General features: G+C 42.0%; 4 protein-coding genes, 1 non-coding gene and 1 pseudogene across 8 annotated transcripts; all 6 read right to left on the reverse strand.

Moving 5' to 3' along the window:
* Positions 1-7,067, reverse strand: part of LOC115403399 (carboxy-terminal domain RNA polymerase II polypeptide A small phosphatase 1-like) — a 12,527-nt pseudogene extending 5,460 nt beyond the window's left edge.
* A 21,588-nt stretch (positions 7,068-28,655) lies between these two features.
* Positions 28,656-60,716, reverse strand: spegb (striated muscle enriched protein kinase b). 2 transcript variants are annotated; one of them, XM_030111654.1, is made up of 40 exons: positions 60,641-60,716; positions 60,446-60,514; positions 58,844-60,360; positions 58,578-58,721; positions 58,286-58,468; positions 57,316-57,482; positions 56,948-57,036; positions 54,710-54,885; positions 54,332-54,592; positions 54,050-54,208; positions 52,706-52,895; positions 52,400-52,629; positions 51,886-52,005; positions 51,679-51,783; positions 50,769-50,975; positions 50,551-50,674; positions 50,156-50,328; positions 49,954-50,066; positions 48,452-48,620; positions 48,259-48,355; positions 47,917-48,117; positions 47,474-47,531; positions 47,269-47,346; positions 47,006-47,178; positions 46,895-46,921; positions 46,174-46,326; positions 45,805-45,847; positions 45,605-45,673; positions 42,762-45,498; positions 42,506-42,655; positions 41,677-41,793; positions 41,208-41,375; positions 40,984-41,106; positions 40,476-40,640; positions 35,788-36,556; positions 35,284-35,523; positions 34,949-35,172; positions 33,577-33,652; positions 31,956-32,105; positions 28,656-31,875 (listed from the first exon to the last, which is right to left on the reverse strand). In XM_030111654.1, exons 2-40 carry the CDS (start codon positions 60,502-60,504, stop codon positions 31,620-31,622), a joined length of 10,260 nt encoding a protein of 3,419 aa, XP_029967514.1. In that variant the 5' UTR covers positions 60,505-60,514; positions 60,641-60,716; the 3' UTR covers positions 28,656-31,619. The 2 variants fall into 2 exon arrangements, with proteins under 2 accessions (XP_029967514.1, XP_029967515.1); XM_030111655.1 differs by having other exon boundaries at positions 60,446-60,506; positions 60,633-60,644.
* A 16,765-nt stretch (positions 60,717-77,481) lies between these two features.
* Positions 77,482-80,085, reverse strand: LOC115403635 (C-X-C chemokine receptor type 2-like). 2 transcript variants are annotated; one of them, XM_030112604.1, is made up of 3 exons: positions 79,769-80,085; positions 78,997-79,472; positions 77,482-78,901 (listed from the first exon to the last, which is right to left on the reverse strand). In XM_030112604.1, the coding sequence occupies exons 1-3, from the start codon at positions 79,773-79,775 to the stop codon at positions 78,203-78,205; spliced, it is 1,182 nt and encodes a 393-aa protein (XP_029968464.1). In that variant the 5' UTR covers positions 79,776-80,085; the 3' UTR covers positions 77,482-78,202. The 2 variants fall into 2 exon arrangements, with proteins under 2 accessions (XP_029968464.1, XP_029968465.1); XM_030112605.1 differs by having other exon boundaries at positions 78,257-79,472.
* Positions 80,086-84,576: 4,491 nt separating this feature from the next.
* On the reverse strand, positions 84,577-88,684 carry nabp1a (nucleic acid binding protein 1a). 2 transcript variants are annotated; one of them, XM_030112607.1, is made up of 6 exons: positions 87,761-88,684; positions 87,442-87,580; positions 87,273-87,344; positions 86,412-86,496; positions 86,161-86,212; positions 84,577-85,724 (listed from the first exon to the last, which is right to left on the reverse strand). In XM_030112607.1, the coding sequence occupies exons 1-6, from the start codon at positions 87,852-87,854 to the stop codon at positions 85,516-85,518; spliced, it is 651 nt and encodes a 216-aa protein (XP_029968467.1). In that variant the 5' UTR covers positions 87,855-88,684; the 3' UTR covers positions 84,577-85,515. The 2 variants fall into 2 exon arrangements, with proteins under 2 accessions (XP_029968467.1, XP_029968466.1); XM_030112606.1 differs by having other exon boundaries at positions 86,143-86,212; positions 87,761-88,683.
* Positions 88,685-91,470: 2,786 nt separating this feature from the next.
* Positions 91,471-91,552, reverse strand: trnas-cga (transfer RNA serine (anticodon CGA)). The gene has a single exon. It is a non-coding gene; the product is annotated as a tRNA-Ser (tRNA).
* Positions 91,553-95,128: 3,576 nt separating this feature from the next.
* On the reverse strand, positions 95,129-115,505 carry LOC115403501 (caveolae-associated protein 2-like). Its single transcript, XM_030112404.1, has 2 exons — positions 114,909-115,505; positions 95,129-100,307 (listed from the first exon to the last, which is right to left on the reverse strand). The coding sequence occupies exons 1-2, from the start codon at positions 115,467-115,469 to the stop codon at positions 99,444-99,446; spliced, it is 1,425 nt and encodes a 474-aa protein (XP_029968264.1). The 5' UTR covers positions 115,470-115,505; the 3' UTR covers positions 95,129-99,443.
* Positions 115,506-121,896: the final 6,391 nt, after the last annotated feature.

Here is a 121,896-nt window from a genome sequence, read left to right on the forward strand (position 1 = left end):
AAATATGGGTATCAAAGAATTTCACTTTTCAGTGAACAGCTCAAACTGCTGTGGTTTTATTGTGGGTTAAGATTGTAATCTACATGAAACCAGACTGCCAGCACTGCTTTGTATGTACAAAACTAGTTTTTCTTTTAATCTTTTGATGAAAAACAGTCAATGTTTCAGGGCAGGTTTGAGTGATTAAAATCCTGTTTACACTACACTGTTTTCAAAGGAAAACTTTCATTGCATTTCAGGGGGCAGTTTACATGACAGCTGAGCTCGGAGACACAGCGAACAACATGATCTGACCCCGTCTCGGAGGACAATAACAACAATGGCGGCCTCCAGAGTGTCGTGACTCCCAGCCCATATTCTCCTGGGACTAGTTTTTTAGTTGAGAGTCACCATAAAAGAAAACCAACTTGGTCAGCTGTTCGTACAAATGTCAGTGTGCTCATGTTCATAGCACACTGTTCTCTGCATGGGTGTTTGTGGTTTCATTGCAAAATCAGCCAACAGCACCAACATCTCAGACTTCACATTTGGCGAGTATCTTTCTCCTTAATGGTTAGATAAGCTGTGGTTTACTTGAAGGTTGGTTATCAGAGTAAGTGAAGACCAACAGACCACACAAAATACATAAATTGAAAAATAATCTCATCTCAGCTGCTGGTTCTGATGTCCTGGATCCATACTTCATCAGACAAGCAATATTTTTAAGCATAAAAACTGCATCTAAGCAGGCAAATTAACATTACTAAATTACATACTTTGTAGGATTTTTGGATCATAAATCTCCCATCTAAGATCTCAAACACTGTTAAGAAAGACAATGCCACAGACGGGCCAGGGACTCAAAATGCAAGGTGCAGCAGGTACAGAGAAGAACTTTCATTAAGGAACAGGGGACTCAGGGAGGAAGCAAGAACATGGGCACAAAGTCCCAGAGAACCACTCTACTGAGAACTGATCTGGACACAGGTGCAGCACATGAGGGTGATGAGCCCATGAGGGAAAGACCATTGAATGATTGGAAACAGGAGGGGGAGACGCATGGGAGCAGCAGAACAACACATACACAAAAGCGCATCCTGGATCAAAACCGGCCCGTATGAGGCTCTAATCCGAACTACAAATCCACAAAGCAAATTCTACAAACTTAAAAAAAAAAAAAAACACTGAATTTTTCTAAAACCATTGTCTTAAATGTAACAGACGCTACATTGAGACTTGGGCCAAGATATCGGCGATGCTGCCATGAAAGATAGTACACCTGCATTAGCCATGCTGTCACTGTGAATTTATAAAAACATGCATAATGCAACAGATATAGGACCAGATCTTTTTGGAGATTTCACTGTAATTTTCAACAGACGGTTTCATTAAAATTGGCTTCATGGTTAGACTGTAGTCATTTTCTTTGCATTAGTTGGGTTTTGGGAAAATATAGACATTTTCATCAGGTTTATCCTGTCTAACAACAAAGAAAAAGAACAAAGTGTAAACCTAAAGGCTATTTGGAATCTATTACTAAAATGTGTCTGATGTCCCTTGGTTAGGGTCAGTGGTGGCCAACAGTCTGTTAACTTAGACTAGCAAACATTGAAACACACACAAAAAAAAAAAAAAAAAAAGAGACAAAGTTTGAAAAATCTGGTAACACTTTACTTGAAGCACCCAGTATAACACATTATAAGTAGTTATAAACACTCATAAATGATCACAATGCTTTATAACCCACTATACCGCATATGATTAGGGTTAGGGTTAAGTCCTGATGTTATAAAGCATTGTGATCATTTGAGTGTTTATAACTACAGCTACATGTGCTATAATGGCATTATAATGCTTTATAACACTTTATAAATGTACTTATAATGTGTTATACCGGGTGCTTCAAGTAAAGTGTTACCAAAAGTCTTCAACAAAACTGCACCAGCACAACTTCAGAGTAGTGTCTTTCTTAAAAACCACTAGGTCATAACAGCAGCTTGTCTTTGCACATTAGATGAATTCTTGTTTGAGAATCTTATCAAAATAATTATAATCACAAGCAGTTTTGTTGTTGTTTATTAAGTTCGAGGAAATTCAGCAGCGCTGCTGTAAAGTGGCACCTCACTATTGTTTGTCATCGATGCTGACTTTGACAAGAAGAAATCCAAATTTTATTTGCAGAAACTGATGATGCCTGCAAAAATTCACTGAAAGAATCCAAAATGCACTTCAGCATTTCATGGTAGGAGAAACATGTCTTTAATTCAGTCATATTAAGAGGTTCTTGAAATAATTTCTTTTCCATGTGCAGAAAGACAAGTAAAACATACAGCGTATGAATAAGAGAAAGTCGGTCGCACAGGTACTCTTACCTTAAAAGAACTATGCACTAGCGTTTCATCCAAATCAATCACCACACAGATCTTCCCTGATACGTTTGACGGGGGTTGTGGGAGCAGCGGCTCGGTGGGAACCTGAAACAAACATGGTCATTTGCTGAAGCTTATTTATGGCAAACATTGCTCCTAATTAAAATGCTCATTTCTTTGTTTTGCAACATGAGCAGCTGCTAGAGCACACAGCGTTACCCAAAACAAGGAAAAGGTCACTTGGCTCATTGAGAGCGCGTCTTGTCAGCTGGACTGAATTGTGTTGTGGTGTTTTGGTGAGAGGTTACAGGAAACCTTTAGATGCTACAGCTGCTGCGGCGCTGATGGAGCGTGCCCATGTCGCAGCACTGTCTCTCATCCCTCAACGAGTGGACGGCAAGATCGTGGTTTGTTGATGCGAATCTGCTTCTAAAAACAAGCTGGCGTGACCAAACGAGCTGCCTGTCATACTGGCGCGTGTTTGTCTGCTCCCATGTGAGCAGAACGGCAGTTTGACACAGATACCGCACAATATGCCAACTCCTGATCTCCTGTAAACGTGCTCGCTGACAGCGCTGGCAGCACACTCCTGACATGTGTAAAAATAGACTCAGGAGGAGATTTGGCTGGAATGATTCGAGATTATTCAGAATTTTACTACTATTTTTCAAGCAAAACATATATAATACCTGCTCTGTTGGGGGAATGCAGTACTCGCATTCACAAGAATCATAGGACTCGTCATCAGTCAGCTCCTCTTCTGAATCCCCGCTCTGTTCGTAGGCCTCGTCTTCCTCGGTCCCTTCAGCCAGCACGTCCCGTCCCTCGATTTTGGTATTTTCTGAGACAACGCTGTGAATAATATCTGAAGGAAGTCGCATTTCTCTTGATACGTCTTCTATCCTACATTCTTCCCCCGATTCTGCAGTTTGTGAGTTCAGGTCAATAACTTTGGTGATTTGAAATGTGGCAGACTTCTCTGGGTAAATCTTGGCGGACTGCAATTCAACTTCCTTCTCAGCTTTTTCGTTCATTTTTTGTCTGTACAGTCTTCCTTTCATAAGGAATTCTTGTTTCACAAATGCCTGAATACTGACAACGTGATATGAATAGTAGTCCTCGACTCCTGACTCACAAAGCTCCCCCATTTTTTCAATATCTAAAAGTGAACAATATGGCTCCATTTCTGAGCAAGCGATAAAAACTTCGTCCATTAGGTCTACTTGATCATGAGTCCAAGATGTCTCAATCTCTTCAGTCTTATCATTCGCCAAGCCGTAAATCTCGTCTTCGTAAGCATCACCTTCGACGGAGATTTCTTTTGCAAAAGGTGCATACATACTGTCTTCGCTGGCAGAGGATGGGCAGGCCGCCGTTTCTTCCTCACAGAGTTTAGAAACATCGTCATCAAAAGTACTACCCTCGCCATCAGAGCGGGCTTCGTCATCCTCAGCTTCCTCACTATTCTCCTGGGTCTCTGATTCATCTCCATCAGCTTCATCCCCTGCTAAACTTGATCCGGATTGATCCTCTGAGTAACACGACTCATCCCTCTGGCTCGCATCTTCTGCATCACGTGCATCATCAGAACACATGTCGGTTTCCTGCACATTGTTTTCCTCCACGATTTCTTCAAATTTATGGACGTTCTCGACATTTTGTCTCTGTGCCACTTCTTCAAGATACAGTCTGTCATGGATATCGCCCCCGTCGAAGCAGGAGATGTAACGTTGCTTCTGTGCAAACATGTGATCATAACAGTCAGCCCTGTCGAATAAATCGAAGTAATCCTCGATAACAATATCCGCAACAGCTTTTTTCTCAATGTCTGCATTACTTCCATCAATTTTATGCGCTTCTTCTTCATCTTCAAAAGAATCCCACTGCTCGTCACTTGAATCTTCCTGAGTGCCTTTTTCAGATTCTCCTGATGATTCAGAACTGGGCTCGGAGGTAGTACTGCCGTCGAAACCAGTCTGACAGGATCTTGTTTCTCCGGAAGAATAATCTGAGGTACAGTCTTCTTCAGCACAGAACTCAGAGCTGGAATCAGAGTGGCACTGCTCTGAAGCAGCTGTTTCTTGACTCTGTTCATAATCTTGGCTTGTTTCAGGGTCCTCGCTTTCATAGAACTCAGTGGGGTCTGTGAGCGCATCTACTGCCTCATATTGCACCGAGTCGTCTTCGGCATACAGGTATTCATCGCAGTCATCACCGACCAAAGGTGCATATTCAACATCGTCACAGTCAACATCCACAGGCGTCTCCTCTGAAAATCTGACTGACTCTTCATCACTTGGCTCCTCTTCATATTGTTCATTTTCACAGCTGCCTTTATCTTCATCATCATTAACAGATTCATTATTTTGGATTTCGTCATACTCACAGTGTTCGGTGCCACAGTCCAGTGACTCCACCGAGTCCGAGAGGTTGGGTGTGGAAGCAGACATTTCAGATTGCTCAGAGTCCTCGGCTGATGTGTCTGGCTCAGAGTCAGAACACTCACATGGCTCGTTTTGTTGTTGTAACTCGGTGTGTTTTGTGCATCCAGGTATCGCATCAGACATTTCACATTGGCTAAAACTGTCACTGTTCACTTCCAATTCATTTGGCTCCAAGTCAGGAGACTCCAACTGCTGATCGAAGGGCTCACATTGCTGAAATAATTGAAGGTGTCCTGCACAGTGTTCACGGCGAGGGCTACATTTGGAAGCTAAGCTATGATTAGCACAGTGCCCTGGGGGTTTGCACGGTTTAAAACACTCACAGTACAGAGCACGTTCGTCAAATGGTTGGCTTAACCCCCAAGTGTCACAGTCGGAGAGGGCCTGGTCAGGCTCAAAAAATCCGTTGCTTGCTGAATGCTGCTCGAAGCTGTCAGTGTGTCCATTGCAAAAGGTGCAGGGTTCACTCTTGTCTATGTTCATGTTACAGTGCTCCACACAAAGCACAGACGGGTCCATTTCTCCGCTGATGATCTGCTCAGTGTACTCCGCAAGAATTTTTATGTCTACAACAGCACTTCCCTTTGAAGGGCCGGTTAAATCTGCAGCTTCATTGACCTGGCATTGCTCAGCAACCATGGCTTCAGTAGGCAGCTTCTGATGTGCTGAGTTTCTGCTCTGCTAAGAGCTATCCAGAAACATCCACACACACTCAAAAAAAAAAAAAAAAAAAAAAAAAGTGTCCTGGTCTGGATCGTGTCTGTTCAAAGTTTTTTCTCCATGCATTGGTTCCTGCTGAGTCCAACTTCAAATGACTGGCAGATAGCCTCGACATCCATTCAGAGTGGATATGCAGGGGGCTGGTGGGGGGAGTCTGTGAGACCACGGCCCACCCCAGAGAGTAACGGCAACAGGAGCAGCATTGCGCATTGACATGACAGGTTGTCACAACCAAAACTGAGACTAGCACTTGACTCGGCCCTCCCTGAGCCAGAGACCAAGCAATTTATTTTGGGGGTTTGGAAAGACGTGACAAATAACTTCTGGAATATCAAATCTCTATAAAAGGCTGAACTCAGACATAAATCTGAAACCGACACCTGAAAATGTCTTGACCATTTGATCTTTGGATGATAACTGCCAAAAGACCTGCTGCTTTCCGCGAATACACCCAGTTTAACCATAGTGAGTATTGTCAACTGGCCAATAGTGACGCATAAATAAATCGTGACTTGATATTGATATGTCAGTCACATTTTTATTAGTCTTCACATAACACATCATGAAAAAGATAACGTCTTCCACACAGGACACAATTTAATTAGAAATTATTTAACTTTTTTTTAGATGAATATTTAAACCGGAGTACTCATTACTCTGGATAGTATAGCTGTAACAGAGAAGTCAAGGCACTTCTCTTTCAGAGCGCCTACAGCCATGCTTCATGTGCAGAAGCAGTTCTCAGATTTTTGGAAGGCAGTGATCTGCAGGTCAAACTCGTGCGTCTCTAAAATTTCAGCCATTTCCACCCTTCGCATAATTCCCTGATTGACGTCCGAACGCTAAGTACTTTTCATCGCCGTCATTTGTTATAGTTCACGAGAGATGTAAACATGGAAAGCTTTGAGCCAGGAAAACATGTGTTTCGTGCATCAAATGGCTGCCAATCACCCTGACCACACGCTGTTCGAAAAACGTTGAAGAAGGAGGGTGAGAGTAAGGCGATACCCTGTGCAAAAAGTGAGAGAAGGACATTGAGAGATGGACTTACTTTTGAGAGAGCCTCGTTTTCTTCCAGCAGCAGGGGGGGCGTTGTTCTTGACCGAACGTGGCTCGGTTTCCCGGTGACATAAGCAGCAGAAAAGGATTCTTCAAACCGGGAACTTCGCTGGAGACATGCACAACTGTCCACAACGTTCCCAAATGATAGATATGCAACATTTCCACAAGTATTCCCTCACACTAAAGCCAACATTAACCTTTGCTTTCGACCATTTTTCCATTTACAGGCTAGCAAATCGTTGGGTTGAAAGCGAACACCAGACTATAACTACAAATCAAAAGTGAGATCAAATCTACTGCATGAAATCTGCATAACAGCACTGCGGGTAGTTTTATTTCACGGCCGGCTATGCCATAATATCTACTCCGTCCAGTCCGAGCAAGACTTGATCCATGCCGTGACGTCAGCATTGGCACCTCCGCTCGTTCGGTACATCTGATCTACGCATCCCTCCAGCTGTGCTGTCAGCAGCACCCCACTGTGTCCTGTCATGCTGGATATCCACTCGGACTATTTTAGATGACCACCAAAAGGTTAGGAGACATTGCATAATGCAAGTTGTAAGTGTATATTCCAGCTCTGAAATAGTCAGATGAGGACATCTCTAACCTGTCTGCATTTTCAGAATTTAGCTTGTTACGTAAAATATCAACAAAGTGTTTCGTTTTTTTCCCCAACGTGCTTAATCACATTTGTTAGTGAAATCCATGCCATCCATGTTAGAGCTTATTAAATATGCCTTGCTTTTATACATGTACATCCTTCTATTAAACCCCTCTGTTTTTATAATTAAAACACATTTCATCATCTAAGCATGACTGATCTCACAGCTGATCAATATAACTAATCCATATCCACAAAACATCATATAATTGAATACATGAAATGGATCTACACATAAAAATGGATAGTCTGGCAGAGATGTCAAACACGTTACAGTTCAGAGGTTTTATGTAGCTCAATTTCATTTCATTTCATTTCAAGGCAAATGCAGGTTTGATAGTACAGATGTAGGCAATATCACAGTTATGTCACCTTAGGTTTCAGTGTTGCATTGTGTCTGTTAGTCTTAACATTTTTTTTTTTTGGTTTTATTAGATCAATTTTTTTCTTTGTAGTTTTTAAAACTGGTTGGTTTGGTTTGTTGTGGGCCAACTTTGGCGCATGGGCCTTATGTTGGACACCCCTCACCTAAATGTTACTCCATAGATTATCATTTCTTTCTTTCTTGAAGAAGTAAAATTACAGTATGACGTTCGAGGTCAGTTGAATTGAACTGCTGCTGACTAACAATTCATCTTCATGCTTCATTAATCTCCTTTGAGGAAATTCAGTCTTCCTCATTTATCCATACTATTTCTGGTGAGCAGTCCCATTGAGGGGTGGTGGGGGTCATGGGTCATGCTTTGAGAGCCACTGTGTTGACCTGTCCACTATGGGATTTGAACCTTTGATCCCAAGTCCACTTTTATAGCCTGTAGACCCAACCCTGTCTCCAATATGTGCTCAATGAGCTAGCGACACAACACCAAAGCAGAGTGGGGAAGAGTCAGAGCGGTTTTCCTCTCTTCATTTAACTGTTGGTGCTCTGGAGACACATCTGAATTTAAACATTTCTCAAAAACATCTCAGCAAAAAAGTTTGATCTTGAGCTTCAGCTTTAAGTGTTAATGTTCAAAATACAGTTCTTAGTAACAGTAGACCTCCTTACAGTAACCTCTGAACAAACACTGCTGTTCATGCCGCACGTTTAGTGACTTCATGGCGTTTCTCATGGCTCTTTACTGCCACGCGCACAACCTATTGCTCCCAACTTGATATATGTTGTATTAGCGGACATCAAACACCCTGTTAGGAGGAGCCATTAGCGCACGCCAGCAGCAGAAAACAGCAGCTGGTGTCAGAGCGATGAGAGCCGGTGCTTACAAAGAAAGAAAAACCTGTGACAAATTGACTGAGCTGTGACGGACGGTCAGAGCTGTCAGCTGGGGCATTAGCACGCCACTCAGATCTGACTAAATGGGCTGGCGCAGTATGGTGCCTATCACTGGCCTGTCAGCCTGCTTTTGGTGTAAACGTGCGACATTCGCGAAAGCGGCACCGTTTGGCGACCGACGAACGTGTACGAAATGAAGAGCGCACAGACGAGCGTAAAACAGTCATTCAGGCCGTTTGCTCCACAGTTTCTGTTCTGTGGAAATCTAAGCTAAAATGAAGGTCAAAAACTACATCGATCATTGATATTTTTCTTTCCGACTTCTAATTATTGTGTGAATTTTCAAAAGGAAACAACTGAAATGCATGTTTTTGAATGTGTTCAAGACCCATATTTTGAATTCACTGAGTAGATGGATAAAAATGACTTATCCTATTGTCATTTTTCTAAACATTAGAGCAAGATATTGACATTGTGAATGTGGCATAAAGTTATTCACAGTAAATCAACAAAAATCAGTTGGTCCTAGGGTGACTTGTTCCTGGATCTATGAAGCACTCACAAGCAAGATACTTTCCCAAAGGGACAATATTTTAGTCGTATTAAGCAATTTATTTATCTATTATGTAATTCAGTGACGTATATGGTATAGTTAATTAAATTCAAATATTTTTAAAATAACCTAAATCTATTCATCCAAGTTAAAGAACATTGTGTGTGTCATTCAGAAGCATTTATGTTCTCCACTGTTGAGATAATCGCTAAATTTATTTTGGTAACAAAATGCAGCTTCTTGTAATGCCATACCGCATGCCAATGTAAAGTAATGGATGTTAACTTCCTTCCATATAACAAGAAAAAAAAAACTAAACTAAACTAAAATGCTTCAGAAATCCTGGTGTATCAGTGCCGCAGAATCAACATTTCCCTGGTACGATTCAGAATGTTCATAAACACAAACGTTTTAACATGCTGCAAATATCCTGATACACATAAGACATTCCTCCCATTAAGATATTAAAAATATATTTTCCTTTTTGGAGTTGCAATGCTTCATTCTACTTTTTCTTATTGGGGTCACAGTGTGCTGCAACTGATCCAAGAACAGACAATCTCACACTTATGTGCAATTCAGAGTCACCGATCAGTTTCAAATGTGTTTATTCAGACAGTTGGAGGAAAGCCAGTTGCACAGAGTCTTCACCACTGGATGAATGTTAACACGTTTCAAGGAGAAACTGACACTTGTAAAAGCAGAGGTTCAACTGTGTGAATTCGCTTAGTTCTCAATTCATGGGTCAAATCGAAAGTTTAAAGTTTAATATTCACCGCCTAACTTTCTGGCTCGGTTTCAGCTCAACTGACCTACTTCTGCGGCCTGTCGACGGACTCGCTCAGCCAAGGCCGCTGGAGGCTGGTCGTTTTGGTCAAGGCATGTCAGCTGGGAGGCCTCGCCGGTCCCGGGATGAAAGTCTGAGCGCAAAACACGTGTGAAGGAACAGGGCAGGTGAAACGTCAGCCTTGTAGCTCGAGTCTGGCTAAAAAACATCACGATGCCCAGTGCCTAACCTCTTCTGATATTACACATCACTGTGCTTAAAATAGCTCACCGCCGCAGCTGTTGACAGCACTTATAACAAGATATATAGATATATATATAGAGAGAGAGAGAGCGGACAGGGCTTCATGTGTGTAGGGAGGAAATGGCCCCGCGGTGCAGTAAGGTTTCAGTGCATGCTCAGAAAACTGAACCAAATAAAAGCCAAGACACTGGATACGGTGCAACATCATTAGCAGAGCTTCCTCGTAGCTACATTGTTAAATGTCAACATAAACACAATCCGATCCTGCACAGACGGCGCCGTCTCCTGACCGGATGAGTTACGATCCAAAATGAGCGACGCCACACAGCGCCAGCCCAAAGACTCGCCGTCTTAATAATCTGACGGATGGCATTACATCGGACAGAAATTAAAAGGAGTGTTTTCATTATCCTCATTAAACCGTCTGGTCACATGAAGTTACTATTTCAGAACATCATTGGATTTACTTACTTAAAACACCGCAATGACTGGACTGTAAAACCTTTTTTTAGACTTTGGATGGATGTTCAAGATGTAATCAAGCTGTTTAAGGTGTAAGCAGCAACTTTATTGAGTCTGTAAGCTGCTCTTGGGATTCTTTTTATTATCTTTGTGCACGAGGCCTGACATGATTTAATCATTAGACATCAAATTTTCACGTTAAATAGTCGATCCTTTTTCTGGTAATTCTGCTTTTAGAATATGCGATTTCTCGAAGTTGGTTTTCCAACTCATACTGCAAACAATGATCACTATTGTTACTAAACAACTTTTCTTAAAGGCTGCTACTGATAATGTGCACCATGGTCATAGCTCTTCTGTGTGTATGCAAGCAGATAACAACAATGGCGGCCTCTAGAGGGGCATGTCTACCAGACAGAAATGTGCAATATATACAGTCGACGATATTAAAGCAACACTAAAAAACTTCCAGTTTTCGTTGATTTTGGCGGCGCCAGTGGACAAAAGCGGTAGTGTTTTGCCTGAAGGAATACTACAGTTCCCATGAGGACTAGCGCGTGATGTCGTAAAATGCTGCTCCCGGTGGCATGCTGCCGAACTGAACTCGCCTTCATTTGTTTCCAGTGGCTGTGTGAAGGACGGATAGCGACGAGGTAATGAATCTAATGGTGGCTAAACAATGTTATATCATGATGTGACGCATGCCGTAAAGCAGTCCGCACAATTTGAGTTTTTTAGTGTGCAGGGTTCCTACCACCCTCCTCACAGCTACTTAGTCCAAGTGAAAGCAATACTGACGCCCTCAGCCCGTGACAGAGGGGTCATTCAACTAGTTGTAAGTCGATGTATCATCACAAAAGATATTAAAATGTTTTATTAAGGAAGAAAAGATCCTTAGTGTTGGTTTAACATAGATATTGTTTTGATAATGTGTAATTTTACATTATTAAGCATTCCACAGGTGTCAAACTGCATTCCTGGACAACCGCAGCCCTGCATATTCATGTCTCCCTGCTTCAACACGGCTAATTGTAATGAGGCTCATTATCAGGCTTTCTGCTGAACCTTCATGAGATTCAGGTGTGTTGAAGCAGGGAGACACGGAGATCATGCAGGGCTGCGGCCCTCCAGGAATGCAGTTTGACACCCCCAGATTTACACTATCTTGGGGGAAAAAAAAAAAGAGTCCAGCACTGAAAAAGCTACATATTTTGATACGGACGTTTTTGCATAATGTGTATGGAGCACTCTGCTAACAATATTAAAAGTGATCATGAGTCACTTATTGGCCGCACAATGTACGTCAGAGGAGAGAGATCCTGAAAGTTTCTACGTTATAAAAGCTACAAACAGCGCTAACTCATGGCCCGGTATGCTAATTACAATGTCCGCATCATGAAAATGTGAAAACAAGAAATTTTTCTGAAATGAAAAAGCGAAAATGATGTGTTTTCAATTGAAACGCTGTCATGTAAACGGGGCCAAAAAGTATAGGGCAGATTACTGATGCAACCACACATAAAATAGCAAAAAAGTTAAGACCAAACGGATAACTGTAGGCCACACACTTGGCCTCGCGCTCAGCAGAAGTATGAATAAAAGTACAACTCTCTATATTTTTACAATAAAAGACAATACTCTCAGTGGCTGACTATTGGGGGAAAAAATGACTTTTTGACAGTGTTTTAGTTTTAGTTCGCTTTAGTCTATTTCATTTGTCTTAAAAATACAAATAAATCTCTTCAAAACAACTCTACAACTAAGTTAGTCTGTAACTCCCCTCATGTATGTCATTTTGAAATCTTAATTCTGACTCATAACCCCAACAGTTTTGCACCATTAAAAGTGATTGCCCTGACTTTTAACTTATTACAACTATTTCTGAAGACAGAGTGGCGGCGGGTAAGATACCGAGGCTGATGTCAAACTACAACCTTTGAGGGGACAAAAGAAGTTCACTGCACAGTATTTATTGCACAGGTCAGCTATAAACCAAGTGCAGCAGCTGCAGCACACGCTGCTGTATATACAGGCCAAGCATTGCAGTGTTTATTGAGCCGATAACAAAGCTCAGGAGCTGTGAACGTGCCGCCATACTGGACTTATTTATGGACGCACAGCTGCTTCAAGGTACATGCAAACGTCAATATGAGGACGGTCTTGCCTGCCATTAAACATTTTGGAGTACTATGCACCAGTGTTGTACAAGTTACTGAAAATTAGTGTTTGATTACTGTAGAAAGTAACTTGTTCATTACTTTTATTAGTGTCCCTGGCTTGAGAATGTGCACATAGCTGCATCATAGTGACACATTAGCTGATATGTCAGCACTGTGTAGGTCTCTAATGACTGATTCACTCATTAAGCCCAGTTAAAGTTACACCTGTTGGTTGGAAGTCAAATGATGGCCCAGACATGTTATTTCAGTCCGTTTGAGTTAACTGGACATGACTAAAGTCTGAAATGCGCTCCCGTGAGGGGGGATGCACTTTGTAGAAGTCATGCAGATCCTGCTCTTAATGACAATCAGTAAAAGTAGCAGCTAAGCAGACACTGGGATTTAAACTGGGATTTGTTAATTGATGCAAAAAGAGCTCACGATGACTAAGGCTGTTTGGAATTAGTTCAATAGACAGTGCTGGTGGCCGGCTGGAGGTGCTGAAAGCTCCACGATTGAAACGGCTAAAAATAAATGTGGAAACGTGACATGGAGGGAGAGACATGCTTTCTGAAGCAACAGGTTGCAGCCGTTAACCCATCAATAAAAAAAAAAAAAATACTTCACAGAATAAGACGTGAGCCTTCTTGACATGTTTGAAGGTTAATGGGGATCGGTCATGCATGAGACGAGAGTGTATCAAACTGACAGTAATGACTGAGAAGTGCTCTCGTAGTGAAATGACCCGTACGGTACACACAGTTCTGCAGTCACATGACATGTGGACTGTATTCTGATCCAGGAGTATGTTGGACTGCCTCTTCACTCTGAAGCTTGATTTGTGATTAAGTGATTCACCCCGATCACATCCCTACTCCATGATTTAAAGAGCACCACTAGAACTCCACATCTGTTGCTTTTATCAAGTGCATGCTGCACAAATGCCACTATAATCCTCATGCATGCATGCTCCATTGATTTTGTTAGTCTAATGAAGCCAAGTAATAAGAAGCAAACTTTATGGCAGCATTCCTCACACTCTCCTGCCCGAAAGACTCAGACGCTGATAATGAGGCTACAGCATTACGACCTCACGCCGCATCAGCATGTTTTAGCCCACTTAGCTGAAAGCAGGCGTATCTGCGACCCACCGGGGGCGAGGCATGCCTGTGAGCCCGGCTGCTTCTATTCCTATCCAGACGAAGAAAGAATGAGGCCCCCCACGGCCGACTTTCCGCCGCTACGACACCTGATATTCACTTACAATCTGACAAGTCGCTTCGCCGGATCGCCGTACACTGAGGTCGGGTCAGACCGAGGTTTAAGCTTCTCTGCATCAGAAGCTATCCACCCTACTGTATGTTTGTCCTATGCACCAAAGAAAGTTTCTTTCATGACGTTTAGAATATTGTGCTGTGATTAAGAAGACCACCTAATGCGAGACTGAGTCGAGGCCAAGACCAGAGTACTCCAAGACAAGAGCAAGACTTCATGGAACCAAGACCCTTCAAGTGCTGCAACACGAGTGGAAAATATTCACTGGCAATAGTGCAGGCTGCAGCAACAACATTTGTACATGTAACACTGCTTGCAGAAGCAACAAACTTTCTATTTCTTCTAATGTTTTCTCTTCTCTTTGGCACTTCTGGATAGGAGCTGTGTTTCCTCTTGGCCAACATGAATCCAGTAATCTGAGAGCAAGCTGGGAACCAGCCTCAACTGTACAGTGGTGATGACCGCCATCCTGCGACCGGACCAGGAAAAGTAGACCTCTGCAGAAAGATTCTCTTCAGGATTTATTAATTCATCCCACTTCTGCCAGCATATGTCATGAATTCAGTCATTTCAATCAATGGATCCACTGCAACTTCTAACAGCGTGCTCCATGCGAGAGCATGTTGAGCTCACGACTACCAACCTGAACAAAAGTCATGAACCATAAGTTACTTCAGTTCAAATCATAATCATCACAGTACTTAACTGTTGCATGTTCATCTAATATGGTGGAGCACTAATAAACACAGACTTTGGCAGGCTGGGTCTGACAGTCCTGCACAGTTCCTGCTGAGCAGCTGGTTATCAGGGTTTCAGTTGAGGGAGATCAAACACAGCTCTGAACAAAAGGTCAGGACTGATCAGAAAATAATCCAGGGAAATGTTGCCTCACATCTTCATGGGATTTAATAACTCATGAGTTATTTATGTGAAGAAAACTACTGCAAGATCAAAGTGGCAAAACCGACAGCAGAGGTGTTCAACCTGTGGCTTTTTAGCTCCTCTGTAACGGTTTCCCGAAGCTAACAGAGAATGGCACTTATACAGAAAAACATTGTACAATTTTTTTTTTAAAGATCTTGCTTTAAAAATGCCTTACAAAGAGTTAAAACAGGTAAACTTGACATTACAACAACAGAAAATTGTTGAAAAATCAAAATTGTCTCAAATTAGTGCAAAAAATAGGAAGAACAGACAAAAAGATTTAAGATTCAATTTGGCTAAAACAAGTAAAAAAGATAAACAGCAGCTGAAAAAAGGCAAAATGACTAAGAGTCAAAACTGTTAAAATGAGTAAAAAAGTTGAAATAACTCCACAGGAAACAACTTGAAAAGGTGATGAGGAAAAATATAAGTCAAATGGCATAAAGATTCAAAATAGTGAAAACAATAACTGAAGAGGCTATAATAACTAAAAAAAAACATGTCTGATTAATTAAATTGTAGTCAAGAAGCATCAGGCATGTTGTCCTGACATCAAAGATCCAAATTAATTTCATTTGGTAGGTAGGAGGAAGGCACTTCACTGCAGTAACTCTCGGGACATGGAACCAGACTCATCCAGTCTTTAACAGTGTGGGGAATCCTCTGCAGACCTTATATTTCATCCCATCCTTCAGATTGTAGCATTTTTGGGCTTAACCAACAAACCAACAAACCGACATGATTACATAACCTCCTGGCGGAGGTAAATGTATCAATGTCTGAACCTGGAGTTCTGTAGATGCAGCTTATCAGTACATTCTTTCTTTTTTCAAGAGATAATTCAACTGTGATACATTCTATTACATCATCAATGCTAAAGGTCATATTATTACCTCCGCCAGGAGGTTATGTAATCATGTCGGTTTGTGGGTTTGTTGGTTGGTTGGTTGGTTTGTTAGCGAGATCCCGGAAAAAGTAATGGAGGGATTGCAATGAAACTTTGTGGAAAGGTGGGTATTGGGCTAACTTAGAATTGATTAAATTTTGGTGATGATCCGGATCACTGTCTGGATCCAATAATTTTTTAAAGGATTCTTTATCATTGAGAGATAGGGAGTCTTTCACATGGTTGGGCAGGCCCGCTGACAGGGGTTCACACAGGACGCGCTGCTTCCGAAGCAGAAGTGGGAAGCGCCGCGCACCGACTGTCAGATCTGCGCCCCTGTTAACCTATCTGACGGTTCATACAGGAGACGCGGGGGAACCGCCGCGTGCACTCCACGGCGCGAGCTGCTCCGCTCCTCTCTATTTTCTCCGTGAGCCGCGCATGCCGTGGACCGCCAGTTGTAAAGCTGGACAGAGCAGATCGCACCACACAGGAAGTCGGGAACGGAAAATACAAGAGAATCCGGTCAATTTTCAAATTAAAATGAAGTAAAATAAAATTAATTATGTTGCTTTTCGGTTTTCCTTTTCAGATAAACACACACACACACACAGGGAGAGAGGGCGACAGGGTGACAGACAGAGGCACCGCACGCTGCAGCGCTCCGCTCCGATCACACCCCCGATCACAATGTTGTGTGATTATATATGGTGTTCTTATGGTTGCTGGTGACTGATTTGAGTTGTGGCGGAGGTCTGCGCTCTCTGAGTGCCAATTTCTAATTTACATTCTTTTTCTTAAAGTTATTCTTCACATACAATGCAATCTCCCCTCCACCTTTGTGATTTCTATTTTGTTTGAACATTTCATAACCTTCAATATCAAAATGATCAGGTTGGTCACATTTGATCCATCTTTCTGAGACTGCAATTACATCAAAAGGAGTTTTAAAATTTGAAAGGAAGTCTCTTATGCTCTCAAAATTTGCGTACAGACTTCGGCTGTTGAAGTGGATTATTGATAAGGCATGACTTTGATCTATGGGGATTTGATAATCCTGGTAATATTCACACTTGTTGTTCACTCCATCATAAAAATTTATATCAGGGTCAATATCATTGATCACATTTGTTTCATCTGTTTCAGAATGAGCAGTATTAACAAGACCATAACCATTTGAGTTCACACTATTTATCTCACCATCCGATAAAGAAGAGTCATTATGTGTAATGTTCGTCGTAATGTCCGTCATTTGAAGTCGTTAAGAACAAGCAAAATGTCATAGAGCAGTGTGTTACCTTGACTCTTTACTGGTATTTGTCCACGTTTGGCGCGTTTCTGATCCATAAAACTTTGGCCTCTTCTAGAGCGCCATTTAGTTTTATGAATACTTTACAATTTGATGTCCATGTTGATTGAATTTTCTTCCTTTTCGTCAAGATACGCGCTTGTCTGGCGATATCTGAGTTTTTTTTTCGTGAAGTGCTCATTTATTTACACATTTGTTCCTTTTAGTTTTTTTCCTTGCTTGTGTACATCAATTTTCTGTTTTCTGTTTACAAACCTTACAATTAAAGCATGTGGGAGCTTGTCCCTCTTGGGAAGTGGATGGCATGCTTCAATGTCATTTGTGTCGATGTCTATGCCCTTTTTGGGGGGGTCTCCTCAGTGGAAAATGCGAATCAGTGCGTGCTGGTCAGAGGAGAGTGGGCGTGTTGTCTGCGCGGGGGTGGGGTGGGAGAAGAGTGGTGGGGAGGAGTTCAACTTTTGTGACGTACTTAGGTTTGAAGAGTTTCAAACGAGCTGTTTTCTACCCGAAGGGAGGGGCTGCAGACTGAAAAAGATTACTCAGACATGCGTGGATGAAGGCAAATAACATTTTGGGGGTGGTTTTAAAGGGAAATTAACTTTGTGGCATGCTTAAAACCTTAAAAAAATGGATTTTGCATGATATAGGTCCTTTAAACTGCTGAGGGAATGTTACTCACAAAGTTTCTTTGTCACTGTATTTCTACATTACTGTAGGTTTAGCAGCTTTCAAATGGCAAATGGACAACATTTATATATTGCTTTTTACAGCAGAGCCCCAAGCGCTTTACACTGCATTATCAAATTCACTCACACACCCACACACCAGTGTGTGGGTACTCAATCCATCCGCTGGGAGAAGTTAGGGGTTTGGTGCCTTGCTCAAGGACACATGGAAAGGCGGAGATGGGGAATCAAACCAAAAACCTCCCAATTATGAGGCAAGCACTCTACCAACCTAGCCACAGCTGCCCCGAGTCATGTACATAAAATTGCACATTTCTAAGAACTGTACAACCACAGAAAATATACATCAATACACATGATACCTGGAGGTTTTTTGAACAGCTACTGTATAACTTTCAATTTGTGGAATCTGCATTTATTTATAAGTTCATATATTTATTTTATGAAGTCCTATTTCCTTTTTTATTTGTTATGGTGAAAATAAACCATCAAAGTAGAGAAACACTGGACAAAATGTAGGAATTAACATGGAGTGTATTATGTTGGGGAGAATGTTTTCCTATCAAAAACAGTCACATCGTAACCAAAATATGACATTTAAGGGGTTAAAAATGTAAACTGAATGAGTATTTAAACATGAACATTAGGACTGAAAGTACTGTAAAATACAGAAATAGAACAAATCTAAGTTTATATTTATCAAAGCACAAAAAGAAAATAATACAACTTGGCCAGTCTGCACTTTACCATCATCATTACACTGTATATTAAAAAATATTTTTGTGCTTTTAATAGAGTTCTTCACTTTCCAAAACTTACAGGTTGGTGCTTAAGATTAAAAAAAAGAAGAAACAACAACAACAACAGAAATTCTGGTAAATCATATTGTAACAAAATGTTACACATACATAAATCCTTTATGGCACAATTGATAAGTGATCTCTCTTAGTTACTAAAAACAGTTTAAAGAAGGTCAACAATGCCCAAGCAAGTAAGCTGTTTTCTAATATCAGAATACTAATTATTATGACCCCCTTTTAAAAAGGTTGCAAAATGATGTTAATGTTCAGGCTTTTTCCCTGCAACATAAATTTAATTTAAGGCTGACATCCTTTTGCTGGCTTCTCTGCTGTGACAAACTGCTGTGAAGGTGAATTATATATGTAATGTGAATGTTTTTTTCGTTTGTTTATTTTTTGGAGTTTTCGTGATTTTGTCATTTCATCACATCACATGTTTATGTTCAATTCCATTTGTTCAGGATGTTCAATTAAAAAAAGGTCTCTAGAAAAAATGGGCCTCGCTTTCCCACTCTTCTCTACATTTCTCTGGGTGTTTTGTGATTTTGTCATTATTGCTCATGTTCAGTTTGTTCAATTTGTTCAATAAAATACATAAATAAAAAAAATTTTGAAAGAAAAACTCAAAAAAATTCCTGTGTATATTTCTGATTCTTACTTGCATCCTTCTCCGGAGCTCTTCCTGGTTGACCATCGCCGAGTAAAATCAACTGCGCATGCGCTCAATTTCTACCTCCTGATTAAGCTCTGATTGGCTGGAAATGTCACGTGAACACGGAAGATTAAAAAAAAAAAAAAAAAAAAAAGTTAAAAAAAAGTCCGAAAGTCTGCAGTAAGTTGAAAACAATCACGCGTTCGCGAAACGGTCAAATTATCGTACATTTTGCCTTTTTGGGGATTATTGGTGATTCAAATGTCCAAATTATCGTACAAATACGATAATTTTCGTACGTCTGGCAGCACTGGGTGGTACAGTCCATTGCGTTGTCATGGTGACAGAGGACTTATGCAAACAATGCAGAGATGTTTGAAAAATTGAGGATAATTTTTCAAACTGTTCTCCTTTCTCCAGAGAGTCAGTAGCGTTTGTGAGTCCTCCAGACGAAAACATTTCAGCGAGCGAATAGAGCCATTACTGAGCACATTCGGTAAGAGAAATACTAGTTTAAACTGCCCAGGTTCTAACCGAACAAGATTTAAATGTTTTTTTTCTTTCCCATGTTTGCTAATTCGTGGCTGATATTTCTGTGATATCATGAATATAATTACAAACTGTGTCAAACAGGAAAAACGAAGAAAAATGTGTCAAATTTAGTCTAGAAAACAAACGTAGTCACGAAATATGAATTTGAGGCAATGAAATATTGATTTTGTGGCTACCAATCGTTGTTTCATGGCCACAAATAAGTATTTTGTGGTCACTGATTATTTGTGACACCAAATGAGATGGACTAATATGTATTATAGTTGCTGACGCTTTCTTCTCTGTCAGCAGAACGACCAGAATCTACATTTCGTGGCAAGACATCTGTGGCCAACATGAGAGTTCCTGCTGCGAACCCTCCTGTTCCTCTAAAGGAACCAAAGTAAGTTTGTCTCAGCTGATTTAGCCCTCAATATGTTTTCTTGTCATGCATTGCTTCATGTTTAAATGGTTTATTTCGTGTCTACATGCTATTAGAAGGTGTTCATGTCCTCTTACTCTTTAATTTTCTCTTATGTTCTTCCAGAAAGAGGAATTATGGGGATGAACTGTACTATCCTGAGTCCAAACGAAGGAGGTTGAGTGGTCCCTCCGAAAAAGAGGGTAAGGCAAAATGTCTGAGTATCAGTTTTACTATATGAGAATCTGGATTGTATCTGGGTCATATATTAAATATGTCTTCAGATTTATGTGACTGAGAAGAAGAGAGGTTGGTCCTACTGTAATAAGTTGACCACCTGTTGTTTCCCTGTGTGACAGGGGTGGACACATCTTCGTCCAGGACAAATTCGGCAAGCGAGGACCTGAGGGAGCCAGCTGCGGCTCATGATCGGGATGCTGAGTTCCAGAAGATTCTAAACTGGTTGATCGAACCAGCCAACCCTCCATCCAGTCCTCCACCTGCCGTCCTCCTCCCTCAGGCTGACTGCAGCCAGACAGGAGAACAGGGTGAGCGGATTGGAACAGGAGAAGATCCCAAAGAGCTGCCGCTGTTCAGTCCTCTGATGGCTCCTCTAAACAGCCCTCTGCTGCCAGTTCAGATCACTGTGGCAGGGACTTCTAGCCAGGGACAGGTAAGATACCCTGCAAGAGGCATGAACAGACGTCCTCACAGTTTCATTTCAGTACATTTACAGAGTAGTCCTGTCAGAATCTGGTGAGAAAATAAATGACTGACAGTTTTTCATATCGAGGCAGATTTTTACTTTAAACATATCAGCATGAACATGCACTATTGAAGCATTCAGTGGACTTAGTGAGCTGACAACAGAAATTGGAGTGTGATCCCCCTATACACTGGGAGGAGGCCCCGGGGCAGACCTAGGACATACTGGAGGGACTATGTCTCTCGGCTGGCCTGGGAACGCCTTGGGATCCTCCCGGAAGAGCTGGAGGAAGTGTCTGGGGACAGGGAAGTCTGGGCATCCCTGCTGAGACTGCTGCCCCCGCGACCCAGTTCCGGATAAACAGTAGAAAATAGATGGATGGGTGGACAACCGAAATTGACTCTTAAATATTTTGTGACAATCATTGTAGTAGTAGTTGTATGTGAGTAACTGTCCATCTTTATTTGAACCCAGTAAGATCACAGTTATCCACTCAGATGGCGCAAATGTGTTTATCCTGATAATAATATTTCACATGATTTCTCTCTATGTTCTGTTTATTTCCAGTGTCACGATGTCCCGGTGATCAATGAGCCTCTGCACCTCACCACGAACCTCCAGACTTCTGGATCAATGTGAGTCAATCAAAACCATGTAAATGCTGCTCTGTAGCTCCTGTGTCTTCACTTTCTCTTTTTAAATGTCTGTTTACCTGTGGAGCAATGGAGTGAGCGTGAATATGGCTCCACCTGCTGTTCCTGCAATTCTAGATAAAATTCAAAATAAGTTTGCTTCACCTGGTTTAGTTCTGAATGTTTTAAGACGGTGTCCATGTGTTCTCACACTGATGTTCTCTTGTGTTCTTGTAGGATGAGGGATTATGACGACCAGGACGACAACCAGGAGACCAAGCGAAGGAGGTTGAGTGGTCCCTCCGAAAATGAAGGTAAGGCAAGATATCTGAGTATCAGTTTTATTATATGAGAATCTGGATTGTATCTGGGTCATATATTGAATATGTCTTCAGACTTATGTGACTGAGAAGAAGAGAGGTTGGTCCCACTGTAATAAGTTGACCACCTGTTGTTTCCCTGTGTGACAGGGGTGGACACATCTTCGTCCTGGACAAAATCGGCAAGCGAGGACCTGAGGGAGCCAGCTGCGGCTCATGATCTGGATGCTCAGTTCCAGGAGATTTTAAACTGGTTGATGGAACCAGCCAACCCTCCATCCAGTCCTCCACCTGCCGTCCTCCTCCCTCAGGCTGACTGCAGCCAGACAGGAGAACAGGGTGAGTGGATTGGAACAGGAGAAGATCCTAAAGAGTTGCCGCTGTTCAGTCCTCTGATGGCTCCTCTAAACAGCCCTCTGCTGCCAGTTCAGATCACTGTGGCAGGGACTTCTAGCCAGGGACAGGTAAGATACCCTGCAAGAGGCAGGAACAGATGTCGTCACACTTTTATTTCAGTACATTTACAGAGTAGGTATTTCAGAATCTGCTTAGAAATGACTGACAGTCATTCATATCAGGGCAGATTTTTACTTTCAACATATCAGCATGAACATGCACTATTGAAGGATTCAGTGGACTTAGTGAGCTGACAACAGAAATCGGAGTGTGATCCCCTTGTCGTTGGAGCACACCCTCCGGTCGCCCTTATTAAACAGGGGGACCACCCCGGTCTGCCAATCCAGAGGCACCGTCCCCGACCTCGGCCTCTGCTTCCTCCACTGAAGACACGGCGACAGGATTGAGGAGGTCCTCAAAGTATTCCTTTCACTGTCCAACAATATCCCTAGTTGAGGTCAGCAGCTCCCCGCCTGCACTGTAAACAGTGTTGTGGAGACCTGCTTTCCCCTCCTGAGGCGCCGGACGGTTTGCCAGAATTTCTTCAAGGCCGACCAGTTTAGGATGCCTCCTGGACGCCTCTCTAGGAAGGTGTTCTGGGCATGTCCCACCGGGAAGAGCCCCCGGGGACTTAGTGAGCTGACAACAGAAACTGGAGTGTGATCCCCCTATACACTGGGAGGAGGCCCCGGGGAAGACCGAGGACACACTGGAGAGACTATGTCTCTCGGCTGGCCTGGGAACGCCTTGGGATCCTCCCGGAAGAGCTTGAGGAAGTGTCTGGGGACAGGGAAATCTGGGCATCCCTGCTGAGACTGCTGCCCCCACGACCCGGTCCCGGATAAGCGGTAGAAAATGGATGGATGGATGGATGGACAACCGAAATTGACTCTTAAATATTTTGTGACAATCATTGTAGTTGTATTTCACACAAATGAGTAACTCTCCATCTTTATTTTAACCCAGTAAGATCGCAGTTATCCACTCAGATGGCGCAACCTGATAATAACATTTCACATGATTTCTCTCTATGTTCTGTTTGTTTCCAGTGTCACGATGTCCCGGTGATCAATGAGCCTCTGCACCTCACCACGAACCTCCAGACTTCTGGATCAATGTGAGTCAATCAAAACCATGTAAATGCAGCTCTGTGGCTCCTGTGTCTTCACTTTCTCATTTTAAGTGTCTGTTTACCTTTGGAGCAATGGATTGAGCGTGAATATGGCTCCACCTGCTGTTCCTCAAATTCTAGATAACCTTTCAAATCAAGTTTGCTTCACCTGGTATGGTTCTGAATGTTTTAAGATGGTGTCCATGTGTTCTCACAACGTGATGTTCTCTTGTGTTCTTATAGAAAGAGGGATTATGACGACCAAGACGACAACCAGGAGACCAAGCGAAGGAGATTGAGTGGTCCCTCCGAAAATGAAGGTAAGGCAAGATTTCTGAGTATCAGTTTTATTATATGAGAATCTGGATTGTATCTGTATCTATTAAACATGTCTTCGGTTTTTGCATGACTGAGAAGAGTAGATTTTGGTCCCACTGTTATAATCTGACCACCTGTTGTTTCTCCGTGTGACAGGAGTGGAAACATCTGCAGCTTCAGGAAGCCAGGACCTGTCAGAGCCAGCTGCAGCCGTCGAGCCAGATCACGAGTACGAAGTTATGATGGAGTGGCTGTATAGACCATTTAGCCGTCGAATTCCATCCATTCCTCCAGCAGCCATCCGCTTTCCATCTGACCACAGTCAGACAGGATACTTTGGTGGGTGGTTGGCTCTACCTGCAGCTCCTCAACTTCAAAACATCTCAAAGTAAGTTTGCTTTTGCTGGTTTAGTCCTGAATGCTTTTAGATGCTGTTCATTCGTTCTCACCCTTTGATTTTTTCTTGTGTTTCTCTACATACAGACGTTATGAGGGCCAGGAGGCCAGCCAGGTCTACAGACCAAAGCCTTTATCCTCCTTCATGGTTTTCATGAGAGAACAGAGGTCAATTGCAAAGTCTGAGTTTAGATTGACCAACAAGGCCATGTCGAGATCAGCCCTGGGACAGCTGGTGAGTGTCTTATCTGCAGTCAGTAACAGTGAGAATCTCATCGTTGTTAGATGAACAAGCAGGCTTGTGTGTGCTGACAGTGTGTTTTCCTTGTTCAACAGTGGAAGTCGATGTCAAAAGAGGAGCAGGCGCCATACTGTGAGCTGGCCAAGCGAGAAGCTGAGCTCTACGCTCAGATGTATCCAGACTGATCCTCCAATGACAGCCATGTAGGTGAGCGCTGCTTCCACAACATATCGCTGCTAAAACTGATGAAACTATCACTGTAAACTTATTTTAATCGTCTCTGTCTTTATTTTTCAGGGGACAAGAAAAAAAAAAGATTTGATCCACTCTGCAAAGACAAATAAAATGTCCTGTTGGCCATGCCACTTGTTCCAACTGTCTCAGGGATGTGTTTATGGTCAAAGTGGGTTTTGGAAGTCCAGAAATGACTTTGTAGTCCTTAAAGGACCAGGAGCCGCCACTGATACATACACACAACACACACACACACACACACACACACACACACACACACACAACATGACCCCACATACATCAATTCATTCACACACACACCATCGATTGAATACTAATAGACACATAAAATGATTGTGTGTTAATGATTGTTTTGAAGTACACACAATCAAGGTTTATGGACTGAAAATGTACTTCTTTGGTGTTTCCATATGAAAGTATAAAACCACCACTTGACACTCCACTGTTCTCTTTGTTAAATCCGCCTCCAAATACTCAAAATCAAACAGAAATCCACAGGAATCCCTTCATGTTTTTTTACTCCTCTCTTAAAAAAAATGAAAAAAACTTGTGTTACAACCCAAATATCCCTCAAATGAGGTTGAGAGGAGAAAAAGGCCTGGAAGCTGACGTTATATCTTGACAGTGTGGGATCAAGTTTCTTTCCATCGTGGATGTCCCACCAAATGATTCTGACTTCATAACACATTGTTTTCAACCTGACACTGGATTTACATCACATTAACACTCAAGAATTAAAAATTTGAAAACCTGCATCTAGAAAAACCAAGTTTGTCCTTCAGTATAAGCCACAATAATGCTGGGGACACATGACTTATGTCAAAAAGCGTCTACAAAGTGTTTCTACAGGCCTGTTACATGTTTAAATTTTAGTTACTTTCTATTTATTTACAAAGGAAGAGGGAATTTGGAAGAGCACCGGTTTTCCATTTCATCCTGTCACTAAATCTGTTCTTTTTACCTTGGGCAGGGAGGTAAATCTCATTTTGCTGATGCGTTATTTTCACATTCTGATAGTTTAGTTTTCAATATGTCTTTCTGTACAGAGCCAGACTGTTCTCTACCGTTTAATCATTCAATCCAATTCAGCACAGCAGCTCTGCGGCCGGTCACAGCTGACGATGGACAGAGACGGGTTGCAAAGGCAGTGAAATATCTCACACACTCAAATTTACAAGAGCAACTTCAGAGCCACCAATTCACCTCAAATGCATTTTAGACTGTATAAAAGCATGCAGTTGTTGAAAAATGCTTCACAGAAAAACCCGTAAACACAGACTCAACCCGGGGAACTTCCTGCTGTGAAGTGAGCATGCAAACCACTACCAAAAAGAAAATAAATAAATAAAAATACACAAACAAAACAACAAAGAGCTCACACAAAACTGGAATCACAAGAAAGTGAAACAACTTAAATCAGAGCAATAAAAATGTGTCAGATATTTATTACTCCTGTCAAGCTTTTCGAAAACAATCTCCAGATTACCTCAACAATTACTTCTATTCCTGTGTCTCTGAACGTTATTTGTTCATATTTACTCCTGCTGCTTACTGCTGTTTGGTTTCACATTTTTTCCCATGTGTAAAGTTTTAAAAATTGTAATTTATTTGAAATTGTTACATGAAAATCATTCATGCGTATTTATATGATCTGAAACTGCAGGCAGTTCAAGATAAACTACTGGATGAGGTGTTCATTTTAAGAGTGCAGTTCTAACTCATCGCCACCAAGAGGCGACAAATGAAAGCACAACATGCCAGAGTAAACTGTAAGGTAAAAAAAAAAAAAAAAATAATAATTTCCCAACAAAGATTTGCATCAAATCAAACTTTATTTGCAGGCAGCCGCCCCTTGCAATCTCCCCAGACCCGGGGGATCCCCACGTCTATGTGAGGAGCCCCCCAGCCAGCCAGGACAGGAGAACCTGTGCACAGAGCCCCAGCAACAAGCTGGAGGAAACCCTCAGTGTGAAGGCTCAAGGTGTCATGGTGCAGCTCAGAGGCTCAGATGCAGATTAGCAAGCAGGTGGGCAGGAAGTGCTGATGAGCAGGACACAGACTGACAGAGAACTCACAGCCAGACCAAGGTAGCAGCACTGAGTTACCCATCACACACTGACCAGGGGTAAAAGAAGGTTTATGATCCCACACCGGATGAAGTCTGAGGTCCAGTTAAATAGAGCCACTGATCCTCACCCGGCACCACAGATGATCCAGATCACTGCAATCAGCACCCAGACTCCTGCCTCTGCAGTCACAGCCCGGCACCGCCCACCTGAAACAGAGACCGAAACTAAACTGAACAAGGCCAAAGTCTCTAAACTGGCTGCAGGAGCACAGAACATGACACAAGCAGTGTTGGATCAAGGAGAATAAAGGCTGCATAATGTTTTACAGTGTTTGTCTCAATTGTTTTGGACTCCTAAAAAATATATATTCTGAATCGCAGCACCAAGATTCATCAAAGTAAAAAGTGAGGGTTGTCTCAGCGCTTGTTGTTCGGAGTGTAAAGGCCTCGCTCTGAATCTGTGAGTTTCCGCCAGGTGATAAATGGCAGATTTAAAAACTCAATTTGGAAAAATGTAAAGTTACTAAAATCAAACATTTTAAATTTTATTAATCGTGATGCACCTTGAGTTCTTTCTGTCACGATGGTGAGGACTCAAAAGCAGACCCCAATCCTGAGAGTGCATTGGAGAGAGTTTATTAAACCTCCAGGCAGGCAAACAATACCGAAATAGTGAAGTTTTTAATACTGATAGTTGGTAGAAAAATAGAACAATACATTATTGGTATCAGGAACACAAACCTGCTCTGCTGCTGATTTAATTTAAGTCGTAGTTTGTCTCATTGTCACTAGATGGCAACAGAACTGAGAAAACGAAACCACCACTTTCTTTTCACTTTAGTTAAAATTTTCAGATCTATTTTTTAATAAGAACAAACTGTATTTCAATCTTATTTCTTAACTTCATACACTCATTGAAGTGAAATATACGCTGTGAAATATTAATGCAAAATTACCAGATTGAGTTGTTTATGCGAAGATTGCTAAGACGGAACTACTTACTAAATATGGCATCTTGGCGTAGTGATTTCAAAAGAAAAAGTAGTTCCCAGTATTTGTTTCAGTGTCGTAACGCTACAATATTATTTGTTGGTGTTCCACAGCGAAGTGAATGTGCGGATTATAACGTGTCCACCAAAGTGTTTGGGGGTTGTTGGATTTTGTATTTGGTGAGTTTGACGAGGGGGAACAAAAATACCATCCACTTCCATTGCGTCCGTCCCGAAAACCTTCCCCGACTCACCTCTGAATAATCAACAGCTCGCCCTCACAAAAAAAGTAAGCATGCTGTTCAAAATGACTAAGGAGTTGCGCTAAATGGGCCAATTTGCCAAAATGTTGAAGTATCGCTTTAAGAGTGGTCTCAGCTTTGGACATCTGCAGCAGAGGAGACTTGGTAAAGAATTTCCAAATTGCTCTTTTCACATTTTTACTTACAGCTCGATGCAGCATGTCTTACCTTGGACACACTTTCAAAGATGCTCTCAGCTTAGGAATCTGTGAACGTCAAGACTCGGTGCTTTCGAGGTCAGGAGCAGCTATGCAGGTTGTAGTCGATGAAAGTCGGATATTTCTTCTCTTTGAGTGTTTGGAGATACCTAAACATTGATTAAAGATGTGCAGCAAAATGCTCCAGAGGTACTTTACCTTTGTTAAACATTTAAAAAAAGCATTTTTACTCATATTTAAGTGGCACATACCTTCAGTGAAGTAATATGAGAGGGGAAAGTGATTCATCACATCTGCACATTTGTCATTTTTGCTTTATTGTTCATATCCTTGAACACCTGTCATGCCGTTTCCATGCCAGATTCAAAAAATTGTCACAAATAAAAAGCAGCAGCTGTAACAAAGACAGTCACCCAATAAATAAACAATTTTGCAAAACACACACGCACACGTACTCACACACACACACACACACACACACACACACACACACACACACACACACGCACTCACACAAAAGCAGTCACATACATGTAGTGAAAATAAAGAAGAAAAACTATTTTCTCAGAGGGGCTAATATCCAGAACGAGGCACTGCAACACATTCCACAAAAAAAAAAAAAAAAAAAAAAAAAAACGGCTGAGGGGTTTAAATACAAAATGTGGGGCGTTCAACAAATGTCGCTTCATTTCATGTGAACTCCCGTTAACATATTGTACAGACGTCGAAAATGTTGATGCCGCGTTGCATTCTCATGCTGAACTTGCATGTTTTGAGGTGAAAAACGAGTTCCTCGGTGACAAGTTCACTTCCACTCTGCATAGGAAAGATCACAGAGCCAAAAAAAAAAGAACTGCAGAGAAAGGGCAGTATTTATCTAGCAGTAGCATTAGAATATAGAGAACTAGTAAAATAAGTTTGATTCTGTCAGTCACATAGTAAAACAACTCATCTGCGTATTTATATATGTAATATAATCTTTCTCTGAGCGCATTCAAACAGACAGGAGACTGTGGTGTTGTGTGTGACTGATATTGTATAAAGGGAAGCAGCAAAAAGCAGTGTTTCACATGCTAAATGAGTTTACCCTCAAATGCAAAATATCTTAAAGAGTAGCTCATCATAAAATCATTAAATGGTTGTGGTGGGTTGATTTAATGTTTTATCTCGGTAAATCATCCAATCCTTTAAATTCTGTTGAAGAATCTCACAAAGATTAAACTTCTTTCTCTCGAATTCCATAACTCTTCGCTCAGCACATGCCAAACGCTAATTGATGGTTGAATGATGTGCTCCCTCATGTTTTTTTTACAAAGCCAAAAATGTAAATAATGGCCATAAAAAGCATGTAACTCTCCTGATAGTAGCATGCTTTTAAACAGAAATACCTTTTGAGGATTTACAGTCTGTAGCTGTTGTGTTATCTTCTCTCGCTCTCTCCCCTGAGATGGGCCTGTTTTGGCCCATGCGCCTTATGTTTGACACCCATGATTGGCACAGTCACCACTGCTGTCAATCCCTTTATGTCATGAGTGAAACTATATGTCAAATCCAGTCCTTTCATATTCAAAACTCTTTAAAATCAACTGATAAAAGAAAATTGTAGCTGTGATGTATTCGATGGATGACTATGTGTCACAACACATAGACGAACTTAGCATGTCTGTCAAATGCAGCCTTTTGTCGATCCTAAATCCAATCCAACATGAGGCAAGAAATGTTGGAAATTGCTTACTAGGAAAGGAAACGCCAAAACTGAGAGAAACCGAGAAGAACTGAAGACAAAGTGGGTGAGACTAACCATTTCCACCTAATATACAAACGTGTCACTACCTCAGTCTTACATACTGCACCTTTCAGGGTGACCATCAAGAAAAAAAAGAGAGATGAACCCATTTACTGTCATCATTATGCAGTATATATTCTTTTAGGGAGTGTATTTATTAAAAATCAATCATGTCGCAGTTGAGAGTGACCGGTAAAACAAGAACTGACACACTCAGCAGTGTCCTCTTCAGCATTCGCTCTCAGCTGTTTTCACACTGACTAACCCTCCTTCGGGGCACTTCGAGACACCAGACTGTCACTAACGGCTCAATAAAGACACTATTTCCCAAAAATAATCTTAGATTGAATGTGTCCTGTCTAACCTGTCCATATCAAACCTCAATTTGGGGTGCAAAGACCGACTCTCAACGCTTGTAAACCTTTTATTGAAAACTCAGTCGAGTATAAATACTGGTTTGAGTGGTCACTGGTTGCTAGCTTATTGAAAGTGAAGGAAGCAAAGCAAGAATACCACCTTTGGGAGAAAAAGCTGTTCTAATCTAATCTAATAATTGTGATTTATTCTTTCTCCTCTCTGTAAGTTCATGACCTCTGCTTCCTGCCCCATGTGGATTAGCTTCCTTTCTATTTACCCTTTCCCTTTTCCAATCCACAACATGTGTGGGCATGAAGCTACAGATTCTGAGTCTGCAAAGTTTCTTCCTGGTAAAATACATTAATTTCTTTGCGCAGATGCTGATGCTTGCTTTTATGGAATTGTTGGGTTTCCCTTGATATTTTGTTTGAATGTAAACATGCCACAACATAGGTATGCTGTAATTAGCACTATACAAATAAAAGTGAATTGAATTTAATGCGTTAAACCAGTAAAGTGAGGGGAAAATGGGATCTGAAGCGCTCTGCTCTAATAGCCCTTGTAGAGAAGCCATCTGCGTGTCTCTCAAACTCAAAACATATTCTACAAAACAGGAAATCAACACAAAGAAGTCCTTTCTGGAACTGCTACAATCTTGACAATCACGAAGGTGCTACAGCAGTACAAAAACCCCACGTAGCTCAAAATACATTACTTTAGCTCAAGATGGACTGACAGGGTTCACTAGGAACAACATTTGCTATTTTATGTAAATCACAAACTCAAAATTTGCCTGTGTAGAATGAAACTCCGAGCTTTTGGCTGGTTGGGGACCATGTGATTCTGAAATGGTGTTCCCATTTTGAGTTGTGTGGAGTACTCCTTTGTTGTGAACATATGCTAAGCTGACCTCTTGACTTCTGTCTAAGAGAATACTGGGATTCACATTAAAAACTGTTTGACTTGAGGCTTTGCTATATGCAAAGCTGCTTCTTCTCTTTAGGAGTACCTACAGAAATTGAAGTAGTTATTCCAAAATGTATGTGAAGTTAGAAACCTTGAGGTACGAGCTTGAAGACAACTTCTTGCTTTGTGTGACCGCTATAGAAAATACAGTCAGTGTCTTGCAGCTTTGTGAGAGTTCCCTTTTGCGTAATAGCATTTCTTTAGGTTTCTCTTTCAAAACCAGGAAAAATATTAAAAGGTGTCTCTGTAGAATAAAACCACTGCAGGTTTCATGGTTGTTTTTTTTCTCTTTCCTTCTGACATTGTTCAACCGAAGAACCACTCCGCCATGTGGCATAGTCTGGTAGTGTTCTGAGGATGATCACCAGCCCCTTCCCGCCCTCGCCATGTCCTGCCAACTGGTGCTTGGAAGCCTGTTCTCACTGGGTGACAGGTGTGGTGGGTGTGGTGGGCACAGTTGGCGTAACCGGGCTGGTAGGGGTCTGTGGCGAGCTCTGGTAGGACCGGAGGAGAACTTTGTGCTTGGTGGCCACCTCCGCTCGCCTGCGCTGCTGGTCGGCCAAGAATTCCTTGAGACGGGTCGTTGTAAAGGTAAGAGTTTGCCTTCGAAGGCGCATAAGGTAGGCATCCTGAAGCCAGGAGTTATTGAAGCAGTCCTTGATGGATGGGCGAGCCCTGGTGAAAATGATATTTAAGTATTTATTCCTAAAATTAACAGTATTTCTAAAAGAAAACGACTCAATAAATTAACTTACCAAGGGTAGCTACAGAGAATCTTCTTGAGGAACAGAGAGGCACTTTGGGATGCATTCTGATAGAGTTTAGAGAGGTCGAACTTTGTTGCCTGGATTCTGGCTTCTGTCTCCTGAGGGTCATTTTCCATGAATGGAGACCTCCCGCTCAACCTGGGATATCAAGAAATACAGTCATAAAAAAGCGTATACCCTCAAAAATGATCATAACAACAGGCTTTTTCAAACCAAAATGTTAAAGCAACACTAAGGAACTTTCAGTTTTCGTTGGTTTTGGCGGCGCCAGTGGACAAAAGCGGTAATGTTTTGCCTGAACGAATACTACAGTTCCCATGAGGACTAGCGCGTGGCAAAATGCTGCTCCCGGTGGCATGCTGTCGGACTGAACTCACCTACATTTGTTTCCAGTGGCTGTGTGAAGGATGGATAACGACGAGGTAATGAATCTAATGGTGGCTAAACAATGTTATAGCATGATGTGACGCATGCCGTAAAGCAGTCCGCACATTTGGAGATTTTTAGTGTGCAGGGTTCCTACCACCCTCCTCACAGTTGCTTAGTCCAAGTGAAGGCAATATGGTCGTTCTCAGGCTGTGACAGAGGGGTCATTGAACTAGTTGTAAGTCGATGTATCATCACAAAAGATATTAAAATGTTTTCTTAATGTCGCTTTAAAGGAACTTTCTTGAAGAAAACGATCACCTCAGAAATCCTCGGAATTGAAAGGTAATATGGTCTTTTTTTTAAAACTTGCACTGAGAACCACCAATAACTGCTCGTAAGTGATGTTTATTTTGCAACGTTTTGAAAATGATGTGCACGGAAATGGTAGAAACAGTGAAAATGTTGTACTTTTCATAAAGGCCAATAGTGAGTGTTGTTTGTTTTAGTTCTGAAATGACACGATAGAGAACATTACGCTACAAACAATAACAGCAATGAGAACACAGACATTTGGATGATCACATGACAAGGTGGATTGCTATTACGGCTGATTATCTACTATAAAACTACCAAGTCCCAGGAGAATATAGACTGGGAATCATTAAACTCAGGAAATCGTAATTGTTCTTATTGTCTGTCTTCTCTCGCATGTGCAGAAGAAGTCATTACTACAGCACCAGAGTGTTTCCATCATCTACACAGTGACAGACTCAGAGCGTTTTTTTGTTTTGTTTTGTTTTTTTTAATGGCTTTTTTCCTTGTGTACAGGGAGACAGTGTTGGAACACTTACAAAAGGTTTCACCTTGGAAACCATTTTCCAGCGGCTCCATTGTCATGTAAACGGGCTCCCAAAATGCTAAGTTTTTAATTTTTCCTTCAAAATATTGCATGAACCAAAGAAGATTCCCCAAATTGGGATGTCATTATCCCATGAGAGACAAAAAAATCCTCTGAACTGTATTTCAGAAAGTTTCTCTGGTCTAAAAGCACTTGATATAAGGTTTTGCATCACTGGAATGATTGACATCAGTATAACTCGAGCAGCGGGATGTCTGCATCATAAAGAATTACATTAAAAGACTTATAATCAATAATTCAAAAGCCTTGTTACAGAATAAAAAAAACAAATCTCTATTGAAGAATGACTTGCTGGATAGAAGCTGTGAAAACAGTACTCACATGATGAAAGTCAGTACGCCCACGCTCCAGATGTCAGCTGGAGGGCCCACAACATCTCCTTTCGACATCTCGGGAGCTAAAAGGAGAAAAGCTCTGGATTTAAAGAGATTCAAACAGCAGTGAAATGTTCAGAGACATCTTATACCAGGTAAGCATTATTGATTTATTATGTATGAATGTATTGTTAAGGCTTTGTCCTTTGATTCCATAGCTGATGCATGCCCACTGAAGTGATTACATAAACCTCCTCATGAGCAGGAATAGACGTGGGGTGAGAAATAAATAAATAAAAAGCAACAAAACTGTCAGGATCAACAAATAGCACTATATTTAATTCATGATGACCTTAACGTCAAAATGCTGTGTACTTTTTGGTTGATTTTTTTCCCTAAAAGTCACACAGTGAAACGTGTACTGTGGCTAATTTGAATGGTAATTTATACTGCTATTAACCTTTAATCATATTACCTTAACAACACCTGTTATTTACTGAATCTAACTCTGCTGGGTAGTCCGGGTAGTCTGGGTATAGATGCATCCCTACTTGAAATATGGCTCAAGTATTAGTAAACTTTAAATGCAACATATTGTTTCCTAAGATATGGCTATTGCTAATACGTTAGCAAGTTCTGTCCTTTAAAAATGATAATTGCTAATATTTTGGTGAGCTTAAAGTACAGTATTTTCTCCACCCAAAAAGTTTATATGCTATGCTAGCAAGCTATGTTTGAACATTGTCTCCTCCTTAGATATTGTAAGCGCTAATATGTCAGTAAACTGTAAAAGTAGTATATTTTCTCTGTAAAAGGTAGATATAGTTTATGTAGCTATATGTAAACCATAGCTACAACATGCTAATATTGCTAATCCCTGCAACCTAGGATCTCAGCACATTTCCTTCTTAAAAGTTGATACAGCTAATTACACTATAAATGCAATGTTTATTATCCTTAATAAATGTATTTTATCATGGTAAAATTGATATGGCAAAAGTTTTAGCAAGCAGTTGCTAATATGCAAATTCAACCTCTCTCGAACAACATTCACATGACACTGTGGCGATCTGCTGAATGTAAGCCAAAGCTAAGTTCAAAATACTTTAGATTCTTTCACACTAAGCAGACTATTTGCAAGATGCTTGTTCAAAGTTTTTCAATGAGACAGGAATCATAGAATAGTGGTGAATTGATGAAAACTGTGTCGAAAATAAGAGCAACTTTTAAGTGAATGATCTGAGAAAATGTAGAGCTGAGTCATGTTCCTCTGTAGGTTTATCACAACAAGAGACACCACGCCATGCCATCATTTTATCAGCTCATACCAAAATATTTTTAGATCCCAAGTGGGCTGTGAAGGAAATCAGAGCTCTTACACATGTACTCCAGTGTTCCAATAGGAGGGCTGAATTGCTTGAGGAAGAGAGGATTGTACGTCTGAGCGCTGCCAAAGTCAATGATCTTGACGATGTTCATGTGGGTGACAATGACATTTTCTGGCTTGATGTCCAGGTGGAGGATACGTCGAGTATGGAGGTAGTCCAGACCCTGAAGGATCTGCACAATATAGGTCACCACATCATCCTCTGAGTAACGGAACCTGGGAGACAGCAGAGAGCAGTCATTCCAACAGGAAGTCTATTTTAAAGCAACCTCTCATAGAACTCATTGAGCAAGAAGGCGTTTGTTTCCTCCTGGAGCTCACTTTCACCTGTCAATGAGGCTGTAGAGCAGCTCCTTCCCACTGCAGTACTCGGAGATGAGCACCAGGTAACGTGGTGTGACGTAAGCCTCGTGCAGAGCCATGATCCGTTCATGATGAAGAGACTTGAGAATGTCGTATTCCTGCAACACTGCTTGCTTGCTTTCCGCCTCGTACGGAACAATCTTAGCCATGAAAAGATTGCCTGTGGCGTTCTCTCGACACTCACGGATCACACCAAACCGACCCCTGTGTGGAAAGTATATACTATTAATACATCAGGCAACAGGACAAAAAAGGGCTACTAATTTTATGACGGATTCCATCATTTCTGTAAGTGAAAGATATCTCAATCAAACCTCAAACAAACTCAATAAATGTATTTGAAAAGAATACAAATATACTAAATCTTTGTCCTTTTATCTGAAATTATTAATGTATATTAACTTGTTTTTAGAGTATGCAATTGCCAAAAAAATAATGGCAAGCCTCAGCTTTGTTATCAGTCATTACCTTGCTTTCTCATCCATGAATGTATAAGGTTTCTGTGGAACTCCTTGGCGCAGAGATCCCTCTCCAGGCTTCCCCAGTGGTGTCCTGCGCCCCGAAGGTGTGATTCGTCCTGATGGTGTTACCCGCCCAGATGGGGTACTGCGACTGTCCCCTGCCTGCAATACCGGTGTCAAGCTCTGCACCACCACAACAGGTGTGGTGATGGTCACAGGAGTAACTGTGGGGGTGGAGGTCGTTGGAATGGACACAGGCTGAGAAGGTGGGGTAACACGAGCAGTCGCAGCTGGAATATACATTGGAACAGATGATATAGGTTTCCCCATTACAGGCGCCGGTGATGATCCAGGAGAAGGAGGCTTGTTGGTTATAGAGGGGACTGCGTGTGCAGGACTTTGAGGTTTGGGAGGAACAACAGGTGGAGACAGCTTTGTTTGGGGTTTGCTCATACTGATGTTAATTGTGGTCTTGGCTTTTGCTGCTGGGTTTCCAGGAGCTTGTTCAGCGAGGGTTGTTGTAACAGGTTGAGTGACAGGGGGATGACTGATCTGCACAGAAGGCTTCGTGGTCATTGGAGAGACAGATTTAGCCACAGATGGCCCAGTGGCAGATGTTGGAGGAGGGATAGGTTGAGCATTGGATGTGGTTGATTTGCTGGGGGCTGCTTTGATGGGAGGCACTTTCATAGACGACATCATCACCATGGGGGCTGGAGGTGTGGTTGCAGGAACAGTCTTAACCACCACAGTCGCAGTGGATTTAGCTGGTTCTACTGAAAGACAGAGAGCAGTACAGTTGTTAGTTTTGTTCTTTTTTGAACCAATTTACAGTCAGTGATCACTTCTTCTAGACCCCAACATCAAATCAGGTCACTCTTGAGTGATGATGAACATGTGTGCCAAATCAGATAATAGACCATGGTTGCTCTCACCACAAGAGGGTATGAGACTGCCTACAGAGGAGTTAGTACCTTTGTCCACATGGTCGTCCAACAAACAACCTGCTGCTGAACACCGCACAAACAAAGGAGGTCACTGTTGACTTCCACGGGACAAGATTCGATCACACCCCACTTCACATCAACGGAGACGTGATGGAGACAGTGTCCTTCGGTTATCTGGGAGTCCACAAAAACCCCTTCCACCCAGTTCATCAACCGTTCAAACTGATGCCCTCTAGTCAACATTACAGATAGATGAAGGCTTGTCCATCCAGACTATAAATAGTTTTTATCTTTGGTTTTTATCCTAAATTGTCTGCACATTCAATCGTTTATGTTTTCTCACTTTCAAACTTTAGATTTATGTGTACTTTTTGGAGCAATCTGAAGGCAAAGAGACTGAAAAGGGAAAAACCGTCAAACAACAGTCAAACAAGCTTGCAAACCGGGTGGTGCGCATGGAGTTGGCAATAGCCAGCGACCTGGTAAACGTACTGCTGCTGCCCCCCCGGGTGCACAGGGTACCGCTAATGTGGATAGAGATGTGCCACATGAGAGCAATTGCGGAAATAGTCTGTTCATTTGTCTTTCTCTATCGTGTCGTATAATGCGCGCGGATTGCGTGTTGGGCACAGTGCTGGTGATAGGGCAAGACGGGCTGCGGTTGAGCAGCTTTTAGAAAGCTGTGACTTACTGTGCATTCAAGAAACTTTTATGGCAAAGCAGGAGCTGCACAGACTTAATGGTTTACACGAGGACTTCTTTGGGGCAGGGCAGTCCACCACTGATCTTGACACTAGACTGTCTAAAGGGCGGATACCAGGAGGTGTTGCCATTCTCTGGCGTAAAAACATTGACAGCATGGCCAACATGATAAGGCTTGGAGTGGACTGGGCGATCGGTATTGAAATCTGTTGCAACAAGGGCAAATTTATTGTTGTAAATGTGTATACACCTTTTGAAAGTGCAGAAAATGAAGATGAATATATCAATAGATTAACCTGTTTATCTGCTTTTATGCAAGATTTTGACTGTACTAGTATTTTTATAATCGGTGATTTTAATGCTGATATATCGGATGAGAAATCTTCTTTTGGTAACCATTTAAAGCAGTTCTGCAATGAAAGTGGCCTTTTACTGTCTAGCCAAATATTCCTGCCTGCAGATAGTTTTTCATATGTCAGTGATGCGTGGCACACTACATCCCGGCTTGATCACTGTTTGTGTACGGCTGACGCACATGCATCTATAGCAAACATGCACATTGACTATGATATAGCTACATGTGATCATATGCCATTTGTTGTTCAGTGTAATCTGGATAATATTCCTAAAACTACGACAGCCGAATCCTCTGTAACTAGTCTGAACTGTGACAGCCCAGACTGGTCTAATCTAACCTGTGAGGAAGTAAATGAATACACCTCAAGAACTGATTTGTCGCTGAAGAATATATGTCTCCCGAGAGAAGCCATTTTGTGTCGTCATATTAACTGCACTAACTCAGAGCATGGTACACATTTGTGTGGCCTATATGAATCTGTTTTGGATGTAATTATAAAGTCTGGTAGACTTTTATGTAAAAGAAGAAACAGACACTGTGGAAAACCAGGATCGAATAGATTTGTTGCAGAGGCTCATGCTGATGCTCGGCAGACTTTTAGGGCATGGGTGCTAGCTGGCAGACCTAGATCTGGACTTGTCTTTGAACAAAAGAAAAGTGCTAATGCAATGTATAAATATGCCCTCAGATATATCAAGAGAAATGAAAACACTCTATGTGCTGACTCCCTGGCATACAAGCTGCAAAATAAAAGCTACAGTGACTTCTGGAAAGAGGTCAGATTTATTAATAACACTAAGAACACTCTTCCCTCCAGTATCAATGGGGTGAGTGGTTCTGAGAATATCTGTCAGCTTTGGAAGGAGTTCTATTTTGACTTGTTCAGTTGTGTAAAATGTAATTTAACTGGGCTTGGTCATATAGAAAGTAATGAAGGAATAATTGTTACTCTCCAGGAGGTGGCTGATGCTGTGTCAAAGCTAAAGAATTAATAAGTCAAGTGGTTTGGATAGAGTTTCTTCTAAACACCTCAAGTATGCCAGCAGGAGGCTGTATCCCCTCCTTGCACTGTGTTTTACTGTTTTTTTAGTACATGGCCTTTTGCCACAGTCTCTTTTATCAATTGTGTTAATTCCTGTTATCAAAGATAAGACTGGTAAACTAAGTGACATTAACAACTATCGCTCAATAGCTCTGGCCAGTTCATTATCGAAAGTACTTGAAAGAATTATTTTAACAAGACTTGAGCCGTACCTGATAACTGCACCTAATCAGTTTGGTTTTAAGCAGCGCCATGGCACTGATATGTGCATTTTTGCACTTAAAGAAATTATGGATAAGTATAACGCACAGAATTCAACTGTTTTTATGTGTTTTCTCGATACCTCTAAAGCATTTGACAGAATTAATCATAGTAAACTTTTTGATAAGCTGTCTGTTCGTGGTGTTCCCGGTTATCTGGTCAGAATACTTGCTTACTGGTATTCCTCACAGTTAATGCAGGTGAAATGGGGCGATTCCTTCTCTGACTCGTTCAGAGTCACCAATGGAGTTCGTCAGGGAGGAATTCTGTCCCCATTGCTTTTTAATATCTACATTGATGACCTGTCTGTACAGCTTAACATGTGTAACACTGGATGTATTGTGGGAAATTATCTATGTAATCATTTAATGTATGCAGATGATTTGGTGCTTGTGTGCCCATATAGTGCTGGCCTACAGAGGCTTCTGAATATATGCTCGCAATATGGAATAGAATATGATATTATGTACAACTCTAAGAAAAGTTACGTGATGATTATAAGAACTAAAGAGGATCAGAGACTAGCATTTCCTGATTTGTTTTTAAGTGGTTGCATTCTTGAAGTCACTGCAGAAATAAAATATCTTGGCCATTATATCACAAATGACCTCACAGATGACAGAGACATGTATAGACAGCAGTGTAAACTGTATGGACAGGCAAACACGGTGGCACGTAAATTCCACATGTGCTCAGCCAATGTTAAAGTTGCCCTCTTCAGGTCATTCTGCTCTCCTTTGTACACTGCACATCTCTGGCGCAGGTACAAGAAGAGGAGTCTGCAAAAACTGACTGTCGCCCACAATGACTCTATGAGAATAATAATGAGAGTCCCAAGACACTCTAGTGCAAGTGAAATGTTTGTTAATTGTGGTGTGAGAGCCTGTGCAGCTGTAATTCGATGTTGCATTTACTCTTTCATGTGCAGAATCACAGAACTGTCAAACTGTATAATCCAAGCCCTGGTATCACTTTATAGCTCTATGAGGTTCACGTCTGTAGTGTGGAAACATTGGCGATCCTGTTTATATGTATAATATGCTGTTAATACTTTTTTTTTCTTGTATTCTTTTTTAGCATAGTTTTCTCTTTTAACTAATCTCTATGAACTATTCTGTATGTCCTTAATAAAGTTTTTGAATTGAATTGAAACAACTCACTGTCACAAAGAGCAGAGCTCACTACCCTGAAGGGAAAAACTCAGTTAGGTTGTTTGTGATCTTATTTGTGTACTCATTACCTAAATGTCATGGTCAGAGGTTAGGGTGAGCATGTTAAACTATAAAGAAAGAAGTTTGCTTTATTGGTACACGCAAAAGACTCAATTATCATGACCTTGATGGTATCACGAAAAATAAGCTCAAATTTGTCTGGATGGTACATACCTGAAGGATCCAGGCTCACCACCTCTGAAAGGTTGCTGTAGGGTCCCTGGCCAGCTTTGTTGACACATGCCACCCTGAACCTGAAGGAGCCCCCGGCTGGCAGGTCAGTCACGTTGTAATAACAGTCGGCCACCCCTGTGGCCACAATGAGCCAGTTGGTCTCACCTTGGGAAAATAAATCAGGAAATATTAGGATCGCCATTTTAAATTAAAAGCACTAGAAGTACATAATAAAATGGGCTCTTTTTTTTTTTTTTTTTTTTTTTAACTTTGTTTTTAGGGAATTAATGTGACTCACGAAACAAAAAACATTCAAAAAGCAACATCTGATCAGTTTCTATGGTCAAGGTAAACAGTGAGTAAATTACAGAGAATGTGCTGGGAGACCCACTTGGAACTTAAATTTTTTTTAATTAAAAAGGCAAAATATAAACAGTATTCAACCATCTAAAAGCATATTAGAAAAGAAAATAAAGGCACTGAATATTAAACCACTGTAAACACAGACCCTCTGCTCTCCTCTCCAGTGAGTATGTGCAAGGGGCCATAGTGTCTGATGGCCTCCACACCACCAAAGCTGTGTTGTTGTACTTCTGAGGAATCTCAGGAGTCCCAGGACGATTGGGAAGGCCTTTGGAACACATGTAATCAAATTATTACAAAACTCCTGCATTCAAAAAAGAGCAGTAACATAAACCTCTTCAAAGATTGAAACAAAGTCACAGTCCTTACGGGCAAGAGATATTGTACAGGAACTGGACACGGAGGCGAGCGGGTTTGTAGCAACACATTCATAGACCCCGGCATCTTTTTTGGTGGTTTGCATAATCATCAACAGCTGACGGCCATCAGGGCACGCAATCATATTCATCCTGGCGTCAATCTCCAGTGGCTTCTTGTCTGAGAAAGCATACATGCATGGAAATGTTTTTCTGTGACCAAATGAAGAGAAGATGTTTATATTTACAACATATGTTAGAGTGGTAACACTGTGTCTCAAGTAGTAAGAGACCTCAGCTGTTTATCTCGAGAGATACATATCTACTCAGCGCTCAACCTCTGTTGTCATGGCACCATATGTTTGCCTGCATCCAGATACACACACGTCTTAATCACTTAAGGACTATAAAATGGTCATGCAAATGATCACACTTAGGAAGTTAAATGATTCTGACCGTCTATCTGTGTTTGAATTTCTTACCTTTCATCCATGTAACGTGTGGGTGGGGACTTCCTGCTGGCAGGCAGCTGAGTGTCACTGGATCTCCCTCTAGCAGAACATGATCCCGCAGCTTGATATGAAACACTGGAGGGAAATCTAGTTGCCAAAAACAAACAAACAAACAAACAAACAAACAAACAAAAAAATCACATCTATAGTATGGCACTGATGATTAAAGCAAAATCAATTGATAAAATCAATGGAACTATTGTTCCACTTCAGAGCAAGATCAGTGACCTTTTGGTCCTGTCTTGTGTCCTGAGCTATATGTATAATACAAGCAAAGGTAATTAGGTGAGGCCTTTTAATTTAAGTAAACATAGTTGCGTTCACTGATGAGAGACTAATATCGACATGGCAGGTTAAATATAAAATGTGGCATTGAGCTATTAATACACCTACACCAGTTTCAAATTTCAAATTTCTACAATATATTTTGTTCCTTAGTTGTGCATTAGTTATCCATAGGGCATACATTTTTATATTAGGCAATTTGCAAATAGTCTGTGATTGTGGGTAACTTGGCCCAGGGAAATAAATGTATCATCTGCCTTGCTCTTTCTAAATATACTCATTCCTGAAATCATCTGGTTGCTTGGCTACTGCATGCTAACAACAGAAGTAATAGAGAGAGGTTAGGCGTTTGATCCTGTTGTGCTCTCCAGTCCTTATTATGAAGCCAAGTTAAATGACTGCCGGCTTTGATCATTATTGGAAAAGCCACTGAACTCTCCCCTTAAACACTCATATCTTTACCTCTAACACAGTGTAATTAAAAAATCCACAGTTCTGCTCTCATATTACTTACCAGAAGCAAGTTTGGAGTACTGGCGTGAACGCAAGGAGCTGTTTTCTCTGGATATCGCTGAAGGTATGTCAGGCTGGGATACTGTCTTATCTCGCCTTCCTCTAGTCAGGCCCCATCTGTCCCAGCGGGATCTACGGTCAGCTTCCACCCCTTTAAAAAATGTTTTGAAAAAGCTTCTTGAAGCATGATTACTTTTACCAAACTGATTATTCTAAGAAGAAATATGGAGTTAAGAGACAAAAGGTTTGTGACATACCTTTGGATGGATCTGCTTTGAGGCTGGAAACAGAGTCCAGGGATTCTGACGAGGCACCATTACCCGCTTGAGTAACTAGTTGGTTCTGAGGAACACTAGTAACCTTCAGACCACGGCTTTCTGAAGTTGAACGACGGAGCATTGAAAGAATAGGTGTCCTTTTTGTTTCTTTCTCTTCAGATGCTTTCCTTTCCTCCGAGTAGCTGCGAATTCTTGTAGAAATTCCTGCTACTGTTGATTCTATTTTCCTGCGCATTGCCAACACTGGTGATTCATTAGGTTTCTTGATATTGTCATCATTTTCCTCCAGTTTGTCACCTGCACCATCCATTCTCATCATCTCTACTTCTTTCCTTTCTTGTGAGCCTCTCCGACCAAGAGTCCAAGAAAGTCTGCGTCTTGGTGCAGTTGAATCTTCTTCTTTCGCCATTTCTTCTTTGCGCTCTGCCGATGGAGTTCTCTTCAATCGCATTGAAAGCCTTCTCATGAATCCTTGGTCCTTTTGAGCTTCCCGAAGATCTTGGACTGACTTTGATTTCTCCTCGAGTCTTCTTGGAGATAACTCTAATGGTGCCCCTATTGGTCCAGGCCTGTAGATCTCTTCGCCTGTCTCTGAAGCATCTGTAACTTGCAATTTATCATCATTTTTTGAGCGTGAGAGAAACTTCAGACTTCTTGAGAGGGAAGATTCACGTTTTTTGAATCGAGTCTCAAATATCTCTTCGGATGATATGTCCTCAAAGTTTCCCCTTGCTGAGAGCTCCTGTTGAGAGGAGGGATGTGGGATATCTCTTGGTGGACTGGGCTCTTTTGTGATCATTTCTGGCGATGCTACCCGGGAATAGACTGCAGGGTGCTCAGTGGTTGTAATGACGACTGGTCTTGATGGACCAGGTACATCAGTGGATGCAGTTATGGGCACAGAGGTTTCAGTTGATACTGAAGAGGAAGAAGCAGCGGGAACAACAACTGGAGTGGAGGGCCCTAATGAGGCATCACTTGGAGGCTGAAGTGAAGGGACCATGATGGTTTGCATAATACTGGCATATGCTGATACCCTTCCATCTGGAAGAATAACTCGTCCAGGAGGTAAGGGCGTAATGTAATTTGGGACAGCACTTCCTGAGGAATGGGAGTATTGTTCTGTTGGTCTGACCAGCACTGAACTTGTAGAAATAGTAATCTCTGAAGATTTTACAGGAGCATTTACATTCTCATCTACATTTTCTGAAGTAACATCTACATTTTCTTTCACATTGGATTCAGTAACACTCTCAACTCTTTCCTCTTCCTCTTCCATGATTTCTTCTTTTTCTTCTTGCTTATTTTCTCCTTCAAGTTCCTCTTCCATTTTCTCTTCTGGTTCAGAGCCTTGCACTGTAATGGGAGGTGTCGGAATACTTGGACTTATACACTCTGTTTCAATCATTGGTTCTTCTGAAATGCTCATGTCTTTCTCTGAGAAACCACTAGTACTTGATCTTTCATCAAAATTACTATCTGTAGTCAGCCCATCCATCTTTTCACTGATGGTGTCATCATGCCTTGTTTCTCTCTCCATTAATGATTCCTCACTTTCAGTTTTAGTTGGACTATCCTGCATGACAGACTCTGGAGTTGGTGGTTTTGGTGATGGATCCCTGGGAGTGACTGGACGGGAATCCAGCTTGATTTGTTCAGTTAGAGCTGACATAGATATAGCCTCCTTGAGTCGTCTCTCTTCTACCTGTGCCAAGGGAATCTCCAGGGGAGCTCCAGACCGACGGTGCAAAGCAATTGGTTCTGAATCCCCTTGACTGAAAGAAGTACTCTTGCGCAAAATCTTAGGCTTTGGCACTTCGTCTCTTGGGAAATCACTAGAAGCAGCTCTTGTCAATGGAGGTGGGCCCAGGCGTGCAGTACGAGCATAGCGATCTGAAGGTATTGCCCGTTTTTCATCTCCCATTCCCAACGTTTCCAGCAGAGGTCCCCTGAGTCCACTCATTTTGTTGTCCACTGAGCCACCACGAAGCAGCCGCTGTCTCATCAGCTCCAGTTTAAGGGCGTAGTCCTCTTGACTCATCTTGGCAGTTCCTGGGCTGGTGCTCCTCCTGGGTAGCTCCATAGAAACCGCTTTCTTCAGAACTCGTTTTCCATCCTCTTGGTTTCCCTCTCCTGCTCCTTCTTCAGGTGTAATTCTGAGAAGCAGAGCACTGTCGGCTGAACCTCCACGTCTTAGCTCTCCTCTTCGTCTTGCTCCCTCTGGTTTGTCAGAGTCCATGCTTGAACCTCTTCTTAGTGGTTTTCTAGGCAAGTCTGACTTCTGGGGCAATTCAGAAGGTGATTCTTCATCTGATGAGCCCTTGTCATTGTCTTGTGAGGACCTTTTTCTCTGATGACCTGTACCTAGGACTTCAACTCCTTCTTCATCCATTTCTTTCGTGTGACACTCCATTGCTTCTTGGCCCTCAACAAGAGGTCCAGACCATTTATTTGTTCCATTTTGATTCCCTGTTTCCTGCTCATTAGTCTGAATTTCATTCAAGGACATTCTTGATCCAGAGAACTCCATGTTAAGTGGCATTGGGATAAATGGCAGTTCATCAATGTCTTCATCAGAATCGGAGGATGACGATGGCAAAGGTGAACCCTCTTTAAGGTGCCTGGGAACTGCGATGGAGATATGGCTGGAAGAGTCATTTAGCAACTCAGGTATGGACCTCATCACCATTTTTGATTTGTAGCTGATAAGAGAACGCTGAAAAAAAAATAAAATTAAACACAATCAGCTCCTCAATGTGACCATTTTGCAATTCTATGGCATGCAATGGAACAGAAAAAACAGTTTGAAAATCATCCCTTACCTGCCATTTTCTTCGAGATACAAATTTCTTTAAGGCCTCTGTAGTTATGGCCTTGCCCTTGCTAAGTGTCTGAAAAATAAATAGATAAAGCATTCCAGAGAAAAAATAAAAATTGGCTTAGTTTCAATCTCAGCAAGCACTAAATGTGTCAAGTCAAAGCACGATAAAAAATACTTTGATGATCTTCAGCTGTAACTTACCTTGAACCAAGGGTGTCTCAGACATTCCTGAGTATCAGGTCTCCTACAAGATAATAATGGCAGCTTTTAGTTTAGCTTTATTTTCTGCATGTGTTCCACCAATTAACAGTCTCATCTATGCAATTTTTAACCACCCATGACCTGAATAACTGTGAGAACACCATACATATTTCAGATCACTGTGAAACTGTAATGGAGCAACTATGAGATCTCCTCAAGGTTTCATGGGTCTGTGATAAATATAGAGAATTTTGTTGAACACATTCCAAAAGTTAAAGCTCCAAGTGGTTTTTTCTACACATTTCACACAATAATTTTACTTTAAAAACATAACATCCATCTAAATACATATCCAGTGGTTAAACTCACAGCCTGTCTGCTACCAGCAACTTGATGATGAACCCTTTAGCTTCTCTGCAAAGATCAGCAAACATGCTTTCCTCAAAAGCCACATTGTAGTTCCGGATGTTCAGCACAGAACTGCGATCGTTCTCCCCAGCAAATGGAGAAACTCCCGTCAGACTGCAAACAACAACAACAACAAAAGTCATTACAGTTAATGTCAAACTTTCAGATAGCCTCAGATAAACAAATCTATTGATGTTGAACATTGTGAATTTAATTTATTTTATTAGCAGGTCGTGATTTGTTATTACCAATGACAGTATGTATGTATGTTTGAGTGGGGGCATTGAGCATTTAGGTAAACGCAGATGTATTTACCTGATCAAAAAAGTTAAATGCAAAGCTATAGGCGCAATAGTTTAAGTTTGTGTTAAGAAACCCCCGAACACATGCCATTTAAAGTTAAATGATCAACTTTGGATAAAAATCTCTTGTGGTATGAAAATACAAAGTATAGAATTGGCTACTTTTGAGGCAAACTGCATGCAACCTGAGTGTTAGTTTTGTATTGATCACATGAGTTTCACTCTGCGCTGCTCTACTTTCAAAGAGAGGTCGCCCAAATCAAAACACATTTCTACATCGGTGTAAATTACATGAGAAAGGGGGATCCCAACTCCCTCAACAAATCTCATCCTGCTAATTTCTACATTAGAATTTTATTTTGCTTTTTTTTTTTACTTACCACAGATATGCTATAACTCCGACTGGCCTGAAAAAGTAACAGAAAAAAATCTTTTCATATAGTTATATGTTTCTTAGAAATATGTGTAGCTACATTAGATCATTAGTCTACCATATGTCTGTTGCTTTGGACACAGGAGTCTGATTGACAATTTCCGGTGCAACAAACTCCGGTGTGCCATATTTGCAGTACTGAGCCTCGTCAGGTGTGATCACCACCGCGTTGCCAAAATCACAGAGACGGATCTGATCACCCATCGGGTCTGCCATGAGGATGTTATCAGGCTGATAAAAGAGTGAGAAAATTGAGTTTGATTATATTTTGCTCTGCATTATTGAATCTGGAAATGTAGCTAAAAATCCACAGGAACTGACCTTGATGTCCAGATGGATGATGTTCAGATGATGAAGGTAGTCTAGCCCCTCAAGCAGTTGTCTTACACATGAGCGAATCTGAGAAAAACAATGAAGCTGTTATTAAGAAACCATAACTTAAATCATACTATTTGTATATTCAAAAGCCAACCTTAAACTGGTTTTTGAAATGTGCACTGGTGAGGATTTGTGGATCAAAACTCACATCTGATTCCATTACTGTCGATTTCTTTGTGAATCTGTCAAGCATCTCCTCGTGGCATCTTCAGAAAATAATTAAGGCAAATGCTGAAGACTTACTATGTCTGCCTTCCCAGATTGCGTCTCCAAACTCTAAGCTAACACGTTACAGTGAAGCCAAATGTTGATGCACACACCCACTCTCACCAAGGTAAAGAATCAGTTCCCCTGCTTTGTTATAGAATGAAGTTGATGTCTCATTATGATTTTCTTTGACATTCACCCCCTCATGATCTCTGATCCCCCTCAAGTAGATCTCAGACCCCAGATTGGGATCCATTGCTCATGAGGGCTGGTATAACTTCAATGAATCATAATAATAATAATAAAATAATTCTCCTACAAATGATTGTTGCAGATTTTCTCAAAACTTGCACGTTATTCATCACTAGGATGTGGACAGGATACATTTCAGTGATGATGATGACTGCGTTCTTCTTCTCGAAGGCATCGTGAAAGTAGAGGATTCTCTCGTGGTCCAGCTTGGAAAGCAGGTTCATCTCCCTCAGAGCAGATGGCTTCTTCTTGGCCCGCGTGGAGATAAACTTTGCTGCATATTCCCTTTTGCCAGCTTTCTGGATGACTCGCTTCACATAGGAAAATGAACCCCTGAAGATGAAAAAAAAAAAAAAAAAAAAAGAAATGTAGAAACGGAATGTTTATAATTTCTCAGTCTGTAGCAAGATGGCACATCATGGTATGTTAGACTATTAGCACAGCATTTTGGTTGTGATCAGTGACATAATTTACCTTCCAATTTCCTTGTGGATATCATAATAATCAGTCAGTCTGCGCATTTTCCTGAGAATGGTCTCCTCATCATCCATTGGATCCTCCTTGCTTTTAGCTGGAGTAATGGAAAATCATTACATTAGTGTGTAATTATTGTGCTTGACATCTTACAAACTCAGCATTCAACAGATCTCGTTGGTTCATCTCTCACCTTGATGAACAGTCAGTTCAGCTTTGCAGGACACAGAACCAGCCAGGTTCCTGGCAGTGCAGGTGTAGACCCCAGAGTCTTCTGAACGAGAATTGAGGATCACCAGGGAGCACTCGTTGTCATCGTAGACAAATGTGTAATGACTACTCTCTGACAGCAGGATATCATTCTGTAAGGAAATATAGTAGGTTCAACAACAGGATCAAGATTTATTATGAAACCCCCAAATGCCAGTTCCCAAAACTTCAAGCAATTTTCATCACTTTCTATCTATCTCAAAGACACCAGCTCTCACCTTAATGTCTCCTCATACTTCCTTCATCTTGCTTTGTATCATCCACCTACCTGCGAGTGCATAGGTCCTCTTTTAATGCCGAAAGAGCCCTGACCTGTCAAATATGGACTTCACTAGAACTATGGAGGTCCACTGTGGCATTTGGCTGGAAACAGCAGATCCTTTCAGTTCTGCAAGTCGGACCTCAGTGGAACCATGTGAATCAATGAGTCTGGGCTGATATCATCTGTTCACTGCTTTTCTTTCAGTGCAGCATTTCTGATAGATACTAGCACTGCAGACTGGAAACACTCCACAAAAGCTGCGGTTTCTGAAATGCTCTGACCCAGTTGTATATTCATCAGACTCAAAACATCACACCAGTCCATTTTTCTGATTTGAACACATAAAAATTGAGGACAAAATGTTCACTTACTGTGTGATAAATCCCACCCATCAGCAGGTGCCATGACACTGGGATAAAGAGTGTTATCTAATACACTTGTCATTATGTTAAGTCTGATCGGTGTAAGTGTGTTTGTCAATGAGGTGTTTTTAAGCTATTTGAAGGATTTCTATTCATCAACTCATGTCTGTCTGCTGCAGTTTGCCGGTATGCTGCTGAGCACGGCCTGTTACCCTCAGCTGCTCGGGATGCTGAAGGAAAGTGTAAACCTTATACCAAATCAAACCTGTACATCATATGTGCATACCACTGTGGCATCCATGTAAAACACGTTTCCTGTAGAGTTCGCCATTTTTTTCTCTATGGTTGCACCAAGTGAACAAAACTACCAGGAGCTATGCTTTAGATCAAGGGTGTTAAAGTCAAGGTCACAGACAACCCGATTTCTTTTTGATTGAGCTGGACAAGTAAAATAGTGCCATATAACCTTTACAATTTAAACTTTAAAGTTTTTTCTTTGATGTAGCACAGAGTATACATAATAAAAGTGTTTATATTTTTGCTAAACCAAACAATTGCAATAAAAAAAGTGCCAAAGTACAAATGCATCCTGACAGGATTTTGAGGTTAATGCTCATCTGTTAACAACAAGGTAGCAATCTTTCATGGCAAAATTGCCGATATCTAAGCTCAGCTCTTTGTGTCGTGTCCATTACTCTGAAGAAATCAAGTTTGGCGCCTCTTCCAGGTTGGTATAGGCTCACATGCCTTTTATTTAACACCCCTGCTTTACATTCATTCCAATAAACAATAATTAAAAACCTTAAACCAGAGGATGTCAGGAATGGGTTTTCCCTCCACAACCACAGCAAAGCGTGGAGTTTCCCCTGAACACACATCCAAGTCCTCCATGATAGTCTCAAATGTAGGTGGGGCTGTCAACACAAGGGCACAAAAAGAGAACCGTCAGATGGATGGATGGCACAGCCAGATATTTATCTAAGTGGGTAACACCGCTGCCTACCTGCCAACTCCACATTGAAGGTGCAGCTGTCGCTTCCATACTTGTTGGAGGCCACAAATTCCATCTCTCCGACATCAGTGCTCTTCACTTTGAACAGCTTCAACGTGTGCTGGTCGTCATCTGGCATCGTCATCTCATACAGGCCTGGCTTGCTGGCCAGGGCCGCTCCTCTCCTGGGTGACGAGTGTATTTTAGACCAGCATCCTCTTTGGCACTTGCATGAGTGTAAATCAGGGCATAATAATAGACTATTTTCACTGCTCTGGAATCTTTATTAACTGAAAGTAAAACAGCTGCATGTGTGTACGGTCATACTGTATTTATGTTCACCAACCGTACACTCAAGCTCTCTCACTTTCACTTGAAATGTTGTCGTATAAATGGGCTTTATATACCTTTTCCAGATGACTGAAGCGTTGACATGATTGAGGGTAATATTTATAGTGACGGACTGGTTTTCCATCACATAAACAATTTCTGGCTTGTCAGTAATCACTGGAGCCTCCTGAAGGTAGGGACCTTCGGAAAAGAAAGATACATAACAATAAGTAACCTATACAACACATACATAAAACCAGATGGGTAAAGGAAGCTCTAGTAACCCTGGATCTACCTCTGTCCAAGAGCTGCACCGGGTCGGTGGCAGGCGAAGGCTTGCTGAAAGCTTTGGAGGTGATGGTGAGGACTCTGAAGGCGTAGCGCACGCCTTTGGAGAGGGTCGTGATGGTGTAGGTGGTTTCCTTCAGGCCAGAAGCGATGATGATCCACTGGATGGAGCCTAAGGCTTGCTGCTGGATCGCGTACATGAGGGAGCTGGGATCTGAAAGGAAAGGGTTGGGATCCAAAAAGCTTCACCGCAAGAGCTCACCGTCAACACTTATCTCGGCGTATTGAACATCGTTGCCACGGATACTCCGTGACTTCAGCTGAGTGGGCTCCCTGCCTTCCAGGCTCATGCTTACAGCTTTCAGGTGAGCGTTCATGCTGATATCAACACCCGCGATAGTGCCGAGGACCTCAGTGCCATTTTTCAGTTCACTCCTATAATTTTCTTCACAGTTAGAGTTCATGTAATACTTAAACTGTTTTTTTGCAATGTTTACGTTATATAAAAAGTGAAATATGTGGCTTGTTTCAAGTCCAAAAGTGCAAAAATGTCTGTATTTTTAATTTCCCGTTGATATGTTTGTGGGTTTTTTTTAGGCTTATAGTAATTTTTTTGAGTATCTAATTAGAAATTTCAGAAAACATTTAATATTTTTAATATGTTTAGGACTTCAATTGAAAGAATTGGAAGTTGTCAGTTAAACAGATTCAATTATTTTTGACTGTACACCTGAAGAACTTTATAAATAAAATTAGACTATAGACATCTAGTTTCAGTTTGTTTCATGAGATTGTTTGTCTGATGTCAAAATGTATCTCCCCAAATTTGCAGACATCAGTATCAACAGAAAAAAACAATTAAATATGTAATTAATTTGCTTGTTTGTAAGAATACATTATATTAGATTGCTACGTACCAATGGATGGATCCAGCCTCCTGGGCTTCTTCCAGCTTAAAGTAATGGTTTTACCAGTAATGGACTCGATCACTGGCATCCCATCAGGCGGGTCGGGGAGGATGTCTGACAATGACAACAGTGGAAGTGGTCTCAGGCAGCGCCACAAAAAGACATCGATCTATTAGCCATCAAAATGGAAGTAAACTGTATTGCAAAGAAAAGGACCTGTGACATAAAGGTGAGCGTAGCAGGTGGCCTTGCCCACTTTGTTGGATATGACACTCTTGTAGACCCCACCGTGAGCGTGGCACACGGAGCGGATGACCAGGCTGTGGACGTCACGGACTTCAAGACGAGGAGCAGAGAGGACAGAAGACAGGTGAATACTGAAGATCTAATCAAAACATTCTCAAAAGAAATGAATGTGGGTAAAAAAAGCAGACAAAATGTACCTATTTTGACACAGAAGTGACATCAGGCTTTTACTTATCTGAATTTCTAAGATAGAGGTGACGTTGTGATAGAGTTATGCAACATTTCAGTTCACTCTGACTGAGATTCCTAGAAATATTCTTTATTTTGGCTAATTGAAACTTCTTCATGCATTTATTGTCTGAATGGTGCCACAGAAATAAAATTACACTTGGTTTGCCTTCATTCTCACTGAAATGCTAATTAGGTGGAAGGCGAAATAAACCACGGTGAGTGTGACTGCTTAGTAAAAACGTGAAACACTCACACTGTGTCATCTTTCTGTCCTCGGTGCTTTCGATCCTCTTGCCGTTGTGGAACCAGGCGATGGTTGGATACGGGAAGCCGGCCACTTTGCACTTCAACACAGCCTCCTTCCCCTCGATCACATCCAGGTCGTAAAGGGGCTTGATGAAGTCGGGCATGGTGAAGCGCTCCACCTCATTCTCTGGGACCTCCGGCTCCTCTGGGATGGACGGCATCTTCTCCAGTTTGGCCCTGAAAATTCAGTTAATTGGGAATTGCAGATAATCGGAGATGAAGATAACACATTGAAGACGCCGCACGCTCTTACATCTGTGAGGAGATGGCCGGCCGTGGTTCCTGGATGTAGAGTTCAGCAGAACTTTCCGCCTCGCCGTGAGCATTACGTGCTACCACGGTGTAGAATCCTTCGTCATCGTTGGTCACGTGAGATATGATCAGAGAATGGCGGCCGGCCTCCTGAACTATACGGACATCCTCGCTTTCTGTGAGGGCATGGTCTGAAAATGACAGAATGGGTTTTTTTTTTGTTTTTTTTTAATTCAGTCTATCAACAATGTGAAAATCACCCGTAGAAATCAGTTCATTGATGGCAAGTCTCAGAAGATTGATGTTAGAAAGTAACTGTAAATACAGCTTTCATCTGTTTCAATGGTTTCTTCCTAAAATTCAGCGCTACATGAAGAAAATCCCCCAAAGATTTTGCAACACTATTCCCTGAAATGTTGAGTTTTTATGCCCAAAATGTACAAATAGCTTAAATGCTCAATATTTTCTAGCCATTGGTCTTGATCTAAAAAAGAAAGCCTATCTGATGGTGAAAATGCATTTGTGCTGTAAACCCATTTTCAGTATTTGAGTGCCAGCAACGTGCTTTGAAAAACTTAAAAGCCCGCTGTGCAGCATCGGCTGTTCTTTGAACGGCTCTGAGGAAGCATTTGGAGGCTGAGGAGACCAACTGTTGTGGCTTGGAAAGTGCAACGATTTGCCATTCCTGTTGTTGATATTGAATATCAGTGAGTTATTCCTCTCTTTACTACGGAGCCGTGCTGTTCTTCTATAAGCAGGATAGTTATCTTGTTCACATGTGGTCGAAATGAATTCCAGTTTAACCCGCATTTGGTAATAAACTGTTCACAGATGATTGCTTTCAAAAGTGCTCTGAAGTGGTTTTCAGTATATAGTCATATGAAGACCTGATCATACCAAACCAAATAGAAAACCTTCAATCATGTGTTCCCTAAATGTTTGCGTTTTGCATTTGTGATTGTGATTGTAGTCCAAACTTTTCTAAAAAATATGTCACTGGACCCAAAATTAGAACGTCTGTTCCAAAATAAAGTGTATAATTCTCAGCATGGCTGCACTGATGCTTTGATGTGAGCTGGGACTGAAACCAGTTGTCCAAGACCTCCTCAGAGGGCCATAATTGGGAAGTCCAAAGCTGTCAAAATCAATTTGGAAATTGTCAAGGGAACTATATTATGCCATTAAATTATAATTAAATCATAAGGAAAACATTAAAATTAAGCATTTAGTTTTTTTTTGTTGTTGTTTTTTTCTAAACCAGACTGCTCCAACTTTTGGGATTGGAAAATGCTCATTTTTTACAGATATCTCTAATGTTATGAATCTTGATAAAGGTTGGTCCTACCGAAGTGACTCCAGATGACCTTAGGAGGCGGGGTTCCACTGACTTTGCAGTCGAATCGAGCGTTGCGCCCCTCGATCACCTCCAAAACGTCCAACTTGCGAGTGAACAGCGGTTCAAAGGAGGGGACCACCTTAAGCTTGCCGCATGAAGTCACCTCCTCTGAAAAACACAGAAGAGTATTCCATAAGTAGAAGCAGAGATGGAAAAAAAGACGCAGGCCACGGCACAAAAATGTTCTGTTTTCACTTGAAAACGTTGCCTTGGTTTGTCCGTCACTCAGACCTTTCGCTGTGCTGAGTTTGCACATGTACGTCCCGCTGTCGTCCTCATGCACGGAGTTCAGCAGCAGCCGGCACTTTCGTCCATCAAAGTGCATCTTGCAGTTGAGCAAGGCGGGCTGGATCAGCTTGCCGTCGGCCAGCCAGTCCACGTCAGTGTCCTTCGGTCCGATGACGTGACACTCGAACAGGACCGTCTCCCCGGCCTTGGCTGTGATGTCCCTGACCGGACGGATGATGGCAAGGCCTGGCTCCACTGGAGGGGCTGGGAGTGAATCCAGAACAGTTCCAACACAATATTGGCAAAGGTTTTCTTCTAATATTGAACAGGTTTGTTAAAATGACAGATACAAAATGGGAGAAGATTTTAAATCAGGCATACCTTTCACCTGCAGCTTTGCGTCACACTGCTTCGTCCCATACTCATTGATGATCCTGCACGAGTAGATCCCAGAGTCTGACCTCAATGCCGACTTGATCGTCATTTCAAACGTGCCATCTTCTGTCTCTCGTACAATATGGCGAGGGCCGGATTTTACCGTAACTCTGTCTCTCAACCTATAAATGAGAAGGCATGAAGGAACATTTATTGCCGTGTTTTTAAAGAGGACAGAAATATAAAACATTTCAAAATCTGATTCGTGACATAAATAATGACAAGCATGCACTTTTTCTATTTCTAGATTTCTTCTACCTAGTAAGGGTGGGATAGCGGTGAATTATATTCCCCTGAACATGTTTTTTAATCCTAATTAAAGATTGAATGGTGATGACTAACATTTGTTTTATTGTCTTTTTTTTTAAAGTCTCCAAATTTGAACAAAATTCAGGATAGTTGCTACAGATGAGCACAAAGAGCAGGGAAAATTTCCAAACTGCTTACTATTTTGAGATTTGATGTGTATTTTCGTAACTCTTAAGGTCCCGTTCTGACAAAAATGTTTCAAGTGAAAATTCATCATGTCTACATCCTCATTTCAGAAAAAATGTGTTTTAACAGCAATGATTTGGAAATTATGCAGTAAGCCTACAGACCATGAGTTGCTTTTGTCGTTAAGCCACACACACATGCGCACAGAGAATCAGATACACTGATACTCTGGAAAAAATGTTAATGGTAAGTGCCCAGACATTAGTATGGACAGACCACCAAGTTGGTTTGCTTTTACAGTTGACTCTCAACTCCCAGGAGGCACTCTGGAGGCTGCCGTTGTTGTTATTGTCCACCTACTCATACATGTGTAGAGAACTACTTGCTACTTCCGTGGTGTGCATGTTCAGTATAGCAGCTTTCCCTGGAGATTAAGTCAAAGTGCTTTCAAAGAGGTACCTTGAAGTTTCTCAAATTACTTCACTTAATTATCACAAATTTGATGAAAAGGCAAGCAAAGTGAAACGACAAATACAAGTTTGATGTCAAATTTATGCTCAGCTTCATAACTGATATGTGCAAATATGTCATGATGGTGCAAGATGAGAGCAAGACTGGCTAACTAAGGTGCCTGCATATATACACAGGTGAGCAGGCCGCCCAGGTGTCAGTCATCATGGCTGACAAGCCACTCCCCCAGCTCCACAAGCAACCAACAGCACCTGATCTAAAGGCTTGGGAGCTGTCACGACAGTTTATACCCTGTATTTCTATGGATGATCTCACTGATATTAATCTTCTATCTGGTCACTTTCTTCACTCCTGAGCATATTATAGCCATTACCGTCTACAGGTAGAGCTTTAGGCAGAAATGGCCACGGGAATGGGCTTGGCATTGGAAGCTAGGCATGTACTTGTTTGTAGAACTCTCAACTGTTGAGATATCAGATAAAATGTCAATCAGCCTGGTGCCGATGAGGCTTGTCTGTGTTCTCCCAGCCATTGTTGTTTCGGATCACAAATCTTTCTCGCATTTAATCTTTCTAACATCAATGACTCAATGTTGTATTGCAAAAGTGGCTGGTTTGTATTTATGTTCACAGCTAATTGGCAACGTGCACACTTTTCAATCAAATCACCAGTAATGTTTCAGAATACATTCTAAATAAAAGAGGAAAAAGGACTCATTGATTGTCCTGCTCTTAGAAACTGACTAATTTCATTCAAGTTGATGCACTTGCAGTCATATGAGAATCACCCAAAACCAAAGAAAATAAACAGGGTGCTTGGTTTCCATGTTTCTTCAGTAGATACCCAGCAATAAGATCTTAGCTCAATAGCACAGAGATATTAAATATGCATTTGTATGAAAGTCAGCTTTATTCCTTGCTGCAGTGTATGATCGAATAGTAAACACTATTGACCCTTTTGAAGAAATGCAGTCAGCCCTTGAATAAAACTGAATACCAGATTGTTGTCTAAGAGCTTATTAGTTCAGCCAGGTTTGTGTTTGTGGGTGTTAATCAGTTATCAGATGAAAAAGATGGCAGGTTGTTCCACGTTTTCACTATCAAAGCTGTTTCTGTTCCCTGAGAGACTTTTAAGCTCAACAACCATGAAGCTTCCACCTCGGTTATACACCAGCATGCTCAAAAACACACCGTGTAGTCACGAAGATGTGTTTGTGACGGTGGAAAGTCCCATGCAGGCATTGAGGTTTAATTAGTAATGAAGTGGGGGGGAACCTACCAATAGAGCATGGGTTTGGGTTGTCCACTTATTCGGACAGACATGGTGACTTCCTGTCCTTCAATGACAGCTTGATCACTCATTGTTGCCTGTGTGAAATGTAATGCACGTTAGAAGCTTGGAGATGCATTTCACCTCCAGGTTTTTATCTGACAGATGCTCAGATGGAATGATCACGCAGCAGATAATATTTTCATACAGGAAAATTAACATTAACATTGAGAGACAATCATGGACATCCTGTATGTATTTACAAGCGGCATTTAGCAACCAAATGCTGTTAAATAATGTCAAAGCTAATCATTCTAAGGCCAAACCAGTCAAGGGGGGAAGTCAATTAGGAGGCCCGTTCAGCCCATCAGTCTCACCAGGAATGAAGGAGGTTTCCTGAATCGAGTGTCAATAGATCGCCTTGGCTCAGGCCCTCCGAAGTCCATGGCTTCTTCCAGGGGACTGAGATACTCTTCATCAGATGTGATGGGGCTGCTGATGTCCATCGGCACACCCAGGTTTCCCTTTGGTTCCTGTACTGTCTCTGTTAATGCCAAATAAACAACAACAACAACAACAACAAAAAGGCCTGTTATGATTCTTGTTTGACTTCATCACAAGCTTGATTACAGTCAAGTCCAATTTGCACCTTTCAGTTAGTTTTAGTAAATTTCAATTTTATTGAGACAAACGGGATTTCAAAGAGTCCATGTATTAATATAAACAAAGCTCCCCCCTCTGCTGAAGTGTAATTACAATCTGAGATGCCAAATGTGAAATCCAAACAATAGTGGATTCGCAGTGAGTGGAGCCAGTGAGCCTTGGTGGGCAATTTATAGGTTCAGTTTCGCCTCTGAGTTGCTATGGAAACTATAAGTGAGGTTATTCAGCTGGAATATATGGCACACACACATTTTGCTCAGAGATAATGACAAGGGAGAAGGAGAGAAATCAGCTGAAACACTGTGCTGTTGTGGGAACATCCCATATGACATTTCTTTGTTTTGTTTGTTTTTAAATAGGCGAAAATAAGGTTTTAAAAGCCATGACTAAGAGAATTGCGTGTGAGACCATCTTTAAATACCTGGACTGAATTCTCATTATTGTTCCTGGGAAAAGAAAGAGTGAATTGATCCATACAGAGATACTAATTTCTTTTTATGACTGTAATGACATATTGAATGGATGTGTGTATCACTATATGAAAAACTGTATTTACATTAAATCTATTTTGCTCAGACCACCTTTTTTTGAAAACAATAGTGTTAAACTACACTAATTTGAAAGAAAGGAAATTAAAAACCAACTCTCATATTTCAAAATTTCCTTCTGAATATTTGAACCTACCTGCTTTGAGTGAAAGGGTTGCACTGCTGGATGCGCTGCCCATCTGATTAACAGCAGTGACACAGAATTTTCCACCATCAGTCATCTTTGCTGATTTGATAAGTAGACTGTGGCGTTCTCCCTCCACTTTGATTGTGTAATTTTCCACACCACTGATATCAGTGTTGTCTTTAGTCCAGGAAACTTGAAAAGAAAACACAGAAAACAAATAAACCCACTTGCTGACCCACTGCTGAAATAAAATGCTCAGAATTACATTTGTGAGTTTTCATTGACAAGGAGAATGTGTTACCATCAGGGATAGGGGTTCCAGCAATTACACATTTGAGCAGCACATCTGCACCAGCAGATGCTACGGTGTCTTGGAGGGGAAACTCAAACACAGGGGCCTCCATGGGGTCCTCTCCAGCAGACACATAAGAATCATCTGAAGAGTCTGTGTGGTTCAACAAAACAAGCATGCTTATTTATTTATTTTTTTTCATTGTGACTTTGTGTCATGTCAGATGAGATGACACTTTAGAGAAGTGGTTGGTTAACTCAGTAACCTTATCTCACCTAATTCTGGTGACATTGGTCGAGGACGGCGGTGTTTTCCTTTGGTCTTCGGCGGATGTGCTTCTTTAGCGCCGCTAGTCTTCTTCACAGGAATGGCTTCCTCCATTTTTTCATCTTCAACAATAATAGTGGGGATCTTCGCATCTGGTTTCGGTAGGTCCACCTCCATTGTGTCCTCTGTTGGAGAGACTGGTGTGGTTCTTGAAGGTTTGGCAGGATGTGGCGGGGAACGATCTTGCACGACAGCCCTTTTTTGTACCAATGGACTTTCAGGTCTGCTATCAATTTTTCTTACTAATACTTCTATTGGTGTTTTTCTCCCTGAACCCTCTTGTGATGTTTGCGCGAGAGACTCTTGGATGTGCGAAGATTCTTGCATTCGAGATACTCTTTGTACAAGCGGACTCGGTGGCCTTCGTTCAACCTTGCGTAATGTCATCTCTGCAACATTTTTGCTTGGCGATCCTTCCCTTTGGTGATGATATAATGCTGGTGACGATGATCTTTGAATGATTTCCGTTACTGGACTGACTCTGCTTAATTCTCTCACTGATCGTTGTCCTGGTAAGTCAGATAGCTGCATTGATTCTGGGGTGCCAGCAACTTCTCCATATCTACTCACGGTCACACTTGTTGAACCTGAACTTGATGTCTTTTGTCTTGATTTATACGTTTCTTGTGGTGTTTGCACTTGTTGCTGCATCGGTTGCTGACTTATTTCCTTGTCTCTCTGCTCTTTCGCCCACTGGACACGTTCTCTTTCTTGAAGTTTCTGTAGGACTTGGGGAGGAATTGGTTCGATTTTCCTGAAAGGTTGCCGCTGCTTCGCCCTCAGGGTGAGCTGTTCAGTTGAAAATGATTTCTTCATATGAGGTTTCCCAACTAGTTTTTTAATGCGCTGGAGCTCCTCGGTGAACTTGTTCTCGATGTCCTGAACTTTTTGAGAGTAGCGCGGTTTGTCCTCCAGCGAAGCAGCTCTCTGTCTGAACATGGATCTTCGTTCAGCAGCATCTTCTTTCAGAGCCTCCCTAAGATCTTCCCTTGAACTTTCTCGAGAGATGCCCAGCCGACTTCCCCCGTCATCTGAGTCTACAGAGCCAGCGCGATTGAAGCCTGCCCAGGATCTACCTGAAATGGAGCCTTCTGGAATATCAAGACTTCGTCTCCGTTCTTCTAGACCACGGACCTTTTCAAAAACCTTTGAGCTTGCCCGTGTAAGCTTCGGTGAAGGTCTAGGGGTAAACTCTTTCCGCGAGTATTCACTCAGTGGCGTTTGCGGGCGGGAGTCTGTGGTACTACCCTGGGATGCAGGTTTTGGCTGCTTAACCTTTTCTTCGAACTCTCCTGGCACTGTGTCTTGGTAGTCAGTTGGTACAACAATTTTCTTCCGCAAGCTGAGTGGAGTGGTGGAACCAGAGCGACTTGGCATCGGAGAGGTGGGAATACGCTTGACAAGTCTTGGAGATGGGGGTGGGAGGGCTTGTGGGGGAGATTCTCTTGAAAAGTCCTCTGATTGGCTTTTGAAAGTGAAAAGCAACGCAGTAGAAAAGTCAGTTTAGCAAACATGAAGCTCTCAGAGTCAATTGTATGTTTGTTGCTTACCTGTGAGTGAGATCCTCATGTCCATGTATACTGTTGTCATCTTCAGCACATCTGTCCATCACTGAATGTGAAACAGGTTGAATTTGAACATTTTAAAATAACTTTTTTTTTTTTTTAAGTTTTATTAAAAGAAATTGTTAACTAATGGCACAAATCATTTTAAAGGAATAAAGGAGGTTCCGTATACCTGCATAAACAGCCTGGTCCTCGACATCTCCACTATCCTCTTTGGTCTCAGGTTGATCGCCATCTTCATCCTCTGTTGTTTCGGAATCTGAAAGGAAATAAACAATTTCTGACTCACAATTTCTGAAGGACACTGTCTGCTGAGAAAATGGAGCCATTTATTATGAAGCACAAAGACAGTCAGGGACAATAATAAACCATTTATTCGATGAAAGTCTTGGACCAACATTTTGCAATCATGGAAACTGATGTTTCCATCATGGCGGTAGAAGATGCAAAAAGCACACTGTTTCTATAGGAACTGGCAGAGTAACCTGGCTGATTTATCTGACTCTTGGATGTTTGGTGAAAGGGAAAGGAATATTAACAAAACAATATAAATTTAATTTTTTTTAATATGGATCAACTGTAATTTTAACACCTTGTTCAGAGGATACATAGTTGTCGTCCAACAGGTGGTCTTCTATGTGTGCCAACGCTGCAAGCAGGAGGCTAAAAAAAAACTTCTGTCATGTAGACTATTAGGAAAGAATCATCAATGCGCAAATGAAAAGTAACCAAGACTGGCATAACATTATATGAGGAAAATTAGCTTGTGACAAAAGCTTTAGTTCTCAGATCATATTACATTCTATCTGTATTTCAAAATAACTGGCATTTCACTTGACGAGCTTCTGATGTCAGGATTGCCAAAATACACCAAACTGAACCTTTTTATCAGCTACTGTCACTCCCAATTATACAATATGATTAACATATGCAAATTATGGACAGTTCAGATAAGCACTTTCAGTTTTTGTAGAAAGTCATCTTTTTCTTTTTACTTTACCCACTTTAAAGCAAACAATTTGTTTCAGTTGTACCATCTGATAGAAATGACTGTTATTCTCAGACTGAGAGAAAATTCAGTCATTGGAAGGACTCAAAATAGAAAGCACTATTGAGTCATTGGCATCCCAGTAGCTCTCATGAGGTGTTTGCTTCACAGTAGGTGGAATTACTTAAAAAAAAAAAAAGAGGCTATCTGTTGTTCCCTCGCAGTAAAAGAACAATAGGATAACACTGGCCATGTTGAAAACAGCAGAGAAACTCTGAGAGTGCCTATTAATCAGTGCAAAGAGAGAAATCCATCGAAATGTGTTTCCATCATGTTCAGAGGCTCCTGTTTTCTGTGTGTGGTTAATTCAAGATCCTAGTCACAGCTATCACATCTACATTCAGTTATGCTGTGCAAATTCCACAACACAGTCATGTAATATTTATGCCAAATGGCTACATTTTAGAGTTCAAAGTAAAAAATCTCTGCGATTCATGCAGTGCAGTCGTTTTTACCCACATTAGCAGCTCGATATTGCAGAAACATATTTCTCTTCCAACCTGAATACATACGCAGTATTCACAGAGTTATAATAAATGATTCAGATGTGCAACTCACGATCATTTCTGCATCTACGTTCTTCCACAATACAATCATGCTAGTGTCTTTTATTCCTTGATTTTCAAGTAACCAAGACTGAGACCAAGTGATAAGGTGAATGGTATTTGTTATGCAAGAGCTAGCATCTAAAAAATATGGATTGTAATTTGTCATGGTTGGATAATAATCAATGCAATTCAACATAAAGCTTCAAGTCAGAAATCCATTAAAACTACAAGACAAAATGGTGAATAAACTCAACTTATATAGCTCAGCTTGACTTTACTTGGCAAGGCGAGAGAAACTTTGGGGTTAATTGCCTTGCCCAAGGGCCAGGGAACATGGACAAGCAAAGCCAAAGAAGCAAATCTCTGATAATGAAAAGGAACCCAACACACCAACTATACTTTAACCAAAAGCATCCAAAACGGTTACAAATCATCATCTCCAACTCTTGGGGGCCCTTTTCAAAAAGTTGTATTTTCAGTGGCTCTGAGCACCGCTGTCATGCAAACCGACACCAAGGTTTTCAGATTTCACTTGAAAATGTAAAGTCAACCGGGGTTAATACCCACTTAAATGAACTAAGTTCGAAGGGAACTCCTTCATGACGTCTGACAATTGTATGTTTGGAGACAAGAAAAATTGTAATTTGCGTATTGATTATGATTTCTTCAAGAACTACTGCTCATTATGGCTGAAGTCTGTTTTAAAACTATCACAGCAGAAACTTTCTCAGTTGCGCCGGACAGTTTGAGTAGTTGCCATGTTAGTATCAATGACTGCACAATCCATCCGACAAAACCACTTAAGGTTAACTCATGTGAGACGAATTCAAACAGGAACATTTTTATTCATCTGAAATACAACAATACACCAAAAGAGTCAACATAATGTGAAGCTCGCAAGCATCACTGCTTTACAATTGAGGTTGCATAGGTGACTTTTGACTTTTGACGCTTCAGGTACTGTCAAACATCAGAGAACATCGTAAGTGAGTCCATCACTGTACACGTGTTTAAAGTCCCCCAAAGGTGTCGTTCATAGTCCTGTCACTCTGTACACAAGAAAACCAGGGAGCTCCAGCTCTAACTTCAAAACCCAAGACTTAGACATGATTGAGGGTAATTTTGCTGTTTCACAATGAAATCGGCGCAAAAGTTCAGGAAATAAATGCTGTCTTTGAAACGGGGTCTCATTTTATTTCTGCTGCTCATCTGAGCCACATTGTAAGTAAATTAATATAGTCATGCAGTGAGATAGATAGATAGATAGATAGATAGACAGATAGATAGATAGATAGATTTGTTGTTGGAGAGTAAGAAAAATGTCAAATGGAAAAGCTTTTTTCCTCAGTCGCGTTAAAACATCACAGCAGTATCCAGCCACATTTTGATGAACTTTCCAAAGTTTTTAGCGAAACTCTTGAGCTACTTCACCATCTGCGGACCATTTTGAAACAGAGCTCTAAGGCTTGTTTCGCCATGCCGAGGTGACGATATTCCACAGTAACACTGCTCCTCTTCAATCAAGGATGAGTGGCCTCGGCTCCTCGGAGCGCTGCTTCAGCATCTGACACCGTCAGCTGGGAAAACACTGTGTGGCCAGCGGACGAACCGTAACACCAAAACAGCGTCACTATTGCACTGCCTTCACATGCAATACAGAAAACACTTCAACCATCACAGAATGGCATTCGGATAAGTTGAAAGACTACTTGCCTGGTTATTTTCTTTGGTGTGATTTTTTGTTTCATGGCCACCGTAGGTATGTCCTCGGCAGGTATTTTTTGTCTTGGCCAACATTCAGCGGGAGGGTATTCCCCGAGATACACCGGGGTTTCCGAACCATTAGTACACGCCTGAACGAGGAGCGTTTTCCGAGAAAAGACTCCAGCAGTTTGGATGTAAAACACCCAACTTGTTATATAGTGGAACTCCTCCGCTGCCACACAGGTGAAGAGCTTTTCAGTCAAAGAAAAAAGATGCAAAGAAAGGCACTTTGATCCATTACATAACAAGTCAGAGTCTCAGCTGCTCTTCTGAGAGGATCCGTGTGTGAGAAGGAAAGAGAGTGCGGCAGCCCTCCATCCGCAGGTGGAAATGTCTGTTGAATGCATATCATCCACTACGAGGGAGCCCCCCTGTCCACACAATAGCCAGCGACAGTGTGAGCATCTTCCCCCGCTGCGTTCCACCCCACAGGCAGCGCACACCGATAGGCAGAAAAACCAGTGGGAGTGATCCAGCCCTCTTGAGATCAGTGTTCTACAGCATTGGTTGACATTTCTCATTTCTCCCGTCCTCCCCATGTGTCTGTGTCTTATTCTCCAACCGGCGTAATGAGCCTGTCGGTGTAGAAAGGGGGGGAGAGTCGCTGCAACAGCGAAAGGGACCTCCTCGCTCCTCTGCATTGCCGGAGCACAGTTAGCTCTCGCAGTCGACTGCACGGGCTGGACCCACCGCCACACTGCCGTTGCATTCTTATGTATGTGTGTGTGTGTGTGTGTGTGTGTGAGAGAGAATTTCAGCAGCCTCTGTTTGCAGAGTATCCTCCTCGCTTTTCTCTCTTTTTTTCCCTCTCTCCTCTACACGCTGCATTTTAAGTGGCTCACTTGTGAAGATTTTTCTTTCCCAGATGGGGAGGGGAAAAAGAAAAAGCAGCCCTGCTTTGCACATTTCATTCCGCCACTGATTATGAATCAGTGGTTTGTGCAACGGCTAAAACAGGACAGTTCTGCTCACGATGAGCCCCACTGTGCTCGAGGCAAAACAGCACTGTGAGCAAAGTCGAATCTTTAAATAACTCCGTGTTGCTGAAAACCTCACTACCAAGATAATTGTCTAAAACAGCATATATTTAATACTCAGTGGTTTCAGGCATAAATATGAGCTAAATGATATTTTTCCTAATTGAAGATACCTACGGATTTAATTACAAGCTCCGCTGGTTATGTAATCTCAGGTCATGCAGAGTGTGTCTTCGTTTCCTTGGCAGCTGCTCTACATGTTGACTTCTGATATATGTATATATACCCTGAATGACTTCAACATCATCGTAATGGTGACACAAAGCCCTTTCTATTCATCTCACCGTGCTTTGCTTTTGAATGCTTAAATAATCGCTCACAGCAGAGTGGTAGTGTAGCTGAGGGGTGTGTGCAACATCGACGTGGTATGTAGCAGCTTGTTCCTTCCATGATCGATGGTAAGGCTTCCCCAGCTAATCTTTGAATACATATACATATTACAACATCATGTACTGCTTGAGTGGAGTGGTTTCCCAGAGTGGCCTGGAGTGATTGTGGATCCACTCTGAACTCCCGGACTACTCCTCTAATCTGACAGGTTGATGCTGACATGTTGTGGTGACAATATAAAGCTCTGAAGAGTCGGCGATGGGCAAGTTAATTAAGATTAGCAATTAACTGCAATTATCTAAGGCTCTATGAATATGATGACATTTTAATTGTCGTGTCAGTAAAGTAGTTGTTGAAAACAAAATGACTGGTTTTATTGTAGAAGCAAATGCAGTTGCTCCAAGTCTGTTATAGGGTTGTATGAGTTCAGGATGATTAAAGTCACTTGTCCTCCAGTTAGCAGGAGTTGAGAGAAATAGTAATTGTCAAGACAAAGACCTTGAAAGGTGCTGATGCTAGCAGCTGGCCTCTGAACAGAACACAAAGCTACAGAAGCTCCAACAAAGTGAAAAAACTTCAATGTACTGTTGTGTAATTTCCATCCCACCTGTAACAGACATGGGTTTAACATGAAACAAGCCTCTAACGCTACTTTTTCTATGCCTCTGCCACTTTAAAAGGTATTTATATGCTGAGCCATTTCACACTAAAATATGCTGTTTCCAGAAATAAGAAGTATAACTCACCATGTTGTCTAAAGAATGCAGTAATCAATCATGAAATTATGCTAAATTAAGTTAAATATAGTGATTGTTTTGTACATGTTGCTGTATGTTTCTTCTTATTGTGCCTTAAACCACTTTATACCTTTGCTCCATTAATGATTATTACAAAAGTGGGTTAGAATCTGAATATTAGCTGTGAACTGTCTATGCATTTTTATTTTTATTTTTATTTTTATAGAGAAAGGACCCAGGAAGAATAGTCTCTACTTCGTGAAGACTAATAGGAATCCTTAAATAGATAAAAAGATAAAACACTGCTTCCATTCAAATGTCAGCAACAGTAATCTCAGCACTGATTTCATAACAGTAATGACGTACGGAATAGGTTACCGACAAAAACAGCAAAATAACAGCCAGGAGTTACTGGCCAGTCAGCGATCCCAACTGATCCACATTTGCAATTTGAAACTAATCAGTCAGGTTGAAAAGGGGACACATACTGTCTATTGGATTACAGAAAATAGTCCAAGAACTACCATACTGTAATACAAGGCCTTCAAGGTTCAGTTTCCCTGGGATAGTCCAATTAAAGACTTGAAGTACTTGAAATATCTATTGTTGAGCCACAGCATAATGACAACCTTTAGTATTGTTGTGTAGGACCTTGTTCTTTCCATACCAGCGTTACCTCCCGCACTGGTCTGGGCTACATTAGCTGGATCAGGCCACACAGGTGACATTCATCATGATCAACCATGACCCTGTCACAGGTACCCCGCCTTTCTTTCATTCTGCAATTTTTGATAGACCATGACAGTAAACCATGCCTTCATCTTCCTCACTTTACCTGTCTGTGGTTATAACATGACTGACTGGTCCATCCAACTGGGACTGATTCAAAATATACATTTAAAATCGGAGTATGTATTTCTGCTAGTTCTACTCTCTGTGGTTTTAGCATTAGTTCTGTGACTGAACAGGTTTGACTTAAACAGCATAATCAATACACATAGTGACAGAAAACCACCATCAAAGAAACAAAAGCCTTAGTCATCAGACAGAATGCCAATGAGCGTGTTCTTTTTTTCTGTGCACATTTTGCAAGATTGCTGCTTGGTGCTGAGAGGTTTAAAAATTCAAGACCAGAGGCAGATTTTGGTATTTCAACCACGTTTGCTGAATGCTGTGCCCAGCTTCATTTTTCATGAGCTTTTACCAATTCTACATTATTTTCTAAAGACTAGGAAAGTGGAAACCTTTAATGCACCCCAAAGCCTGACTTAGAGCAACTCTGTTAGTTTGAAAGCTTTCCTTACACAGCAACTCATTCATTTTACTTTGCATACATTGAGGCTAAAGGCCCATCAAAGCATCAGGAATACAATCCGAGAAAATCTGTATCAGTGATTTGATGATGCTTCTGGAATAAACAGAAAGGAAAATGCACTTGTGGTTCTGCAGCTTGAAACAACATGGCGATGTCGGGGATTTCCAGAGTGTGACTGCGGTTCCACCTGTTCACTCACATTCATGATCCAGGAGAAGGACAACACACTGAGGAAACCATCCAAACACACTGGAGAGGGGCCACAGTCACGCTCAGTGGCGACTTCTAAAGTTCCCACATTTAGACCCTGCCAAGTGGTAAAATTACTCTGCAAGCCTTGGAAAGGCAGCACAGCTTTCTTATCGACATCACTTTAAAGCTTGATTTACAGTGATTTACAGGCTGTAGTGTGTGGTGGTGTCCAGTGTCACGAAGCGCCTTCAAGTTTATATGCACAAACTGAAATAGGCAACTTTTTATAACAACGTGACTGCATCAACTTATGAGACGATATGTCGACGACGCTGTATTTAGTTTCAGCTACAAAATGTCCAAAAAGACAATAATAACATCATTTAAAAAACAGTATTATGAAAAAATAATACTAGTTCTCTAGTTTATTTCATGGACTACATCCAAAACTTCCAAAGAATTTAGAAGCTTTGACTAAACCTAATGTACAGAATCTGCTAGTGCTCAACAGCAGGTAGCAGTCATGAGCTGGTAGTTAGTAACCAGGAAAGATAGAAATGAATCTTAGTCATGCAAGAAACACATCAACAAAATAATGGCTGTGTTTCTAGTTGCAGGAACATGTGACTTTTATTAACAGTATCAGTCAGTTCTGGGAATATTGAAACGGTAGATGTTACATAGAACATCGACTTGACAGATCGATTTCTATGGAAAGTGCATTACGTCATGCAACATGTGGCCAACAACGTATGAGCTTGCATGTTTAGCGTTCAAATTTGGCCTTTTCCTTGATCAGTAGGAGTGTGTGAGGGGAGTCGAACAGGGCCGGGCTAAAATTAGCCGTGATGTCTTCCTGTGTAACAGGAGAGACACTGGCCTGTGCTAACATCAGAAAAATCTGAGGCCTGGCACATTCCGCTGTAAAAATAACTGTGGAGAGTCGGTGGACAAGGGGGGCGGGACGGAGAGACATTTTCAAAGACGGCGAGAGAGAGAGAGAGAGAGAGAGAGAGAGAGAGAGAGAGAGAGAGAGAGAGAGAGAGAGAGAGAGAGAGAGAGAAAAGATTCAGGCAGTATCATTGAGTGATGGGACAGCTGGAGACTTACGCACAAGGCAAAGCAGGAGAGAGCTGAATCAAACTGAAGGTTAAAATGGAGAGTCAAGGAAAAGTTCCATGAAGAAAACCCAGAGAACCGCCACTCTGTTCTTTAAACTTAGCTGCGAAATACTGGAAACTGACCAATTTTAAAACTGTAGTCAATGACAATATTAACATGACTATTGTACTGCCTGAATTTGAAGCTACATTTCAATAATGCTAAACTGTAGGTGTGATTTTACTATTTTAATTGAGTGTAATAAAAAAGGACTTTATTTGAGAACAAAATGATACAACTCTAAAAATTAAAAGCACCTCATTCGTTCTGCTATATAATTAATAATTTATTGAACCAGCTCTGAAGTTTTAAAAGGTATAGATCCATATTTTTTTTGTTTGTTTTTTCTTAATTTCTTATTCACTCTGATGACAAAATTGGTCTTTCGGATTTATAAGAGAGTCATAATTTCAGCAATACTTTGGAATCATCTTTTTGGTGCATCTGAAGTTCCGTTTACGTGACATTTTCAAGTGAGAACGGAATACTTTTGTTATGTTTTGGGTGTTCAGTTTCACAACAATGATGCTCGATGCCACTGAAACTTTTGAAAACGGTTCACTTTTATAGTTGAGAGTATACTTTGTTGTCTGTCTATGCAAATGTCCGCGTGCTCATCATTGTTCATGATTATAGTGTACTGTTGTCTGTGCACATGCATGCGTGGTCTCATAACAAAAAACAGTCAACAGCACCAGCTCGTGGCCTGGAATGTGAGCTATATCTTTTTCATTGTTTCTACCGCTTCTGTGTAAATGGACATAATTTTCAAAATGCTGCCATATGAATGCAAAACTTTTCTGAAATGAAAATGTAAAAATGATGCATTTTCACATGAAATACTGTCATATAAATGGATCCACAGACATCAGAATAATGCTTATAAATTGATCAACTTTCAAGCATCCTTTAATTTCAGTGATGAAAATTATAGCACCTTGATTAAAGGTGATGATTAAAAAAAACATACATGACTTGAAAAAATATTTATTGCAATTTTTCATTGTATTTTAACGTACTTGGGTGAGAATTTCTTTAAAAGAAAAAACTAACAGTTGTTCCCTTCTTATAAGTTTTAATGAATACTACTGAAAATATTTTCTTTATCTTGCAACAACTGACTGGGAATATCCACCTTTAGTAATCAGCATGTTGTCTTATCATAGTGGGATACATTTCTATACCCACATCATTCCTGTGGTCTGCTCGAGCATCCAACATTTATACAGGACGGGATATGTAATGCTCTGTGGTTTCGTGCTGCCCACACTAGAAGACATCCTCAATCACTGGAAGACAATCTCAAAGTGTCTCAGTCAGAACACAACACCACTGCTGCCGTGCCAAATCTCCTATCACGATCTGGCACTGAAGAATCGAATTGTTTGAATTCAGAAGGAATCACCACAGAGGCACCTGGTCCTCATTTTTCCACAGCATCAGATAATGCTTTCATTTCCTCAAACCGTTACTGATGCCAAGCCATTGAAGCCCGCTCAGCACGACGTGATGAGCCTTGATATGTGGATTCGTGCGCTCGCAGTGCCACACGCGGTACTTTCTGTCAGCGGGAACAAATTGAAGGGAGAAGTTCCACTTCACATTCACACCGCAGGAGAATGACAAAGTGCTTCAGTGGATATTTGAAGGGCACATCTGAGGAAGCTGGTAATGTCATTTTTCAGGGCAGCAGAGGGGGTCAGACTTGTCAGGTGAGCTGAATTTCGATCAGCGCTGGAGATGACAAAAAGCATAAATAGAGGACTTTTATAGATCAGAATGCACACCGCATTGCTCTTCTCAGCATCCTTGGCCGAAACTCTTCCAAGGATTCACTACTAAAGCAGAAGCCGTTATTTGACCATGCACGAAGGAGGTTAACGTCTCCCATTATCAAGAGCAGATTAGTGGAATTTGTAAAAAACGATATGTGAAAAATTAACTCAACATGAATGCACTTTCCTTGACTGCTTGAGGCTTTTCAAGTGCCTGGATATATGAGATCTTTTTCTTCATGTGTCAACCTGACAATCTGTTGATTTGAAGACTTTGAAGACTGAATTTCAGTAAAGTCAAATATATGAATTTATGCTGATGATGCTAATACATCTCCATTAAGACGTTAGAGCTACCATTCAGTAGTCCATCAGACAATGATTAGATGAGGCCATATTACAGGAGGGAGTAATCAAACATGAATATGAAAAAGAAATACGTCTTTTTTTCTCAAAAGAAAAAAAAGACGTATGAGAGATGATCTGTCACAAAGAAGCCATCCATGTAACCCATACTATTCATAGCTAACCTTAACTACACATACTAGGAGCTGAGGGCTTGCCATGGTGTCGCCCCCCCCCACCCCACCTGTCAGGGGAGGATCAGAGGATCAAGGGTCTTGCTCAGTAACCCATAGTGGGTAACCTGCATGGGATTCAAACCTGCAAACCTCCAATACCAAGCCTGCTTCCTAATCTCTACACCACTGCTACCATCATATCAATGTTGGGATAAAAACAGAACAGCAACAGAAGATATTCAGAAAAGATCTCTTTAGAGCAACACCTAAGAAGAGACTCAACAGGGAAAATAGAATAAACCAGGTGAGGAGATGACTCTCAACACAACAGCAGCATCTCTACTGAAGGATAAGCTGATTTTACACCTCATTTTTCAACCACTCAAACATTGAGAACATCCCAAACAAGACGTCCATTTTGCATGTTGGAGATAAATCTATCAGCATCATCTCCTCCCAGCATTTCTGTGCAAACACATACCTGTTATACACACGCCTCATAGTCATGACGATAAAGGTGCTAAATGGATGGACTCCATCGTCAGTGTGCCCTGCTATCAGATCATCTACTAAAGAAACACATAATATCAAGTTTGCACCCATTTTTATCAGCACAACGTTTTAAAAGATCCCTCAATGTGTTTTCGTTCTCGTCGTCATGAGATGACGACCTTTTGGAAGACTGTGGGATTCTGGGTAGTTTTGTTTGACGTGGATTTTCACGATGGGAGATTGTTGGAATGCAATTGAAGTTCACTGCAACTAAGAAATGATCAACAATCATCATCATTGAGTCCTAAAGAGAAAGAAAAGTTTTTAGGTTTTGTCCAATCAGGCCCTGTTTACACCTCAGCATTTTCAAGTGAAAACGGAGAACTTTCGTTGAGATTTGGATGTCTGTTTACACGACAACTGTACTCGGAGGCACTAAAATGGCAAGTTTTTGAAAACATGTCCCAAGGTGGAACTTTTTGAAAACGCTTCGAGTCCATGTAAATGGAGAAAACACTACTTTTCTGATATGATGCTACTGTGCATATGCACCACGGCCGCAGTAAGTAGCTCTTCGCACATGTTTGATTAGATGGACAATAACAATGGCGGCCTCCAGAGTCGTATGACTCCCAGTTCATATAGAACTTTAAGAATTGAGAGTCATCCATAGCGGCAGGCCAACCTAGTCATCTGTCCAGACGAAATGCAAAACCTTTCTGAACTGAAAATGCAAAAATTCTGCATTTTTGCTTGAAATGTCATGGAGATTGGGCCTAAGTTTACAGATTTGAACGGTCCAATTGAAAGACAAGTTTTACTTAAAGTACATGTACTCATATTACCTTCACCCAGGTCCAGTACAGCCAGCACAGCGCTGCTCCGGGCCTCTCCCAGGTGGTTGTTGGCGATGCAGGTGTACAGACCAGCATCACTGGGTTTGCAATCCCTAATCCAGAGCCCTCCGTATTCTTGGTTTTCCATATTGAGGAGGTCGTCGTTGTGGTACCAGTACAGGGAGGGCTGAGGGTCTCCGGCCACAGTCACCTTCAGACGGATGTCGCAGCCCGTCCCCACGGCGGCGTTCCTCATTTTGCGTATAAAAACAGGAGGAGTTTGGGCAGGACCACCAGGACCTCGGGGATCCGGAACGACTTGCTCCGAGCTCGCTTTGGACCGTTTCGGGGGGATTATGGGACTCGGCGGCGCCACCGCTTCGTCTGCCCCTTTTTTAAGGGTCATCTGCACTTCAGCCTTTCTCATGATTCAACTGAGTCAGTTAAAGGAAGAACTTGCTACCTGAAGTCTTTGGCTATAGGACTTACATTACAGTCACTACATTACAGTCAATGAGCAAACTTCACATGTAACTTTCAGTCAACGTTGTCTTCACATTATTTAAAACATTTATTAAAAGGTTTTCATATAGTAGAAAGCAACTCAAACTATCTTGAGACATGTGCAGTGATTACTTCCCTTCGAACGGCAGATCTCAGACCTTAGTTGTTTCCCAAAGTAGAAAAAGTAATAGCTGATGACCAGGTAATCAAGCAGATAGACATAGCTGCCACTCTCCTGCCCAAAGGTATTTTTAGGGCAAGTCGCACTGGATCATATTGCATTAACAGCTCCGTCGACTTGTCTCTTGGAAGTGACGGTTCTGCTTCTAACCCTCCTTTCGGACTCCTCAGTCTTCGGTAACCTTTTCCTACGAGAATGTAACGTCTTCATAAAACATGGCGTGCTAATCTTGAGTCTTCTGTATCCCCCGGCGGCCTTGGGACGTTGTTCTTGCTTGGCTTCGGGGTCACCGGCAAAAATCAAATCCTGCCCGGCAAGTCGCACAGAACCTCCCTCCCGCCGCTCCGCTCGTCGTCCCGTGAGTCAAACCAACTCACTCATAATCTCCCCCTGACTCGGCCAGTTCGTCCGAAGGGGGGAAATGACAGTCCCACCTCAGCAAAGCCCCTCGCAGTGACAGCTGCACACTGATCTGTCTGCCCACTCACTGCTCGGCTTCCGCCCCCTTTTCATTTTTAGCCAACCTGGGGGTCAGTAGAACATGTGAGAGGGTGCAACACTCAGCGCAAAGGAGCCGGGTGGTCGCTACCGGGAGTTAATTTGTAGGTCAAATGTAAAGTCTGACGGGGGAACAATCTCTTTTGTCCATGTGGTCATTAAAGGTTTTTAAGGATAATGGTAGTTTTTGAGATTCATCTACATGTGGACTAATGGAGCAGAAAGTACTGACATTAACTTCAAAGCTTCACAGGATCTAGAAAAATGTGCAACTCTTTCAACCGTAATGGAAAATTTATCAAATGCACCACCAACCTGTTTCAAAAATCAGCTTAACGGGTCAGTTTCAAGTAGAAGATACTAGAAATGGCCCATATCACTAAATAATTTGAAGAACAATTACACATCCTTGATACATGCTGGCATGCAAAATGTATTTTATTTTAAATAAATAATTCCACACCCAATGTGCACACATCTATGTAGACACATGCTCACTCACACAAGCACAGCTTAAACACAAATCTGACTTAACTTGTATAAAAACAAGTAGCACAAATTAAAATTCAATTTATTGTATTATTACTTTTTTTTTTAATGAAAGCTAGAATCAAATTCTGTTTTTAAAGGCCTGGGAGTTTTCTTGAGTGTATGAGTGTCAAACTCAGTTCAGACACCACATACAGCCCAATCTGAATTAAAGTGCACAGCAAAAAAAGGGCTGTATTCAGGAGTACCCAGGAAGAGGATACGGCTGATATACAGGTCCTGTGCCAGCAAAAGGCTGCAGACAGCCACTTTCAGGAGTCTGCCTTACTAGGTGTGACTTGGTCTTTCTTATGCTGATGAATGTCAGCAGGGGGCTGTGTGGTGGATCCTTCCTCTCTTTTTGTCTCATCAACAGGCCCATTTCATAAAAAAAAAAAAAGCACCAAAAGCAGAGATGTGTCTTGAAGATATATGCATTTTTTTTTTTTTTTTTTTTTTGGGGGGGGGGGGGGGGGGGGGGGGGGGGGGTCTCCAAGACTTACAAGCATTTCAGCATTTCAAATATCCTTAAAAATTTATATCAATATATATATATTTTTTTATTATTTCAGTTCTACAAAATTAAAATTGCCATTGGGTCCAATTTCTCACTCTATGTTGATCACTGAGTTCAATACTTTATACAACATGGCCCAACATGATGCTAGCAAATGTTATGATGCACATTTAAGGTATGATTACAATTTTGTGTTTGGGTAATATTAAATTCTGAAAGTGTTGTTTCAGCCTGAGCCACTCAGCAGGCCATCCCTCCTCCTAATCACAGACTCCATTTGTTTTCCAGTGTGTCTTCACCCCGCAATTCTAAGGTGACCACCTTTCTGGCACAGGACGTTTGGCCCACCCAAATGTGGAGCCTGAGGAGGTGAGTTAAATTGTCTGATGCCACTAAAACTAAACTAGGAAGGAACATAAGTTTTCTTCCTTATCTACCGAGCTGTTCCAATATATGTGACCAATTTTATTAATAATTGAACCCTTTCCTCTTTAGCCTGCTGCAAAACCTATTTTGAAACACTCCGGCTAACTTTCAGGAGCCAAGATGATACTCCTGAGGAGAAAGGGAGGCGCAGGGTTTCTGTAGCAACTAAACAAGAAAAGAAGAGTAAGTGAAGACTGCATCTCTCCATGCTTTTCTTTGACTCTCCCCAATCTAATTTGCTCAGTGATAAAATGTCCATTTTCTCTGTGCTTTGGCAGCTTTTCAAAACCAAAGGTGGCGTCATCCGTGGCGACGAAGAGGGCGTATGGGAAATGGCATACATTGACCTCATGTCAGAGGAGGAGGACACCATCTTGGATGACAAGCCTGTGTGGGTCCGGCTTCCACCTCGAAGCAAAGTTGTCAGCGCTGTGTGCTGCGCTGCAAAATAGACTGGAGGCTGATACAAAATAAGCGGCCTACCATCACCAGAGAGTTGCCTGCAGAGCAGCACAGGAGTGACCTGTTGGTGGCTCTGTGCTGTGGGACACATTGTGCATACTTTGTGGGGTTTTTTTTTTTTTGTTCACTGCAGCACAGTCAGTAAACAGTAAATTGTTTTTATATTGTTTTTTTTTTCATTGTGTTTTTATGCATTGGACTGTAATGATGCACATTTGTATACAGTTTTTTTTTTTTTACCACAAAATAAACATTTATGCTCTGACAGTGCGTCATTTTTATTTATGATAGTGTATAAGATTACATGAATTATAACTACATTGAATCATTTATGATGAATTAAAGTATAATAAAGTTAATATATGCAAATCAAACAAATCCCCCTGCATATTTGACCAACGGCGGTAGGGCCAGTGAGGGCAAAACAACCAATCAGATGTAAGAATAAGGCCCAAGGTGTGAGATGCAAATGCCCCCCCTGCAGGAAACCGGGGGATTGATCTCCATGGCAACTGACCATTGTGGGGCTCAAGAGGTGTCAACATTTCACACCTTTTCAAGGCCGTATGCGAGCCCTAAAGATCGTACGTATTCAGGCATTCTCAGGCTCCTGCATTGCAGCTGAGATACGCCTGATTACATATGCCTGACTACAGGAGGGGTGTGTTGCTGTAATCAGGCCTGAATACAGGTCTTTTCAAGCAGTGGTGGTGCAGACAGGTGAAAAATTAGCATTACAATCTCCCAACAACCACAACTGCCTCCCCTCTGTTGCCAAAATGCATTTACATTTCATTCAACATATTAACACTATTCACACTACTTGGAAAAGTTTGTATTTACAAACACAAGTGGCAAAAAGTTTTAACATGATGCCACTTTTTAAATATGTGTAAAATACAGAAAAACATATCACAAAAACAGGATCCTCTATTTGCAGCATGTATTTCTCACTGATAAAAATGAAACGTGATCTGGCTTTGAGTTTTCTTAGCTGTAAAAATTTGCAGAATCCACTGCAACTCCAACCCAGTTTGCTTATGCTATTCAGACAGCGGTCTTTCATGACTGCTGCTTTTACAAAAACAACCGCTTCCTGTAAATACAACAGAAATGACTCTGTTTAGTTTTAATGTTAAGCATTTTGGCCCATGGACCATATGTTTGACACTTCCGCTATCCAGCTTCTAGAAAAAGCCCACTTCCCCCTCAAAATGGTTTGTTTACATGTTTGTGTTGTTGCTTCAAGATGAACTGACTTTCATCAAAACAAGCTGCATAACAGAATTACCCACAGTTACTGTGCTTAGTTAAACAAACAAAAAAACATTGTTTCTTGTTGCATTTCTAAAATGGAGGAAAGTGATTTTGCATAAATATTAAAATTGGGTTACTTTTAATTATGGTTAAATTTACAGTAGAGATGAAACTTCCCATATTTTTGATTAGTTTCATTATTTATTGTGTCTATTAACAGTGGAATTGCCCCTAAATATTCACTGTTTCAGACAAAAAGTCACCTGCCTCAATGGAGTTTTTTTTTTGTGTGGTCAAAATCACATCTAAATTAGCATATTTCATGTTTCCTTCTAAACAAATTTTAGCTTAGAAGACATACGATCCAAACAAATGCAAAATAAATGCCTATTTTTCCCATAATTCTAAGTGTTAACACTTCATATTTTTATTCAAACAAAAACAAAACAAATTCTACCATTTTTTGTTTTTTTGTCATTTTAAAACACACGAAGGTCAAAGAAATCTGACAATTATATTTGCTCAAATCCAGTTATTATCTTGAGCTAACTGCTATAATTACAACACAAGGCTTGAAACATTGTATATATACTTTTGGGATTATTTGTTATCAATATTCAAATAACAAATAACGTTTCAATGATATTCTGATTGATACTTTCAGAGATAGTTCTTATGGAGGTTTCTCCCTAAACAAACTGATTTTCTTATTTGCAAAGGTTACATCTGAAAATAAAGATAAATACTTCATTTCTGCATTTTGAGCTATGATTTACCAGCAGTGGTACCATGCGTATGCATTTTTTTTCACAGTGGAATAAGAGATTACAGTAGATTTTTAAATATAAAACTTTATTAAAATGTTCTTCACCTTAGAAGAAAATGTCAACAATTAAGAAACTTAAAGCTATGTTTAGCTTGTGAAAGACAACCAGCTGCCTTCAGTAAAATATACAAAAGCTTAAAAAAAAAAAAGACTCTCACATATGCCTGTACACATTACAAATTGATGAGGAGATCTGTTAAGGTGCAGTTTTGATAAGACAGCAAATATTTCACAAACTAACAGAGAAATGTTTCAACGGCATTTCCAACAGCTTTTAGCTGCGTTGAGTCATTTGGCTGTTGGTTTTTTTTAAATCTACTGCAATATTTTCAGTTTCCTTAAATCTAAACAGAACTGAGGAAAAAGGCTGGGGTAGATAGTAAGTGTCAGATGATATGAAGACAGGTTAAATAACAATAAAAAGCATGAAAACATGTTCACACAGTAGATCTGTTGGATGACATCCGCCTGATCTGTGAGCTGCTGGCTGATGTGTGCGAAGAAGAAGTGAAGTAATCTGCTTTCCAGTGCTTGAGGTTCTGTGTTCAGCAATGATTTGTCCGTTCGAAGAGTCTAAACCAGCGGTTTTTAGAGTGAGGCACAGGCGTCAAACCCTCAGTTCCTGCAGCTCTGCATGCCTTCCACGTCTCCTTGCTTCAGCACAGCTGATTGCAATAAGTGGCTCGTTTTCTTTATTGTTTGCACCTGTTATGTTTTTGCTTTAACACATGACGAATGACAATAAAACCATTTTTCACTGCATCAAACACCATATGAAAGCATACATTTATGCTAGATGAAATTTTACACTATCTGAGCTTGAAACAATCATACACTTTAATATCAGTGTATTTCTTTTTAACATGATTTCCATACTGGGAAAAAGGGAAAAGGCTTTCCTGACCCCAACTTTTGTCCTGCTGCAGTCCCCAGGGAAGGCCACGCCACTCTTTAAAACTCGCTGGTTGCATTTCTGTGTTCTCACATGAAGGTGGAGGTTATCTCTGAAGACAGGGACGACCTGCTGCTCCTGGACACCGACGCTCTCTCCATCACGCCCATCTTCATCAAGAGCTGCAGCAGCCTCTGCCTGAACTTCTGGCCCACGAACGCGTACAGCACCGGGTTGACGCAGCTGTGGAGCAGGCCGAGGCTCTGGGTGGCGAACATGGCCTGGTCCACCGCCATGCGCGCCGGGCACTGGTAAGGCACGATCCTGGTCCGGAAGAAGGTGTCCGCCATCACCGCGATGTGGTACGGCGTCCAGCAGAGGAGGAAGGCCACCACCACGAACACGATGACCCGCATGGCGCGCTGCCGCTGGAACCCCCCGCGGACGTGCAGCAGGCGCTTTATGGTGACCCCGTAGCAAGGCAGCATGATGGCCAGGGGGACGACGAAGCCCAGCGCGTGGCGGAGCACTCTGGTGGCCAGCCGCCACTCGTCGGCGCTGCTCGGATTGTACAGCTCCGCGCACACTATCTGACTGGAGTTGTGCGAGGAGAAAGAGGAATTGAACAAGCCCGGCAGGGACAGCAGCGCCCCGACGGCCCACACGGCCACGCACACCCCCCAGCTCACCAGCTGCCGGTTGGCCCTGCGGGCCTCCATCGCCCTGACGATCACCAGGTAGCGATCCATGCTGATGCAGGTCAGGAAGAGGATGCTCGCGTAGAAGCTCAGCTCCTGGAGGACGGTGACGATCTTGCACATGGCGTCGCCGAACACCCACCCCTGCGTGACGGAGGTGGCCCAGAACGGGAGGGTGACGGCCAGCAGGAGGTCGGCCACCACCAGGTGCAGGAGGTAGAGGTCAGAGGGCTGCAGCGACTGCTTGCTGAGGCCGATCACCAGACCCACAACCAGATTTCCCGGGATCGCCAACACGAAGATTGAGACGTAGAACACGCAGACGACGATGGTCACGCTGTCCGGGAGGATGAAGGGGTTGCAGGGTTGCGTCGCAGGGTCAATGAAAAACTCGGAGTCATTGTAAGTAAAGTTGAGCTCTTCATAAATGGAGCCAAAGTCAAAGATGAAAGAGGACATATTTGGATCTGTGGATAAAAGTCAAGATGATGTTTCAAACTCCGATGCATGTTTTCATGATTGTTTTCATTCATTTCATCTCCATGAATGTGGTTCACTGACTTATTACAGCTGATGATTTTTTCATTTTTTATTTTTGGGTCACAATTTGTAGCATATATCCAGAAAACAAAAGAAAAACAAAAAAAAATCCCCAAAATGTAAACCTTGAATCTGAACTCAACATTTTTTGCAAAAGGTCAAATTTCCTCTTATACAGAAAATGTTCAAATTAGTGATGTAAAAAAAGGATTAAAATACTCACCAGTCATTGTGCTGTCTTCCCCGCAGGAGGCACCGAGTGTGTCACAAGCCGATGAGAAACACACTCAACACTTCTTCACTCTCCTCCCATCAGGTCTCTTTTCCTGTTTGACTCATCAGCTCTTTGATTTGCTCAACAAGCCAAGAAGAAAAGAAGAAAGGTGCATATTATGATCTATACAGCCAATCTACTTCACACTGACTGTTTGGATTATTATTATCTCTGGTTTTCTCTGGTGTTTCATTTGTGTAGTTTTGTTGTGTTTATGCACAAATACTGATAATTCCCACCAGCCATTTCTGGGTCTCTGTTTTGGAACAGCTAAACTTCCCCCTAAATAAAACCAGCCCCGATTTGAGTCACTGCTGTCATGAGATGTCAGGTCACACACTGTGGGCAAAATTGAAAGAGAAACCTTTCGGTCCGTGAGGTACGTCATTTCAAAACAAACACTTGGATGAATGCACAAGAAACACATTGGGTTTGTTTTGCTTGATTTCAACCATAGTTTATACAGAAAAATACACTAAAAAAGCCCTTCATTATGACCTTTTCCACAACCAATATAACATAAAAGAATGTAGTGGTTGCTTAATTTGACGATTACTGGATTGAGACGCTGACAGCCTAGTGAAATTTTCATCTATCATTGACCACATGACGGGAGCCGCACATCTGACCGACCGCGGACGCACCGAGGAGGAAGTTCCCGGCTCATGACATGCATCTTTGTTGACACATGAGCGTCTCGCATCACATTTCCTGCCACACTTCTCATGTGTTTCAACTTCCAGTGTCACAAGTGCAGCAATTTCATTCAAAGCGGTAGTGGGAAGCGCATAAACATGTTTTTAACACACACTTCAGAAAGCAGTAAAGAAAAAAAAAGGAACTACTTTAAGAGCTGAGTAAGAAACAATGATGCATTAGCAAACATAAAGAAATGACTTATGACAGAGACAGTAACAAATTATGGTCAATTATTGATCCAGCCAATCTTTGTAGCACTTTCTCCAACTCAAACCCAACTGTGGGTGAAAGCAGTGCTCTTGGACAGGTCACCAGTCCATCACAGGGCAACAACACACACACTCACACGTACCAGGAATTTAGCAAGACCAAGTCACCACCATTTGGACTGGGAGGGAAAATCGGAGAAGAAGTACAGAGATCAGCCAAATTCCACACAGAAAGGAGGCCAAGGCCAGTCAACAAGTTTGTAGATTCAAGACACGCATGGTGTGCTAAACAACAATACAGTATGTACTTTTGAGAAACCTGCACTTCTAACAGAAAACTAACTTGACTTCAAAATTACAAATTCGTCTGGACATTCAGGTTCATGAGAAATCAACATTTGAATGAGACCTGCATTCTAGTGTCGTATTTATATGGAATGAAAAGCTTCTGTGATGGTTTGTACGACTTTAGCAGATTAACAAAAGTTCTACTTTTGAAGGAAGATTTCCATGAGATTGAAGACACACTCCGATATGGCTCTGCCAGAAACTGTCAATGTGTCAAAAAGGGGTCAACAGGGATGTAATGGGACAGCATCAATCGTCTAATGGCTGTGATGGTATTTCTGTGACTTTTCACATTAGTTCATCGTTAATTTCTTTAGGCTCAATTGGGCTGTCTCTGAAGCAGAACAGTTGGAAACACTGTGGTTAAAGTGGGCGTAAGATATTCAAATTCAATTCAATTTTATTTCTATAGCACCAAATACAACGCAGTCATCTCAAGGCACTTTTACAGAGCAAACCCCAGCAAGTGGAAATGAAAAACTTCCTTTTAATAGAATGAAACCTGCACAGGTGGAGAATTTCTGCTGATTCGGTTGGTGTGAAGTGAACAAAGGGGAGAAAAGGACAGGACAAACCTGGTTTGGGTAGACAACTGGAATTCTGCTTAAGAATTTGGCTACAATTTCAGAGAAATCCAAAGCAATCCTGGGCTAACGAGGCCATGTTCTGTCAAACATGTTCTGACTGCTTCCCTCCTTTCAAAGATGAAATGTGCCCAACAGCCAGAGGCGTTTTTCAACAAGGTAAAGCAGGAAACTGTCAAAGGGCCGAACTCCTAAGGAGGCCACCAAGAAGGGCTGACATTGCTCAATTAAGATGGAACCATTTTTATTCAGACACTGTGTCCGATCGTGACATGTCCAGAATCCTCCTGATCAGAAATGGCTGGAGTTTATTCTATTAGTCAAATCAACCACATGATTTGAAGTCCCTTTAGAACTCGACAGCACCTCGGGAATCTGCCACTTTTTTAATCATTCAATATTGTTGGAAATAAACAAACAAACAAACAAACAGCTTGTGTGAGTGTGTGTGTATGTGTGTATGTTGGAAGGTGCGCTTGGGAGGCCCAAGGCACCTCTTGCCTTGGGCCCCAAGAGTATCTAGAAACACCCCTGCCAACAGTAAAACCACAATGCCAAGTCTTCTATTCTCTTTGTTTTTAAGCTCTCAATCTCAAATCCACCACTTTCAGATACATCTTTCAGATGCTTAGTTTTAATGGATTTAAATTATTACATTTTATTATTAAATATGTGATTGTTTTGACAAAATTAGCTCATATCCTCTCAGTGGTTGGTAGATAAATAGACTGATGGAGTGGTCTGAAGTGAAATGAGGTCAGCCATTTCTAAAGTAATAACATTCTACTTTAGTTGTGATGTTCAGATGTGAGGCTGCAATTAGATCCGACTTGGCTGTATGGCAACAAGTGTTTCACAAATTTTTACCACCTTAACGGCACTAACAGAAAGGATCGCTGTATATAACAGCAGCTTCTAGTTCATCTGGTAAAGCCTTTCCAGCAGCTGTGTTGTGGATTTGCTGTTGCATAAATGCCAACAGCTGCAATTCATCTCCATGTAGCGTTAAACCAATGATACACTCTGCCTCTCTTTAAGATGTTTAATCAAAATTGCATTAGTAGGCATTTGATTTATCACCATGATTCCCTTTTATCCTGACTGACCCACTGCCCTGTTTTCTACAACTCACCTGATTCAAGTGAAGGAGTTGCGTCAGACTTGAGCAGGGAAATGTGCAAAATATGCAGAGCTGTAGCACTTCAGGACATGGATTAGACAACACTGATCTATAGCAATAAAAAAAAGGTGCTTGGCCACAGCTGGCTACTAAAAGAAATACCTTTAAGAACTTAATGGCCTGCTCCAAATCTTGAGTGAAATCTATAAAAGGGCCTGTTGCTTGGCAACTGTTTTTTTTTTTTTTTTTGTCCAAGGACTCGGACGAAAGGAGAAATGGTGTGAACGTGAAAAAGTTGTTCAGATTGTGTTTGCTCATGAAGCGGCTTTAGGAAAAAAAAGCATGCCAACTAAAATGAAGTGAAAACACTCAGACCACTAGACCAGAAGAGAGGGCGGTGTTGTGGTTGGCACGCTTGCCCCACAACATCTCATGATACTGCACAGTTACAGGTTTCCTCTGGGTAATTTGGCTTAAAAAAAAAAAAAACAAAACAAAACATTTGAGACTTATTGGTGACTGTAGAATAGCCCACAGGTGTAAAAGTGAGTGCAATGGACTGAGGTTTGGTTTTCTCTGAGGATGATATCCTCTCATAATATTGGATGCCCCAAAGGTGAATAAAGTGGTATAGAAGATGGATGGACAGTGATTTATTTGATGAGATCCAGATTGTTCATTTCAAGCTGGATGCCTTTCTGAAGCAGGAGAGAAGAAAAAAAAACTTAAAAAGAAAGGCATTGTTCAGGGACGTACAGTGATGACCCATTAGAATTCAAACCAGCAAATTTCCAGGTCCCCAACCTTCAAGTTTTGAGGCTACCAGATGATGGATCGGCATTAAATCCTTCATTCCCAGAAGATACTATCCTCACTGATAATCATGTGCAAAACACCACGAGGACACTTGCTCTAAAAAGCCTGGCATGAAAACCGTTCCACGGCCTTGTTTGACTCTTTTTAAGCAGATACAGTATCACACTGGTGAAACAACATGACAGATGGCTTTGCTTCAGCTCTGCCCTTCTTGGCCACTTCTATCCACTCTTAGTTTGTTCTGTTTATCCCACAGAACAGAGAGCTGGCTTCAGACTGAAAGGATGCATTGTTACAATTCAGACTTGATAAATCAAAAATGTTTCACTGCTTTGATATGCTTCAAGTACAAATACAGAACAGTTAACTGGTTAAAGCTCCACCACAGTGATATGGGGCAACCTCAACATGCAAAGGTCACAGTGTTCAGGTGCTTGGTGCAACAACGAAGATGGAGAAACACTGGGGTTTTTTCTCCCTGTACGCAATGTGCCGTTTCATAATGGAATTGGTAAACAGAATTAGTTTTCCTTTAAAGGCACAGCTGTCTTCCTCCTATTGCGACATAGGAAGTTAAGATAACTTCCCCCTTGTCTCCAAGAATGTGAGTTTACCTAGAGCTTTAAAAAAAAGAAAGAAAAAAAAAACACACTTTCAATCCACCCGCTGCTGCGACTGAATACACCAGCTCCTGTTAAACACTAGATGGCACTGCAGGATGAGGGACATTTGATGACAGTAACCTTGCTCTCTACAGGACTTTCGAATACAAAACTGCCTGCAGGGAGGCAAAAAAAGTATATATATATATATATATATATATATATATAATTGTGATTCTTGGGGGGGAAAGTGGCCTATGGGGACAAAAGTTGAACCCTAAAGGAGGTTATAAAATCCAGAAATTACACCGTTATGTGGTAGCAAGTCAGATCTAAAATGTCCAAGTTAATCTCATACGACTGTACAGGACAGCTTAAGCGCAGTGTGACCAGCATGGCATGTTTTATTGATATTAATCATAACTGAAAGTCTCATACAGACTACAAAAAAACAAAAAAGTGGCAGCAAATTTACTCTAAGTTTTATTTGGTGAACCGTTTATGCAAGTATTTAAGTGGTCCCACCTAGATAAAGAGGTACAGATGATGGAGAATCAAAGGAAAAAAAAAAAAACACATTTTGAATGAATAATTAAAAAATAAAACTTGTTGATGTCGACCTGCCTAACACCGTATCTTTCACAAAGTCACTTTGGATGCAGTTTGGTTCAGCGAGGGGAAAACAAAACTCTTGAAGGATTTCATGAGCGTTTCAGTCCACGAGCTTGATCTGACAAACTTAAGGCCTTTTCCTCTACTGAATAAAAAAAACAAAAAAAAAAACCAAAACAAAAACAAAAGATAAAGTTCCCCTGATCTAAACGACTAGCTAAGCCTCAACATAAATAAAAAGAAGAAAGTGCATCAAGTGTTCAAGTAGGGTGTGTAGTTTGAAAGAACGCAAGAGGGGGGGAAGGCAATCAGGCTGGCGTGAGGGATGTTGGGGGGGGGGGGGGGGGGGGGGGGGGTAACACTGGCACAGAGCTGGCAATTTGTGGTGAGACTCATACTTTGAGCTGAAAGATGTACGAAATTCCAACAGTGCATCAAGATCAGAATGATTACTGAAAGCACTCCTCGCACTACGCATGACCGACAACACATTCGACTGTTAGCCCGTATTAAAAAACGCACGCACGTAGTCCCCAACGTAATTTATTGTGAAAGACGACGTAGGCTGTGGCGGAGACGGGGCAGGGGGGTTTAAAAAAAAAGAGGGGAAATGATGGTTTTCTCACACGATCCTCCCCCCTAAAGCCCCCCGCCCCCGCCCCCCCCTCCTCCTCCTCCTCCTCCTCCTCCTCCCGCCAACACCCACTCATCTTTTGGCACGTCGTGGGTCCCTGCCGTTGCTAATGGTAACTGAGGACTTTGTGGTTGACGGCGGTCCGGCAGCGGCGCTCTGAGGCCCTCCGTTGCCGGGCGACCGACCATTGGGTCGCCCGGCGCTCCCGAACCCGGAGTCGCGGGAGTTGCCGCCGGATGACGGGTTGTTGTTGTTGGCGAATGGTGGCATGGCACCGTTACCTGGGGGAGGAGAGATACCAGTGAGCACTGAAATGTCTGAACATATTTTAGTTTATGTAAGATTTTTTTTCTTTTACTCAGTTTGTTGCTCATGGTCATAATCAGATAATATTATGCTAATCCAACACTTTGCTCAGTCTGACAAGCTCACTTCAATGCTTTAGCATTGTGGAAAGACATGACAGGTCTTCTTGTACCATCTGGCCAAAACACTGGCTTTGTATTATTCTGGACTGAATTTGCTGCCTGATCACATTTTAATGACTCCACAAATAAAATAACCTGTCGAGATTTAATTTTCCAATCATGTTCTGTCTGCACCAACATTTCAGAGTGACTCTGAGCGCGCTGCACTGTGAGAGCTTTGAAAGAACATCGCCAGTGTCACCATTCTCCACTGAAAGGAAGATGTACTGACCTGGTGGGTTGGCTGTACCTGAATTCTGATTTGGTGGAGAGTTCCCCCTCTGATTCTGATCAGGTTTACCCTGTTGCGGGGGGGGGGGGAAGAAAGACTCATTCATCTCTGACGCAGACAAAAAAACAAAAACACTGATGGAGACTATCAGACAGGATGTGCACAATGACCCCAGATAATTTGCTCATCTTATCACGTAAGAGTGAAACCAGAACACTGCGGTCAGATGGCATCTTTAAATCGCTGGACGACCACTCAGGAGGACTCACAGGCTTGTTCTGCTGGTTTGCTTGGGCTATCAGCTCTGGGTTTGGTTCACTGAAGTTGGGCACTTCTGAATACACCATACAAAACCTGGAAGGAACACATTCAACACATGTGAACACCTGGAGTAGTTGAAAAGTGTCAGATATAAATTGATAAACTTTTTTGAGTCACTGAGTAAATAAAAAAAAAATACCCTACTTTGGAATATGATGCAGTACTGAAACAATCTTTTTAGGGCCTTCCAATCATCTCATAAAACCAACATGTGACTGTCACCATATACAAAATGCCCTATCCTCATATAGCCTGCAAGGATGACCCCTGGCACACAGACCTTAAAGTACATTCCACCTGGAGCACAAACCATCTCTCACACAGTGACAGTTCAGAGTAGTTCATTGCCTGACGATCCCCATCTTTGTCATGTCGCAAGATATTAACACTGACGAATTGCGGGATCGACAAAATGACTTGAATGCTTTGAATCTGCCTGTCAGAATTTACATACATATCTGCTATTATTACAGTTTTGAAGCATATTTAATCATTTTAATACACCTACAGTGTTCTTTGTTGTGATGTAGAATATATGTGATGAAAATCCAATTACTACAGAAAATTACTACAATCTCAACATAAAGAGACTTGTGAAGATATCTTCTGAAGTCTCAGTGTTGTCTTGTACCTGCTATGCTTAAATGTGCGTTTTGGTGGCTTGGCAGGCCTGTTTTGGCCCACATGCCTTATGTTTGACAACCCTGTTTTAACCACAATTTCTAGATCGTGTGATGCACAAGTGAAGGACATATGCCAAACAGAATTCCAATAGCCGGGAGGTAATAAATGTGTGTCCTGGTACTCACTCTCCAATCTTCTGGAGATCACCTCCTCTTCCAGTGTACAGGGTGAGGCAGCCTTTCCATATGGACGCATAGCTAAGGGAGAAAATGCAAGATGAACTGAAACTTCTGTAAACTGCTAGAAAAGGAATTTGTACACCCATTTTTCAGTGTACAGATCACATGATCTTACCCTCTGGTGAGCTTGATGATGTCCCCAGGCTGGATGAGGCTCCCCAGTTCATCCCACACGGAGATGGCTATGCTGCCACTCTTATCTGCCACCTTGCACGAGCGCACCTCGTGGCCATCCTTCGTCTTGGTCACTCGTCCTGAAGAAAGCAGAAAAAATGAATGAAATTGTGGAGAGGGGGGGGGGAAACTACACTGATCAGCATGCAGACATAACTTAATGTTAGAGTTTCAGCGTGGCCTGCCCCTTTAAGAGAAAGCGCACAGGTCTGATGAGGGGATACGCTGCTCCATTCCCACAGCGCCAGCAGATAACTTACCTATTTCCAACACGATGAACACGATATTCAGATTTTTGGAGCCGGGCTTTACGTCCTTTATCAGAAACAAGGCCTCGTTTGTTGGCGCTGCCATTGTTAGCCACCCGATCTGTCCGGTTCCTTTCACTTTAAGTGGATGAATAGCTCGGCTAACTAACTAGCTCGATGCTAACGGTGCCTTATTTTACAGTGTTAACTTTGTCGGAAACTATTTATGACCTACAACTACTTTAAAAGCACTTCGCCTTCAAGTCTAAAACGTAAACAGCTCTGATTAAAGAGATAAGAGATAAAAAAAAAATTAACTCTCCTCCACTAAAGCAGGCGGGCTAAGTGCGCTAGCTCGCTAGTTAGCTACCTTCTTTTAATAAGATACGACTGTTTGGGCATTTCGCCATAATGGCAGCTTCGATCTTCACACAATACTTAACCAGTGTTATGTACGCAGTGAACGATTAAGAAATTATTAGCTCAAACACCAACGAAACTGACAGGTCCAATAGCGCTGGTCCAGTCTGAGGTGCTTGTTTTAACAAATGATAATACACTGTCTACAAGTTCTGCTAATGCTTGTTATGCTGCCAGGTATTTGGAGATAACACTGTCCTTACAAAACTCAAGTTTTACGTTGTTGATCTCACACCAGTCGACGGCATTTCCTTTGTGTGGCTCTGAAAGTATAAGGAACTGTTAGCTTCGTTAGCGCGCAGTCTGGCCAAATGCTTTGTTACACGAGCTGTGTGTTAAAATCTCTGGCTACCCGTGTCCCCTACGACTTCACAGATGACCCAAAAGCCTCATTAACTGCCCTGGTTATTCACGTCTTATGAATAAAGCCCCAAATTCCTATTTCTAAGGTTGTTATAAGCTGTTTGACTACACGAGTATATCCGCTCCAACAATTCCCCCTAAAAACTACGTCAGCCGGTCCTGCCGGTCGGATTTATACCTCACCGCCGGTTCCATTGTCCCGCACAGGCGAGCGGTGTACGTGTGGAAAATCCGACCAGCAGGCTCTTGTACAATCCAGTGGAAACACACTGAGAATTACTGAAATCAAGATGTTGTACCCAAACGGACGTCACCCGTGTGAGTAGCTTAATTATGCTATGTCAAACAGAAATGGGGGAGAGAGCAGTTGGTTTACCCCAAACAGATTCCGTTCACAAATATCGCGAGGTCGAAAACAAACGCGAGAGTTTGATGTGAAGGAGGTAGAGGGAGCCGGGCATGAATCTATGGGGCTGGGTCATGAAGGAGGAGATATGAAGAACACTTGTTACCTGTGCCGACTGCCGAGTTATGCCTGCACGAGGAGATTTGCTTGCAGGTCGCGGGAGCACGTGCTTTAATAATGACACGACACTTTTTTTGCTGGCTTTATCAGTAAAGCATCCAAAATCCATATATATATATATATAGTATACAAAGTATATATTCTTAGAGTCTCAATTTTGCATGTAAATTGAGTTCCATCTGAAAGAGAACCTTTGCTTTTGTTGATCAGCTTGTGTTTCCGTAGGCTACAGCTTTAATCAGAACTGCATTCTACACCTCTATTACTCCCTGACCATGTGATGGTCCTATCTGAATGTAAGGAGTGATGGGACTGCAAATAATGCATCGCCTAGTTCCAGCTCATGTCATACATAAATCTCATTTCATCCTGTCAATACAATATATATGCACAAGCATGTGATTCAGGCATATTCACATATAAAGAGAGAGGAGAACGTTAGAAATCCACAATGTAGTCATGCATCTGGGCAGGGCAGATTTTGGAGCTGTTCTGATTTGTATCCTCTGTTTTTTTATTTTTTTGAAAGCAATTTATTCATTTTTTTCAAAATGAATTCTACTTGTATGTAATTCATATGCTGTCATTAGAAGACAACAACCTCAAATACAGACATAGTTATATGAGCTCAAGGTACATGGAGCAGTGTATGTTGTGCTTACATAGGGACCAAGAGGGATTATATAGAAGACAATATATTTATAATATACAAGACACTTCCGAAAGTAATGGCAAGAAATATGTTTTTAAAGTGGTTTATTTGTATTTATTATGTATGAATATTAGAATGCATTACCTGGTTAATCAATAAATACATCAACAAAACATCCATTTATCCTATTTTCTTTACTAAAAAGCAGTGTGATCAGATTCAGCCAATAGTTGCAGCTCGTGCGTTAGCCTTTGAACTTACCGCTTCCTGTTAATGGAAGCAGTTTTCTGGGGACTGACGAATTTACTTATGATTCTAAAGTATGGAGTACTTTTTTGCCAAAACGTCCATGGACTGGAAACGGATTGATGCCTTCGCCCTCACCCACAACAACCGATGTACCGTTTTATTATGACATGATGGTGAGTGCATGGTTATATTACCTTTGGTGGTGGAGATTCAAATGATAGATAATCATCGATGCGATGTTTGTTAATATGTCTTTAGAACAGAATATTAGCACTGGATATTTTTTTATTTTAGTGGAGGTTTTAACTGGCAGCATGAGTTTGTGGTCATTGTGTACAAGGTCCAAATGAAAACCTTCTCTGTGTGTTTTACTTACTTTACTGCTGTTTTGGTGCATCTCAGTCTTTACTTTGCACATAATCATGCAGCCGTTTACATTCAGTGGCGTGTTTAAGTGGAGTGCTTATAAACCTTTCATCTTTTAATACTTTGGCTGCATATCTTGCATGTGTATTTTGTTGCACAATAATGTTTCGTCCCTTTTCGCAAATTACTGTCGGTGTTTCAGTAGAAAATAAACTAGAAATCTCACTAAAAGACCACAAAACACACACTGAAAGGCGAAATAAATAAATCCATGGCGCCACCACTGCACCTGACACTGTTAATATCAGGTGCTGCTGAGTTTTCATAATAAGCTGTTTGTTGTCCCAGACTTGAAAGAAGTGTTTTCCGAAATATTGCATTGTGTTCCCCTTGCATGTCGTCCCCAGAAGAGTGCATCCGAATCCTGGTACGATTCTTTTGACTCTGGCTCATTTTATGTATTGTTTTTTTGTTTGTTTTTGCCTCTAATATTGAAGAACTTGATGAAACGAGCAATGCGGTGCTTCGAATGAACTGGTTCCCCAGTTAACTGGTGACCAACATCTTTTAACTAAAAGGAGTTAACTTATGCTAAGTTAGCGTTCGGAGCTACTGCTACTAGTAAAACAAAAAAAGATGTCAAAGTAAGACTTCTAAAAGGTCCGACGCTGATTTCTGTCGGGTTTTTAATGTCTACAACAGCAGGAAGCAATGGACGATAAAGGAAGTTGGTCACTAGTTAACATCAAAACCAGTTAATCCGAAACACCGGCATCGGTCCAGGCTTTTTGCACATGCATTCACGTGAATGGCGCATGCTGTGGACAGCTCAAACGCGAAACCATCATTAGTCGTCCATGTGAAGGCGGCGTGGACAGCTCAGACTCATCGAACACACGCGTGACACGTAAATAAACTATGAGCAAGCACACGTTGTCATTGTTTACCTGAAAGAGCCGTGCAAATGATTTGAGTCATTCGTGAACGTAACATTTCTACAAGGAGAACGATAGGCGTTAAAGTCTAGAGAGCAAAAAATAATGAAAAAAAAAACCTTTTTTTAACTGCTGTCAGTTTCCCTGTTGTGACGTAAAAATAGGACAGGTAAACTCTAAAATTGTATCCAGTGAGAGAAAAATAGTAATTCGTCACGAACAGGATTCGAACCTGTGCGGGGAAACCCCATTGGATTTCGAGTCCAACGCCTTAACCTCTCGGCCACCGTGACTGTATACGTAATGCCTTGGCATCCTCTTGAATTTTATATAAAATTATTCGTATTCTTTTTCGCATATATCCTTCAGATAAATTTTCTCACGACACGTGTGACTTCATTTGTCTGCTTTCAATTGTTTTCCAAACAGCAAAATACAGAGAAACTAAACAATACGGTGAATGAAGCACAGATTTTTGTGACTGTTTGTGAACACAAGAGGGAGACAAACACCACTAGAACACCGGGGAGAAACTGAGGATCACTCCCATTGTAAAATACCGAGATTTCAAAACAAAGTTGACAATCATAACCACTGTACTGCTAAAATATTGGTGCAATAATTATTAAAATTTCTTTTTCATTTTTTTTAAATAAACAGTTTGGTAACACTTTATATGAAGCCCCCCGTATAACACATTGTAAGTACATTAATAAAGCATTATAATGCCATTATAACACATGTAGCTATAGTTATAAACATTCATAGATGATCACAATAGGCCGCACGGTGGCGCGGTGGTTAGCGCTCTTGCCTCACAGCAAGAAGGTCCTGGGTTCAAATACCGGCCGGGGCTCGGGGCCTTTCTGTGTGGAGTTTGCATGTTCTCCCCGTGTGTGTGTGGGTTCCCTCCGGGTACTCCGGCTTCCTCCCACGGTCCAAAAACATGCATGGTAGGTTAATTGATCACCCTAAATTGCCCCTAGGTATGAATGTGTGAGTGAATGGTTGTTCGTCTATATATGTCAGCCCTGCGACAGACTGGCGAACTGTCCAGGGTGTACCCCGCCTTCGCCCACAGCAGCTGGGATCGGCTCCAGCCACCCGCGACCCCGAAAGGGATAAAGCGGTGGAAAATGAATGAAAATGAAAAAAAAAAAAGATGATCACAATGCCAGGATCTAACCCTAACCCTAACCCTAATCCTATGCTGTATAGTGCTGTATAGTGAGTTATAAAGCATTGCGCATGTATGAGTGTTTATAACTACTTATAATGTGTTATACCGGGTGCTTAAAGTAAAATGTTACCAACAGTTTATTTATGGTTGGAGTTCTTCTATATAACGAAACTGTGCCTATTCTAAACTTCTTTATTGTTTCATCTAAATTGTCAAGTCTTGTACAATGTTTTAAGGAATTTGCTGGTTTGAGGAAGTAACCAGGATTTTTAGTAACGGCTTTATCTCATGTTAATGTTACCGTACCATAGTTTAATACGCACATACCTCACATATTGTAATTTTGCCTGGACTGAATGACATTGTTCTCAACTTAAAGGGACTTAAGGCAACTTTACAAAATTTACCTCAGTGCTGCCGCGATAGGCGCTGTGGGGAACTGCAGCCACCAGCCAAGGCGGCACGGGAGCGCGCACAAACACTTCCGGTGCGCGTCAAGCCCTAGCTGCGTACACGGCGTAGGATGGCGTCGATGCGACGGGGAAGCATACTGACGCCTGGTTCACACAGGACGCGCACCGTAGCACCAGGCGCCAGGCGCTTTGCTGTTCATACAGGAAGCCTTTTCTGCTGCGGTCTGCGCGCCGGAGACATCGACGCCCGTAGAGGGGAGGAGAGTCCTGGCTCTCTTGTGGGTTCATCCAATCAATAAAAGAAGGAAGCAGCATGGTGTTTTCTGTCATTTTGTTGGTGAACTGCGCCTGGACAGTGCCCACCATCACGTGAATCTCTACCCCCCCTCTCCCTCTCTCTCTTGCCCTCTCGCCCCCTCTCCCTGTGTGTGTTTATCTGAAAAGGAAAACCGAAAAGCAACATAATTTATGTTATTTTACTTTATTTTAATTTGAAAATTGACCGGATTCTCTCGTATTTTCCGTTCCCGACTTCCTGTGTGGTGCGATCTGCTTGATCCAGCTTGACAAATGGCGCTCGGGGCTCGCGGAGAAAATAGAGAGGAGCGGAGCAGCGAGCCACTCCGCGTGCGGCGCTGCCCCGCGCCTCCTGTATGAACCGTCAGATAGGTTAACAGGGGCGCCGATCCGAAACTCGGTGCGCGGCGCTACCGCTTCTGCGCGCGGCGCGTAAGGCAACAGAGATACGCGGATTGGCCTGTTAGTTTAGGTTTTTAATGCTTCACAACCCATTAGCATTGAATAAACTGGAAATGCATGTGTAGTTTTTCACAAATCTTGCCTTTAAGGCCCGTCCATGCTTCACATGTCCGCGTGGGTGCGCGTTGCGCGTTGGTCCGCGTGACGTAAAAATCGTCATGAATTCCTGTCCGCTAGGGTCCGCGCGGACCGATCCGCGGACGTCTGCGCAGCAGCCAGAAATTGAGACCGCGTTGCGCAGTGCGCGCAGGTCGCAGAAGTGTGCGCCTGCGCCAGAGCGCCATAGCAAACAAAACATGATGGTAAAAGTGAAAAGTAGACGGAGCTCCAGCCTGATGGCTCCACTTAAAGACACCGAAAGAGTGAAAAACTCGTGGAAAGAGAGAGAGACTGTCTGGAGGGAGGAGAAGGTCTGCAGACAGAAGTGAAAAAGTAACTAATCGCTCCGGCGCCGCCCCCGCGATTCAGAAACAGAAAAAAAAAGGCTAAATAAACTTTAATACTTAAAGATAATGGACTGACAGTGTATGTGCTTAATTTTCTCTAAATAAACCGTAATAAAGGAGCAGAACAGTCTGTAGTGCCGGAAAAGCTTCTCGAGGCTGCGTGGATCACCGCGCCTGCATGAGACGCGCACAGCTGAGCTCAAAATGTAGCATGGGAGAAAGCGCGTCTGCATCGGTGGTGCGCGGACCTTCCAAAGCGGACGCGGAAACGCGTACATGTGAAGCATGGACGGGCCTTAAGTCCCTTTGATGAAGTACTCCTCATACAAGGGAGTTATTGAAGAATGATGTCGTATTTCAAATGCACCTCTGTTTATAAAGTTTAAGTTTTACCAATTTCATCAATTTATACTCAGAATGGATATTCATGCATGAATCCCTCAATAATAAACAAGATCGTCCACACACATTTCACAACTTTTGTTCCTTGTCATCAGACATTCACTCTGATCTGAAGCCGTGCAGTTTCCACTTTTTCAGCTTCCAAGCATTCATGGACAAATCAGCTAAATGCTTTCCTCTGCAGCCCTTTTTACAGATAAGTTTTTAATTATCTCCTGTCCAAATACGATCTCACTGATTCTGAGTGGATATGTTGTGTGGGTGACATTGCTGTTTTTATTAGCTCCTAATAGTTTTCTCTGCTTTTGTTCTTTATTCCTTTGTTATTTATATTGCAGTAAAGTTATTGTAAGGACTTCACATCCCCTTCTGCAGTCAAATTTGATTTGTTTGATAATTCAGTGTTACATTCTTAATTTGTGCAACTAAAAATTAAAGAACTAGATACCAGCAGTACGTCTTCTTGTGAGGTCGTAACTTGTTATTTACCTGCGGCGCAACAAGCTCGACGACATGTTTCCATGGTTTGTCTTGAAGTCGGTTATGAGTCACAGGGTTTGTGACATGAGTTACACATATTGAACATAACCAACTGTTGTTACAGTTTGTGTAAATGTTCTCCCTTTACCCTACCAACAGAAAAAAAAACCAAAAAAACAAGAAGCACAGTTGTGTTATAAAATCTTTATTGATGTATGCAGTACTAAAGGTGAAAAAGAAACAGTTGCATGGTTACAGGATACATCATTAAGAGAATATTTAAAGAGTCAAGAGGCAGGAAATCTTCAGCTGTCGAGGAAATTTCTTTGGCTCCTGTGGCGAGCTAAATTTGACAGGCCAAAAAATAAAAACACACATGAAGCTAAACATCGTTCAACAAAGACTTTTGCACAAACACACGTGTATATATTTATTTCTCATGATTGGCTGACAGAAATATGTACAACCAACACATTTGCAAGAAGAAGCAGGAAGTAACTCAGACTCAAAAGCTCAGTGGTCACTTCTCTCTCAATCAGATGATCTATACAAAGATTTAAAATGGAAAAAAAAAAAGTCCTCACAATGGTTAAGCACATTTTAGAGACAGGTAAGAAGTAGTCTATACAAGTCACATATGTCAGATCCCATTAAGAAAAGTTATGTTTGTAACACATAAGAGCACTTTGCCAAATACTGTAACTAATTACACATCAAGGAGAAGGATTCTGTCTTTTGATTGAGAGTTTGACGCAGTACTTATTGACGGTGAAATTTTATCAGCAGTAGATCAGAGGTTGGCTTGTTTTTAGCTGAGAGAAGCAGGCGGCTGTACAATCACTGAACAATGCACTGTTAAAGTGAAAACGGAAAAGTTTAGCATGAACATAACCCTTTAAACCATTTAGATGTAAAGGTACCACAAATAAGCATTGAAGCTAAATTTGCATCACTTTACCTCTGTTCTTCCAGATGATTAAACATGCCTTTATATGACACATTTTCACATAATTTTCAGCATGCAGAACTTGCTTGTTGTTGGTCTGGCATTTAGTTTACTTTCACCATTGTGTGGACACAACAGTACACATGCATGTTGCACAGTAAAATGAAGAGCAGCAAAAAACTGCTTTGTAAACTGCTGATAATATTCCAAACACAGTGTACTGTTGTGACTCTTATCTGGCTTTTGCTTTGTTTCTTGCTCTGTCCATGTCAGTGACTGGGTTAGCCTGTGATACCTGCATGCTGATCTTCCATATACTGCACAATACATTCACCATCAATAAGCACCTCACTCGCTTAAAATAATCCAAACTAATCCTTCAGTACTTTTTTGAATCTATCATTTGCAATAAAATAATCGACAGCTTCTAAATTTCCTCTTCACGCATTTGTTAGTGTTGTAAACGAGCCGGAAGAAATCTGAAAAGGATTATTTCAATGTTTGCTTATTTTAAGAAGCTTCACCATTTCTTTAAAGTGGATACATATTCTGATATATGAATTCTCTCATAAACACAGAATATTGATCTAAATTGGCCAAGTTTCCCATAAATTCGATCATATCCATACAGCCTTCCAGATATATTACATTGTTATTCAATTCCCATGTTATTTTTTTTCCCACAAATAAAAGTAAATTAAAAAATAAAATAAAATTATACATTTTCTTGCATAGTAATGTATCACTCAATAAAATTTTTTTTAAGCATGGTAGAGTCAGAAACGGAGCCAAGATCATATTTTGAATGGCCGCTATCTCTGAGCTTTCATGTGATTAATAAGGTCAGTTACTTGATAAATGTGATAAATGTGTAACCACTCACACTCAGGAAATAACTCTTATAGGCTCAGGTGTTATTTTTATGTAAAGGAATGCATAGAGACATTTAATAAATCCATTTTCTTGCATAGTTTAGTGTGTTTGAGGCACTATATTTCATCTTCGAAAAACAACTTGACTATCACTTCTTCTCAGAGGCAGCGTGATGTTTTTCGGAACCAGTGCAGTCAGCTAGCGGCATGCATCCTCCCAACGTAATCTACTTTGGACATGCCTAAATCTAAGACAACTTTATCATCATCCTTTTCCCGACACCTGAAATCCTTGCCAACACTGCTCCAAAGACACAGTCGTCCCCCCTCCGCTCTGCGCTCATGCCCGGGAGCCTCGACACCTGTGGCTCGCCATCTCTCTGCAACGCCTCAACAAGGAGGCCAGGAGCATGAAAAATGGGCTGGAGAGAAGTCATCCGTCAAACCCAGGAATGCTGTCCTCTGCCTTTATCCACATCTGTGACCTCTCTGCCGGTGCAATCCTGAGCACCTGGTATCACCTGCTCAATTATTTTTAGGCTGTCGTGATTCCGGGCGTCCTCCAAGTGACGCTGGCGAACCTCGCAAGTGCGAGCAACAAGAGGAAGGTCGCCTCACAGACACCTGAAGGTGCCACTTTTAAAAAAAGGGTAAAGTAGGTTGTGAGTGATGCACGTGCGGGTCCTTCAACACTTGAACTTTTCTCGCTTTTTCATGCCTCAAACACTCATGACGCCTTAAAGATTTAAAAGCTGCAAGGAATTCTTCAAGCGAAACGTTTGTGGTATGCTTTATGACCACCCTATCTCCACCGAGGAGAGCGATCACTCATTCAACATGTGCATGCGCTAAGGCAGAACTGATTTACTGTCATTGCCCTAAGATGGTCCTAGGATATTTTCTTAATCTTTAAATTGTACAGCAAGTTGTGTTCTTTTTTTTTTTTATATCAAAGATGTTTTGAAATGAAACAGAAGAGCATGCTTCGTATCATTCAGATGACGTCCTTGTGTTACGCTGTAGATGTGGTTGTTAAAACTTTCAAGCTAATAAGCTAGCCACAGCCTAACTGTAACATCTCACTTTTAATTTCATGTTCAGTGGGCTGGAACGGGAAAATAGTGCCTTTAAATTTAAACTTTAAAGTTTTTCTTTGTTGTCATGCAGATTATACATGATTTATATGGCTATATTTTAACAAAACCAAACTATTTCATCGCAGCATCACTGATAGCTTAGGTCTCAGTGTTATGCTACGTCCGCAACTCTTAAAAAAATAGTTAAAAAGAACAATGTTTTCTTGAAATTTTTAGAATTTGATTGGTGGATTGGAGCCTCATTCAGGCCAGTTTGGGACCACGGCGTTTGACACCAATGATCGAGGTTGTGCTCAATCCATTGAGAACAAATGTGTTCCTCACTGAATAGGTAAGCATACCAGTGAAGCTCTTGGTCATCACTAGCTAAAAACAAACTTCTCAGTCCAAAAAGAAATTCAAAACAGCTGGATTCAAGACAAACCGGGTAACACAGTTATTCTGTAAAGTCAGCTAACGTACCAAAAGTGGTATGACCTTTTAAATCAAGTGAAAGTAGGGCTTACACACACGTAAAAATATTATAGTAACTCCCAAAAAAATGCATAGTTACATTTACTGTGAAAGTACACAAGCTTAAGGCAGTTTTCCTAAAATGACTGTATAATTCTATGGTGCGTACGCCTTACAAATAGTGTGAATCAGAGAGTGAAAGAACATTTTTGTATAAACATCAAGTGTCCCTGCAAAGTTATGATCTACTATTTTGCTATTAAAACCTGCTCAATCTCTTGCTTCACTTATTTTGCCTGCATGTTTTTTTTAAGCTCAGCTTCTAACATCCAGGCCATCCACCTGCTTCAGAGTCAAGAGTCTGGTTTCTCTAAATGTACAAGGCCAATTGGTAATCCTAAATTACTGTGGCAAAGAACTAATTTGATAACAACATGAAAACAATGGAAAGAAACCAATTTTACCATAATTTTGGACTATCATACAATACTGAACCAAAAAGTATTGATATTGATAAGGAGAAAACTAGAGCTACTTAGACTACTTAAGTTAGTCAAGGGGCAGGGTGAGCCTCCAAAAATCAATAAACAGCCTCTAGTCCACTACTAAAAACACCCCAGGATCTTTTCACTAAAACTGCAGAAACTCCCCATTCCAACTCTTTAAGCAACCTGGCAACGCACTACCTCTACGGCTGTTGGGCAGCACCACTGTTGCTTAAGATTTACTATTTTACCCCAAAAACAGTAGGGAACAAGAGAGGCCATGTGTCTGTGAGGGAGAGGGGGACAGAGGGACACAAATGTAACAGGAGGGAGATTGTTGCTCCAGTGCCCCGGAGATGTCCACGTACTGACGGGATGGACACCAGCTGAGTGAAAAGAATTATTGTAATGTTGTCTTCTGAGCTGAACGAGTGGGCTTAGGAAACACTCTTAGGGTGTTGTAGATAATGAAATACGGTGGTTTAAGAGAGGTTCAGACATAAAAAATCTTGAGGAGTCAAGAATATGTTTCTGTTAGTGTCTGGGTGTGAATGACACAAAAACAAGGGAGGGAATATTTCTACCATCTGGCTGTGTGGTAATTGCAGGAGTGAATGGGAAAGTGGAGCAGATGTTCAAATTTAAATCTGATTATGACACTTGCTCCACAGAAATTGTTGCGCTGGTGATCTGGACCTCTGCTACTTTGTCAACAGGACTTTTTTCTTGCGCTGCCTGATCCTCCTCTTCTTCCTCTTCACCAACATCTTCATCTTGCTCTGGAACTGCCAGGTCAGCCAAACGCTCACCGTTGACGCTGCACTCGATGCTTGGTGCTTCTCCATTGATTGCCAGCTCCGCCTTCATGCTTTCTGGAGTGGAGGGGCTTAAAATCTCCTGACCCTCTGCCAGGACATCCTTGGTATGCACCTCTGCCAAAGGATATTCGCCATCTATACTTCCCAGGGGAGGAATCTCCACATGGGCACCTGCCCCAGGTGAGACGGTTTCTTCTGTGGTAGCCTCCCCATCTCGAACCTTCTTCACATTGAACGTCATGGGAGACACCTTGAAGGAAGACGACTTGGTCGTCGGGCTCTTGGGGTGACTGGGGGTGAGGCTCTTCTTGATCTTCTCACGCTTCTCAGGTGGAACAATCTTGGTGGTGATCTGGTTCACCTTCTTCTCAATGCTCTGACGCGAGAAGGCCTTCTTGAGGCTGTCGACCTTTCTCAGGCTGTTGCGCTTGAATTTGTCGGCCCTTCTTTCGTAGCCGCGAGACGGACCCGCTACAGAGTCACACTCAATCTCGTAATCTTCTTGAGGGATCGCAACACTCTCATCCTCGTCTGAAGACAGGCTGATGGTCTGGAGAACCTCCTCTTGGGTACGAGAGCCATCAATGGAGCATGCCATGGACGGGGGAGGCTGGATGGACTCTGCATCGTATTGGCTTGGTAGAGGAGTCTTCAGGGAGTCCTTGACAGAGACGCTGGTGGGAATCTCATTGTCTTCCTGTGAGGAAACAAACGGAAGAAAAATGGTGTGTTAAAGGGGTAGTCACTCGGATCTGAAACAGGATTTGGTTTGATTTGTTATGGCTAAGTGTAGAAATTCAAGCCATGGATATTAACAGACGGCGAGGCCCCAGAGCTCAAAGTAAAGATAAACAAGTTGTACTCCCACATAATGTTAATGTATACTTCTTTCACAAAAGAGTCATTCTAACTACCTCTAATTATAAAGATGAAACTCTGCTTAATATAATCAGACATGCTGGATTGGTCTGCCTGCTGGCGACTGAATACATTAATCTCCCCAACTTTCTTCTTGAGACACCTGAGGAAAGCCACCTGCTCCTTTGCACGAGTGAATTATTTCTCTACTCGTTTTGTATGCCTCTGACCTTCCATCGACAAAAACACACACTGATAACCATAAATGGAGTGAGAAAGAGAGCACATATTTTGATATCCACAGTTTCAGAATGCCAGAGTTTTTCATGTGCTTGTTCTGGTATCCTCTTTCTTCCTCTTGCCTTATTGACTCTGCGACCATTCAGTTGGCCCAATCCTGCAAACACACACATGCACACTCACACACACACACACACACACAAATACATGCAATGTTCTTCTCCACTGGGGATTTATGAGCTAGTGTTCCCACCCCCCATTGCCCCTATCCTTTCACACCCAGGAGTGAGTGAGGAGTGGAGGCGCAGCTTCACTGGTTGACATACTCCACTACACATCTGAAATGCTCATAAACAAGCCCTCTCTGTCACAGGCCAAAAGTATCGCCAGTGAATTCTTGGCTTTGATTTAACACACAAGCATAAAGAATAGTCCACAACACAAGCCCGTATTATGTTTTAATCACTTTAACATTTTGTATTTGCTCAATAGCAAATTAACTCAACCAGGTCTGTAGAATAACGGCTGGCACAGAAAATTTCTACAAACCAGTGAAACTCTCTGTTCATGAAACAAAATTATGGTTTTGTATATTTTATGCTCACCTGTAATGACTGTCTAACACCTCTATCAAACATCCAGTATAATCGCCATTCTAACAGCAAGTTTGCCTCCATTAAGGCCCCATTGACGCAATGATTTGTTTGTGTTTTGCATGTCCCTTTACATGGCAACAGTGCTTGGAGCCACTGAAAATGCAACTTTTTGAGAATGGCCCTCAAGGTAGAACCCTGTCTATATTCTCCTGGGACTTTAGAGTCAAGAGTCACTTGGAATAACAATCCAACATCATCGTCTGTCCATTGTAAATGTTAATAGTGTATTGTTCTCTGTACACGTATGTGTTTCATGACAAAAGCAAAACACAGCACACACTAGTGTCCCTCAGCATTGTTTTCAGCGTTTCTGCTGTTTCTGTGTAAAGGTACATTGTTTTCTGAATGTTGATGTGTAAGCACAAAACTTTTCAGAAATGAAAAAGCAAAAACGAGCTTTCTCTCGAAATGCTGTGTATACGTTGCCTTAATCCACACTGACTTGGTTAGGTTAAGGTTAAAGACATTAGTGTGTGTTGAAACGAACACAAATCTTCAGAATATTTCATAAGGCTCTTTGTTTCACTTTTGTTTTCACCTGAACAGCAGTATCATGGGTGGAGGTTGTCCATCCAGTCACCTGCTGCTGAGTTCATTATTCTTCTTAAAAAAACAAAAACAAAACAAAACACCACATTGTTGCAGTCATACCTGCCACTAGAGGTATCCTATTGGTGTAGTAATTAAAGAAAAAATACCTACTAAATGCCAACATAGTTTTTTCCCCCTGATAGGCTCAAAGAAAAGCCGCACTTCCAAAAACTTATAGTCAAAAACTCATTAACACTTTGTGCTTCTTCCTCATAATCTAGACTCAGTGAAGGAATTTTAGTTGGTGTCTTCAGAGTCTTCAGACTCTGTCCTTGCCTTGTGTAGTCACAGATCAAAACTGAAAACCTTTTTTTTTAGATATTTAATCTCAAACTACATCAACACCAACCACCAGTGACTCACTTCAAGTACATGACATACATTTGAAACACTGGTTGCGTCGTTGAAAGTTGCATGTAAGAGTTGGTGTTAAAGCATGACTGCCTTCCAAAGAATGCCTGGCAGCTCTCAGCACATCACACAGGCACTTAAAGAAACAGGATGCCTTAAGTTGTTGAAGGACAGTGCAATGCGTCTTTCTTGGGGTGTCATTACCATCTCTGAGGACTGGGCCAACCAGATGTTTTTTACACCAGGGTTGCAGGATTATGCAAGCAGTTTGTCAGACAATGTCAGCTATTTCCTGTGGCAGTAAAAAAATCATGTTTCCAGTCTTTGTCAATCAGTTATTGTTAAAATAACGCTAGCTTAAACCACGGTTTACTCAGTAGTGCATAAAACCAAATGGACCAGACATTTGTATCAAACTGCTGTTTTAGCTTGATTTCAAGCAGGAGACAGATCTTAGAGAAGTATTCTCCCCTTAAGAAGTGGGAGGCAGAATAAATACTCTTCTGCTTTTGCCCACCTTGATAACACTCAATATCTCCCATCTGAATCTTGAAACATGCAGCTCTGCTTCACAGTCGAGCTGTGTGTGCTAAGCATGTGTGGTATCCTGCTGTCAGTGCTAATAAATCTGTCAACGTGTTCCCACAGGTGAATCAACTTCAGCAACAGATACAGAGGTGAAAGTGCAAATAAAGTTTTTACACTTCAGTACGATGCGTGACAGAGCGCAAATCAATCAATGAAATGCAATAAAGCCAGTACATATATCTATCTAGTAACTGTCGTGAATCGTTCGATTTGCTTTTGTAACCAACAGACACTACTGATGGCACTTATTGTTAAAACAACTCAAAATCCATAAAAAAGGCTAAAAGTGGAGAGCAGCTCTGGTTCTTTAACTTTAATTTCCCCCTCAGTTTTGTTCTCTGAACAAGCAGTGTCTGGATGCATCATTTTGCTGCAGGTCTACACTGCACTGCACCACGCCCACAAAACATGTTCATACAGAGTCACAAAAAAAAAAAAAAATCAGAAAATCAGCAACTCAACCTGAGAAACTTTTCGAATTAACGAAGCTAAACACACAAAAAAATCTTGCTTCAAGGTGGATATTTCTTGAGACTTTATGCTTATCTTCTTTTGCCTGCGTGTACATTTCAGACAGCCCGACAGTTTTAATCAGCGTGACGGGTGAGATTGCCGACGGTTAAGCACCCACCTAAATCTGACCAGTCATGATTGGCGAATCAGAGCCAGCACCGGCCTTTCCTGACCTCCCCCTGTGGAGCATTCCCTGATACAAAAGACTAATCTTTCCTGATTGTGTGGTGCTGGTCGCGTTTCTAAAGATTCAATCTTGACACTTCTGCTCCAGTCTGGGCATGCCGTGGACTTTTTTGATTTGGCTCAAACATGTTTGGTATAATCAGTGTGGGTACTGGAGTGTGTGGGAGGCGGCAAATGAGACTGAAAAGAACAAGAACCGAGCCCACCTGTGAATAGCTGTGCGAGCTGAGCTGTTTCATTGAGTCGTCTGTGGGTCACTCCTGGTAAAGAATAACATCAGACTCCGTTTACACGCTAACATTTGAAGTGAAGAAGCATCGTTTTTCCTTCAAAAAAGCGTTGCATTTACAATGGCAGCATTTAAAACATGGTGTAGTTTTCATGTAGCACCACTAGTTGGTGCTGTTGGTTGTTCTTGTCCTGAAAGAACACACACGCGTGCAGGGAACCATAAAGCTGCGTTTTCCTGTGTGTATGTTGAGCGTGGGCACAGTGTCGGCAATTCCGAGCACTGTTGTCGTATAAACGGACACCCAAAGTACAACAGAAGTTTTACATTTTCATTTGAAAATGTTGTCATGTAAACAGGGTCTCAAATTAACCAATTCCTCTGAACAAACAATTAGAGTTGACTTTAGACTGTAAAAGGATCCGATTCAGCCTTTTTCCGTGACCATGATGTCAGCTTTTGTTACAATAGCTGATGTTTGGTATGTTTGGCTAACCAAATGGTAAGACGCTGTGGAATTAGCAGGTCCTCAGATTAACCTCAAGCAATCTTGGCATGTCGGGAACAATAAACAAAATTTTTCTAAATACCATTTGACCCAGGTCAGTCCTGTGTGTGTTAGCATGGACCTCACATTCTGGCACTCTTCTCTTGGGAACCCTGTTAATTAACGTACCCTCTAAGCAAGCACTCATTAGCCACCGAGAATGTGATACAGTATGTGTGCCTTTGAGGCATCTGTGTGCCAACGTGTGTTTGTGTGCAGCCATGTAGGACACTGACTATTGTTAGCAGGGGAAGAAAACAGGGTTTAAGACCGCGAGATGAAAGAAAACTGAAGTAAATTTGGAGCAAAGCAGAAAAACAAAGTTAATTTACTGTGACAAGCGGTTTGATGTACATTAAAGGGCACAGACTTTGTTGTTTTGTGCTAATGGTTATGCAACACAGTTCAGGATCTCATTTAGCAGTTGCGTGGTAGAGTTGCCATCTAATTGCAAGCCCTACTAGGTGTTTGAAAGCCGGAGCTTATGTAAGCCAGTCCTCTGGAGGCCCTTGATTCTACTGAAGCACGAGGATGAGGGCGGGACATGACAGTTACAACCAACTAAAAGAGATCGGTTCACGTTACTTACAGTGTCTGTATCTGTTTACACGACATGCAGTGATAAGTTGTTTCTTTGGAGCTCATCTCTATTCATATGTGTCTATTAGGGATTCAGAAATTAAAATACCATCATAACATGGGATATTATATTTGCTGTTTTGCATTTTTACACTAACGTTCTGAAAACATTTAAACGTAAATGGCAAACTCTGAACATGGAGTAATTTCCATGGTGCTTGTGCTGTTGGTTGTTTTCGTAATGAATACATACACACAAGCATACAGAGAACAATACGCTGTAAAAAATTAACAATGGGAGTACATGGACATTCGTACCAAGTTAGATTACTATTACAGGTGACTCCCAACTATAAATTTACCAACTCCCAGGAGAATATGGATTGGGAGTAATGGTACTCTGAGGGCCACCGTTGTTATCGTCCATCTAATCATGCTTGTGCAGAAGAATTATTTACTCCGGCCTTGGTGTGCATGTGCAGTAGGAGCATTTCAGAAAACTTGCATTGTTACGGTTTACACAGAGCCTTATTCACTCTTCAGGAAACTATCAAAACACCTTATAAATATACTGATCGCACCGGACCATGCAACGCAGGGTGCAAAACTACAAAATAGTAGTAATTGTAATCCTGTGGATGTCTGTGTTTGTGTTAGTGGTTTGAACAGGTGTGTTTTCTTGACCCGTCAGACATTAAGTGAAGGGTTCCTTCATCTTCCCAGGTCAGGATCGGACAGGTGTGTTGGCACAGTGCGTTCAGGGCCTCTGGGACACTGCAGAAATGAAAGGTTACATGGCTGCTGCCACACACATGACGCAAGGCATGTGTGCACTCATTTGCGAGCATGAAACCCCCGTTATTATCCGAGATATCCTTGTTGAAATTGAAGAGAGGTAAGAGTGACAGCTATAGCTGCAATCCATCTCCGGTGACATATTTAAAAACAACCCGCTGTCCCTTCCTCATCAGGCTCTGGCTCCGTTCCTCCAGTAAACAATCGCAGCACCCCGTCAACCTGCAGCTCCACTGATTGCACACATTTGCCCTCATCTACATATGTTGTGATTACTGCGCATCCTGTTCTATCAGAGTTGTTTCACAGGTCAGACTTTCCCTGGCTCGTTGTGCAACATCTCGGCCCCTCTGCCAGCCCCCCCACGCCCGTGTGCACCATCTGTGGACACAGGAAGGAAGGAAGGAGGAGAGGAAATGGAAATCTACTCTTTGTCGTGGGACCTTGTTACCACAGGCCATGAACAGGGCTGACTGCTGTACTCTATAAACTGTAGATAGGTCAACTAAGAAGCATGCACAAAAAAAAAAAAAAAAAAAAAATACTAGAAATACAACCAGCTACAAAAGGTTTGTTCCAACTGGGACAAACATGGTTCTCAGTATCATAAATACCTCGTCGGCAACTTCATGCCAGTTTTGAATAACACCTCTTGGCTGAGCAGCCATGACACTTTGCACAACAAGTTAGGGCATTCTTTTTTTCATTCGCGCCCCTCCCATATCTGCCTCCCCGAAAGAAAACGCGGCATGTTTACCGGCTTTCGCCAGATTGCGTAACTTTCCAACACAATAACCGATTGAGACGCTGTGACGTGCCGACAGGACGGAGATCGTGGCAGCCTGGAGAGGCCGGTCATTATTCTGGATGACACACTGTAAGTGATGAAGCTGCAAATTTGAGGAGCCCATCCACGCAACCCGCTATTGACTCGGCCAGCAGCGAGCGCAGTCGGGATGATGATGATGACGATGACGACGATGATGATGTGGTCGACGCACTGGGACACGTGCTCTCCGGTTCTTCCAGTTCCTACACACCGCAGTTGTTTGCTACAATAACTCCATTGAAAGAGCAGCTCAGCGAGAGCATTCCCTCTGACCTTCGGCAGGTTGCGTTGCTCTGCTTTCACAGTTCGTCCCTTCACTCCACAACGCATGATGTTAAGAATGTCCTCAGTGGTGTCAGCACAGCATTCCTGCTCATTTAGAGCCCCAGTCCCTGCACTTCTGACTCCCTACCATAGCTATGATAATCTCCTTTAGCTCATTTGCACAAACCTTCCAAGATCCTCCTTTACGTAACACTTGAGCACAATCCCGCGCTGTGCCTATCACAGCCATTGTTTGATAAGGGCCCGGCGCAGGATTTTTGATAATGCTATCTACAATTGTCACAATGTTTGCTTCGCACAGAGGTCAGAATTCAGCGGTGTCCACAGGGAAGCCGGAAAATCGTCACGTTATCTGAAGAGATGGTGTATTTTCGTGTTTTATTTAAGAGTCGAGAAGAAAGAACAGTGAGAACCAAAATGGCAATTGTGTTCCTTTTCCTGCCGTGGATGTGAAGGCCTTGGTGAGCGGAGGAAGTGGTGGGCGGAGTCACAGGATCGCACTGTATTTGTTATTTTTTACCCTCTGGTGATGGCATTAAGACATTATTAGGTCACTGGAAATATTTTACGCTAAATGAGGATGAGAGCAAGAGTGCAAATATGCAAACAATAATACCACTGAAATCATTGCAAACATGCTAAATATGTGCGGAATGCATCACAAAAACTGCTGATTACATACAGAGCTTTATTTTTCTGGTGCATGAAGTTCCACAACTTCAAAAGAGTCTGGTGGATTTACTGGATGGATGCATTTGCTGTCATTTGCTCTCTAGATTCAACAGTGTTTATAAAAGGCAACCTGCATCCATGCACCCATGGGTGTGTTGAGGTGTGTTTAGGTGTAATGCTATTTTGTGGAAACAAAACCAGTTCTTAAGTCAATGAAGTAAGGTTTTCTGGATAATGTCTTGAATATCATAAGGGACTGTGGTTGGTAACAAGATAGCCTAGTTTACATCAGGGATGTCAAACATAAGCTAGTCCAGGAGTCACATACTTAAAAATTATAGCATAACATTGAAAATGCTAAGTTTTCTTCAATCATAAAAAAGTTAGCATTGAGTCAAATACTATTTTGAAGAAAATAAGCACAGTTTCAGCATTTTTAACAATGTTTCCTGGAGCAAAATACCTTTTCTCCTGAAGTTACTTAGTCAATATGGCAGCTACATTTTGCACTCTGACTTCAGCATTGTGTTGTGTGTGCAACACTGTGAGCCTCAGTGAATAAATGACAAACAATAGCCATTTTTATTGACCGATTCCAGTCAAATCCAAGCAATTTCTCACTGTTTGCAATGTCATCCAGGGCCAGACTGGACGCTCGGGCGAGCTGGTTTGAGCCCCCCAGGCCATATATTTGACACTGCTAGTGTACATGATACTTTGTATAAAGTTACAAAGAAGTGAAGCTGTGTTTGCTGCTTCCAGCTGTTCGTAGGAGTATCTATCCTGACTTTAATCAGTGTCTGCAGGAGGATCTTCTAGTATGTCTCCAAGACACTACGGTGGGCAAATTACCCTCCAAGTGCAAGCCCACCTAGCTCTTACAGGAGATGGAAGATGGCACTTTAAGTGGTTTATTAGATGTTACACGTCGAAAACACCTACAGGTAACTCGGGAAATGATGCTGCTGCAACTCGAAATGGCAGAGAATCTGCACACAAACAGTAGACACGGACTCTCTTGCACGGTGCACATTAGACGGTGATAACAGGACCGGGAGCGTTCAATTAGCAGTCGTCTGTGGAGGCGTTATCGTTTCTCGTGATTAAAGTTGTTAGGATTGGTATTTCGCTTGAGGAACCTGCAGTTGCAAACTCGCCCGTTGCCACAGAGACTGAAACAGTTGAGCAGACTCGTCAAACCTGAATGTGACATCAGGAAGCAGAACGAGACGAGCGCCGAGCATAGCACGGCACCATCCACATGCAAACAAGTTTTTACCCCTGCAGTTTTGGAAACTTGTCTATAATCTCTTATCCAAACTCTCTCTCGGGCCGCTGCCGCCGCCGCCACCGCCAATAACCGACAAACGCGGACCGTGAATCCACTTTACTGTGTTGTCCTCTGCTTATAATCTGTCTCTCTCTGTTCTGCCATTTTTTTGCTTTCTGTTCTGTGAACAACCCTGAGGATTATCTGAGGAATGAACTCCCAAAGGGAAAATAAGAATGATAACAAAGCCAGGATCCATGCTGTAAACATGCTTCGCTGCTCATTTCGGAGGAAGCCTTAAAGGCTGCACGCCATTTTAGATTGTTATCACTGAGATTAGTAGAACTATTTAAAGAGATACTTAGAATCTCTCGGTAGAAGAAAGTTGGCAGATGATCAGACTTGTGGTGTATAACAGACTTGCAGCACTACTGTGTAAAATATTGTCTGAAGTACAAAAAGTAAGAAATAATGAAACAATTTCCCTTTACTTATCATGAGCAGAAAAACAGGTGGATAGCTGCTTGTCAGTGTTTTCCTAGCTGTTCAGTCATCTCGCACCACTTCAGCTGTGATGCTGTGACTATTGTTTGCTGTTCGACAGCCATTCATTCTCAAATACTCAGACTGCCTGTCAGGAATTATGCGATCCCATCAGCATGACTGATTTACACGACTCAGGCCTCCACAGCTTTTAACACAGGCGGGGTTTACAAAACGAGGCACTTTTTCCTGGGACTTTGTAGGAAAACAGTTGAGAGTCACGTGAAATAGCAATCCAACGTCTTCGTCTGTCCATACGAATGTCCGTGGACTCGACATGGTTCATGTTCATAGTGTATTGTTCTCTGCACATGTGTGATTTCATTACAAAAACAAGCAACAGCGCCAACTCGTAGCCTTTCCTGGTGTTTCCATTTCAATGGACATCACTTTAAAACGTCGCCCTGAAATCGCTAAACTTTTCTGAAACAAGCGAAAACTAAGGATTTTCAACTGAGATGTTGTGTCAACAGGGCCTAAGACTCGGCTCAGCCTGCGGACTTCCTCTTCCACTGACTTCCCTTCTTTAAAAAAAAAAATTAATTGAAGACAGGCCACAACACTGCACAAAAGCAGTTAAGTTTGTCCTTTTGAAGAAAAAAAAAATGCTTTTTTTTCTTTTGCTTGAGATTTCCATTGATGTGAGGATGAAGTTAAACGCACTGCAAGATATTCTCTACCTTACCCTATCACAGTATGCAAATCCCATACACATTTTAATAGTGAAAATTAGCTCGGGTTGCCAAAGCTGACACCTGGGACCCCCTTCAGTGGAGGCCCGAAATCAGAGAAGGGCACAAGGCTTTGCCTGCCTCAAGTTTGCCCACAACAGTTTTTTTCACATGTCAAAGAACACAGACCCGAAAAGCTCCAGCTAGTGGGTGCTGGGGAGAGTCGGTGTATCGACCAGTGTCTTTTTTCACTGTGAGGGTTTGAAAAACCTCAGAATCCGTATAGGGAGGGGTCTGCTGACTTGGTAGAAGCCATCTTGGGGGCTTTACATTTACATACATCTCCATTTAAACTATCAATATACACATTTATTAATGTTTTCTAAGCAAAGAAAGAGAACTCACAAACTTTGCTACAACTTTCCCAGCAAAAATGAATGAGAAACACTGTCTCATACACACTTTTTGTCCTAATAAAGTACTTATAACCTTATAGTTAGCCATCCAGTTCTACACTCAACATCTGCACAGCCTTGCGACAAGTAGACCCGGGATGTCTGAATACAATGAACCAATGAGCACTTTCAGCTGTGAGCTATAATATATCGCCTCCGAGTGAGAGCCACACGAAACATATCTGGGCTGTAGCCTGCAGCCTGTGGCCTGCTCTAACCTGTGCAGATGGATGGGATTGGAAAATGTCTCGTTCAACAGTGAGCACGCACGATATAGATAGACACGCTCACTCACTGCAGTTGCAGTTACATATCACGTTTCTCTGCGCGGGAAAGTCTTCGACCTGAGCAAGGTCTCGCTCGTAAAGTGGTGTAGGCGATGGATACGAGAGAAACTCGTGAAAACATCAGTGGCATTGTGCCGGGACTCAAAACGATCTTACAAAGTTGAATACAGACACTTATTAATAGCACATGATGCTTTGCGTCTCCACCCCGCTCAGGTTTGTCTCACCGCGCCGCGGTGAAGGTGAGAGGTTGGGGCGAGGCCGGGAGCCGTTTCACGCCCAGTTTGTCCTCCGTCTTACAGCAAAAAACACGAACTAAAACAAACAGCCTTTCACTTCCTGCTGCCGAGATTAAGTCACAACCTTTGGTCAAGTGTCGCTGCACGAAAAGCTCCAGGACAACGGGGAGCAGAGCAAACAAACCCGCAACCTGACGTCAACCATGTCAGAACTTATAATGTGTTGCTGAGCGAGGTTGGAATTACAAGTTTTAACGCAGCTTATTTTAACCTCCCTATACTATATTGTAGCTTTTCCAAGCTCAAATATTTCTGGCTTCAACCTCAGTGATGAATGAGCCAAGAAACTTTGAGACTCACGCGATTTCAGTAGGACTTTGTGTGATTGGACATACAAGTGTAAGTAGTGTTTTAACGTTGTTTTCATTGCAGTAACAAGCGTTGTTGACCTTTTCAATGGCTGCTCCATGCAGCTTTGCTGTTGTTTTGCCGGTGTGTATTGTATTTCAGCATTCTTACCAATTAATTATTCACACGCGGAAAGAGCTCGAACGAGAACGGTTCACGCAAACCGTTTCAGATTCGCAACGCCGCGAACTGGAACGCTACAGAGTTTCCAAAGTTGTAATTGTGAGACTATTTAAAGGATTTAGCACACAGTCATTTCAGACTTAGAGTACAGTGGCGGATGGATTAAAGGCAGCTCAGATTTCGCTGAATTAATTTTGGGGTTAAATGAAGGGAACAACTTCATTTTGGACGAAAGACTTCCACCAACAAAACTGTCATCCCCACTTTTCCACAGAATGTGAAGCGTAAGTTTCATTTCCCCAGCAAAGCGATGGGAACCGCTGTCAATATTAACTGGGACTGTTCTCCTTCATTGCCTTTCTGTGATTACCTAGACTTCCTCTTCCCAACTCATTCTGCAGGGAAAAAAGAAAAAAAAACCTCCTATGCAAAATGACAGAGCAAATAAAATCTTCTCAGCATTCAGATTCAATCTGCCATCGGGGCCGGCTTGTTTGTTTGTGCTGAAATGAACGCGGAGGGGAACATTATGATCTAAACTGCAATAAATGGCTTGTGTCGCAGGAAATTAAATCGGAGGATATTTCATGCGGCGCGCTGCAGCCATGCAAATTCAGAGAAGTTATGAGATCTCTGAGGCGATTGCCGATATTTAAACTCTCAGGTAATGAGCCTTTGAAACGAGTCTGTGGAACGAATAAACGAGAGGACGAAATATCTGCGAAGCGGCATTTTGTCTCTTCAGACAGAAATTACCCAAAGCTGCTTTGACACTGTACACAGTAGGAATCTCACATGGTTGAGTTGAATGTGTGTGTGTGTGTGTGTGTGTGTGTGTGTGTGTGTGTGTGTGTGTGTGTGTGTGTGTGTGTGTGTGTGTTCTCGTATTTCTATCCTTGTTGGGGCCAAATGTCCCCACAAGGATAGCAAAACGTGGAACGACGTGCCTTGTGGGGACCTTTTTCCGGTCCTAAGTAGGAGAAACAGTGTTTTCTTGACCATGTTGTTGTTACTGAAAAAAGTAAAAGTGCAAAAACATTTCTTTAGGGTTAGGCTTTGTTGTGGTGTGGGTTAGGGTTAGGGTAAGGGTCAGGGTTAGGGGCTAGACATGAATGGGAGTCAATGGACGGTCCCCACAAGGATAGAAATACAAGACTGAGCGTGTGTGTGTGTGTGTGTGTGTGTGTGTGTGTGTGTGTGTGATTTGGGGGATCTGTGCAGAGACAGGAAAAGCACTGGTGCACAGAAACAAACAAACAAGTCCCGGGCAGCAGTAATTAAGTCCTCATTAGTCCTCGTTACGTACAGGAATGCACCGGAGCGGCGGACAGCGCCGTCATTTCCGACAAACCGTGGCCTCCGTGCGTCTTACCCAGAAGCCCTCAGCTTTTCCACCTCGACTGGCATGTACAGGGCAGCTATATGTTGGTGTGTTTTGGATCAATTTTTAAGGGGGGGGGGGGGGGGGGGGGGGGGGTGTTGGGCTCTCCAGCGTGCGGCAAATGCAGGAGTGTTCGGGAACCATAACGGGTGCTGAGAGAGCAAAGGTACTGACGATCACCACTTGATCACTTTCTATTAAACGTACCTCCGTCAGTCAGACATGCTCTCCTGATACTTGATAGTTTTCTGTCTTATTACCGAAAAAACAAACATTTCAGTTTGCTTGAAAAAACTAGAATCCGAGGGAGTGAGCAACAGTGGCAAGATACTTTCAAGCTTAGGCAAGAAAATCAAAGCACAGCAAGAAGAGGAGAAAGTAATTGCATAATAGTGGTGTCGAGAAAAAAAATGACAATCCACACAAGAGAAGAGCTGCACTTAGTTCTTTTCATCACCTGCCGCCCTCGGGCACGCCGAGTCTCATTTTCCCGCTCTGTAACTGCAAACGCCCGACCTCAGCAGAACATCCAGTGGGCAAGCTGCATGCGCACACACGTTTACGCACACAAGCGCTTCAGGTCATACCTGGCCTCGTTACACTCAGACCGGAAAAGCGCTGCGCACAGAACTCGGCAAAAACCAGGGGAACGCATTATCGGAGAGTACTGGACTCAGAGTCGTTCGCATCCTGCTTAGTGGGGAGATCATCGGGCGCAGGCTGCTCCGCCAGCGTGCTGCACACATCAAGCCTGAGCCGGATCGATCCTGCGTGCCTCACCTGCAGGCACATATTGGGTCAGCTTTGCACAGGGCGAGGGCTTGGCACCTGCTGCGTTTGAACAACAGGGCCTCAGTACCTGGGTAACCAGATAACAGCAGCAGTTAAGAGCTCTTCGTGGCGAAGGCTGTGTCAACAATGCAAACCCCCCCCGCCCCCGCCTTCTCACAGCCTGGGTACACAGTAGTACTCTAAAAATCTATCCACACATGTTCAAACATGGGAAAGTACGCTGGAAAACAGTTGGCTTGATCTATAACGCTGAGTTGTTATCTGCAGATCGATAGTTCTCTTTGTTCTGTTTTTTTTTGTTGTTTTGCAGCGATGTAATCCGATGAAGCTCTTTGAATCACACTTCACATTCACGACTTCCCAAAGAATCTAGAAACTTCAACACTTTTTTTTTTAAAACCCTCACATGTTTGATTTCACAGCCAATACGGGCGAAAAGAAACACGCAAAACCCATCAGCCCGCCTCTGTGATGTCTGAGGGGTGTAAACAGATCTAGTCAAAGTCAGCGTCTGAGCCCTGCTCTATTATCCTCTGCAGCTTCATTCCCAGACACACCCTTCTCTTCACACACACACTCACACACGCACACAAAGAAGTGACTGAGAACCTTCTGAGCACCTTGAATTATTAACATCAGGACTTTTTTTTTTTAACACAGCCTCCTATTGGGTGGTGCTCAAGTTGAAGGATTGAGCGTGAAACACGCAACAAGTGTCAGCGTCCAACCCGGTGCAGGATGGATCCGAACACACCCACTGCTGGCAGGCAAATACACATGCAAATATGACTCGCACACAAGCACAGATAGGAATTAGTCCTTAAAGTGACAGTCCAACTAGTGATCTAATGTAGCAAAACTGTAATAAATGTATCCTACATTTCACATAATGCAATTTGAAATGATTTATTCGCTGATTTTTGTAGCCTCAGTTTCACATATGTTTCAAGTTACACAACTTTGTAGTAGAATCAGACACCTGAGTGGCACCAGAAGAGTTTTTTTTTGTCGTTCTCTCTCTATTCTAAAACTTCTCAATCTCTTGCTGAACTTAGAAAAAACACTGATGAACCTATTTTCACAGACTGAATAAGGCTCAGTGTAATGTGAAACAACTGGTGGGGCGGCTTTTTAAATAAGAAGAACACAATAGGCTGTTTATTTTCTAATTGACAAAGGCTCCAGTGTGCCTCTTCCTCTTCCTCCTCACCTGGAAGATGAGCACTTTGAAATGGTTCCTCTTCAGCAGGTGGCTGTGGTTGGCCTCCAGCTTCTTCACCTGCACGGCCTGCTTGTCCATGCGCTCCTTGACGTCCTTCAGGTGGGCGCTCACCTTGCGGGAGCGCTCCAGCAGCTTGCTGACGCTGTTGGAGGTGCCGACGTGCGTCTTGGACAGGCGGGTCACGTCGCCCTGCACCACCCGCACGGCGCCCTCCAGGTCGGCCTGCCGCTGCTCCATGCGCTGCTGGTTGTCCTGCACCGCCTCCAGCATGTTGACCAGCTTGTCCAGCAGGGCCACCACGGTGATGGCGCTCACCTGGCCGCCGGGGCTGGCCGGCGCGCCCGCCCCCGCGGCCGTGGGGCTGGTGGGGCTCTTCAGCCCCAGCCGGGACAGGGTGCCGCTGGGGGTCGGGGAGGACGGGGCGGAGGACGGGGCGAAGCTGGGGGTGAAGATCTCCGCGTTTTCCTGCTGCTGCTGCTGCTGCTGGGGGATGGTGTGGGTGCTGCCCGAGATGCTGCTGGGCTCGGTGCGCGGCGCGTCCTCTTCCATTGCGCACACGGGTACTTTTACGCAAAAAAACAAAAAAACAAAAAAAAAAAAAAAGCAAAGCAAGTGAGGGGGATCTGGCCTCACGCAGGTGCTGCTGTCGGTCGCTCCAGCTGGGAAGTGCGCGCTCACAGGACGGTACCTCTCCCAGTCTTCTTCTCGGCCTCCACGCCCCCTTTTTGTCCGCTTTTCTCTCCATTTACGCACGCACAAACACGCCGTGAACTTTCAAAACACCTCCCCTCCTGCAAGTGAAGGGAGGGGCCAGGTTGCTATGAAAACCACACAGGCCGATCCGCGTGTGTGCGTGCGTGTGTGTGCGTGTGTGTGTCCGCTCCGATCATGCCTGGCTGCGTTTGCAGAATAAGTATCAGGGGCTCCTGTTGTTTACTGCGCCCGCTGCTGCGCATTGTTTTGTATTGTTGCCAAATTGTATTCAACTGTTGCACAGTGACAGGGACACACCATGCGCGTGCGCGACCAAAACAATGGAGGGACAGATCACACGGATCAGCTCGGGTCATGTTTCTTACCTTTTCTCCAATTTTCCACTGACAGACTGAAGGCTGTCTGTTCTCCATGTGTGAGAGACTAGAATGCAAAAAAATACTCCATTAAAGTTACTGAGGATAAAAAAGTAACTCGTCTCTCCTGCAGGCCTGAATTCATATTGTGCACAGAGGTGAATTGTTGTAATCACATTAATGCTGTCAGACTCTGTGTGCATCAGTATAATAACGACTGATTCATTATTCCAGGGATCTGAAGCTTCATGACCAAAAGAGTTCTTATCATGATTTTACACCAAATATGTCAAGAACCACAAAACATGATAATTATTTGAAATAAAGAAATAATGAAAGAAAAAAACACAAAAGAAAATTGTTATTACACTGAGGTTGTATTCATGTTGGTCCAGTTTAGATAGAATGTATCATATTTTTAGATTTCACAGTGATTTTTTTTTTTTTTAGATTTATCCTCTTTATGTGGATATTGAGTGTTTTAGCTTTTGCTATTTATAGCCTGTTTCCTCATTGCTGAAGTTTTTGCTGTGTTATTTGCTTATTTGCCTTCATTTTCTTCTTTATTCATGTTTAGTTTTTTCTGTTTTTGTTTCCTATTTTCTGAGTTTCTTGGTTTTTTTTAAATTTCAGCTTATTTTTTTTCTTTTAGACTTTTCTTTGATAACTGATTCTTTTTTCTCCTTCCATTGCTCCTAACCCCTTTTCCTTTACTTTTTTTTTCTATTCCTGAAAATGAACAGTTTTGCCTTCTTCGACTGTCTAGACCCAGGAGATAAGAGCATTTTTGAGTTTTTGAAAATATTTATTTATAGTACATCTTCTGAAGGTTTTATGGCTCCTGGGCTTCTGATCACTGACTTAGTGGAAGGAAGATGCCCTGAAACCTTTAAATCAACACTTCTTGAAACAATGTTTTTTTTTTTAGACAATGAGAATAAACAACTAAAAAGCTACTAGAAATTTCGGACGGCTTTTGTAAAAGGAAGCTGCAATGTTAATGCAGACATCATTTAAATGACAACGGTGCTCAAACATCTGAAAATGGCACTTTTTGGAAACAGCTTCAACAATGCAATACTGTCTAAAGTGAACTCTTTGAGAAAAGTCAGTTTTTTTCTGAACTGTGCAGCATTCCACGTTTACACTTCAGTTGCAGTCAAGAGTTTTCCTGTAAACGTATGAGTGGATCAATAACAACAGTCACAGAGATTTTAGACTGCTTGTGCTGCTCACTCTTTGGAATGTATCATAACTCCAACCGGTGATATAGTAATGGCTAACAACAGAATAATTTCAGGCTTTTTAAACTGAAATGACACAGAATCTTGCCAGTAGTGTGACGATGTTTGTTTGAATTACATTTTGCAAATAGTGTAATAAGTTCTTCAGAATATACATTTGAAAAAAAAAATACAAGAAAAATCTTTGCAAAATGTAATAATTGCAGTCACCAAGCTATTACAGCATTGGTCATTACTACATAATTGGTTGCTGCAAAGTGTATATCTGCTTCAGCATCATATGTATCACATGATCAAACGTTAATGCTGCTAATATTCAGTTCTCTTTAGTGTTTCAGAAAGACTGAGTCCAGAAATAATGAGGCACGCGCCTTCCAGTAAACAGGAGTTTAGTGAAATAGTAGACTTCATTTCAGTAGCTTTAGCTTCAGCTGATCCATTTTTTCCATACATGTTTATGTATTGCTTTGAAAGCTTCCCACTTATTATGGGCACGGCTTAATTCTTAAGTTACAACAGTCAGACATCTTTAGCGCTGCTGTCGGAGAGTTGAGAAATAATGAGCAGCTTCTCCTTCAGTAAACACGACCAGCAGCTCCGCAGCCTCACCTGCTTTAACAGACTACATCACCTGATTGTAGTTTCACTCCAGTGACTCTGCAGAATCTCATTGATCACTCTTTCAACCCTAAGATGGGACGTGTTTGCTGGTTCAAAGTCCAAGCAAAAGGTATTCCTGTCATTTCCTCTCGACTTTGGAAGACTCGTAGGATCAGTCACCACTTTTTAATCACTTCTGAAGTCCCACCTTTATAGATTTGTATTGATTTTATGTGATGCTGTTGTTCTAGGATCTTGTTGATTTGCTTTCTTGCCATACTTTGACCCCATTTGCACGGCATCGTTTTCAGGTGAAAATGGAAAACTTGCGCTTTGGGGACCTGTTGGCAACTTTTTGAAAAGGGCTCCCAAGGTGGAACTTCTTGAAAACACTCAGTGCCATAGCTGTAGGAAATAGTTCTTCTGCACATGTGTGAGTAGATGGACAATAACAACTATGTTTTCCTCCAAAGTGGAATATGTTTTGTTGTGGTTATTTTGCTGTCTTTAGCAAAAAAGGAAAACGTGAGCATTTTTAACTCTATTACTAAATCTACACCAGAAACACTAATTACTGCCAAAAGTAGTGACATTCCAATGTGTGTGTGTGCACACACGCCCCTCTTTTTCCTCCCCATCTCTTGTTTTGGAGCTCGGTCATGTCATGGCACAGGGCACACAGAGACATGGAAATGTGGAAATCCCTGTTTCAACAATGAGCTCATCTGTGCCCCGGCTCGCCAGCCCGGCCTCGCTTAATCTTTCTCTTTGTGGCTATCACTGGAAATCTTTTATTGACAGTGACACAAATGCTTTTTCAGTGCAACATTTTGAAATTCCGTAAACACGGGGTGTTTACTAGCAACATGCCTGGAGGTCTGTGTCATTTGCATCGATATGAGATGATGGAAATCGTCCAACCTGAGTGTCTCCAATGTGTTTATTATGGAAGAGGTCTCAGAGTCCCAGAGGTTACTCGAGACCGGACGGAAGACCACAGCTTCAAGGTCTTGGTCTTGACTCGGTCATTTGAGTTAGGTGGTCTTGACTACAGCAATTAAAGCCAGTGTAAAAATCCCAACTGATTGCTCTTATACATTTTTGATAACTGCTCTAGTTTGACTGGACCGCATCCCTGCTAAGAATGTCAAATCAGCCACTTCTGTGCTTGTATTATCATGACAGCTACGGTCTTCACTGTTACGCCTCAGTGTTTTCACCACGCCTGTAGTCACGAGCGCCTCTGACAGAATCTCCCATGTCAACACTGCAGACTAACACCTCTGCCATAGGTTCCCCTCTCAATAAGCTTCAAAGCTGTCAGAGTCGAGTGGAAGTGCGAAACACACACACACTCGGGCGCCCATGCACACTTTCCCCAACAAATTTCCTTCCTCTTCCATCTCTGAAGCCTCTCTTTCTCTCCCGCTGTCACAACTTCCCCTCTGAGACACACACATAAAAGTGCGACCTTTCATTTCGAGCTCATGAACTCTGACTTCTCCCACTTTCACCCTCTGGGATGAAGTGGAGAGCATGACGCTCCCATCCTGTCATTCTTCCAGCGGTCCCACTCCTTTCCTTCTCTTTCCTTCCCGATATCCCCCCACTTTTCCCGATTCCTCCCTTTCCCCTTCTTTTTCTTTCCTATCTTGTTAACTTATTGAATGCTTTCCGGAATTCTTCTGTTTTCCCAGGCTTCCCAGTTCTGTCACAGACGTTCTTTCTTTCTTTGTCTGTGTTGTAGCAACATTTGGCATTTATCTAGGGTTGCATTTGTTCTCAATGAACCTAAAGTTGCATCCAATGCACTGTATCTGCACATCTATGCTTGCAAATAAATGAAGGCAATTTGCCCTCTAGAGGCCAGGAAATGCAAGTGTAAGACGTGTTTGACCTACCTCTGCATGAATTCACCCCTTTTTGAAAGTATTCAGCAATCATATAATATTGTTTTATTTAAGAAGTTGAGGGCTATAGGGTTAGTTTATCATATTTTATAGCCAGTGGTTTTCTTATTCAAATCTCCAGCTGTGAGAAATCTGCAGAAACATGCGGTGAGGGAAAAGCGGTTTGCAGATCCAACAATCATCATATTCTATCGTTTCAACAAACATGCTGCAGCAAGTTGCACCAGTTCAATGAGCTTTGTATCCTGGGAAATCTAGATGCATTTGCCTCAAAAACCCAGAGCAGTAGGGTGTGGCATCGCCGTAACCGTTGGCTATTGGCATGAGTTCTACCTGCGAGTGTGATTCACTCAAAAGTGGTTGACGAACAAGTTTCTTTGAACATGACATGCAGTGTCATGCAGTGGTGGGATTGTTTTGAAGCTCTACACACAAAAGAGAGTGTTTTTTTTTTTTGAGTGGTTCCTCTTGTGATTGTAGATGTGTTTTTGTAAGATTTAAAATGTGGAAATGTAAAGACAGTTGTTCAAATTGAACACATTTTTGGCACCAGGCGCCTGTGTCAAATATGCAACCAGTACAAAGGATTTGTTTAACTCTCTTCATTTGTATTTCACAAGATGAAGAAAGCACTTTTAGCCAGACTTATGAGAAAGCTTAATAGATTTTTGCAACACAATTAACCTCTGGATCAAAGCCACAATATTTCATAATGAGCAAATCTGACCCGCGGTCGTGGAGGGTGGCGTCTCCGCTTTATGCAGATGATGTTGTTCTTGTGAAAAAACCCGATGGCCTCCAGAGAACTAATTACCACCAAGTGTGAAGTGGTTGGGATGCAGATCAGGACCTCATAATCAGAGTGCATTGTTCTCTCATGGAAAAAAATGCCATGCCCTTGCCATGTGAGGAGGGAGAACCTTCCCCAGGCGGAGGAGTTCAAGTTGTATTTTGAGGTTTTGATTACAAGTGATGGGAAGAGGGATCATTCAGACCATTCAAAACGTGAAGTCATGTGAAACTTCTTGAGTAACGTGATGGAGGCACATCCCACGACTCACCACACGACTCTGTATCTGCATCCATTTGTCAGCTTGTAAAGATGGTGCCGTGGTCGCCCTTCTCCTCCCCTGTTGTTTCAGACCACATTTGTCTGAGTGCATGCTTGATGTGGATAGAAGAATGCTAGTAAAACACCAAGAGACAGACTTCAGGGGGACTTTAATGACGGCCTCTCACACTGATGGAGGTATTATGCTCTAATTATGTCAAGGAGGAAGTACCCATGTGGCTGCGTAGCATGTCTAAGGCTATATACAGTGAATTTATGGCAAGCACTTTATGTTTTGCACAGATTGTGAAATGCACAATATATTTTGTCACATTTAAAGCAAAATGTGTTGTTGTAAGAAATTACACACGTGTTATGTGGCAATAGGAGCACTTTTGAAAAAAAAAAAAATCCAGTTCAGGATGAACAAAATGTGGTCTTCACTTCTGCTGGGAGGTAAAAATTCCAAAAATCTTGGTGGCCTCCTTGTGGCTGGTCACAGCATGGCTCATGAAACTTGCTTTTCTCATACTGACATATCCACATGAAGATAAACTATATCCCTTCTGAGAGTTTCCCAAATAGAAACTTGGACATTTCTGGCAGTGTTTATCATGCTTATTACCACAGGAAATCTAGCTATGAAATGTCAGTCTGTCCATACAAATGTGTGTTTATTTTTTTTTTATATTTCATATTGCAGATTCTTACAAAAAAAAAAAAAAAAAAAAAAAAAAAAACTTTCAACACATTTTCAGCTGTTGCAAGAAAATTTAAAGCCAAGCCAAGGAAATCATCCATGTGCTGGAACTAATTTGTATCTTGGAGGTGAAAAACATGTATTTTCTCTGTATTGTAAATACGGCGAAATGGGCAGGTGTTCAGAGCCGGTCGTCTTCCTCATACTTGTTGTTTCTGCTCAGGTTCCGCGATCGGTGTTTAAATGGGACCCCTAATGATTGTGATTATCGGCAGCAGCTCAACACAGGCGGTTCTACCTGTGACGGTACGACGGATGCGTGGCAGCGCTTCATTTGTATCACCTTGTCAGCCGCCATGTCTGGTCACACAGTGGGAAGGAAGGAAGCAGCAGTGTCTTTT

This window comes from Salarias fasciatus, chromosome 16 (assembly GCF_902148845.1).
Source record: "Salarias fasciatus chromosome 16, fSalaFa1.1, whole genome shotgun sequence".
NCBI lineage: Eukaryota > Metazoa > Chordata > Actinopteri > Blenniiformes > Blenniidae > Salarias > Salarias fasciatus.

Bases quoted from the DNA above. Each gene is read 5' to 3' on its own strand.
- LOC115403635 (XM_030112604.1), bottom strand. The intron at 78,902-78,996 runs GTGAGCTGGGGG...GCACAACTCCAG, and splicing joins GCAGGGCCAACCGGCAGCTG to TCAGATAGTGTGCGCGGAGC.
- nabp1a (XM_030112606.1), bottom strand. From the start codon at position 87,854: ATGGCAGCGCCAACAAACGAGGCCTTGTTTCTGATAAAGGACGTAAAG. The intron at 87,345-87,441 runs GTAAGATCATGT...TTTCTCCCTTAG, and splicing joins ATCATCAAGCTCACCAGAGG to CTATGCGTCCATATGGAAAG. The intron at 86,213-86,411 runs GTGAGTCCTCCT...CCCCCGCAACAG, and splicing joins CAAACCAGCAGAACAAGCCT to GGTAAACCTGATCAGAATCA.
- LOC115403501 (XM_030112404.1), bottom strand. From the start codon at position 115,469: ATGGAAGAGGACGCGCCGCGCACCGAGCCCAGCAGCATCTCGGGCAGC. The intron at 100,308-114,908 runs GTGAGGAGGAAG...GTTTCCTCACAG, and splicing joins TCAAAGTGCTCATCTTCCAG to GAAGACAATGAGATTCCCAC.
- spegb (XM_030111654.1), bottom strand. From the start codon at position 60,504: ATGGACAGATGTGCTGAAGATGACAACAGTATACATGGACATGAGGAT. The intron at 58,469-58,577 runs GTAACACATTCT...TTTCTTTTCAAG, and splicing joins TGGAACCCCTATCCCTGATG to TTTCCTGGACTAAAGACAAC. The intron at 45,499-45,604 runs GTAAGGGATGAT...TTTTTTTTTCAG, and splicing joins TATCTCGAAGAAAATGGCAG to CGTTCTCTTATCAGCTACAA.